We start from the raw sequence: 140,833 nt of genomic DNA on the forward strand, positions 1-140,833 counted from the left end.
TAGGAGGCATGCTTTCATCATAATAAATTTGCTCATCAAAACTTGGGGGACAAAAAATATCATCTTCATCAAACATAGCTTCCCCAAGCTTGTGGCTTTGCATATCATTAGCATCATGGATATTCAAGGAATTCATACTAACAACATTGCAATCATGCTCATCATTCAAATATTTAGTGCCCAACATTTTATAGATTTCTTCTTCTAGCACTTGAGCACAATTATCCTTTCCATCATACTTACGAAACATATTAAAAAGGTGAAGCATATGAGACAAACTCAATTCCATTTTTTTTGTAATTTTCTTTTATAAACTAAACTAGTGATAAAACAAGAAACTAAAAGACTCGATTGCAAGATCTAAAGATATACCTTCAAGCACTCACCTCCCCGGCAACGACGCCAGAAAAGAGCTTGATGTCTACTACACAACCTTCTTCTTGTAGACGTTGTTGGGCCTCCAAGTGCAGAGGTTTGTAGGACAGTAGCAAATTTCCCTCAAGTGGATGACCTAAGGTTTATCAATCTGTAGGAGGCGTAGGATGAAGATGGTCTCTCTCAAGCAACCCTGCAACCAAATAACAAAGAGTCTCTTGTGTCCCCAACACACCCAATACAATGGTAAATTGTATAGGTGCACTAGTTCGGCGAAGAGATGGTGATACAAGTGGTATATGGATGGTAGATAAATGTTTTTGTAATCTAAAAATATAAAAACATCAAGGTAACTAATGATAAAAGTGAGCGTAAACGGTATTGCAATGATGGTAAACAAGGCCTAGGGTTCATACTTTCGCTAGTGTAAGTTCCCTCAATAATACTAACATAATTGGATCACATAACTATCCCTCAACATGCAACAAAGAGTCACTCCAAAGTCACTAATAGCGGAGAACAAACGAAGAGATTATGGTAGGGTACGAAACCACCTCAAAGTTATTCTTTCCAATCAATCTGTTGGGCTCTTCCTATAAGTGTCACAAACAGCCCTAGAGTTCGTACTAGAATAACACCTTAAGACACAAATCAATCAAAACCCTAATGTCACCTAGATACTCCAATGTCACCTCAAGTATTCGTGGGCATGATTATACGATATGCATCACACAATCTCAGATTCATCTATTCAACCAACACAAAGGACCTCAAAGAGTGCCCCAAAGTTCTACCGGAGAATCACGACGAAAACGTGTGCCAACCCCTATGCTTAGGTTCCCAATGTCACGAAACCCGCAATTTGATCACCTTAACATACATCAAGTGGCACGTGGTACCCCATTGTCACCACAGATATCCACGACAAGACATACATCAAGTGTTCTCAAGTCTTTAAAGACTCAATCCGATAAGATTACTTCAAAGGGGAAACTCAATTCATTACAAGAGAGAAGAGGGGGAGGAGAAACATAAGATTCAACTATAATAGCAAAGCTCGCGATACATCAAGATCGTGCCAAATCAAGAACACGAGAGAGAGAGAGAGAGATCAAACCCATAGCTACTGGTACATACCCTCAGCCCCGAGGGAGAACTACTCCCTCCTCGTCATGGAGAGCACCGGGATGATGAAAATGGCCATCGGAGAAGGATTGCCCCCTCCGGCAGGGTGCCAGAACGGGTCTAGATTGTTTTTCGGTGGCTACGGAGGCTTCTGGCGGTGGAACTCCCGATCTATGTTGTGTTCTGGAAGTTTTAGGTCACGTGGATATATATGGGTGCAGGGAGGACGTCGGAGGAGCCACGGGGGTCCCATGAGACAGGGGGGCATGCCCTAGGGGGGAGGCGCCCCCCACCCTCGTGAGCACCTCGTGTCTCCCCTGACGTGGGGTCCAAGTTCATCAGGTGTGTTTCCTTCCAAAAATAACTTCTCAAGTTGATTTCGTTCCGTTTCGACTCCGTCTGATATTCCTTTTCTTCGAAACACTGAAATAGGCATAAAATAGCAAATCTGGGCTGGGCCTCCGGTTAATAGGTTAGTCCCAAAAGTAATAGAAAAGTGGATAATAAAGCCCAGTATTGCCCAAAACAGTAGATAATATAGCATGGAGCAATCAAAAATTATAGATACGTTGGAGACGTATCAATACACATATTCATAATGTTGAAGCCAAAAGATGCAGAGTTGATAATGATAGTGCAACTTATTTGTGGCACTGCCGTTTGGGTCATATTGGTATAAAGCGCATGAAGAAACTCCATACTGATGGACTTTTGGAATCACTTGATTATGAATCACTTGGTACTTGCGAACGATGCCTTATGGGCAAGATGACTAAAACGCCGTTCTCCGGAACTATGGAGCGAGCAACAGATTTGTTGGAAATCATACATATTAATGTATGTGGTCCGATGAATATTGAGGCTCGCGGCGGGTATCATTATTTTCTCACCTTCACAGATGATTTGAGCAGATATGGGTATATCTACTTAATGAAACATAAGTATGAAACATTTGAAAAGTTCAAAGAATTTCAGAGTGAAGTGGAAAATCATCGTAACAAGAAAATAAAGTTTCTGCGATCTGATCGTGGAGGAGAATATTTGAGTTACGAGTTTGGCCTACATTTGAAACAATGCAGAATAGTTTCGCAACTCATGCCACCCAGAACACCACGGCGTAATGGTGTGTTCGAATGTCGTAATCGTACTTTACTAGATATGGTGCGATCTATGATGTCTCTTACTAATTTACCGCTATCATTTTGGGGTTATGCTTTAGAAACGACTGCATTCACGTTAAATAGGGCACCATCAAAATCCATTGAGAGGACGCCTTATGAACTGTGGTTTGGCAAGAAACCAAAGTTGTCGTTTCTTAAAGTTTGGGGCTGCGATGCTTTTGTGAAAAAGCTTCAACCTGATAAGCTCGAACCCAAATCGGAGAAATGTGTCTTCATAGGATACCCAAAGGAAACTATTGGGTACACCTTCTATCATAGATCCGAAGGCAAAATATTCATTGCTAAGAATGGATCCTTTCTAGAGAAGGAGTTTCTCTCGAAAGAAGTGAGTGGGAGGAAAGTAGAACTTGATGAGGTAACTGTACCCGCTCCCTTATTGGAAAATAGTTTATCACAGAAACTGGTTCCTGTGACATCTACACCAATTAGTGAGGAAGCTAATGATGATGATCATGAAACTTCATATCAAGTTACTACCGAACCTCGTAGGTCAACCAGAGCAAGATCCGCGCCAGAGTGGTACGGTAATCCAGTTCTGGAGGTCATGTTACTTGACCATGACGAACCTACGAACTATGAAGAAGCAATGATGAGCCCAGATTCCGCAAAATGGCTTGAGGCCATGAAGTCCGAGATGGGATCCATGTATGAGAACAAAGTGTGGACTTTGGTTGACTTGCCCGATGATCGACAAGGCATCGAGAACAAATGGATCTTCAAGAAGAAGACAGACGCTGACGGTAATGTTACTGTCTACAAAGCTCGACTTGTTGCAAAAGGTTTTCGACAAGTTCAAGGAGTTGACTACGATGAGACCTTCTCACCCGTAGCGATGCTTAAGTCCGTCCAAATCATGTTAGCAATTGCCGCATTTTATGATTATGAAATTTGGCAAATGGATGTAAAGACTGCATTCCTGAATGGATTTCTGGAAGAAGAGTTGTATATGATGCAAACTGGAGGTTTTATTGATCCAAAGGGAGCTAACAAAGTGTGCAAACTCCAGCGATCCATTTATGGACTGGTGCAAGCATCTCGGAGTTGGAATAAACATTTTGATAGTGTGATCAAAGCATATGGTTTTATACAGACTTTTGGAGAAGCCTGTATTTACAAGAAACTGAGTGGGAGCTCTGTAGCATTTCTAATATTATATGTGGATGACATATTGTTGATAGGAAATAATATAGAATTTCTGGACAGCATAAAAGGATACTTGAATAAAAGTTTTTCAATGAAAGACCTCGGTGAAGCTGCTTATATATTGGGCATCAAGATCTATAGAGATAGATCAAGACGCTTAATTGTACTTTCACAAAGCACATACCTTGATAAAGATTTGAAGAAGTTCAAAATGGATCAAGCTAAGATAGGGTTCTTGCCTGTGTTACAAGGTGTGAAGTTGAGTAAGACTCAATGCCTTGGATGTTTTATATGCATTTATATGCTATTTTATATGATTTTTTGGGACTAACCTATTAACCCAGAGCCGAGTGCCAGTTTCTGTTTTTCCCTTGTTTCAGTGTTTCGCAGAAAAGGAATATCAAACGGAGTCCAAACGGAATGAAACCTTCGGAAAAGTTATTGTTGGAAAGAAAGCAATACAGGAGACTTGGAGTGCACGTCAGGGGATCAACGAGGAAGCCACGAGGCAGGGGGCGTGCGCCCACCCCCATGGGCGCGCCCACCACCCTCGTAGGCCCCTCGTGGCTCCCCTGATGTATTTCTTCCGCCTATATATATCCATATACCCTAAAACTATCGGGGACGACAATAGATCAGGAGTTCCGCCGCCAGAAGCCTCCGTAGCCACCGAAAGCCAATCTAGACCCGTTCCGACACCCTGCCGGAGGGGGAATCCTTCTCCAGTGGCCATCTTCATCATCCCGGTACTCTACATGACGAGGAGGGAGCATTTCTCCCTCGGGGCTGAGGGTATGTACCAGTAGCTATGTGTTTGATCTCTCTCTCTCTCTCGTGTTCTTGAGGTGGTACGATCTTGATGTATCGCGAGCTTTGCTATTATAGTAAGATCTTATGATGTTTCCCCCCTCTACTCTCTTGTAATGTATTGAGTTTTCCCTTTGAAGTTATCTTATCTGATTGAGTCTTTAAGGATTTGAGAACACTTGATGTATGTTTTGCACGTGCTTATTTGTGGTGACAATGGGATATCACCTGATCCACTTGATGTATGTTTTGGTGATCAACTTGCGGGTTCTGCCCATGAATCTATGCATAGGGGTTGGCACACGTTTTCGTCTTGACTCTCCGGTAGAATCTTTGGGGCACTCTTTGAAGTTCTTTGTGTTGGTTGAATAGATGAATATGAGATTTTGTGATGCATATCGTATAATCATACCCACGGATACTTGAGGTGACATTGGAGTATCTAGGTGACATTAGGGTTTTGGTTGATTTGTGTCTTAAGGTGTTATTCTAGTACGAACTCTAGGGCTGTTTGTGACACTTATAGGAATAGCCCAATGGATTGATTGGAAAGAATAACTTTGAGGTGGTTTCGTACCCTACCATAATCTCTTCGTTTGTTCTCCGCTATTAGTGACTTTGGAGTGACTCTTTGTTGCATTTTGAGGGATAGTTATGTGATCCAATTATGTTATTATTGTTGAGAGAACTTGCACTAGTGAAAGTATGAACCCTAGGCCTTGTTTCCTAGCATTGCAATACCGTTTGTGCTCACTTTTATCATTAGTTACCTTGCTGTTTTTATATTTTTAGATTACAAAAACATTTATCTACCATCCATATACCACTTGTATCACCATCTCTTCGCCGAACTAGAGCACCTATACAATTTACCATTGTATTGGGTGTGTTGGGGACACAAGAGACTCTTTGTTATTTGGTTGCAGGGTTGCTTGAGAGAGACCATCTTCATCCTATGCCTCCTACAGATTGATAAACCTTAGGTCATCCACTTGATGAAAATTTGCTATTGTCCTACAAACCTCTGCACTTGGAGGCCCAACAACATCTACAAGAAGAAGGTTGTGTAGTAGACATCAAGCTCTTTTCTGGCGCCGTTGCTGGGGAGGCTAGGTAAGCGGCACTAACACCCCGTCAACTAAGCTCTTTTCTAGCGCCGTTGCCGGGGAGGTTAGCGCTTGAAGGTATATCTTTAGATCTTGCAATCGAATCTTTTTGTTTCTTGTTTTATCACTAGTTTAGTTTATAAAAGAAAACTATAAAAAATGGAACTGAGTTTACCTCATACGCTTCATCTTTTTAATATCTTTCGTGAGTATGATAGAAAGGAAAATTGTGCCAGAGTGTTAGAAGAAGAATGCATTAAAATGTTTGGCACTAAATCTTTGAATGATGAGCATGATTGCAATGTTGTTAGTATGAATTCTTTGAATATCTATGATGCTAATGATATGCAAAGCCACAAGCTTGGGGATGCTACGTTTGGTGAAGATGATATTTTTTGTCCCCCAAGTTTTGATGAGCAAATTTATTATGATGAAAGCATGCCTCCTATTTATGATGATTATATTGATGAAAGTGGATTTGGAGAGGTCATGACTTTATTTTGTGATGAATCCACTATTTCGGAAGAGGTTCCAATTGATTGTGAGAACCAAGTTGCTATCTATGATGATTATTGTGATGACTTGTATGCTATAAAGAATAATGATATCCATGAAACTTGTCATCATGATTTTAGTTTTCAATTGGATTTTTCCTCACATGATAGTTATTTTGTTGAGTTTGCTCCCACTACTATTCATGAGAAGAAATTTGCTTATGTGGAGAGTAATAAAAATTCTATGCTTATGCATCATGAAAATAATGCTTTATGTGATAGCTATATTGTTGAATTCATTCATGATGCTACTTAAATTTATCATGAGGGAGGAATGTATGCTTGTAGGAATTGCAATAATATCAAGTTTCCTATCTATGTGTTGAAAATCTTGAAGTTGTGCTTGTTTTGCCTTCCTATGCTAGTTGATTATTGTTCCCATAAATTTTTTTATCAAAAGATTCCTATGCATAGGAAGTGTATTAGACTTAAATGTGCTAGTCATATTCTTCATGATGCTATCTTTATGTTTCAATTCTTATCTTATATATGAGCATCATTGAACATCATGCCTAGCTAGGGGCGTTAAACGATAGCGCTTGTTGGGAGGCAACCCAACTTTATTTTTGTTCCTTGATTTTTGTTCCTGTTTAGTAATAAATAATTCATCTAGCCTCTGTTTAGATGTGGTTTTATGTTTTAATTAGTGTTTGTGCCTAGTGGAACCGTTGGGAAGACTTGGGGAAAGTCTTGTTGATCTTGCTGTAAAAAACAGAAACTTTAGCGCTCACGCGAATTGCTGCCATTTTTTATTGGAGAGTGATATTTAGTTAATTCTTTTTGCAGATGATTAATAGATAAATTCCTCACGTCCAGAAATTTATTTTAGAATTTTTGGGGTTCCAGAAGTTTGCGTTAGATACAGATTACTACAGACTGTTCTGTTTTTGACAGATTCTGTTTTTCATGTGTTGTTTGCTTATTTTGATGAATCTATGGCTAGTAAAATAGTTTATAAACCATAGATAAGTTGGAATACGGTAGTTTTAACACCAATATAAATAAATAATGAGTTCAGTACAGTACTTTGAAGTGGTGTTTTGTTTTCTTTCGCTAACGGAGCTTACGAGTTTCTGTTAAGTTTTGTGTTGTGAAGTTTTCAAGTTTTGGGTAAAGATTCGATGGACTATGGAATAAGGAGTGGCAAGATCCTAAGCTTGGGGATGCCCAAGGCACCCCAAGGTAATATTCAAGGACAACCAAGATCCTACGATTGGGGATGCCCCGAAAGGCATCCCCTCTTTCGTCTTCGTTCATCGATAAGTTTACTTGGAGCTATATTTTTATTCGCCACATGATATGTGTTTTGCTTGGAGCGTCATTTTATTTCATTTTGTTTTGCTTGCTGTTTGAATAAAATACCAAGATCTGAAATTCTTAAATGTTAGAGAGTCTTCATATAGTTGCATAATTATTCGACTATTCATTGATCTTCACTTATATCTTTGGGAGTAGTTCGTTGTTGCTCTAGTGCTTCACTTATATCCTTTTAGAGAACGACGGTGGTTTTATTTTGAAGAAATAGATGAACTCTCATGCTTCACTTATATTATTTTGAGAGTCTTAAAAAGCATGGTAGTTTGCTTTGGTTATGAAACTAGTCCTAATATGATGGGCATCCAAGAGGGATATAATAAAAACTTTCATATAGAGTGCATTGAATACTATGAGAAGTTTGATACTTGATGATTGTTTTGAGATATGAAGATGGTGATATTAGAGTCATGCTAGTTGAGTAGTTGAGAGATACTTGTGTTAAAGTTTGTGATTCCCGTAGCATGCACGTATGGTGAACCGTTATGTGATGAAGTTGGAGCATGATTTATTTATTGATTGTCTTCCTTATGAGTGGTGGTCGGGGACGAGCGATGGTCTTTTCCTACCAATCTATCCTCCTAGGAGCATGCGCGTAGTACTTTGTTTCGATAACTAATAGATTTTTGCAATAAGTATGTGAGTTCTTTATGACTAATGTTGAGTCCATGGATTATACGCACTCACACCCTTCCACCATTGCTAGCCTCTCTAGTACCGTGCAACTTTCGCCGGTACCATAAAACCACCATATACCTTCCTCAAAACAGCCACCATACCTACCTATTATGGCATTTCCATAGCCATTCCAAGATATATTGCCATGCAACTTTCGACCGTTCCGTTTATTATGACACGCTTCATCATCGTCATATTGCTTTGCATGATCATGTAGTTGACATCGTATTTGTGGCAAAGCCACCGTTCATAATTTTTTCATACATGTCACTCATGAATCATTGCACATCACGGTACACCGCCGGAGGCATTCATATAGAGTCATATCTTGTTCTAAGTATCGAGTTGTAATTCTTGAGTTGTAAGTAAATAAAAGTGTGATGATCATCATTATTAAGCATTGTCCCAGTGAGGAAAGGATGATGGAGACTATGATTCCCCCATAAGTCAGGATGAGACTCCGGACGAAAAATAAAAAAAAAAGAGAAAAAAGAGGCCATAAAAAAAGAGAAAAGGCCCAAATAAAAAAATAAAAAAATGAGAGAAAAAGAGAGAAGGGACAATGCTACTATCCTTTTACCACACTTGTTCTTCAAAGTAGCACCATGGTATTCATAATAGAGAGTCTCCTATGTTATCACTTTCATATACTAGTGGGAATTTTTCATTATAGAACTTGGCTTGCATATTCCAATGATGGGCTTCCTCAAAATGCCCTCGGTCTTTGTGAGCAAGCAAGTTGGATGCACACCCACTTAGTTTCTTTTGTTGAGTTTTCATATACTTATAGCTCTAGTGCATCCGTTGCATGGCAATCCCTACTCACTCACATTGATATCTATTAATGGGCATCTCCATAGCCCATTGATACGCCTAGTTGATGTGAGACTATCTTCTCCTTTTTGCCTTCTCCACAACCACCATTCTATTCCACCTATAGTGCTATGTCCATGGCTCACGCTCATGTATTGCGTGAAGATTGAAAAAGTTTGAGAACATCAAAAGTATGAAACAATTGCTTGCCTTGTCATCGGGGTTGTGCATGATTTAAATTTTGTGTGGTGAAGATAGAGCATAGCCAGACTATATGATTTTGTAGGGATAACTTTCTTTGGCCATGATATTTTGATAAGACATGATTGCTTAGTTAGTATGCTTGAAGTATTATTATTTTTATGTCAATATTAAACTTTTTTCTTGAATCCTATGGATCTGAATATTCTTGCTACAATAAAGAGAAATACATGATGAATATGTTAGGTAGCATTCCACATCAAAAATTCTGTTTTTATCATTTACCTACTCGAGGACGAGCAGGAATTAAGCTGAGGGATGCTGATACGTCTCCAACGTATCTATAATTTTTGATTGTTCCATGATATTATATTATCAACCTTGGATGTTTTGTATGCATTTATATGCTATTATATATGATTTTTTGGGACTAACTTATTAACCCAGAGCCCAGTGCCAGTTTTTGGTTTTCCCTTGTTTCAGTGTTTCGTAGAAAAGGAATATCAAACGGAGTCCAAACGGAATGAAACCTTCGGAAAAGTTATTTTTGGAAAGAAAGCAATACAGGAGACTTGGAGTGCACGTTAGGGGATCAACGAGGAAGCCACGAGGCAGGGGGCGCGCCCACCCCCTGGGCACGCCCTGCACCCTCGTGGGCCCCTCGTGGCTCCCCTGATGTATTTCTTCCGCCTATATATATATATATATATATATCCATATACCCTAAAACTATCGGGGACGACAATAGATCAGGAGTTCCGCCGCTAGAAGCCTCCGTAGCCACCAAAAGCCAATCTAGACCCGTTCCGGCACCCTGCCGAAGGGGGAATCCTTCTCCGGTGTCCATATTCATCATCCCGGTGCTCTCCATGACGAGGAGGGAGTAGTTCTCCCTCGGGGCTGAGGGTATGTACCAGTAGCTATGTGTTTGATCTCTCTCTCTTTCTCTCTCGTGTTCTTGAGGTGGTACGATCTTGATGTATCGCGAGCTTTGCTATTATAGTTGGATCTTATGATGTTTCTCCCCCTCTACTCTCTTGTAATGGATTGAGTTTTCCCTTTGAAGTTATCTTATCGGATTGAGTCTTTAAGGATTTGAGAACACTTGATGTATGTCTTGCACGTGCTTATCTGTGGTGACAATGGGATATCACGTGATCCACTTGATGTATGTTTTGGTGATCAACTCGCGGGTTCCGCCCATGAACCTATGCATAGGGGTTGGCACACGTTTTCATCTTGACTCTCCGGTAGAATCTTTGGGGCACTCTTTGAAGTTCTTTGTGTTGGTTGAATAGATGAATCTAAGATTGTGTGATGCATATCGTATAATCATACCCACGGATACTTGAGGTGACATTGGAGTATCTAGGTGACATTAGGATTTTGTTTGATTTGTGTCTTAAGGTGTTATTCTAGTACGAACTCTAGGGTTGTTTGTGACACTTATAGGAATAGCCCAATGGATTGATTGGAAAGAATAACTTTGAGGTGGTTTCGTACCCTACCATAATCTCTTCGTTTGTTCTCCGCTATTAGTGACTTTGGAGTGACTCTTTGTTCCATTTTGAGGGATAGTTATGTGATCCAATTATGTTATTATTGTTGAGAGAACTTGCACTAGTGAAAGTATGAACCCTAGGCCTTGTTTCCTAGCATTGCAATACCGTTTGTGCTCACTTTTATCATTAGTTACCTTGCTGTTTTTATATTTTTAGATTACAAAAATATTTATCTACCATCCATATACTACTTGTATCACCATCTCTTCGCCGAACTAGTGCACCTATACAATTTACCATTGTATTGGGTGTGTTGGGGACACAAGAGACTCTTTGTTATTTGGTTGCAGGGTTGCTTGAGAGAGACCATCTTCATCCTACGCCTCCTACGGATTGATAAACGTTAGGTCATCCACTTGAGGGAAATTTGCTATTGTCCTACAAACCTCTGCACTTGGAGGCCCAACAACATCTACAAGAAGAAGGTTGTGTAGTAGACATCAAGCTCTTTTCTGGCGCCGTTGCTGGGGAGGCTAGGTAAGCGGCACTAACACCCCGTCAACTAAGCTCTTTTCTAGCGCCGTTGCCGGGGAGGTTAGCGCTTGAAGGTATATCTTTAGATCTTGCAATCGAATCTTTTTGTTTCTTGTTTTATCACTAGTTTAGTTTATAAAAGAAAAATATAAAAAAATGGAACTGAGTTTACCTCATACGCTTCATCTTTTTAATATCTTTCGTGAGTATGATAGAAAGGAAAATTGTGCCAGAGTATTAGAAGAAGAATGCATTAAAATGTTTGGCACTAAATCTTTGAATGATGAGCATGATTGCAATGTTGTTAGTATGAATTCTTTGAATATCTATGATGCTAATGATATGCAAAGCCACAAGCTTGGGGATGCTACGTTTGGTGAAGTTGATATTTTTTGTCCCCCAAGTTTTGATGAGAAAATTTATTATGATGAAAGCATGCCTCCTATTTATGATGATTATATTGATGAAAGTGGATTTGGAGAGGTCATGACTTTATTTTGTGATGAATCCACTATTTCGGAAGAGGTTCCAATTGATTGTGAGAACCAAGTTGCTATCTATGATGATTATTGTGATGACTTGTATGCTATAAAGAATAATGATATCCATGAAACTTGTCATCATGATTTTAGTTTTCAATTGGATTTTTCCTCACATGATAGTTATTTTGTTGAGTTTGCTCCCACTACTATTCATGAGAAGAAATTTGCTTATGTGGAGAGTAATAAAAATTCTATGCTTATGCATCATGAAAATAATGCTTTATGTGATAGCTATATTGTTGAATTCATTCATGATGCTACTTAAATTTATCATGAGGGAGGAATGTATGCTTGTAGGAATTGCAATAATATCAAGTTTCCTATCTATGTGTTGAAAATCTTGAAGTTGTGCTTGTTTTGCCTTCCTATGCTAGTTGATTATTGTTCCCATAAATTTTTTTATCAAAAGATTCCTATGCATAGGAAGTGTATTAGACTTAAATGTGCTAGTCATATTCTTCATGATGCTATCTTTATGTTTCAATTCTTATCTTATATATGAGCATCATTGAAATCATCATGCCTAGCTAGGGGCGTTAAACGATAGCGCTTGTTGGGAGGCAACCCAACTTTATTTTTGTTACTTGATTTTTGTTCCTGTTTAGTAATAAATAATTCATCTAGCCTCTGTTTAGATGTGGTTTTATGTTTTAATTAGTGTTTGTGCCTAGTGGAACCGTTGGGAAGACTTGGGGAAAGTCTTGTTGATCTTGCTGTAAAAAACAAAAACTTTAGCGCTCACGCGAATTGCTGCCATTTTTTATTGGAGAGTGCTATTTAGTTAATTCTCTTTGCAGATGATTAATAGATAAATTCCTCACGTCCAGAAATTTATTTTAGAATTTTTGGGGTTCCAGAAGTTTGCGTTAGATACAGATTACTACAGACTGTTCTGTTTTTGACAGATTCTGTTTTTCATGTGTTGTTTGCTTATTTTGATGAATCTATGGCTAGTAAAATAGTTTATAAACCATAGATAAGTTGGAATACGGTAGTTTTAACACCAATATAAATAAATAATGAGTTCAGTACAGTACTTTGAAGTGGTGTTTTGTTTTCTTTCGCTAACGGAGCTTACGAGTTTTCTGTTAAGTTTTGTGTTGTGAAGTTTTCAAGTTTTGGGTAAAGATTCGATGGACTATGGAATAAGGAGTGGCAAGATCCTAAGCTTGGGGATGCCCAAGGCACCCCAAGGTAATATTCAAGGACAACCAAGATCCTACGCTTGGGGATGCCCCGAAAGGCATCCCCTCTTTCGTCTTCGTTCATCGATAAGTTTACTTGGAGCTATATTTTTATTCGCCACATGATATGTGTTTTGCTTGGAGCGTCATTTTATTTCATTTTGTTTTGCTTGCTGTTTGAATAAAATACCAAGATCTGAAATTCTTAAATGTTAGAGAGTCTTCATATAGTTGCATAATTATTCGACTATTCATTGATCTTCACTTATATCTTTGGGAGTAGTTCGTTGTTGCTCTAGTGCTTCACTTATATCCTTTTAGAGAACGACGGTGGTTTTATTTTGAAGAAATAGATGAACTCTCATGCTTCACTTATATTATTTTGAGAGTCTTAAAAAGCATGGTAGTTTGCTTTGGTTATGAAACTAGTCCTAATATGATGGGCATCCAAGAGGGATATAATAAAAACTTTCATATAGAGTGCATTGAATACTATGAGAAGTTTGATACTTGATGATTGTTTTGAGATATGAAGATGGTGATATTAGAGTCATGCTAGTTGAGTAGTTGAGAGATACTTGTGTTAAAGTTTTTGATTCCCGTAGCATGCACGTATGGTGAACCGTTATGTGATGAAGTTGGAGCATGATTTATTTATTGATTGTCTTCCTTATGAGTGGTGGTCGGGGACGAGCGATGGTCTTTTCCTACCAATCTATCCTCCTAGGAGCATGCGCGTAGTACTTTGTTTCGATAACTAATAGATTTTTGCAATAAGTATGTGAGTTCTTTATGACTAATGTTGAGTCCATGGATTATACGCACTCACACCCTTCCACCATTGCTAGCCTCTCTAGTACCGTGCAACTTTCGCCGGTACCATAAAACCACCATATACCTTCCTCAAAACAGCCACCATACCTACCTATTATGGCATTTCCATAGCCATTCCAAGATATATTGCCATGCAACTTTCGACCGTTCCGTTTATTATGACACGCTTCATCATCGTCATATTGCTTTGCATGATCATGTAGTTGACATCGTATTTGTGGCAAAGCCACCGTTCATAATTTTTTCATACATGTCACTCATGAATCATTGCACATCACGGTACACCGCCGGAGGCATTCATATAGAGTCATATCTTGTTCTAAGTATCGAGTTGTAATTCTTGAGTTGTAAGTAAATAAAAGTGCGATGATCATCATTATTAAGCATTGTCCCAGTGAGGAAAGGATGATGGAGACTATGATTCCCCCATAAGTCAGGATGAGACTCCGGACGAAAAATAAAAAAAAAAGAGAAAAAAGAGGCCATAAAAAAAGAGAAAAGGCCCAAATAAAAAAATAAAAAAATGAGAGAAAAAGAGAGAAGGGACAATGCTACTATCCTTTTACCACACTTGTTCTTCAAAGTAGCACCATGGTATTCATAATAGAGAGTCTCCTATGTTATCACTTTCATATACTAGTGGGAATTTTTCATTATAGAACTTGGCTTGCATATTCCAATGATGGGCTTCCTCAAAATGCCCTCGGTCTTTGTGAGCAAGCAAGTTGGATGCACACCCACTTAGTTTCTTTTGTTGAGTTTTCATATACTTATAGCTCTAGTGCATCCGTTGCATGGCAATCCCTACTCACTCACATTGATATCTATTAATGGGCATCTCCATAGCCCATTGATACGCCTAGTTGATGTGAGACTATCTTCTCCTTTTTGCCTTCTCCACAACCACCATTCTATTCCACCTATAGTGCTATGTCCATGGCTCACGCTCATGTATTGCGTGAAGATTGAAAAAGTTTGAGAACATCAAAAGTATGAAACAATTGCTTGCCTTGTCATCGGGGTTGTGCATGATTTAAATTTTGTGTGGTGAAGATAGAGCATAGCCAGACTATATGATTTTGTAGGGATAACTTTCTTTGGCCATGATATTTTGATAAGACATGATTGCTTAGTTAGTATGCTTGAAGTATTATTATTTTTATGTCAATATTAAACTTTTTTCTTGAATCCTATGGATCTGAATATTCTTGCTACAATAAAGAGAAATACATGATGAATATGTTAGGTAGCATTCCACATCAAAAATTCTGTTTTTATCATTTACCTACTCGAGGACGAGCAGGAATTAAGCTGAGGGATGCTGATACGTCTCCAACGTATCTATAATTTTTGATTGTTCCATGATATTATATTATCAACCTTGGATGTTTTGTATGCATTTATATGCTATTATATATGATTTTTTGGGACTAACTTATTAACCCAGAGCCCAGTGCCAGTTTTTGGTTTTCCCTTGTTTCAGTGTTTCGTAGAAAAGGAATATCAAACGGAGTCCAAACGGAATGAAACCTTCGGAAAAGTTATTTTTGGAAAGAAAGCAATACAGGAGACTTGGAGTGCACGTTAGGGGATCAACGAGGAAGCCACGAGGCAGGGGGCGCGCCCACCCCCTGGGCACGCCCTGCACCCTCGTGGGCCCCTCGTGGCTCCCCTGATGTATTTCTTCCGCCTATATATATATATATATATCCATATACCCTAAAACTATCGGGGACGACAATAGATCAGGAGTTCCGCCGCTAGAAGCCTCCGTAGCCACCAAAAGCCAATCTAGACCCGTTCCGGCACCCTGCCGAAGGGGGAATCCTTCTCCGGTGTCCATATTCATCATCCCGGTGCTCTCCATGACGAGGAGGGAGTAGTTCTCCCTCGGGGCTGAGGGTATGTACCAGTAGCTATGTGTTTGATCTCTCTCTCTTTCTCTCTCGTGTTCTTGAGGTGGTACGATCTTGATGTATCGCGAGCTTTGCTATTATAGTTGGATCTTATGATGTTTCTCCCCCTCTACTCTCTTGTAATGGATTGAGTTTTCCCTTTGAAGTTATCTTATCGGATTGAGTCTTTAAGGATTTGAGAACACTTGATGTATGTCTTGCACGTGCTTATCTGTGGTGACAATGGGATATCACGTGATCCACTTGATGTATGTTTTGGTGATCAACTCGCGGGTTCCGCCCATGAACCTATGCATAGGGGTTGGCACACGTTTTCATCTTGACTCTCCGGTAGAATCTTTGGGGCACTCTTTGAAGTTCTTTGTGTTGGTTGAATAGATGAATCTAAGATTGTGTGATGCATATCGTATAATCATACCCACGGATACTTGAGGTGACATTGGAGTATCTAGGTGACATTAGGATTTTGGTTGATTTGTGTCTTAAGGTGTTATTCTAGTACGAACTCTAGGGTTGTTTGTGACACTTATAGGAATAGCCCAATGGATTGATTGGAAAGAATAACTTTGAGGTGGTTTCGTACCCTACCATAATATCTTCGTTTGTTCTCTGCTATTAGTGACTTTGGAGTGACTCTTTGTTTCATTTTGAGGGATAGTTATGTGATCCAATTATGTTATTATTGTTGAGAGAACTTGCACTAGTGAAAGTATGAACCCTAGGCCTTGTTTCCTAGCATTGCAATACCGTTTGTGCTCACTTTTATCATTAGTTACCTTGCTATTTTTATATTTTCAGATTACAAAAACCTTTATCTACCATTCATATACCACTTATATCACCATCTCTTCGCCGAACTAGTGCACCTATACAATTTACCATTGTATTGGGTGTGTTGGGGACACAAGAGACTCTTTGTTATTTGGTTGCAGGGTTGCTTGAGAGAGACCATCTTCATCCTACGCCTCCTACGGATTGATAAACCTTAGGTCATCCACTTGAGGGAAATTTGCTATTGTCCTACAAACCTCTGCACTTGGAGTCCCAACAACGTCTACAAGAAGAAGGTTGTGTAGTAGACATCAGCGTCGTGGCGGGATCTACATGTGAAGCGGAGTACATTGCTACTTCAGAAGCAGCAAATGAAGGAGTCTGGATGAAGGAGTTCATATCCGATCTAGATGTCATACCTAGTGCATCGGGTCCAATGAAAATCTTTTGTGACAATACTAGTGCAATTGCTTTGGCAAAGGAATCTAGATTTCACAAGAGAACCAAGCACTTCAAGAGACGCTTCAAATCCATTCGGGATCAAGTCCAAGTGGGAGACATACAGATTTGCAAGATACATACGGATCTGAATGTTGCAGACCCATTGACTAAGCCTCTTCCACGAGCAAAACATGATCAGCACCAAGGCTCCATGTGTGTTAAAATCATTACTGTGTAATCTAGATTATTGACTCTAGTGCAAGTGGGAGACTGAAGGAAATATGCCCTGGAGGCAATAATAAAGTTATTATTTATTTCATGATAAATGTTTATTATTCATGCTAGAATTGTATTAACCGGAAACATAATACATGTGTGAATACATAGACAAACATAGTGTCACTCGTATGCCTCTACTTGACTAGCTCAGTGATCAAAGATGGTTAAGTTTCCTAACCATAGACATGAGTTGTTATTTGATCAATGGGATCACATCATTAGGAGAATGATGTGATTGACTTGACTCATTTCGTTAGCTTAGCACTTGATCGTTTGTTTACTGCTATTGCTTTCTTCATGACTTATACATGTTCTTATGACTATGAGATTATACAACTCCCGAATACCAGAGGAACACTTTGTGTGCTATCAAACGACACAACGTAACTGGGTGATTATAAAGGTGCTCTATAGGTGTCTCCGATGGTACTTGTTGAGTTGGCATAGATCAAGATTAGGATTTGTCACTCCGATTGTCGGAGAGGTATCTCTGGGCCCTCTCGGTACTACACATCACTATAAGCCTTGCAAGCATGATAACTAATGAGTTAGTTACAGGGTGATGTATTACGGAATGAGTAAAGAGACTTGCCGGTAACGAGATTGAACTAGGTATTGGATACCGACGATCGAATCTCGGGCAAGTAACATACCGATGACAAAGAGAACAGCGTATAGTGTTGTGCGGTTTGACCGATAAAGATCTTCGTAGAATATATAGGAACCAATATGAGCATCCAGGTTCCGCTATTGGTTATTGACCGGAGACATGTCTTGGTCATGTCTACATAGTTCTCGAACCCGTAGGGTCCGCACGCTTAAAGTTCAATGACGGTTATATTATCAGTTTATGTGTTTTGATGAACTGAAGGAAGTTCGGAGTCCCGGATGTGATCACAGACATGACGAGGAGTCTCGAAATGGTCGAGACATAAAGATTGATATATTGGAAGCCTATATTTGGATATCGGGAGTGTTTCGGGTGAAATCGGGATTTTACCGGAGTACCGCCCCCCCCCCCCCCCCCCGAGGGTTTAATGGACCAAGATGGGCCTTAGTGGAGAAGAGGAGGGGCGGCCAGGGAAGGCCGCACGCCCCTTCACCCTCTAGTACGAATTGGATAAGGAGGGGGGCGGCGCCCCCCTTTCCTTCCTCTCTCCCTCCTCCTTCCCCCTTCTCCTACTCCAACTAGGAAAGGAGGAAGTCCTACTCCCGGTGGGAGTAGGACTCCTCCCTGGGCGCCTCCTCCTGGCCGGCCGCCTCTCACCCCTTGCTCCTTTGTATACGGGGGCAGGGGGAACCTCTAGACACACAAGTTGATCGTAAAGATCTCTCCCAGCCATGTGCGGTGCCCCCTCCACCATAATCCACCTCGGTCATACTATAGCAGTGTTTAGGCAAAGCCCTACTGCGGTAGCTTCATCAACATCATCACCACGCCGTCGTGCTGACGAAACTCTTCCCCGAGCTCTACTGGATTGTGAGTTCGCGGGACGTCACCGAGTTGAACATGTGCTGAACGCGGAGGTGACGTACGTTCTGTACTAAGGATCGGTCGATCATGAAGACGTACGACTACATCAACCGCGTTGTCATAACGCCTCCGCTTAACGGTCTACGAGGGTACGTGGACGACACTCTCCCCTCTCGTTGCTATGCATCACCATGATCCTGTGTATGCGTAGGAAAATTTTGAAATTACTACGTTCCCCAACACCATCATACTTGTTGATTTAGTCTACGAATCGCGTGGACTTCAACATGAAATTCGTAGATATCTTCATTGGGAATCCATTTTAGTTGAGCACGCAACATATTGTTCAAAGATGAAGAAGATCGATGGAAGTGTCCTATCTTGAAGTCGGCGCTCGCCGGAGCCTATGGCTGTGGCTAGAAGCTCGGCCAGCAGAACAGCAGGCAGCAGAGGCTACTATGGCCGAGACGTGTGGAGGACCTGGTCGTCGATGGGCTGCAGGGGAGGCAGGAATTCCATGGAGATGGTGATGGAGCTCCTGCACCGGCGAGTGTTGGCCGTGGAAGGAGCTGCTCGTCGGAGCAGCAGGCTATGGCGGCGACTTGAGGAGGCGCTGGTGCTCGAGGAGTGCAAGGGAACAGGTGGTTCGATCGAAGCTGCTGATGGCTGGTCAATGCGTGCTCGCGTCGCCATGCCTGGGCGCTTGGGCATAGGAGTCGCGAACGGAGGAGATGCAGATCGAGCGGTTGCCAGATCTGATGGCGCTGGATGTGGTAGATCGTTTTGCAATCTGCCACACGGTTGCCAGATACATATTTCGATATATATACACACACACACACACACACACACATATATACATATATATATACATACACATATATGTTCGCGACTCATTTGAGATGCGTTTGATATTTCATATATGTGCAATATGTATGAATTGTAATGAAAATATACATATGGTTTGTAGTTGATATATACATACACACACACACACACATATATATATATATATATAGTGTTACTATTCATCACCCAGGTTGCAGCATACGTTATTCTTCACCCGAGGTAATCTTATGGTCATTTCATAATTAAATTACGTTTGAAATTCGAATAGTTACATTCCTATTAATTCACTAGGTAAAATTTGACATAATAAAATAAAAATATAGGTCATAAAACAAGAAAATTTATAGTTTATGTGTATTTTAGACTATGTTTTTACGTTTGTAATTTTACATAACATAAAATATTTTTTACGGCGATTATATATTTTTTTTACGGTCCTTTTTTGTGTCGGAAATAAGACAAAACTTACGGAACATAAAATTACGGAGTATTGATGGTAAAATAGAGGGGGGTGAAGAATAACTATTATTACACCCAGGGTGACGAATAGCGTGACCTTATATATATATATACATCTGGGCTATTCTGTTACGCGTAACAGAATATTATTCTGTTACCCTACTTGAACTGATGAATTCAAGCGGTTCAACTGATGAAATTCGAGCGGTTGAACTGATGCTTTCTGTTGCCGTTAAAAATCGTCTTCTTTAGTTCGAATTTTTTTGCAATTTTTTTATCGAAACGGGGCGTGTAATATATCGTTGGAAAGCTCTTGACATCCACATTACAATCTTATAATTTGTTTTTGCAAAAAAATTATGATTTAAGAGCAGTTTTGAAAAAACCGTTTTTTTCAAAATCGAAAACGCGAATCGTATTTTCGACTTAATTTTTAAACGGTTTGTCGGAATTGAGCAAATGAGATGGCGTTGGAAAGCTTGTGAAAATCCGCATCTTCCATATATCTACTATTTTTTCAAATTTTATATTATTTAAAAGTAATTTGAAAAACGGTGAAATTCTGGACGAAATGTTTTTTCACTGTTTTTTGCAAACGATTTGTCGGATTGACGCAAATGATACGGCGTTGGAAAGCTAAGGAAAATGTGCAACTTTTGCGTATAGAAAGTTTTTTCTAATTCTTTACGGTTTAAATATGAATTCAAATACGGTTAAAATTGGTTTTGAACGCGGTTTTTTTAAAAGTTTGTCGAAATGGGGCAAATAATATACCGTTGGATAGCTATCGAAAATGCAAAGCTTAGTCATGTTGAACGTTTTCTCTACTTCAAAACCGTTTTAAAGTAATTTTGAATAAGGTGAAACCCATTGTGTTTTTTTTTCATGTCTAAAAAACAGAGTACTCGTACTAATCTATGTCTATGTTTGTACTGAAATATTTTTCACAGAGCAGTTTTGAATGGTTCCGAAAAAAGAATACTTTGAACAGATGTCTTTATGATTTTGTACTTGCTCCCATCTTTTAAGAGTAATTTTGAAATACGGTGAGACTCATCGTGCTGTTTTTAAGAGTAATTGTGAACTTGCGGTGTTTTTGTAATGCCAATATTGAGGAGAGCAAGGCGAGGACAACGATAGAACAAAGCTGAGTGTGGTGATCGTGGAAGCACTACAGGGCTGAGCCAGAACGGTGGTTGATGGCAAGGCGACACGACACGACACGACATGCGGTGGAGAGGCATGGTGACTGGTGGGCGGCGCACTGACATGACACTTGAGATGCGCCTGCTGGACTGACCTCCTTGTCCTATCTGGACGGATCAGTTGCAGAACTTGGATGTTTTCTTGGACGTCAATGTCACATAATACCAAAACCTAACCATCTTTTATTTTCCAAACTGATCGTTGTTTTTAATTCGTACTGATCAATATTTTTGATTCAAACCATTTTCTTATTCTTGCATGCACATCAAGCTGTCATGTACTATACCTTCTTTGAAGTAGCAATCGTCTCATCATATATAGAAATTTTTTTCACATAAATAATACATGTACATGAATAACATATACACAACACCGACCGCAAATTTTCATACATGAATGACATATACACCACACCGACTGCACATTTTCTTGCTATTAGAAGCCTCTTCAGATTTAATGGTTTGTACTGGGCATAACAAATTAACCAAAAACCGAATTACGAAGGTCAAAGTTCTTGAATTACAGACCAAAAAACAAGCAAAGAAAGGATAGATAGAGGATTGACAGGGTCTAAGAGAGATCAATTGCAATACTCTTTCACTCCATTTTTCACTCGGTAATAGCATGACTGAATAAGTAGTTCAAAACTGGAGCAGTTTTTTCTTTTAGTATCGTTGGGCATGAGCTCCTTGAGGAAGCTTGCGTGGTGGTCCTGCAATTGTGTCGGAGCCGCCTCCAGGTCAGCCCGCAACAGGGTAACTTCTCTGCACTACAATAAATCAAAAGTAGTAAATGCACACATTTTGGACATACAAGCATAATGGAAATTTGCAGAAATAACATGGTGTATCCAGATACAAAGTACTGATGCTTTGGGAATTTTCGAACAGAGAAAAGAATTGCAGGCTCAAGCGTCAAGAGCAGAAGAGCATGGGCTCACCGGGGAAGGAGGTAGACAAACGACAGTGGTTGGCCCAGCCCCCGGCTCACCGACATGCTTAAGTTTGGGCTGGATTCATCAAAGATGTCAAGCTTATAAGCACTGCAAGAACAACCAAGATTGAGAGAATACACTGAGCACCATGTCTAATTCTCAAGTTAGTGGTTGGTCCAATAATATTACGAGGTCAGTGCTTCCATAGAAGTAACGAGATGCAAGCTTAGTTCTTAGGTTACAAATTTGTAAATACTAGTACTGCTACCAGCATTTACAAATACTGGTGAACTTGAACTACGCACACCTACTCAACTGCTCCATGCCACCGTCCCGCTGCTCATCAATACACTTGCCGCCTGCTCGTTGTCGTTGGACGTACCCTGCACACACAATAGCCACCAATTAGCATGTACAAGTTCATGTACAGTAACATTACAAATTCGCAACGAAACATAAAAGGTTATGTACTTTGAAATAATTCATTTTACTTTCCAAATACTTCATTTGTTTCGAAATATGAACTTCTATATTTATTTCCTTAGAACTTATTATGATTTCCCTCCGAACTACAAAAACATGATTGGTTTACTTACCCACAAAATACTTGAAGTATGTCAAATGAAAAAACATCCCCAGGCCTGGAAGTGAGAAAACACATTACACTCATCGAGGTAGATATCATTCTGTGCGTACCTTGCCAGAGACCACATAGGATTCCAAGATTCTGGATGGACTTTAGCAAAGTGAAATGAGACCTTTTTCTAACCTGAGAACTACAGAACATTAGCTTGATTTTTTAACCACAGCAAATAAACTCTTAACTACTTCTGGCAAGTATAATTGAACTGATGTGTCCTTTTTCTAGTTACTGAATTGCTAACCACTCCAAATAAACTCTTAACTAAGGCAAGTTTTTTTTGAACTGACCTTTTCCCATGTTTTTTTTGGTGTGTGTCTTTTCCCAAATCTTTTCCGACCCTCTTCTCTGAACTTCTATATTTATTTTTCATGAACTTTTTAAGTTACCCTAGTTGAACTTCTAGCGTTTTCTTTCTTTTACTAATTTTGATTTGTCCAATATCATCTCCGTCTGGTAGTTTCCCATCCATCTCACTATCTTCGAACTTTTGGCAATCTGGAACCTAAACTCTCTGTGAAAACACATGCTCCAGTGTAATCTGAGACGCCAACTCAATCAAAACAATCAGTACTACTCACATCTATTAACAACGGCTTGAGATGCTCATGTATAGGCTAGTGCAAGCTACTAGTACTAGGCATCCAGCGTGGTTGGAACAAACAAGATGAAACAAGTGATTTAACGGAGCAGCACTACATGCATGAATAGGAACATCACTATGTACCTGGAGACCGGCCACAACAGCAAGCGACACATGGACTGAAAGCTCAAGTTGGACTGAAACTTACTCGATAACTAAAACTCCCAGGGTGGGGTGGGATCCAGGGTGCTGCTGGCAATGAACGGCCTGGGGTGGTGGCATTGAACGGCCTGGAGTGGTGGCTGTGAACGGCCAGAGTGCTCCGGCGGCAGAGCCCCACCAGGAGATGGCGATGCAAGAAGGAGGTCGGGAAGCAGTGGTGCCAGTGGTCGGGGTCGTCCAATGCTCATGGCACAACAGTACAGGAAGTTGATTCATCACCCATCCACAGTTTTTTCCTTTTTGGAATCCATTGAACTGGAAAAAGCTACAATGTGAGCTGAAAGTATGAAAACAACATAACGTTGACGTCCAGTGCAGGGCGGCTACTTGCTCATGTACTATTTTTTTGTTTCTGTTTTTCAATGAACTTATAGGGTTATACATTTTGAACTTATAGATATTTTTTGTTGAAAGTATGAAAACAACATAACACTGACGTCCTCAGCCAAAGAACACATCCATTAAAGAAACGCTCCAGTCACCGAACATAGAATAGCACATCCAGTTCAAGATTGACTATTGATGCATGCCTTAATAAGCAAGAGCACCAGTACAACATTAGCATAATAGTAGGTAAAATAATAGTACGAAGTTAGCCATCGATGCAAGCTTTTGACAAAGAAACTCGATAGGCACTGTGATTTTGGATGGGCAATGGCGGCGGCACATCTCTAGCGGCCAGCGGCATGCGTTTGTGAACAGGAGAAGCCTATGAACTTTTCCGCTTTCTCAACTCTGAACTTTTTGTATTCTTGCACTTGATCCTCCCCAATATTATTCTAAACTTTTTTAGTGGCTTTTGTTGGTGAGCCCTTCTGTTTCCCTAAACCTTCACAAGGTTTCTTCTCAGTATAAAGAAAACAAGAAATAAAAGTGTTATGTTCACATATGCATTAGAACAAACACCTAGCAAGCATCATTTTTGCAGACCAGGTAAACATGACTTTTGCTTCTTTTTGCAAAAGGAGAAATTTTATGCAAGAGTAGTGTCACTAGTACATATATGTAGGAATAAACTCACTTTTTAAGAGCGCTACCTACTAGCATATGTGTGTGTGTGATTTAATCATTCAATGACGATGGACAACATCCTGAATGCCTGATATTGTTGTTTATGCGACAGAAGTCCATCTTTAACAAATGTGAGTTGCTTGGGGGTTGATACACGGTGCATAATTCTTTTTTCTTATGTAGTGTGATTTCCATTTTGTCGCTAACACTAGCCGGGTTTGTATAAGTAATTCCATGTGTTGTTATGCAAGGGGAAAGACATAATCTTCATAGATCATTTTTTGTTTGGAGGAAATGGAAGCATGATTAACTAATATTTTGACTTTTCTTAGCACAGTAAATATATTGGAACTAAGACAATTTAACTAGATGAACTGAGACAATTTTAACTAGTTGAAATGATACAGTCAAACTGATAATTAGCACATCTAGGTATATATACAGGCAAACGGAGATGGTGCAAAAATAAAATGCAAAAATGGAGAAATGTCTAGATGTAAACTGTTGCAGGCCCCAAAATCCGACCAGGGGCAGCAAAATTAACCTTTCATGATACAGACTAGATTATGCTTCACCCACGTGAATGGTGATATAAGACAAAGAACTAAAGACCTCCTACATACGCACTCCTCCTTAAACTGCACTGGGCTAAATAAAACACCAATTCTCCCCCTGCCGAGATCACTAATCGCCCTCGAAAGTCAGCAAGCAGCAGCATCGAGACAAGCCTTGAAAGCAAGCAGCCTCTCGCCAGCCAGACCGATAGCGGAATTTCGACAACAGACAAGAAAGAAATCCTAAGCGGCATAGCAGACGACCGAATTGGGCGGACTGGGTGCGGTGCACGTACTTGAGGAATGGAAGGGAAGTCGGGAGCAGGGGTGAATGGCCGAGGGTGACATTGGTGAACTGCCCGGGGTAGTGGCGGTGAACCGTTTGTGCTGGATGTTGTCCTCCTCGGGGCAGAAGGGGCTAAGGAGGAGGCCAACCTGTAAGCACGGGAAGGAGGCGATGCAGTAGCGCCACTGCGTCCGCGGCGCCGTCGAGGTGAGCACCGAGCCATAGAGCGATGAAATGAGGCGCACCGCCGTCGACAGTGCGCGGCGGCAGGGGAAGGGAGGCGCGCGGCGGCCGGGGAAGGGAGGCCCACGACGGCCGGGAGGTGGGAGGCGCGCGGCGGCCGGGGAAGGGAGGCGCGCGGCGGCCGGGAGGTGGGAGGCGGGGTGGAAGATGGGGTCCTGACTTGCGGTGCCCACCGGCGAACTGACGGACTGACGAACTCGGCATAGTCGGAGGGGCGGCCGCGCTCGGGGTCCAGCGGGGGCGGCTCGTCGCCGGAGATGGGACGCGAAGGGCCCCCGGCGCGCTGGGCAGGGGGCTAGCGACGGCGGCGCGTGGAAGATGGCGGTGGGGGAGGGCCTGGTGGCGCGCTGGGGAAGAGGGCCAGCGGGGGTGGAGGGGCCAGCGCTGGACGCATGGGGCGGCGGCGGATGGAAGCAGGGGGGCGGCGGTGGATCGGGGCTCGGGATGTGGTGCATGGTGTGTGGGCTGAATTCTTCGCGCGTGCGTATACAGGGACCGATGGTAACAGAATAATATTCTGTTATTACTAACAGAATAGTCCAGCCCTGTATATATTCTAAATTGGACGAAAAGTGACACATAAAGTTTTGAATTTATACAAATTTTGTGACACGGTCTTGATGTCACAATGAGGTTAGATGCCACATGCCACATGAGTCTGACAACTGGACTCACTATGGGGAAAATGGTCAACTGTGGTAACAATAGAACAATAATACATAACCAGGAGTAAACTGTGGAATATAGATGTGCAATGAGGCTACAATGCGGAATTTACCCTCAAATTCAGATTGTTGAGCTCGTATTTTGAGTTGACAAGTCAATTGATGGCCTAGGAGGTGTCAGTTTGTAGAAATTTAGAGCCAAGTCACCGGCTTCTCCTTGCTGACAAACAACTTTTAAAATGGAAGATCGCTAAACTATGAAGGGTGCATACGCGGGGTGGGGGGGGGGGGGGGGTAAGAGCATTTCCAATGGCTGCCTTATCTTAGGGTTTCATTTTAAGCTTGGAGTAAAATTTAAGGCATCAAAAAGTGTTTTTTTGACATGGCAAAGTGTCGTCTCCAACAGCTGCCCTGTAATAGGGTAGCCGCACGGTTAATAGAGGGAGTACTAAAGAAACAGGGTGCGAAACCAGTCTCGGCTAGTGTATGTCCGCGGATGGTTAGGAGGGGAGGCGACTCGGGGGGCGATTCGGGGGAGGGATTCCGCGGGCGACGTTGCTAGCGGCCCCGCGGCGGAGGCAGATGGCTGGACGGTGGTGCGCCTTGCCCAGGGGTGCGCGCGGCGGAACGCGCCGGCGGGGGCGTGGCTCCTCGCCCCGCCCCTCTCCGGCAGCAGGTTCTGGGCTCTGGAGGGGGTCGACTCCGACGACGAGACGACGAGGTAAGTAGCAAGGTAAGTGATGGTGGTGGTGGTTCGCCGAGGCCCCGGGCGGGGTGCTCGGTGGGTGACTTTGTCGCCCGTGCGGAGGAGCTTGGGGGCTCCTTCGTGGCCGGACGCCGGCGTGCCTTCGCTCCTGGTGGGCATGGAGGTCGCTGCCTGGCGCCGCGGATCTGGCGTCCGCCGCGGGGGGTGGATGCGGGCCCTGAGGGTCGTTCGTGCACTCTGGCGGCGGTGGGCCGCTGCGAGGTGGCGCCGGTGGGGCCTCCTCTGGCCTTGGCGAGTTCGTCGGAGCTGACAGGGGTCGGCGGCGGCGATGGCGTGGCCGCCCGGGTCGGGGAACCACGGATCGTGGCTAGGGTTTCCGGGGAGAGGACGGACGGGCCCGTTTCCCCGCTGGGCCAGGAGGTGTGGCCCAGCCTTCCAGGAATTGGGCCGGGGGGGGCATTGGCGGCTTAGCCCGCTTCTTCGAGTGGGGGGTGCAGGGGCTCCCCCCCCCCCCCCCCCCCCGTGCTTGGGCATGTCCAACCTGGCCCGACGACCTGTCGCGAGCCTGCGCAGCGGCCCGGGCCCAACGTGGAGGTGGCCGCGCGGGCGCCCGCTCCTATTAATAGGTGGCTGTGGGTGCCAAAAGGAACCCTAGATCTGACGCTAGGGTTTCCTGCCTCCCACTCTCAGGTGCGGCGTTTCGGGCACCTTGCTCGTCGCCTTATCCGCTCTGCCCCTCCCCCACCTCTCTCTTGCTCGTTCGTCGCTGTGGTGAAGATGGGCTCCCGTCGCAGCGACAAGCCTCCCATGTCACCCCCGATTCCGGCGGCGGATCGACAGCGCGAGCAAGAGCTTCGGGCGAAGGCACTCTCCAAGGCGTCGGCGAAGGCCGTGGAAGACGGGGGCTGGGGGCCGCCGCCTCCATGGTGGATTGCGGAGCAGGAGCGGAAGCATCAAGAGGAGCGCGAGCGCAAAAAGAAGAAGAAGGAGGAATACCGGCGCCGGGGGCTGGAGCAGAAGAAAGAGCTCAAGAGGAAGGAGTCTCAGCCCCTTCCGGGCAACGAGCGGAGCGGAGACCCGTTGGCCAAGAAGCAGAAGCACAAGGGGGGCACGGCGCCGCTGCAGCTGGTGGCTGGGCCGGTGGCTTCGAAGGGCTCGGCTGACGCCCCGATCCCAGTGGAGGAGGCCGACGGGCCGGAGTGCTTCAAGTGCGGCAGGATGGGGCACTACCAAAACACGTGCCAATACAAGCCCCTATGCGTCGTCTGCCACGAGGAAGGGCACGCGTCGGCATACTGCCCCACGCGGGGTCGGCCCCTGATGCTGCAGATCATGGGCAATGCCATTCCGGGCGAGGGCTTCTTTTGCCTCCCTTTCGTGGAGACGGAGGGCGAGGAGGTCCGAGCCCCGTTGGTGGCGGACGCGGCGATCATCTCGGCGGCGCCGGGCACGCTGTCGATCCCCATCTTGGAGGCGGAGCTCCCTCACCTCTTCGAAGGGGAGTGGGATTGGCAGGTGTCGGCCATCGACGTCGACCAGTTCTCGGTTGTCTTCCCCAACAAGGCCATGCTACGGATGGCGACCCGCAGCGGAAAGCTCTACCTCTCCCTCAACGACATCATGGCGGACATCAAGGAACAGTGCCAGGAGGAACCCAAGGCCGAGATTATGCCGGATGTGTGGGTCAAGTTGTGGGGTTTGCCACCCAAGCACCGCCGTGTGGACCGCCTTATGGCCGGGACGGTGATGATTGGGCGGCCCATGGAGGTGGATCCAGCGTCGCTGCCGGGGCTCGGCCCGGTACGGATGCGCTTCGCGTGTCGCGCGCCGGCCAAGCTCAAGGGCTACGTTCAAGTTTGGTTCAACAGCGAGGGGTTCACCATTCGCCTGGAGGCCGAGGAGGGCGAGTTGCAGGGCACGGCTCCCCCTCCCCCGCCACCAGCCAACGTGGACAAGGGTCCGAACGACAAGGACAGGGACCTCGACACGAGCATGGGGGATGACTCCATCGACACCGCCACTTGGGACAAGCTTGGGCTCAAGGACAAGGACTCCCAGGACGCGCCGCCGGCGGCGGGCGCGGCGATGGACCAGGAGGAACGGCAGGTGGTGGTGGGCAGCAACGAGTTGGGCTTCAACCAGTACGGCTCCAACTTGTCCTGCGCTTCGGAGGGCCGCTCGATGCTCATCTCCCCGGTGGCTACGATGGTGGATGAGCCTCGGGCTACCGCGGAGCGCTCTCCCAAGGCGCCGTCAGGCCTCGGGGTCGGTGGGACGCGGCTCCACAAGAAGCCGGCGGGCCGCAAGACTCCCTTCGTGGCGCCGGCGAGCCCACCATCGGGCTGTGGGAGCACGCTTGCCCCGCAGCGGCCGGTGGTGGTGGCGCTGGCCTCTCCAGGGGGTCCGGTGGGTGGTTCTCCGTCGGTCATCTCCCCTCCCGCTTCTGATGCGCTTCGAGTGGAGGTGGCAAAGGTGGCGCCCATTTCTACGGCCAAGTGCTCCAAGGCAGTGGTGACGTCCACGGCGACGCAGGAGCGGGCGAGCTCCCGCCCGAAGGGTGCCAAGGGCAACCTGCCTGCCCTCCAACGCGCCCAACTCCTGCAGGCCCAGAAGAACCTGGAAACTGAAGGTAATCCCGTGCCCCGCTTTACGATCTTCGACGATTATTCTGATGAGTGCTTGGGGGGTATCTTAGCGGATAGTGGTGTTCGGATGTCTGACGAGGGGGAAGCGTGCGAAGTTCTTTCTCTTATCCGTGCTAAGGAGATCGTGCAGGCCGCGCTCGCCCAGGCAGCGTTGGCCCATGTTGCGCCAGTCGCAGAAGAAGCAGGGGCTTCTCTGGTGACTGTTGCGCGGCCCGATCAGGAGGACAGAGCAGCAGGGGCTGCGTCGTCCCCCTCCAATCGTCGTCTTGCCAAGACACGGCGCGTGGCCAAAGCGGTGACCGCTCGCGGTATCCGCCTCCGCAATCGCATTATCTAATGCGTTACATATTTTGGAATATCCGGGGCTTCGGCCATGCTGGGAGGCGGACCCAGCTAAAAGAGTTCATTCGAAACGAGGAGATCGACGTAGTTGGCCTGCAGGAAACCATCAAGACCGATTTCAATCATCGGGACCTGCTAACTGTTGACCCGCTGGAGCGTTTTGTTTGGCATTGGGTGCCGGCGGTCGGGCACTCGGGAGGCATGTTGCTAGGCATCAACCTAGTTTGCCTGGAGGTGGTGGCATGGGATGCTGGCCGCTTCTTTCTGTCGGCCCACGTGCGCCACCGTGCAACTCTCCGCGAGTGGGAGGTGATTGTGGTTTACGGCCTGGCCGATCACTCGCGCTCGCTCGAGTTCTTGGGAGAACTCCAGGCAAAGGTTGCGTCTTTGGGCACGCGAAACCTTCCTCTGCTTGTGGGAGGGGATTTCAACTTAATCCGTTCGGGAGCGGATAAAAACAATGGTATTATTAATTGGACAAGGGTGTCCATGTTTAATAGTGCAATTGCAGCTATGGCCCTTAGGGAAGTGGCTCGCGTGGGGGCACGCTATACCTGGACCAACAAACAACTTACACCGGTGCGGTCGGTTTTGGACAGGGTTTTTATGTCCCCGGAGTGGGAGGCGCTGTTTCCTCTTTGCTCCTTGCACGCTGAAACGAGGATAGGGTCGGACCACGTCCCCCTCATTCTCTCCTTGGGGGAGGAAAGGCTAAAACGCAGTCCTCGTTTCTTCTTTGAAACCGCGTGGTTAGAGTCTCCGGACTTCGAGCAAATCTTCCTATCGAATTGGGAGAATTGCGTCGCCCGGATCAGGCGCGTACGCGGGCCGATGGAGTTCTGGATTGCTGCAGGCGCGGGCCTGCGTGCGGCCCTTAAAGGGTGGGGGGCTAACCAGGGGCGTGACGATAAGTTGCTTTGCTCGCGTTTGACTGCTGACCTTGCTCAGATGGATGCTGTGGCGGACGTGCAGACCTTCTTGGAGCAAGAATGGGCTCAGCGCTACGCGCTTGAGGCCCAGGTTGAGTCCCTCCTCCGGGCTGAGGAGGAGTACTGGCGTAGACGTGGAGGAATCAAGTGGACGCTCAAGGGTGACGCGAATACCAAGTATTTTCACGCCTATGCAAATTGCCGTCGTCGCAAATGTGCAATCCTGCGCTTGCAATCTGAGCAGGGGCTCATTTTGCGGCAACAGGATATCGTACGGCACATTTACGATTTTTACATCCATCTCATGGGTTCCAGGGAGGAATCCCGTGCCCAGCTTAGGGCGGACGTGTGGGACCCTGCGTTGCGGGTCACGGATGCGGAAAATGAGGGCCTGGGCCTGGCCTTCACCCCGGAAGAGATTGACAAGGCGATGCTGGGCATGAAGTCGGACACCGCTCCCGGGCCGGATGGGTGGCCGGTGGCGATGTTCAAACGGTTCTGGCAAGTGCTCAAAGGGCCTATTTTTGACGTTTGCAATGGTTTTATGTGGGGAACGGTAGATATCTCTCGCCTAAACTTTGGGGTTCTCTCTCTGATCCCCAAAGTTCCGGGCGCGGATCAAATTAGGCTCTTTCGTCCTATTGCGTTGATTAATGTTCCGTTTAAAATTTGTGCGAAAGCTTGCTCGACCCGCCTGACTCCGGCAGCTCGCCGTATTATTAGTAGGAACCAACCGGCCTTTATTCGGGGGCGCAACATCTTGGAAGGGCCGCTGGCCTTAAATGAGATTGTGCACTCCCTTAAACGTGCTCGTCAGCCCGCAATCCTACTGAAACTGGACTTCGAAAAGGCTTACGACCGCGTGAACTGGGAGTTTCTCCGACAGGTTCTCCTGGACCGGGGATTCTCGTCGGTTTGGGTTCACCGTATGATGCAATTGGTCTCTGGAGGCCAAACGGCGATTGCGGTGAACGGAGAAGTAGGGAACTTCTTTCGCAACAAGCGTGGGCTGCGGCAAGGGGAACCAGCCTCGCCGTTGCTGTTTAATTTTGTGGCCGATGCCTTGGGCCCCATGCTAGACAAAGCCCGTATGGCTGACCACATCAGGGGAGTGGTGGGCAACCTGATCCCGGGGGGGGGGGGGTGTCTCACCTGCAATACGCGGACGACACACTCCTGCTTTTCGAGCCCGACACTCACAGTATTGCAACGGTCAAAGCCATTCTGCTGTGTTTCGAACTCATGTCGGGGCTAAAAATCAACTTTCACAAATGTGAAGTAATGTCCATAGGGATGGACATGGCTGAGAGCCAGCGGGTTGCCAACTTGCTCAATTGCAAACTTGGCCAATTTCCGTTCACATACCTCGGCCTCCCGATCGCGGCGAAGAAGTGTTCGATCGCTGATTGGGAACCTCTCACCTCCAAGGTAGCGGATAGGGTGTGTCCGTGGAGAGGGAGATTTATGTCTTCAGGGGCTAGACTTATCTTAACCAACTCCAGCCTCTCATCCTTACCTATGTTTGCCATGGGTTTGTTCATGCTGGCGGACGGGGTACACATTAAGTTGGATACCCCGCGGTCCCGCTTCTTTTGGGAAGGAGCGGGTCCTAAACGGAAATACCATATGGTTAAATGGCAGGCCGTTTGCAGACCAAAAGCCCAGGGGGGGCTTGGGGTCATCAACTCCAAGCTGATGAACATTGCACTCATGTGCAAATGGATCTGGAAGATGTCTCAGGGTGAGACTGGCCTCTGGATCGACCTTCTCCGTGCGAAATACTTCCCGAATGGGAGTTTCTTTGAGGCGGCCCCTCGTGGGTCCCCCTTCTGGAACTCCATTCAAGCCCTTAAACCCTTCTTCGCCAGGGGTGCGAAGTTCGGGGTTAACAACGGACGCTCCACGCGGTTTTGGCTTGACCTTTGGATTGGCCAACAACCCCTTTGGTCCGAATTTCGCCAACTCTACTCCATTGCTGTTGAGCCCAACCAATTGGTTGCTTCGGCCCTTAGCTCATCTCCACCCTACATCAATTTTCGGAGAGAACTAACGGGGCCGGAGATGGCGGAGTGGGATCGCCTTCGGGCGCTGATTGCGGATGTTCCCCTGTCTGACTCCGGGGACACGGTCTCTTGGAGGCTTTCTTGCTCTGGCAAATTTTCTATCAAGTCCTTATACAGAGAGCTTACCCGCGGCCAGGTTCCTTCGGCTGCCATGGGGCTATGGAAGGCTAAAATCCCTCTAAAGATCAAAGTCTTTTTATGGCAACTTTGCCAAGACCGCCTTCCTACCTCGATCAACCTTGCCAAGCGCAATGGCCCCGCCTCTGGCCCTTGCGCTTTGTGTGGGGTGCCGGAAGATGCGGATCACGCCTTCTTCCGGTGCCCTCTGTCGCGTTTCGCTTGGAGTGCGGTTCGCGACGCCGCGGGGGTGGATTGGGACCCCCGCTCCCGTGCCGCGCTGGTGTCTTCCTTGTCTTCGCTTCATGGCTCGTCGCGACGGGTCATGTGGACGTGTGCGGCGGCCATATTATGGGCTATCTGGCATATTCGCAACAAGCTTACCATTGAGGGTGTTTTTCCCTCGCACCCTGCTGACGTTATCTTCAAATGCATCGTGTTCTTGCAGCAATGGACATCGCTGGGAAGGCAACAGGACTCTGATCTTCATCGTCATGCGATTAACCGCCTCCGCTCTGTCTACGCCGAGTCCCGCGCCCCGTCGTCCGCGTCGTCTGCTGGCTCATAGGGATGGGCAGCCCCTTTTGGTTCTACTTTCAGCCGAGCCTGCGTGCTCGTTTCGCTAGGCCGGTCGCGTCCTGTATCGTACTTATTTCCGTCTCCGGTTTAGTTGTGCTCTCCTGGACTTTCTTTTGGTCTGTTGCATAGTGTGGGTTATGTGGTTGTGCTACGCTGCCTATGTTGAGGGCTTTATTAATTTAAAGCCGGATGCCCCTGGCATCTTTGTTCTAAAAAAAATAGGGTAGCCGCACGACAGCCGCATGTATATTTTCATTACAATTCATACATATTGCACATATATGAAATATCAAACGCATCTCAAATGAGTCCAAAACAAACTACAAACCACATCATAAGTTGTTCATCAAGCTCAACAACAAAGTTTACCATACAATACAAAAAAGTTCAGCACACAAATGCAACAAACATAGTGATAAAACTAGTCCCGTTGTCGCCCATGCCATGCCTGCCACTCCTCCACGAAATCCCTTTGAAGATCTTTGTGCGGATCGGCACCTGTCATCGTAGACCTCAAGAAAGCGACGCAGTCGGTCTTGCCTCTGACTCGGCTGTACCGATCATCCCATGAAATCATAGACATTGTACTCAAAATCTTGTCCACGCTCGTTCTCAATGATCATATTGTGCAGGTTGTGGTGATGTACCAAAGAATATCCTTGATCCCAAAACCTAACCGGTCCTCGCATAATAGCAAATTGGATTATGAAATCCCAAAAGCCCTTTCCACATCTTTCCTAGCAGCCGGTTGAGCATTATAAAAGTAAATTATTTCTTACCTTGAGAGTTTTGAAATGGCTTGATGAAAGTAGCACTTCGGATAGATCTCATCCATAAGGTAATACCCAACGTTGTATGTACGACCATTTTTTGGAGGTTCACCGGCGGTAGTTCCCGACTAGCTAACTTTGTGTAAGAGGTGATCAGTGCAACACGTTGAATCACTGCAAGATCTAGGCATCCCAAAACAGACATGCCAAATTTATGTCTCCTGGTCGGCCACGGCCTCAAGAATGATGGTGTCATCCTTGTTGCTTCCTTTGAACTATCCATGCCATGTTACAGGGCAATTCTTCCACTTTCAGTACGTGCAATCTTATTGATTGTTGGTGCATGCAATCTTGTTGACTGTTGTAGTACCTGACCAGTTGATGAGGGTGTCGTAAAAAATCAGCTCATTTAAAACCTTCTGTTGTGTCATGCGAAAAAGCCGCCTCCGATGCGTGCCACCTTGACTACTCTAGAATCGGATCATTGCTGGCCTCACTGTGATAGAAACAAGCTTGTGTATATTGTGGTCCTAAACCTCAGAAGGAGGAAGATTCAGGTTTTTGATTCACTTTTCCACTATATAGTACATAAAGAAGTAAATACGTCATGAGAATTTTAACAACTTTCATTAAAACACAAGATTTAACATCATACCTAAGTATTAATCGTAAGCAACTTCTCATCCCATAAACTTACAGATACGTGGGGTGGAAGCACATTTAAGAGCATCTATGCGAATCAATAGACCACAAAGCAATGCATGGAAAGACATTAACTTGACCCAATGGCCAGTAAAGCTTGTTCCCGTTTCAAAACAAGATGACATGCCAGTCAACAAGATTAGCTTTTCTTTTTGTTTTTATTGTTAATACGTGAAATCTTGCTAACAGAATAAAATATTGCAGTTCTTCTTGTGCACTCTACATGGTGAAGAACATCGAATTATTTATGAGAGAATAATTGGCAATACCATATGACCAAGTACGTAAAGTAGCACCTATGTTTCTGTCAATTTTTTAAAACTACAGAACGATACTAACATATCCTCCCACGAAGGCCTACATCGACAAATTCAGAAGAAAGCTACCTGTTGTGCTTGTAGATTCACCGTAAACAAATTGAAATACAAGAAAAGGTTCAAGATATACCATGCTAGCCTATCGAATGCAGTTGCGGATGAATATGATGAATATGCAAACGGTTAGTCCAGCGGTGGTTGATTCTTACATATGGAGTGTACACTTGGCTATAAAGCGATAGAGTAGGGTGTGGTTGGGTTTTAGTCCCAAAGAAGGTTTCCTAGCAATGTTCTTAGTCCATTGCAGATTACTCAAGTTGTAAAACGTCAATAATATTGGTTCCAATACATTGCTTCAAATAAATTCGGTATGTATGGGATGGGAGCACTAAAAATCTATATTTTCTTTTTACAACCATGTCACAGTTGTTTCAAGATTAGGAAAGTGAAACTCAAATCTAAATTGTACTAATAGTTTAGTTTCGTCGGTATCTGGACAAGATTCAGACCAATCACACAATGCACGAGCAAACGTAGAAGAAGTCCTTAATGGATTATGATTGGTTTGTTTCTACAATTTTCTGTCGCTAATTGCAAATATCGTGCCAGATTGAGTAGGACCAGACATGTTTCAACAAAATTTACTCTCACATATACAAGAGAAAATAAGTATAAGCACGAGCATACCTTCGCAACAAAAATTAAAATACTTTATGAGTGAACACTCAATCCCAGCTATTCCAGAGTTATGAAGATCAGATCAATTTTGTCTCAAGAAAGAAGGGTTCAAATAATCAAGATCAAGCGTGATGTAAATGTAGCTAGTCATACTGGCTCAAATGGCACGCACACAACATGAGATTGCGAGCGTCGTTGCCGCTGATTGTAATCACGTCACCTAATTAATGGAATCCTGCGAACCAACCCCTGATTGAAATGGTTAGGTGGACAGTGGTATCCCCAATCCACCAGAGTTCAAATCCTGGTGCTCGCATTTATCCTGGATTTATTTCAGAAATTCCGGCGATACGCTTTCAGTGGAAGGAGACGTCTCCTCGACTATGAGGCGCTTATGGTGACTTTGTAAAATCTCAAGATGATATGCCGACTCAGTCTCTTAGAGGTGCTCATAAAGATAGGGTGTGTGTGTGTGTGCGCTCCCGCGCGCGCGGCACATAGTATAGGATCCAGCCTAACTAATCCAGCTGAGAATTCAACAACTTACTCGTGGCAGTACCGTGTCAACTGTAGCCTTCTTCAATTCCATTCCACGTCTAGCAACTCAATCTCCACAAGGTCAACAATTCACCTATATATATCAGACACAAATCGAGGTAGTTATTCACAGCAGCAGGCAATACAAGCAAGAGAACTCATATCCATCCGCCAATGGCGCTCACACGCCGTCGGCCAGCCTCCCTCCTACTCCTCCTTATCGCCGCAACCCTCCTCGCGGGGCGCCCGGCCGCGGCCACGGGAAAGACCGGCAACATCGTGGTGTTCTGGGGCCGGAACAAGGACGAGGGGTCCCTCCGGGAGGCCTGCGACACCGGCACCTACACCATCGCCGTCATCTCCTTCCTGGACGTCTTCGGCCGCGGCAAGTACCACCTCGACCTCTCCGGCCACGACGTCTCCGCCGTCGGCGCCGACATCAAGTACTGCCACTCCAAGAAGTTCCTCGTCTTCCTCTCCATCGGGGGCTTCGGCGGCCACTACTCCCTGCCGACCGCCCAGTCGGCGGCCGACGTGGCCGACTACCTCTGGAACGCCTACATGCTCGGCACCCGCGAGGGCGTCCACCGCCCGTTCGGCGACGCCTACGTGGACGGCATCGACTTCTTCCTCGACGGCGGCGGGCGGCCTGGCCCGGACCCCTACGACGAGCTGGCCAGGCGGCTATGGGACTACAACAAGCCGTACCGCGGCAGGGTGCCGGTGCAGCTGACGGCGACGTCGTCGTGCGGGGACAGGCGCGTGGGGCGGGCGCTCGCCACGGGGCTCTTCACCCGCATCTTCGTCAGGTTCTTCGACTACCCCCAGTGCGCCGCTAACTGGCAGCAGGAGTGGGACAGGTGGACGGCGGAGCAGCCGGGCGCGCAAATCTACTTCGGCCTGCCGGCTTCGGAGAAGACGGTCGGCTACGTCCACCCCCTGGACCTTTACTACGATATCATCCCGGTGGTGCAGAAGGCGGCCAACTACGGCGGCATCATGGTCTGGGATCGCTACGAGGACAAGCGCACCGGCTTCAGCAGCTTCGTCATCAATTGGGCTTGAGCCTCTCTCACTCGCGTCAGCGTTACCGTGTGAATTGCATGTGTTTGCTACTTTGCTTGTCTTTTTTTTTTCTAGTAGTCAGTTCGTGATGGTGTGTTTGCTATTATCAGTGTGCAGTTGTGCTCGAAATGGTGTGCCATGTGCTTGTAAGAATAACGTGAGACCTGTGTAGTAGGTCTCGATTAATAAGTACGGTTGACACGGCACATGGCACACCATTTAAACCACAAATTTAAACTGCAAAAGCGTCTTATACTAATGTAAAGAGATGAGTAGCATATACAGTATACTACTACTAGCTACAGTAGTAATTAATCGAGTAGTACTTATCTATCCAATCACTTTATTTATAACTGTTCCAAATGAATTCGCCGCGGGGCTTTTCAACTGCATCTTCGTCAGGTTCTACGACGCCCCCACTGCGCCTCACACTTGAAGCAGGAGTGGGACAGGTGGACCGCGGCGCAACCGAGCACGCAGATCTACCTCGACCTGCCGGCTTCGGAGCGGAAGGTTGGCTACGTGCACCCCAAGCAAGAACCTCCATGTTGTTATCCCGGTGGTGCAGAAGGCGGCTAACTACGGCGGGGTCGTGATCTGGGAGCGCTATGAGGACAAGCGGACCGGCGACAGCACCTACACCATCCAATGGGCTTGAGGGTTGAGACTCCTACGTACTGGTGCAGTATGCAATCACCGTATGAATTTGCTTATCTTGCAGTAATTAGCTAGTAGTAACAGGCAGAGAATACTATCTGTATGCAGTTGTCTGAGTTGTGAATTAAGGACAGTATAACCGCATCTAAAGCGAGTCCTCTCAGCACTGCACGTTTCTGGCCGTCCGTTTACGTGATCTGCACATTTTTGGCCGTCGGATCTCCTGCTAAAACGATCTGTCTCGCATCTGGCAAACCTGGGCTAGCTGTTCTGTGGGCTGCTGCTCCGCAGGCCGAAATGAAGCCCTCTGGTTAACTGGGCCGATTAGGCGATTTGGGAGTTTCCAGCCCACTTAACTAACCGAGCATGTACGGTCCAGAGCGACGGATCGGCCTGCACCTGATACAAAAAGGACCTGATAGGAGTGACAGGTTCAAAAAAAAAGGATCTGATCGGTGACAGAGGGGGATCGAGACGCTCGCGATGCGGCCGGTGCGGGCGCTGCGAGGGGATCCAATCGATGCGCGCGCGATCGATCTTCCTTGGGGATCCGCCCGACGCGCGCGAGGGGATCCCATGGCGCACGATGTGGGTGACGCCTCATCTGATGGAAACTGCTCCGCTGACACTCTAAAGATGCAATCACACTTCAGTTTTGGAGCGCGCATTCATGGCGGCTGCCGATCCTTCCCGATGCCGAGGAGTACAGGTACGTGTATATATTCCTCCTTTCCTGTCACTCTTCGCCCACCCTTTCCACTCCAGCTGCACAACATCTTTCAGCAAGCCGAGGCAGGCCACGGCGACTGATCCCCGCTGAGTGCACGGCCTTCTCAGTCGCGGGGCATGCGGGTGAGGCAGGCCGTGACACTTGGATTTCGTGGGAGAACCGAAGCAGCCCTATGGCTGTTCGGTGAAGCCGACGACTGAATCTCATCTGCCAGGTTGAAAGAGGCGATGAATCATCAGTTCTTGGAAGTGTTAACGACAACTGATGTGCGCTGCCGTTCACCTGCATCGTTTAGTGGAGATATACATTGTTATTTTCCTGGCCTGCAGCTGCTTGACTTCATGCGCCTGAATATGTAACTTTCCGTCCTTCTCTGACTATAGCAGCTATGGTTCACGGTTGTATTGCCCACTATCTTTATTTTTCTCTTTCCCCTACAATTCCCTTTCCACTCAGCAATTCTTTTCTGCTAATGTCTTTCTAAACTCAGTTTGTACAGGGGTTTGTCAATCCTGGATCTGCTCAACTATTTGATTCAGACAGATCATGGAGGCTGGTTCTCATATTTTGCTTGGTGAATTCTTCAATGCACAATTTGCCATGGCTGCTGATCAGGTAATTAGTTCACTCGCAGGACTGACACACCTCATCTCTTCATGCAAATATAATCCAACATAGTCTATTTCGTCATGCGCTTCGTCCAAATGCTAACTGAACTTCAACATAAACCAGTTGCTTGTTTTGTTGTCTAAAGTTATTTTAGACTTAGAACATTTTGCTGTTTAGAGGCAGCTTTTCTGTAAAAAGTTGACGTGCTGCTATAATACTAAACATGTCACAAATTGTCAAGAGATAGATCTGATTGAGTTAACAAGTTTATCATGATGTGATATATGTATTGTGATACATGATGCTTGATTCGTCAATGTCATTTCATATTCTGAGGAAGTCTCATTCTTTGAGGGAGAACCTGATTGATGGTGAACCTAGGGACTTGGAAGTTTGCTTTGCCCATTGGTTGAGATTTAATGTATGAATAAGACTTACTTATTTTACAACAGCACATGACCACTTCTCAAGAGAAGGCAAACTACCTACATGCAACAATTATAATCTCACTGGTATGGCTGTCTCTTTTATTTAATTTAAATAATTGGCATTACTAGCATATTTACCAATTTGTAAAACAGAATAATCATTTCTTTAATTGTTCATCTTTTTATTAACTGTTAGTATATATGTAATGCTCACTCTGCTTTTGCAGGCCCCTTGAGTCATTCCAGTCCTACAATGTTCAAAAAATATGTGTAAACAAATTGATGGCTAAAGTAGACCTGAAGGTCAAGGAAGCTATCCTTATATATTTAGAATCCCATCTATGCATACATATGTACCGGACCATCTACGATATTCATAATCTGTGTCCTAAGACAACAAGCTATACCATGATTATCTAAGCTTGCATTGTGTTGCATGTCCTTTTTTCAAATGGATGTTCTTACGTATTTGCCCCTTGTTATACAAGCTGCACACAGAAAGTATGTATTTATTATTTGATATGTTCACTTAGTATGTGAAATTCATATTTCATATACTTATCTACTGCTAAAAGACAACTACTGCTACAATAGCACAATAATTTTCCGCTCTTCCATGTGGATGATGGCTATCTATGTAACTAAATCTTTACTACTAGTTGTGCATGATTATACTATGTCTGTTCTTCTAATAGCCTAATGTCATTCCCTTTGATACACCACTGCCACCATGGATGGACAACGTCCATTATTTGATGACTATAAAACTAGCAATGGTGTATTAACCTAAAAATCACTTTAATAAACAAAATAGATGGATTAACAACAAATGTATATTCCACTTAAAGTCAATTTAACTTCAAAATAAATGTATCCACACACTAAGTTCAATCTCTAATATTTGCCATCAAAATAGACGGGCGCGGCAACGCGCGCCATCAATAATCTAGTGAAAGAATAAAAGGAGAGAGAGTGATCGCTTGGGAGGGAGGCCGTGCCCCCGAGGAGACCCAACGGTCGGAATCCTCACACGGTCGACCGGCGTGGCTATAAAAAACTTTTCCTAAAGAACCTACAACCCGAGAGCAGGAAGGAAAACAACTTCATCTCGGATCGGATCGTAGCCGGCCCGGTGGCCTCGCGCGGATATAAAATTGGTCCGAGGTTGGGTTCAACGTACAACGGAGACGCATGACGCACAAACTAAATCGACCGAGCGGGATCGTAAAGTCGAACTAGCAAGCATCACCTCGGCACCTCCATCGATCGACCGAGTCAATGGCGCTCCCTGCGCTGCGGGCTGGTCTCAGCCTGGGGAGGAGCTACGCCACGAGGGTCGCCAGCCAAGGCGGCGGCGCCCGGCGGTGCATCTCCTCCGGCGCCGACCGCGAGATCAACACGAGTCACAGCGCTTCGTCTTGGCGCGATTTGTGCCAAAATAGCCGGGCGATTTGATTATTTGCCACCGTTTACTTTGGTCTTTGATATTTTGCCACATATTACATTGAAATTGATCAGGTGCCACTCCTTAAGTTTGCATTTTGTTCTTTTGCCACTTGTGTACACAAAAATAATCTTTGCAAAGGAGAAACAACTTAAGTGCACAAAACAGAGGACACTTTTGCCCTTTTACCTGTTTGACTAAATCACACAGTCTGAACTCTAGCTGTTGCTCACTCCTGACACACAACGCCACCGCTGCCGTCGGCCTGCTGCTCCCCGGAGGCCCCTGCTGCCCCGCCACCACCTCTCCCTCTTGCTCCCCTTGCATCTCCTCGTCTCTCCCAGCTGCTCACGGCGAGCTGCTCTTGTCAGCCGTCGCTGCTCCCATTCTGAACGTGCTGCTGCTACTGCTCGAAGGACTAGTTCGTGCTGCTCCTCTTCATTGTCTCTTCTGATGCAAGCATTGGCAGATGGTCAAACAAGCTGATCTCAAACTTGAAATGCATGGAAACGTTGAGCCTTTGATCCAAATAAGTTCAAATTTTCCCAGAATAGTCACACATATGTGGTTGTTTTTTTTGAAATTATTTCAATTTTTTCTGGGTTGTTAAAAAAAGTTCAAAATTTGGGCATCATTTTGGCCTAATTTGGACAGCATTTTGGTTGTTTTTTCTAACTTCTCACACAATTTATGCACATATGATCCAAAATATAACATCTTTTCAGATAAACATATGCATGTACCAGCACACAATTTGAACACAATACATTTCACATGTCCATACATCATCCATTTTCATACATCATCTAACATAAGGCTGTGATATTGCACAAATTAGTAGGGGCTGCCAAGTCTGGCATATTACAACCAAAAACATAAGGCAATAATTGGTGCCATGTTGCACACAAAGTAATGCGTGCCAAGTCTAACATATTACAACCAAAAGCATAGAGAACATAGAAGATGATGCACAACACTAGATCTTCCTTCTCTTCAGGGTCAACTTCCTAGCTTTCGAGGTTGAGGCCATGTCATATGCCATCGTGGTGTCCTTCACAGTTGGGGTAGGTTGCTGCCATGCCTCATCAGCCAATGCCATAGCCAACATCCTGCATGTGTTGAGAAATATAAGATTAGGAAGGAAAAATTAACATTACAAAGAACAGTTGATGTGTTTACCTTCTAGTCACGGGATTGGGAATGCCTTGAAGATTCGGTGGCATAGTGATCATGTGCCTATTGGGAGTCACAACAACTTCAAGTTGTGGTGCTGCATGTGTTGCCTCATCAGCCAACGCCGTAGCCAACATCCTGCTTGTGTTGAGAAATGTAAGAATTGCAAGGAAAATTAAACATTACTATAGAATGTGGGTATGTTACCTTCTTGTCACTGGATTGGGACTGCCTTGAAGACTAAGTGGCATAGTGATCATGTCCCTATTGGGAGTCACAACAACTTCAAGTTGTGGGGCTGCCACTTCAGGTTCCGGTGCCGAGGCATCATCATCAGCTGGATACCTTGTTGCTCTCTTCTTTCTTTTCCTACACGTAAACAAGTTAGTACACAGTAAAATAAGTGATGAAGTAAACATTGATCATTACAAGTGATGATTACATTGATCATTTACATGTACCTTGGCTTTGGTCCATTCAACGGACACGTGGACTGCCTATGGCCTAAAATGTGGCATCTTTTGCATCTATTCTTGCTGCCTAGCTGTTTTGGCTCTTTCTTCTTTTTAGGACCACCATCTCCACCTTCGAGGAAGCTCTTGTACCTGTTCTTTCTAGGCCTTCCAACCCCTCTTTTCTTGTCTAATGGAGCCTCCATGTCAAATGGAAATTGTACATGTGGCCACTGAGACCTATCTGTCAATGGCTCAATCTCTCCAGCATATGTTGCCCGAAACTTCTCCAGAGAGAAATAGTCATGCACATAATCCTCCCATCTGGGGTTCCTTCTATCTAGCAAGAAAGCAAGTGCATACTCACAAGGCTTCCCTGTGTGCTGCCACTCCAAGCACGTGCACTCGCTTTGGTCAGTTTTCACAACATGTCGCAAGTTGTATTTACTTGTGTCCCTCACCTCACAACTTGCAACTCCAGATTTCCCAACTTTCAAATGTTTAAGTCCCCTTGTCCTATTATGAATTTGTTGGATGATGGCTGGAATAATTTTTCCTTTCAGTTTCATTCCAATCTTTCTCCTTTTCTCATGAAGTTTCATGACTAGCTCTCTAAGAGTGTCAGCTAGCTCATCAGGTGGCAAATCTTTGTAATCTTTAATCCAACCATTAAAAGACTCGGCAAGGTTATTGTTGATGTAATCACATTTAATGGAGGGGTCAAACATGCATCTCATCCATTTTAAGTTGTGGTATCTTGAGAGATATTCATGCACATCAGGTGCTTCTGCTAGGATTTTATTCATGTGGTAGTTAAAAACTTGTGGCCTATATGCCCTAGCAGCTGGCCACATTCTGCCAAACACATCTCCTTGGAACTTTTTAGAGAAGTTAGCCATGAGATGCCTAAAACACTCCCTTTGATCTGCATGAGGGAATATTTTTTGGACTGCATTCTCTAAACCTTTACATGCATCTGTGCATATAGCTAGAGGGGAAACAGGACTTAATGCCTTGTTGAGTTGTGACATGAACCATGTCCAATTTTCATCGGTTTCACCATCAATGAATGCAAATGCTACAAGATACATCCAATTATGCCCATCTAATGTTGTACAAGCGGCTAAGTGACCTCTCCATTTACCGGTGAGTGCAGTTGAGTCTATACTAAGATATGGTCTACAACCAGCTTTAAAGCCATCAATGCAAGGTTTAAGAGCCATAAAGAATCGGTTAAAGCGAACTATACCGTTAACCATCTTCATATCCACCTCTACAATGCTTCCTGGGGATCTCTTCTCAACTTCCGCTTTGAAGTTAAACAAATATTGAAAACTTTGCCTCATGCTACCATAAATCTCTTTTTGTGCTATATCTTTGCCTTTCCACACCGTATGATACTCAATTGTAGTGCCATATGTATCTCCTGGCCTATCCCCATTTTGATATGTTCTATCCCCATTTTGATATGTTCTGCCACAGCTTCATTGAAGCTAACCCATGACATACCAGAAATGTTGAAATCAAACACAACATCATGCTTGTCAACAACTTGCTCGCTTCCATCATCAAGCTTGTAGACATAATGAGCTACTCTAATAGTTAATGTGAACACCAACAGCGGCGGAGGCGGCCTACTCGACAATGACCAATAACGAACAATATACGATGGAGTTAGCGTCTATTTGCTAACGTGCATTCAGATGAGCACCAAAAAGAAGCTACTTTGCTGTCTCACCTCAGCTCCGGAACAAACAAAAGAGGAAAGTCGAAGCCATCTGCAACAACGTGCTCACCCGTCTTCGGTTCAGCCATCTCCAACACCTAACTCATCTCAATGATGTGGTCTGCAACAACAAGCAAGCAAACAATCATGAGGCTCCAGCAGCAAGCAAGAAATCATGAGATCAACAACAAGCAAGAAACGTCCATTAATCTGGGGTTCCTTCTATCCCATTTGGGTTCCAGCAACTGACCACTATTTTCTATACAACCAGGAAATAATTTTTGAGACAAATCTACAGATATGATTTTGAGACAAATCCAGCAACTGACCACGCACGGCCAAGTGCAGCAGTGGTGGTGGCGCGCACGGGCACACGGGCGATAGGGACGCATGGGCAAGCGGTGGCCGGAGCGGCGGCGCACAGGCAGGTGGTTGCCGGCAGCGGACCAAAACGCAAAGGGCGGCGGAGCAAAACGCGAGGGGCGGTGGCGGCGACTAGTCACCCTAACCCTATGTGCCCGGGGAGAGGGAGGGAGCGAGAGAGAGAGACTCACCTCCTGGCCGGGAGTCCAGTAGCCGCCACCGTCGAGTCCAGTAGCCGCCGCCGTCCAGGGAGCGGGAGAGAGAGACTCACCTCCTGTGCGAGAGAAGGGGATGAGAACGACGAGCGACTGGATCGATTCTGGTCAATCGATTGGCAAGGGTATTTTGGTCTTTGTTTGCGGGACCCACTTGCCAGAGGGCAAATTAGCAAAGTGCCAGGTAAAAGGTGTCATGGGATCAATTACAAAGTAACGGAGGGCAAATCATCAAACTACAAAATAAGTGATGGCAAATAATCAAATTCCCCAAAATAGCCTGTGTTGTTGTCATAACACATCACTTTGTGACAACTAGTGGTTGGGGCGCACCTTGGTGCGCCACCTGAGCGGAAGCTCTGCGGCGCCAGATAGGTGGCGCCCCTTTCACTTTCTTGTCTATACCAAGTGATGTTATTCTATCAGACTAAAGGTACAGTAATGCGAAGTATTGGTACATGCAAATTCATAACTGGAAATAATGCAGGAGCAAAGAGGGATCATCAAGACATCAGTTGCATGCGAAGAAAATATAGATATCTTATATGAATTGCAAATACGATGAATAGTTCATAATAGGATCCATTACAGATACGGTAAGATGGTTCAAAACTCAGGCAACGGCGTCCAAAAGTAGAGCCACAGTTGCTCGATGAAGCATATGTAACAGGTCTAAGAGAGACCAGTAGGAACCTACATGGAATGCCTTGCCTGCTGTCTGAAGTAGAAGGCAAATGTCACCTTCTTTGATGTTGGTGTCACGACGAAGCTCTGGCCAATTTGTTGTGATGGTGGCCTTCTTGGCAGTTCTTTCAATGAGGCAGGAAATGACGGAGACATCACCATCCGCAAGTTTCCTTGGGATATGTCTTCGCAACCCGAAAGCACTGCATCATACAGAAAGTGAATGAGAAGTAAAGGGCAGTGTAATGCTAGATAAAAGGATGTGTTTGTGCAGGTACCATAAATTCAGGAAAAAGACATCCAGAGGATGTAAAGCATCAGGATGCAACTACCCTTAGAGGTTTGGGTAACATTTTCAAATCTCAATTATAATCATTTCAAAGTTTCAATTCAATCAACATCAAGACTCGTGAGTATAACTTAATATAAGTTGCACTCACTTTTTGGTACATTTCGTAATCAACCACACTACATATATCAAGAGCTTTGTACATCACCATACTCTAGGTAGAAAGATGAGAAAGGCGGGTCAATGATTCAAAAATATTAAACAAATAACTAAAACTACAATATGTACCAAGCAATAACACAAGCATACTACTAGGAATGAATATCAAACATGAGCAATGGAGATACACATTATTTGCTTATATGGTCATCGCAGCAAAAATATTTTCTAGTGCTTATGTTCAGAACTGTTTGTAGACCTGCATCATCACATTTGTTTATGATACTCAAGAAGTTAATCAAATGTGCTACAATACATTTAGAAGCAATCTGCTAACTTTTAAGAACTGGGGACAACAAAAGGAGTACATGATAACCACTTGGTGCTGCTATTTTCATCGTATTGTCTAAGCTAGTATGAAAAGTATTTGTTCAAAAAAAATCAATGCACAAGGATGATAACTTTACCACATCAGCACGTGAGAAAAGAGCAAGCATAGCTTGTGCAATGCACTGCTTAGCTCCATTGGACGCTAGCACCTGATCTGGGCTATAGGTTAGACCATTCTCCTCTGCATATTGATAAACAAACAACAAGGAAGTCAGTTAGACTACTTATTCAATATGGCTATTCCGAAAACGAGAAATTCATCTGCGTGCACGCACCCTGAAGCTTGTTGTTGATAGCCTTCGTCAGCTCCATACTCTCGGCATTAGGGGGGTACCTTGTCTAACTTGCTACAACTACAACACACATGCATGTAGAATGTATTACCCTACAATCTACTCTCAAGTCTCAATGATACAAAGGGAAACCTGAGGCATAAGAATCCCATCCTCGCTGACAACATTACATTCCCTTTTTGGTTCAGTTTTTCGTACTCACTCTAACGAAGGATATACACTCCAGCAGTTATTAATAAACGACATTTCAGATGGTATAGTCTGCAAATGCAACTTTCAAGATTACACTTCACATGAATAAGTTAATAAAAATGATGAATTATGAAATAATCAACACCATGTGGGCGAAATAAATCAATGGCACGATCAGTTTCCCATTTTTTGCAAAGTGAAGAAATGACAACATTGTAAAACACTACACCAGACCTTGTTGCGGCATCTCGGATACTGTCAAGTGTCAAACATCTGAATAAATCATGGTGCTTATACTTTAATGTATACTCAAGTCCTTTGTTAACCTGGTAAATAAAATAAAATAAAATAAACCTTGTGCTAAAAACTATTGACTTTTTATGTACCCAAAATGGCAAACAAAAAAACAAAAAAAGGGCTAGCAGTCATGAATTCACAACACATCACGCCTAGTTTTCTAAATGTTTATATCACAAAACACTGTAGAAGTGTGTTGTTAAGAAGAAGTAAATGGAATCACAAAAGCAAAAGCACAAGTGCTTGACAGCTTCATCTATCCATGAGTGATTGCAAAGTTTCCCCACTCCAATATACGAGACAAGAGAGATCTACAGAAAAAATGACAGTACAGAACTTGCTTCTGAACTTAACGTTGTAGACCATAGATCTAATTTGGAAGTCCAAAGTCTAAACAAAATAGTCAAAAGGAAGAAATGGCTATACAAAAACGGTACCTACATAATTTGCTTATCCAGTACAGAGATCCCCTTAAAATAGCAAATGGCCTCGTATTGCAAACTAACCTTTCTTATGTAGTACAGAAAATTCATGGGAAAATAATATTTACCAAATACATAAACCTAGACTACACTACGAGATCAACATGAGCATCATATGGATGATCCCAGTTATGAGAGCACAACAACATACATTCAAAAAATTACCATTTATAGTAATTGGGAACCATTGAAGATAGTAAATCACCTCATGACATACTTGAGCAACGGGTATAAATCTCATATAGTCAAGGAGAAGGAGTAATGTAGGTGCCCATACAGTGATCGCAACCTTCCACGTGATTTAGGACAGAAGAATCTATCCATGTAGATGACAAGAGTACTAATCAAAAGGGAGACGAAAGGCAATCTGTAAGATATAATTCCCAGATCACATAGCAAACAAATGTTGCATGATTAATTTAGTTAACCCCTTACCATCACACATCTCTACTTGTCTTCCTCGCCATCTCCATTAGCACATCCCATGCGATCGAACAAACCATTTAGCAGAGACATCTGTAGTGTCGAAGTATTAGATCTCTGGACACACCTGGGAAGAGTAATAAATATGCAATTGTTTTTTCCAACTGTATAATTGACAACTAAGCAGACCAAAAGACTACTATGGATTATGGAATCTCAAGTACTGAAATTATTGCCATGAACTGCAGACAAGAATGCCAAACATTGCACAACACATTATCTAATTAAATATTATGGCTGGTCAGTGTGTCATGTGTTAAATTGAATTAGCATGGCATATTAAGAAGTCCTGTGACTGTACTAATGGAGTTCCAGCAGCAACTCTTGTGCATTCAGGTAACGCTATATAAATTTCTTGAATCACTTTCCCACCTACATAGGAAGGCTTCAGGTGTCAAATGTTTGTCAGGTTAAGAGACGTGCAAACACAAGTAACAAAAGGAAAATGGATTAAACAAAACTTTACACATTCAAGTGAAGATAATCAGAAATTACCAGCTCAGACTCCAATACCAGAACCTTGTTTGCTCTTTTAAAGTTCACGGCTGAGTTGTCCTGATATATGTTGAAATTAAAATTTAGTACTACATCACTTTTTTATGAACTAAAGTGAAATCCATGCATGAAAACATACGGATACTGACGAGCAGGATCCGATCGGGTCAGGTCAACAGAAGTAACGACGGCTTACATATCAAGAAGGAGGTCCTCGTCCTCTTCGCCGGTGGTGATGGCAACCTCCTCGAGCATCGCGATGTCCTCTTTCTCGCCGCCGGTCGGCGACGCGTGAGGAAGAACATGGCGACACCCGATGGAAGTGGCCGGTTGACTTTGACTGGGGGCGGGGGGGGGGGGGGGGGGGGGGTGAAGTCGTCATCCTCACTGGCCACTTAGCCAGATCCAGCCGCCGCCATCTCTATCCGCGCTGAGAGGAAGATGAGGATGAGGCGCGCCACCCCTGCTTGGGCCGGTGTGAGGTCGGCGGTGCAAGGTTGGAGCAGCAGCTGCTCCTTGCTCGAGTCGGAGGCGAGGGGGGGGGGGGGGGGGGGGGGATCTAGGATCGTCGCCCTGTAATTATTCCTGAACTTCTTGTTGATGTACCTGCACACGATCCACCCAATCTATAAATTTTGAGACTGGGATAGCTAATCTGAAATTATGAAAACGCTATACCCTAAGACCTGATCATGTGTCTTTCAGAAAAATGACAATATAAGCTAATATGTCAGGATGGTCTTAAGTTGCACCACGAACAAAAACAGACCAAGGTATAAAAGGGAGTTCATAGAAAAAAGGTCCATATCCATAGTGGAACAAATTGGAAGAAGTTTATCTAAAAATTTAATCGACAATCATGTACACTGGACACCCTATCGCCATATCAACAAGTTTAAATCAGTATAAATTGGTAAAAAGCTTGATCTTACCAATCATTATATACATGCTCTCATGTACCACACTGCAAGTTTACTCCCTACAGTGGCATTGCAATAAAATGCTACAATATCACTCCAATTAGGCAATGAAAAAGGAACAGCAACACACTCGAAATTAGATATTGCAGAGAAGGAAAGAGAGAATCTATGTCTTGGAGATCCAAATTAACATGCTACAATATCACGCACAAAATGGAAAGCAACAGAGTAGCTCTGCGCATTCTAACAGTGTCAGTTATGAAAACGAAGTAATATCACCAGTGAAGTGTATCAGTAATTTTTATCATTTCTTCTAATCAATAGGACATTAGGACCGACAGATTTGAATTTGTAATATGTAAAGGAAAGTGAAAAATCTAGAGAGCTAGTCATCTTGTCAATTCATCAACACGCTGGTGAGGGTGAGTGATTCCTAAACTTAATAAAGCAATAATCACCTGATCAGCTGGCCTAGTGGGGGATACAGTTGTACCAGCAACCAAACCAGAACCTGAAAGGATATCTTAAGTGTGCCACTAATTCCATGGAGGAGGAGAGTTTTAGCTGCCATTGAAGATCCACTTGCACATATTGACAGAACAATTACTCCCTTCAAGGATATATGAGCCAGAGTTAGCAAATTTCCGTAAATAATACAGTAGCAGTAAAAAGTGAAATAGAAGCATGTTGTATAATGTACCCAGTGATGCTTGTCCCGCTCAGTTGCTAACAACTACTCCCTCGGTCCCAAATAAGTGTCATAAGCTTAGTACAACTTTGTACTAATTGTACTAAAGTTAGTACAAAGTTGAGACACTTATTTTGGGCGGAGGGAGTATTAAGCTAGGAGGTTGTGCAGCCTATCCATGGTTGCACAATTGATCCAGTTTCTCTGGAGATGAAGCAAACGATTCTGCTATACGAGTTAGGAAAACGGAAGCATGTTCCAGCACCTGAAATTAATCGATGCAGAGCATCAACATCTAAGAATAGATGGTATCATGGTATAATCAGGGTATCCAAATACAAACAACAAGCATATTTTTGCATCATGGTAGTTCAGAAGATTTGTTAGCAGAGGAACCACTTCCATTACAAAATATGAGGCGTCTGAGGGAAGCTTCCTACACATATTAGCAGTTGTAGATAACGCCACTCTGTATACATTCTACCCAAAAAACACATAGAAATGTAGTACACTATGTGTACAAACAAATAATACAAAGTTGCCATCATATGCAGCACTGACTCATCAACCCTTAGTTCTTCAGAGTGGTGACGTACCTCAGAAGCATCTGAATCACCTCTAGAGAGATGTTTGCTACCTGCTGCTTCAGCTGTTCGATCTTTATGTTCGTCTCTTGCTCAAGGCGTTTGACGTTTGCGCCAGAGTCACTGCTGGTCTGGAAGTGGAAATGCCAAGAATATAAATGATCAAAAGCCCTGTTATTATCTTATAAACAAACAGATTGAATATGCAGATGCACGATACATACCTTAGTGAGCTTCCTTGGAAATCGGCCTCCGTTTGGCATGATGCTCGGCTATCTCTCTCTGTCTCTTCTTTTGCTTGCCCAAGCCTTGCTGTTTCAGCTGATCCTGCAAGAAGTTAGCATGCTATTGGTCACCATATTGGGATTATTAGACTGACTTGTTCACACAAACTATATGTAAATAAAAGCAACTCATGCAGCAAATCCTTCCGGAAAAGCCACAAAAGTTCTGCTTCCTAAGGCAATATATCTTGCCACTCGCCCCTCCCCGATGCAATTCAGAAACAGGTAGCGCTGGCTTTGTTTGGCGAAAATGGAATACTGCCTTCAGTCTCACCACCAAAGCAGCCCAAAATAATTGCAGAAATTGTCAGTTTTGGGGAAGACTAACCTGCGAATATAAATTGGAAATGATAGACAAACCTTCCATAAATTTCTTCTGAGATTTCAACAGCAAATAGGAACCTTGATATAAAAGCCAAGAGATGGGAGGAGATAAGATCATGTCAATGAACAGATCAAACAAACGATGTGCCGCCTGAATCAAGATCCACCACCGGAAAGTGCAGCGGACGGGAATGACACGGCTACCGAGATTTTTTTTATCCCACAAATGCGTCGCTCACTGGATTTGACAAAACACGTTTACATATTAAATTCAGAAAACCATGATACTTTAGTACAACAAGTAGATGAAAAAAAAAATTCTATCCTTAAATAAAGTGGCTGGTGCTATAATTCTTTGCTATGGTCCTACAAAAACTTTTAAGTTGCTCCAGAAATTAGTATGACTAACATACAGGAAATTCAAAGTCCAAGCTGTCAATCTTTTCAAGAAAACAATATGTGTTTGCTTCCTTAAGAAAAGAAAAGAATCAGGAACTCTCACAAAATAGTCTGCAAACAATTATAACTCAAGGAACAGAGAAACATGGCCTGAAGCGGATCAACAACATAAAACTTGACAACCTGTATCACTCCTAGGACTAAATTAGGAGACCAAAAAACCCTTGCAGAATTTGCATGCCAACAGAGAACAAATTGATGACCAAACAAGACTTAGTTTTGGAGTACTAATAAGAAAGATAGATACATGGATGATGGTTAAGCGTCATAGATAACTTAGTAGATACATAGATGATGTACAACTCGTCAGGCATATGGAGCTATCATAGCATGGATAACTTGTCAGGCATAACATAGATGCAACCAACACAAGAGAGGTGTTCTAGATAGATAGATACATAGGTAGACACAGATATGAATCAAATGGGGGATCCCATGCACTTACCTGGAATTTGTCTTCGGAAGGTTTGTGTGTGGCTGGTGAAGGTTGCGGTTGATGGGGCTATCCACGGCTGCGACTCCGGGGCAGGCGGACGGGGTAGGGGGCAGCGGACGGATGGAGCTCAGGGTCGGAGTTATCGGCGGCTGCAGATGAGTGAATCTACACTCTAAAATATGTCTATATATATATCTGTATGTGTAGTCCATTTGAAATCTCTAAAAAGACAAATATTTAGGAACGGAGGGAGTACAATTTTATATTGTGAATTAGAGTTCTGTAAATTTGTATAAAGAGGGATGTTCTAGATTACATGAGAACTTGAAGGATTTTGTGATGCTAGTTAGAACAGGTGCGGTGTCAAGCAACAGATGGCATATTAGACCTAGGAACCTATATATTCATCAAGTATTACCGTTTGGTGTGGTTCCAGAGTGGATAGAGTGGCATAGTTAAGAGTCATGGAAGAAAGAAATTCAAGTGCATCTATCTAGCAAACGAAATGGCAGAGTGTGAATACTTGATCTCTTGTCACAGTGAACCTCGTAGTTAGTATGAAAATTTGCTTTAGTATACTACTATCCGCATCTAATGCATGTATGAATGCTCCAAAATTTGTACTAATAAAGGAGCATTATCATATTTGTTTAGCAAGCAAACAATGATAATTATTATAGCTGAACACTTCTGAATAAATTCAATGCCAGAGAGAGGTATTACCTGTTATTCTTAGCATTTGGGTAGCTGTCATTGCATAGTGCATGGTAAAGGTACTTTTCCAAGCTGGAGTTCTTGACCCGGTGGTCCACGGTGCAGCATATGTTGCTGATACAATTAGAAGACTGCCCTGACTGTAATTGTTGAAAGCCTATAAATACATTCAAGATTACCGATTATGAATGAATTAATAATTAACCATGCATGAACTTGTTAACCGAAGGAATAATACATGCCATCCTCAGGAGTACTTGCCTTTTTCTTTCTTTCCGCAGAAGATGCTTGGGCGATGAAACCGATATGTAGGGCATACCAACACAAATCTGCAGTACAAAACTAATTCTCAGTTTGCACAAATATGAGTATTGATGACTCAAAACAATCAGCAATGACAGGGACTGGCCAATATACAGATAACTAAGCAGATTTGTTAACTCCAAAATTGCATAACCTATCATCATGTAAACAAAAATGATAGGAGAAAACCATTTATGGAACAGTGAGAATGAAATCAAACATGCACACACTATGAAACGGTGCGATCTTTGCACATACGGACAGAGAGAGAGAGAGAGAGAGAGAGAGAGAGAGAGAGAGAGAGAAGGATTGACAGAAACTCACATTGACACCAGCCATCCCTCGAAGATGCCTCCCTGCAGATCCATATGACACCGTTGCTCCTTGTCCGTATTGTCAACCTCCCCTCTACCCATGAGGCATCCGTCGCCTGGGTCTCCGGCCTCGTTGCTCCATCCCCACCATGGACCTATTGGACCTCCCCTCATCAGCCAATCTGGTGGAAGGGGATCAGCGAAAAGGAGCACGGCGGCAGGGCATCTCTGCAATCCGTGCTATCCTTCTGCGTCGAGGATGAAGAAGATACTTTCGGGAGGAAGAGTAGGCGGGCAGCGGGGCGTAAGAGACGCCGGAGGGAATGGGGATTTTTTTTCTTCCTTTCTGGTGAAACCTAGCCTTGATAGCTTTCTCACCTTGGGGACGGCTGCAGCGGCGAGACGGTGACAGGTAGGAGGAGGCGGAGGCGGAGGGGCGGTGGCGCACGTACAGGGGAGGAGAGGCGACATCACTGGATAGAGAGAGGGGGCCGAGGGTAGCGGCGGCGCTGGAGTGGGAGGAGGAGGCGCTCGAGGCAGAGGGCATGGGGGGAGAAGGAGGCGCTCGAGGCGGAAGGTTTCGCTTGACAAGTTTTCCGTTCTTTCCCTTTTTCTTTTGACTCCTCTTTTTTTTCCTGCCCAACCAATGCTTTCGACGTGGCATGCACGAGAGGTCGCCCTTGTAGCGACTGTTAAAGGGTTTAATGGCACCAAACGAAGCCTCCCGTCCCATCATATACACGCGCATACACTCATTTTTATGAACGCACACACGCACACCCTACCCCTATGAGCATCTCCGAGAGACTGAGCCGGCATATCATTTTGAGATTTACGAAGTCACCTTAGGCGTCTCGTCATCGACGGGAACGTCTCCTTCCACTGAAAGCGCATCGCCGGAAATGCTGAAATAAATTCAAAAATAATGCGAGCATCAGGATTTGAACCCTGGCGGATTGGGGATATCACTGTCCACCCAACCATCTCAACCACAGATTGGTTCGCTCTTGGTAAGTAGTAACGCAGCTGGAGTCCGTGCTGCTGGGATCGCCAAGCCCACGTCTTAATTAGTACTCCCTCCGTTCGGGTTTAATGGGCCCACAAGCAACCGAGGCCTGTCCGTTTTTATTAGGCCGTCGATTTTATTCAGTGTTCGGTTGCTGTTCTTTTGATAGAAAATCAAGGGAGTCAACCTAGCCGTTGCATGCAGCGATAGTATTGGATGGGATCGTGGGTGAGTTAATAGACTGCATGCGCTCCAGCTCTTCCGATTGGCCAGGAAAGCGGCTGTGCGTGCGCGATAATTGTGAAATTACTGCTGGGGCATTAAGATATACATGACTTCCGAAACGTCCGGTGCAGCTAATGTCGAGATTTTTGCTCTAACCGAAGCTAATTACTCGTTTTCTTGGTCCTGCCGATTGTGTCGACGAGCCCAATAAACCCAGACGGAGGGAGTAGCTAGCACGTCTTCGTCAATCGCATTGAGAACATCTTCAGCCGTTGGTCTCCCAGAAGGCATAAAAATCGTCCTTTAGGGGCGAGCCGTCGATACAATCGATGTTGGGAGTGGTTGGACATCCAGTCGTCGCCTTTAGGTCGCCTTCAGGCGTCGATATCGATATAGTTTTCGGTCCACTTTCGGCGAATAAAGAGATCATATGGACGAGAATAAGTCATATTCAGCGTGGTTCGTCGTGGCTCGACGTTCAATTACCAACATAAACATATTTGTATCACATAGTTCATCAAATAGTTCAACAAAATAGTGCAACAACAAATAATTCAATACAAATTATATAGTTCAACAAATAAAAACTCATATTTCATCACACGTCGCGCCCGGTGTTGCCCTTGAGCCTTTATAGGTGCTCCACCAGATCATGCTGCAGTTGATGATGCACCCGTGGGTCTCGGATCTCCTGACGCATACTGAGATAGGCAGTCCAGGTTGCCGGTAGCTGGTGATCAACTTCGGCTAGAGGACCCTGCCTGTAGTATGGTTCAGTGTCAAACACTGGCTCTTCTTACTCGCTCTCGATGATCATGTTGTGCAAGATGATACAACAAGTCATGATCTCCCATATTTGATCTTTCGACCAGGTCTGAGCAGGGTGCCGGACAACAGCAAATCGATATTGGAGCACACCAAATGCCCGCTCGACATCCTTCCGACAAGCCTCCTGCACCTTGGCAAACTGGGAATTCTTGCCTCCTGGCACAACGTTTGAAATAATCTTCACAAATGCAGACCATCTCGGATAGATGCCATTAGCTAGGTAGTACCCCTTGTTGTAGTGTCGCCCATTTGACCTCGAAGTTCACCGGAGAAGAATGACCTCCAACAAGCTTCGCAAAGACATGGGAGCATTGCAGCACGTTGATGTCATTGTGAGTTCCTGGCATACCAAAGAAGGAGTGCCAAATCCAGAGGTTATGTGTGGCCACCGCCTCAAGTACCACACTGCAACCGCCTTTTGCGCCTTTGTACATCCCCTGCCAAGCAAATGGGCAGTTCTTCCATTTTCCAATGCATACAGTCGATGCTTCCAAGCATCCCAGGAAATCCTCTTGCTGCATTCTGTGCTAGGATCTGAGCAGTGTCTTCCGCATTGGGTGTTCTCAAGTATTGCAGTCCAAACACTGCCACCACTGCCCGACAGAACTTGTAGAAACACTCAATGGTGGTGGACTCGACCATGCGCCCATAGTCGTCGAGTGAATCACCGGGAGCTCCGTATGCAAGCATCCTCATCGCTGTCGTGCACTTCTGGATCGAGGTGAATCCAAATTTGCCGGTGCAATCCATCTTGCACTTGAAGTAGTTGTCGAACTCCCGGATGGAATTCACAATCCTGAGAAAGAGCTTTCGGCTCATCAGATAACGGCGTTGAAATGTTTTGTCGCCGTGAAGTGGAGCATCGACGAAGTAATCGGAGTAGAGCATGCAATAGCCTTCGAGATCCCTCGGTCGTGGTCAGCCTCACCATGCGCTCCTCGCCGCCCGCCGCTCCACCAAAGAGATCCACCACGCCGCCCGCTTGACGCCTCTCCCCCGCGCGTGGGAGGCCCGTCGGGGCGCACCGACTTCGCCCGACGCCTTCGACGGTCGGGCGCCGGCACCGACAGCGGAGACGGCCAGGGGAGCTCGTGGAGTGGAGCGTGCGAGGCTAGAGTTGGCGCCTTCGGAACCACCCGCGCGAGCGGCTCGGGAGGAAGAGGAAAAATTCGGTGCATGAAATTTTCAATCGTGCGGGAGCGATGGGTGAGACGAAGATGAGGAAGCTCCTGTCTGGCTTCCTGACAGCGCCCGATGAATCAGAATACCTTCACCGCGATTGAAGAATCAGAGTACCTTTATTCTCATCGCATCCGTTGTGAAAACGTTGCCGACGAATGTCGTAAAAATCACGCTGATTAGCCTGACAGCATGGTGGCTGGAGGCAAAGGGAACCAGAAAAAGTCTCCGACGGCTGCCCTCCGAATCCTATCTCCTCGTCGCCAAAGGTTCTACACTCACTCCACCACCTGACCAGACACGTTCCTATTTTCTACGGGCCCCACTTGTCCGTCTCGTGCGCTCCGTTGGGCCTCGGCCTTTTCCGCCCCCGCAATCTGATCCGCAGGGAGAGCGGCCCGCAATTCCTCCTCACTCACCCACCCACCCACCAGCAATCCATCCATCCCTCGCAGCTCCGGCCGGCGGCGATGCCGGCGGGCCAGCAGCCGCAGGCGCGCGAGCCCGACAGCGGCCGCCAGCACCCGCCGCCCGCCACGCCCGCGCTCCCGTCCGAGGTGGTGCCGGCCTACCCGCCGCCGGAGTCGGAGGACGACGAGTCCTGGGTGTGGACGCAGATCAAGGCGGAGGCCCGGCGCGACGCGGACGCCGAGCCGGCGCTCGCCTCCTTCCTCTACGCCACGGTGCTCTCCCACCCCTCCCTGCCCCGCTCCCTCTCCTTCCACCTCGCCAACAAGCTCTGCTCCTCCACCCTCCTCTCCACGCTCCTCTACGACCTCTTCCTCGCCTCCCTCACCGCGCACCCCTCCCTCCGCGCCGCCGTCGTCGCCGACCTCCTCGCCGCGCGCGCCCGCGACCCCGCCTGCGTCGGCTTCTCCCACTGCCTCCTCAACTACAAGGGCTTCCTCGCCATCCAGGCGCACCGCGTCGCGCACGTGCTCTGGGCGCAGAACCGCCGCCCCCTCGCGCTCGCCCTCCAGTCCCGCGTCGCCGACGTCTTCGCCGTCGACATCCACCCCGCCGCCGTCGTCGGCAAGGCCATCCTCCTCGACCACGCCACCGGCGTCGTCATCGGGGAGACCGCCGTCGTCGGCGACAACGTCTCCATCCTCCACCACGTCACCCTCGGCGGGACCGGCAAGGCCGTCGGCGACCGCCACCCCAAGATCGGGGACGGGGTGCTCATAGGCGCCGGCGCCACCATCCTCGGCAACGTCATGATTGGAGCCGGGGCCAAGATTGGGGCTGGCTCCGTGGTGCTGATAGATGTGCCGGCGAGGAGCACCGCGGTGGGCAACCCTGCCAGGCTGATTGGAGGGAGGAAGGGCGAGTCCGACAAGGACGAGGACATGCCCGGAGAGTCCATGGATCACACCTCCTTCATACGGCAGTGGTCCGACTACACCATCTGAGGGGAGCCATTGTGCAAGGTCTATTACTCATCCTCTGTATCAGTAACCGTGTTGTGCTACCAAATACATAGTGATTTTGTTTTGGTATTGTTCGCTTGTGGATGAACATCAACTGTAGTCTAGTGTGTATGACCAATTGTTTCTTCAGCTGAGCAACCATGCTCGGATACTGATAGCAGATGATTGATGAACGAATAATTTTGTAATCCATGGTGGATTTGGTTGTACTTTAATCATTTTCCGGATTAATCATGCTTTTCCGAGAACATAGGTCATGGATTGATCAAGCTTCAAGGGCATATTAGATCACATGATTATAGCGTGTGAACCAATGATGATGCCGCATACTAAATTCTAGACATATTTTCAGATCCCACTTTCGTCATTTTTCTCTACATCAAATCAAATGAACTGTATTAGAGCCCTTAGCTAATAATTTATTCTTAAGTTCTGGAACGGGGTGATAAATGCCGGTCTAGTATCTGTTTTTCTGAACCTTTATAATTTGCCAGTGTCACTCTTGACAAAGTTTATGAAAGCATTTCCCCAAAAATTTAAGTAAAAAGTATCTTGTTCTAGCATTATGAATCTGGTTGAAGTTCATGCTCATTTATTCTGTATGTTTATTTATTTATTCATCTCTTTGTAGTTTTAGGACGTATGGTTCATTGAGCTCCCACATGCTATACCTATATATCCACCATTTTGATATATGATGAATATAAAAAAAAATACTTTTCTTCTGTCAAGACAATGTCGCCTTCGTTGGATGGGTCAATGAAGACTAGGAAAACACTATTTTCTGAATTTTATACCACACTTGCCCTTCTGAAGCTTCCGGCTGACTGTCAAAGTCATCGAGTCAACAAAGTCTTAAGTCTTTCACAAGTGCCTTCTGAAGCTTTGAGCGAACCATTCAAAGTCATTGAGTCAGCAAATTCCCAAGTCTTTCTAGCTTAGAGCACCATCTACCTGGTAAGAGGCTGGGAGGGCTTTCTGTTTGTTTGCGTTTCACAATGGAAGCAATCATTTCTGAATTTTATACCACACTTGCCCTTCTGAAGCTTCCGGCTGACTGTCAAAGTCATCGAGTCAACAAAGTCTTAAGTCTTTCGAGCTCAGAGCACCATCTATATAGTGACATGCTGGGAGGAGTTCCTGTTCATTCGCGCTTCACAATGGAGACAATCATCTCTGTGGTTCTTGGTGATCTTGTTGGCAGAGCTATATCCTTCGTGGTCGAGAAGCGCCGCGAGAAGACAACCGCTGAGGAGGATCTGCAGAGGCTGCGCCAGCTGCTTCTGAGGATAAGTGCTGTTGTCGAGGAGGCTGAGGGGCGATGTGTCACAAACCGGGGGATGATACATCAAGCTAGCACGATGCGAGAGCAAATGTTCAGAGGGTACTACCTTCTCGATGCCTTCAGGTGCAGAGAGAAGAAGACCGATGATGAGGAGGTGAGTCACTTCTTGTTTGCTCAATCCAATTTCAATCCGGCCAAGCGTTTTCGCCGCCTTTCTAGCAACACTCAGATTGAGAGCACGGTAACTGTTAGAGTAAGCAGTCAGGAGCTTAAACAGGTTGTTCTTGGCCTAGAAAGCATGCTTGTTGATATGAAGGAGTTTGCTATATTTCTGATGAGCTACCCTCGCATGTACCGCCAACCCTATGGTGCATATTTATTTGTGGACAAGTATATGTTTGGCCGCCAAACGGAGAGGGAACAAGCCATCCGCTTCTTGCTACAAGCAGAGCTTCCGTATGGAAATGTGGGTGTCCTTCCAGTTGTTGGTTCTGCATATGTTGGGAAGAGCACTCTTGTGGAACATGTTTGCAACGATGAGCGTGTACAAAACCACTTCTCCTTGATCTTGCTCTACATTGGAAACAACCTTCAAGATGAAACGATGACAACTTTTAGAGATCATTGCGTGATCAAGCATCAAAATATTTCCTTGGATGAAGAGAAGTCGTTGGTAGTCATTGAGCTCTTAGGGGACGTGGACAAAGGAGTATGGAAGAGACTGCTGCACTCTTCTGAACGATGCATGCCACATGGGAGTAAGATCATAATCACAAGCCGATCAGAGAAAGTGGCCAGTCTTGGAACAACGGAAGCCGTCAGGCTAAACTATTTGTCTAAAGAAGCTTACTGGTATTTCTTCAGGATGCTCGTGTTTGGTAGCACGGATCCGGAGGAGCACCCGAAGTTAACATCCATAGCCATGGAGATAGCCGTAGAGATGTGTGGATCTTTCTTATACGCATATGTTGCTGCTGCCTTACTGAGAGAAAATCTTAGTGCTCGGTTCTGGTACAGGGTTCTCAGATACCTTAGGGAGTACAAGCAGAAGAATATCTTGTTGTTAGGTGAATATCCTGCTGAGGAAGATCAGCCTCGGTATATTTTGAGCTTGGCTAAAAGGCGGCATGGTTCTGAGGATACTAAGTTCCTTTTGCAAAGTAGTCACTGCCACAATGGTCCTGCTTCTCATGGTGGGCTTCCGAAGATAACAATGGTGGATCTGCTATCCGGCACCTGGAGCGCTATGCCAAGGGGAAAATTTGAGGTCTTGTCCTGGAGGTCTGTCATACCACCGTACTACAGCTACACAACTGCTTGCGAGTTTGTCCGGCACGGCAGTAGTACCACAGCATAGATGAAGAAGAGAAGCGCTCTTTGGCACCGTGGTGACATTGCTTTGATTTACTGGTGGTTCTCTTCTTGTCTATGGACCATGGCTCACCTGATTGGTTGATGAGACTTCCTTGCTTTGCTGGTGTAAAAGTTGATGATATTTATTTAAGTTGATCTGGTTCTTGACTCGATCTTGTATGGAGTATACTGTGACTGGTATCCGGTACATATGGCTCCCTAATTACCGGTTGTGTTTGTAATCACTTTTGCCATCTTCATCTGAATAAATAAGCCCTCGGCTAAGTAGCTAATGTTTCTCCTCAGACTCTCTTTTTTACTTTTTGTATAGAGCTGACACATCTTGCTAGCTAGTACTCCCTCCGTCCGAAAAAGCTTGTCCCTCAAATGGATGTATCTAGCACCAAGTTAGTGCTAGATACATCTAGCTTTGTTTCTCAGAAGGGAGTACTAACATCTAGCGTTGTTTCTAACTACTTGAGAAGCCTGTTTTGTTTACACGAACGACGGCGCTGCTCAGAGAGGGTGACGAAGGACAAGCATCCTGGGCATCCTCGGCATCGGCGCAGATTCTCAGAAGCAGCTACTGCAACCTCTGCAGATCCTGCCGCGAAGTTTGGTACTTTTCAGCCAAAAGATGCTGGTTAACGGTGTCTTGTACAGTAGAAGACAACATCACTCACACGAGTCTGGGCGAGTTCAGTTCAGGCAACCTGCATGCCTTGCTACAAAGATCAGTGCCGCAAGTGAAAATCAACACAGATAGCTGGAGCTAACAAGATGAAAAAACAGCTGAAAGAACAGAGTGAACAAACACAACCACTGCCTGATTGTGCAGGTGCTGGGAAGGGCCAAACAAAAAAGTGATCTCACTGTTGATCCTAACAGGGGAGACTTGCAGCTTCAAGTTTCCACCACACCGATCTTTATTAAATCAGATATAAATCAGAAACAGATACTTTTCATCTGTCATAACAGTGTTGCTTTCGTTGGCTGGGTCAAATGCCAATTCCCTGCTCAGTGCTTGTGCTGGATAACAATTGAAAGGACACGGTGAGCAGGCACGACCACTTCTTGATTGTGCAGGTGTTAGAAACGACGCAGGAAAAAACGTCATCTGGCTATTTATCAAATGGTGCAAACATGCTATTTTCTGGAAGCTACATCATAATTGCTTTCTGAAGCTTTAGCTGACCATTCAGAGTCATGGAGTCAGCAACTTGCTAACTCCCTTCAAGTTCTGGTGAGAGTCAGGGAGGGGTTCCTGTTTGCTTGCAGTTTACGATGGAGACACTAATTTCTGCAGTTCTTGATGATACTGTCAGCAGAACCATATTCTACTGGTTGAGAAGTGCTGTGAGCAGAGAACCACGGAAGAGGATCTGCAGAGGCTGCCCCAGCTGCTTCTGAGGTTACGTGCCGTTGTTGAGGAGGCTGAGGGGTGGCATGTCACTGCAAAGATGATCTGTCAGACTAGCATGATGACAAAGCAAATGTTCAGAGGGTACTAACTTCTCGACACCTTCAAGTGTGGAGAGAAGAAGACTGACACTGAGGAGGTGAGTCCCTCCTTGTTCGTTCAATCCAAATTTAATCCAGCTAATGTTTTTACCGCATATCTAGTGACATTCAAACTGAGAGCAGGGTAATTGGTAGAGAAAGCAGCAAGTAGTTGAAATAGGTACTTTTTGTTAGAGTTATATTATAAGTCATGTACCCCTTTGTATTTATCCCGTTATATAAAGGGTTTCCTGCATATGTTTCACATCTGTACATGTATATATATCGGCCTATGGCCTCATGGAAATACAAGTTGCATATTTCCTAACATGGTATTAGAGCTAGGTCAATTTTTTCGCACGCCGGTTCTCACGTCTGTCGTAGCGCCGGTTCTCACGTCCGGTCCTCTCTGATCGGTCCACCCAAGGTCAATTCCTTCCCCGTCCGTCCCGCATCTCTGTAACGCTCACGCCGCATCCTTTGGACCGAGCAAGTTGGTTGCCTCTCTGGATCGGGTCTCCGTCGGGCTGCTGCTCTTCCAACAACTAGACACCGGCCGTCGCCCCTCGTTGGATCTCCCTGCCAGCTGCCAGTTTCCGCTCTCTGCAGCTCCTTGCCGATCTCGCCGCCAGCTGCTCTTCTCGTCGGATCTCTCCGCCAGACTGCTCCTCGTCCGGCGGTTGCCGTCTGCTGCCCGTCGGAAGCCTCTGTTACTCCCGCGTGACTGCTGCTGCCTGGGAAAAAAAATAGGCACGATGTCCGCATCTTCCGGCTATGTTGCTGTTCCTCGCTGTCCGGTGATCTTTGATGGTACTAACTATACCGAGTTCACTGGCTTCATGCGCATTCACATGCGTGGCATCCGTCTCTGGGGTGTTCTTTCTGGCGAGGTCTGCTGTCCGCCACGTCCAGTTCCTCCGGTGGCCCCTACTCCTCCAACTCCACTGGTTCTTACTCCGGATGCTAATCAGGCCGCCAAGGATGCGGCTAAGCTTGCTGATGAGGCTGCTGATCGTGCTTATGATGAGAAGGTTTTGGCTTATGAGGAGGCTCTTCAGATTTATCATGGTGCTCTGTCTGCTTACACCCAGTGGCTTGATGATGATGCTCGTGCTGCTGCTGTTCTCACTGCTAGTGTTCTGCCTCAGTTTGCTTCTGAGTTTCTGGGTCTTCCTACTGTCTTTGAGATGTGGACCCGTCTTCGTCAGCGCTATCAGCCCTCTGGTGATGCCTTATACCTTTCTGTGGTCCGTCAGGAGCATGCTCTTCAGCAGGGTGACTCTACTGTTGATGACTTCTATGCACAGAGTTCTGCTATCTGGCGTTAGCTTGATTCTCTCCGCAGTGCTGGTTGTCGTACCTGCCCCTGTTGCCAGGCTGTCCAGGCCAATTTGGAGTTTCATCGCGTCTATGAGTTCCTGTCTCGGTTCCGTAAGGAGTTTGAGCCCCGGCGTGCTCAGTTGTTTGCTCGTGGCCGTATTTCTCTCATGGAGGCGCTTTCTGAGATTCGTGCTGGAGGTTCCCTCTGTGCTCGCTACTCGTGCTCCTACGCCACCTGCTGCACCGACCCCTTCTCGCTCGAGTGCTCCGCCGCTCTTGCCCACTCCTTCTGGAGGCTCAGGTCGCCCCCGTCCACATTGCGACTACTGCAACAATGATGGTCATCTTGAGTCTCAGTGCTACACGAAGAAGAAACACCTGCGCAAGGCGCGATCATCATCTTCAGGGACTTCGTCATCTACCTCGACAGCTTCAGCCATTACTTTGACTGAGCAGGATATTCTGAGACTTAAGCGTCTGCTCGCGGCTTCAGGTTCTTCCTCGACGGGTACTGCTGGTTCTGTGACTGATGCTTCCTGCACTGAGCAATCACCCTCTACACAGTCAGGTACATCCCCATGGGTTCTGGACTTTGGAGCTTCTTTTCATATGTCTTCTCATTCTTCCATTTTGTCCTCTTTTCGCTCGCTGGATTCTCCTGTTCATGTCCTCACTGCTGATGGTACTCCACTTTCTGTCGTTAGTAGAGGCACTCTTATCACTCCTTCTTACTCTGTTCATAATGTTGCTCATATTCCTCGACTCACCATGAATCTGTTTTCTGCTGGTCAACTTACTGATTCTGGTTGTCGCGTCATCCTTGACGTTGACTCTTGTTTTGTCCAGGACCGTCGCACGCACACTCTGGTTGGGGCTGGCCCTCGCCGCCGTGATTCTCAGGGTCTTTGGGAGTTGGACTGGCTTCATGTTCCTTCTGCTGCCACCACTATCGCCAGTTCCTCCGCTTCAGTCGCCTCTGTTACTGGTTCCTTCAAGCAGTGGCATCATCGACTTGGTCATCTGTGTGGTTCTCGGTTGTCGTCTTTAGTTCGTCGAGGCCTTCTGGGGTCTGTCTCAGGAGATGTCTCTTTAGAGTGTCAGGGTTGTCGTCTTGGCAAGCAGATTCAGTTACCATATTCACATAGTGAGTCAGTGTCTAAGCGTCCTTTTGATTTAGTCCATTCTGATGTATGGGGTCCGGCTCCTTTCGCTTCCAAAGGTGGTCATAAATACTATATTATTTTCATAGATGACTTCTCTCGTTACACATGGCTTTATTTCATGACTTCTCGTAGTGAGGTGTTGTCTATTTATAAGCGTTTTGCTGCCATGGTTCATACTCAGTTCTCTTCACCCATTCGTGTTCTTTGTGCTGACTCTACTGGCGAGTATATCTCTAAGATGTTGCGTGGTGTTCTTGCTGAGGAAGGCACTCTCTCTCAATTCTCTTGTCCTGGTGCTCATGCTCAGAATGGTGTGGCTGAGCGAAAGCATCGTCATCTTCTTGAGACGGCTCGTGCATTGCTGATTACTGCCTTTCTCCCGCCTCATTTTTGGGCTGAGGCCGTCTCCACCTCCACCTATCTTATCAATCTCCAGCCTTCCGCTGCTCTACAGGGTGGTATTCCTTTCGAGCGTCTTTTTGATTGTTCTCCTGATTATTCGATGCTTCGCTTGTTTGGTTGTGTTTGCTATGTTCTTGCCCCTCGCGAACGCACCAAACTGACCGCTCAGTCTGTTGAGTGTGTCTTTTTAGGCTACAGTGATGAGCATAAGGGCTATCGTTGTTGGGATCCTATCGGTCGTCGGATGCATATCTCTCGAGACGTGACTTTTGATGAGTCTCGTCCCTTCTACCCACGCCCATCTTCCTCGACCTTTTCAGTGGAGGATATCTCTTTCCTCACTTTTCCTGACTCACCTATCACCCTCGTCGAGCCTGTGCCTATTCGTTCCGCTCCCTCTGCTTCTCCACCTCTAGTCGATTTGATGCCACCATCTTCCACGGTCTCCTCGTCTAGCATGTCACCAGATTCTACACCTTCATCTCCGGTGACTTCTTCATCGCCACCCCTCGATTCTACCTTGGCGATTCCTCCTTCTATTGTTCCATCTCTTCCTCAGTATTACACTCGTCGTTCACGTCTTGTGGATGCCTCCGTGGATGTGTCGTCATCTTCCTCTCAGCCTACTTATGGCTTGCGTTCTCGTCCTCGTCCGCCTGTTGATCGCTTTGGATTTCCCACCGCTGGTGCTGCTGTTCTTGAGCCGACTTCTTATCGTCAGGCTGTTGTTCATCCTGAATGGCAGTTTGCGATGGCAGAGGAGATTGCTTCTCTTGAACGCACTGGTACCTGGGATCTTGTTTCCCTTCCTCCCGGAGTCCATCCCATCACTTGTAAGTGGGTCTACAAGGTTAAGACTCGCTCCGATGGTTCTCTCGAGCGTCACAAAGCTCGTCTTGTGGCTCGTGGTTTTCAGCAGGAGCATGGTCGTGATTATGACGAGACTTTTGCTCCTGTGGCACATATGACCACTGTTCGTACACTTCTTGCCGTTTCCTCTGCACGCCACTGGTCTATATCTCAGCTTGATGTTAAGAATGCTTTTCTTAATGGTGAGCTGCGTGAGGAGGTGTATATGCAGTCACCACCTGGGTATTCTGTTCCTGATGGCATGGTCTGTCGTCTTCGTCGCTCTCTCTATGGCCTTAAGCAAGCCCCCCGTGCCTGGTTTGAGCGTTTTGCCTCTGTGGTCACTGCTGCTGGTTTTTCAGCAAGTGCTCATGATCCAGCATTGTTTATTCACCTTTCTCCTCGTGGTCGGACTCTTCTTCTTCTCTATGTTGATGACATGGTCATCACTGGGGATGACCCCGAGTATATTGCCTTTGTAAAGGCCCGTCTTAGTGAGCAGTTTCTTATGTCTGATCTTGGGCCCTCTTTGCTACTTTCTTGGGATTGAAGTCTCTTCTACCTCTGATGGCTTTTTTATATCCCAGGAAAAGTATATCCAGGATCTTCTTGCTCGTGCTGCTCTTACTGACGAACGCATTATTGAGACTCCTATGGAGCTCAATGTTCACCTCCGTGCTACTGATGGTGATCCCCTCCCTGACCCGACGCGTTATCGTCATCTTGTTGGCAGTCTTGTCTATCTAGCTGTCACTCGTCCGGATATCTCTTATCCGGTTCATATTCTGAGTCAGTTCGTCTCCGCTCCCACATCGGTCCATTATAGTCATCTCCTTCGTGTTCTCCGATATCTTCGGGGCACAATCTCTCACCGTCTATTCTTTCTTCGCTCCAGTTCTTTACAGCTTCAGGCTTATTCGGATGCTACGTGGGCTAGTGATCCTTCAGATCGCCGTTCACTTTCTGCTTACTGTGTTTTTCTTGGTGGTTCTCTCATTGCCTGGAAGACGAAGAAACAGATTGCAGTTTCCCGTTCGAGTGCCGAGGCTGAGTTGCGAGCAATGGCTCTTTTGACGGCAGAGGTGACTTGGTTACGGTGGTTACTTCAGGATTTTGGTGTTTCTGTCACTACACCGACTCCGCTCTTATCTGACAGTACAGGTGCTATTAGCATTGCGCGTGATCCTGTGAAGCATGAGCTCACCAAACATATTGGTGTTGATGCTTTCTATGTACGCGCTGGTGTGCAGGATCAGGTTATTGCTCTTCAGTATGTGCCTTCCGAGTTACAGTTGGCGGATTTCCTGACGAAGGCCCAGACTAGAGCACAACATGGCTTTTATCTCTCCAAACTCAGTGTTGTTCATCCATCATGAGTTTGAGGGGGGGTGTTAGAGTTATATTATAAGTCATGTACCCCTTTGTATTTATCCCGTTATATAAGGGGTTTCCTGCATATGTTTCACATCTGTACATGTATATATATCGGCCTATGGCCTCATGGGAATACAAGTTGCATATTTCCTAACACTTTTCTTCCGTCATTGCAGTTCTGCTTTCATATTAGGAGAACCCAAGTTAAAAAAAGAAAGATTAGGAGAACCCCCATTTTCTGAAACTTATAGCACAATCTTCTGTCATAACATTGTTGCCTTTGTTGGTGGGTCAATAAAGACGAGGATAACACCTACTTTTTTGAAAAGTATAGCACAATTACCTTCTGAAACTTTCAGTTTGACCATTCGAAGGCATGCCTCAGTCCTTCGAGCTTGGAGCACCATCTATCTAGTACCGGCGTGGGAGGGGTATCTGTTCGTAAACACTTCACAATGGAGGAATCATTTCTGGGGTTCTAAGTGATCTTGTCGGCAGAGCTATATCCTTCGAGCTTGGATCACCATCTATCTAGTACCAGCCTGGGAGGGGCATCTGTTTGTAAACATTTCACAATAGAGGCAATCATTTTGGGGGTTCTTAGTGATCTTGTCAGCAGAGCTATATCCTTCGCTGTCGAGATGTTCCACGAGCAAACAACCACGGAGGAGGATCTGCAGAAGCTGCACCGGCTTCTTCTGAGGATATCTTCTGTTTGAAGTTCATGCTCATTTATTCCATATATTTCCTTATTTATTCATCTCTTTGTAGTTATAGGACATATGGCCGTGTAGTTTCAGAGTCATTGAGCTCCCACATGCTATGTCTTTATGCAACAGGTAGTTGCTACTTACAAGTCTTTCGCTGAATTGGTCGGATCAAAATTTTGTCGACTTTAGCAATTTTCTGTGCTTTGAAAGATGTCTACTGTTAGAAGTGTCTAAGGTGCGACTACTGGAATCACCAGTGAGCTCCACAACTTGATGGATCATCCCTCAGTTTGCGACGCTCCCCTCTTGGCCTCCTCAACAACGGCATAGATCCTCAGAAGCAGCCTCTCTAGATCCTGTACCGCAGTTGCCTGTTCCCAGCACTTCTCAGCCATGATGCTTGTTAACAGTGTCTTGTAGAAGTTAGAAGAACACAAAACCCGCACAGTGTGGGGAGTTCAGATTTCAGACAACCTGCATGTGTTGCTACAAAGATCAGTATCTCCATGCAAGGGGTTCTGACTGACAAGAAGAAACAACAGTAAAAAAAAGCAGCGAGTGAAAGCAACCAATGCCAGATTCTGCTGGTGTTGGAAAGAACGGAAGAGGAGTGTGGTTTGACTTTTGTTCCCAGCAGAAGAGACGTGCAGCATCAAGTTTCCACCATTTCGATATCCTTTTCAAAAACAAATACTTTCCTTCTTTCCAAAGTCAAAACAATGTCGCCATCATTGGATGGGTCAATGAAGACTAGAAAGTAGGAAAACACCTAATTTAAAGCACAAGTGCCTTCTGAAGCTTTGAGCGAACCATTCAAAGTCATTGAGTCAGCAAATTCCCAAGTCTTTCTAGCTTAGAGCACCATCTATCTGGTAAGAGGCTGGGAGGGCTTTCTGTTTGTTTGCGTTTCACAATGGAAGCAATCATTTCTGCGGTTCTTGGTGATCTTGTCGGCAGAGCTATATCCTTCGTGGTCAAGAAGCTCCGCGAGCAGACAACCTCTGAGGAGGATCTGCAGAGGCTGCGCCAGCTGCTCCTGAGGGTAAGTGCCATTGTTGAGGAGGCCGAGGGGCGGCGTGTCACAAACCGAGGGATGATACATCAGGCTAGCACGATGAGAGAGCAAATGTTCAGAGGGTACTACCTTCTTGACACCTTCAGGTCCAGAGAGAAGGAGGCCGATGATGAGGAGGTGAGTCGCTTCTTGTTTGCTCAATCCAATTTCAATCCGGCTAAGCGTATTCGCTGTCTTTCTAGCAACAGTCAGATTGAGAGCACGGTAATTGGTAGAGAAAGCAGTCAGGAGTTGAAACAGGTTGTTCTTGGCCTAGAAAGCGTGGTTGCTGATATGAAGGAGTTTGCTATATTTCTGATGAGCTACCCTCGCATGTACCAGCAACCCTATGGGGCATATTTATTTGTGGACAAGTATATGTTTGGCCGCCAAATGGAGAGGGAACAAGCCATCAGCTTCTTGCTACAAGCTGAGCCTCCAGGGAATGGAAATGTGGGCGTCCTTCCAATTGTTGGTCCTGCACGAGTTGGGAAGAGCACTCTTGCGGACCATGTTTGCAATGATGAGCGTGTGCAGAATCACTTCTCCTTGATCTTGCTCTACACTGGAAACGACCTTAAAGATGAAACAGTGACAAGTTTTAGAGATCATTGTACGATCAAGCATCAAAATATTGGCTTGGATGAAAAAAGGTTGTTGGTTGTCATTGAGCTCTTAGGGGATGTGGACAAAGGGGCATGGAAGAGGCTGCTACACTTGTATGAACTATACATGCCACATGGGAGCAAAATCATAATCACCAGCCGATCAGAGAAGACGGCCAGTCTTGGAACAACGGAAGCTGTCAGGCTAAATTATTTGTCAAAAGAAGCTTACTGGTATTTCTTCAGGACGCTCGTGTTTGGTAGCACGGATCCGGAGGAGCACCCAAAGCTAACATCCATTGCCATGGAGATAGCCCTAGAGATGCGTGAATCTTTCTTATACGCATATATCATTGCTGCCTTACTGAGAGAAAATATTAGTGCTCGGTTCTGGTGCAGGGTTCTCAGACACCTTAGGGAGCACAGGCAGAAGAATATCTTGTTGTTAGGTGAATGTCCTGTTGATGAAGAACAGCCACGGTATGTTTGGAGCATGGCCAAAAGGCGGCAAGGTTCTGAGGATATTAAGTTCTATCTGCAAGGGTGTGACCCTCAAAAAGGGCCTGCTTCTCATGGCGAGATTCCAAAGATAACAGTGATGGATCTTATATCTGGCACCTGGAGTGCTATGCCACGGGGAAAATTTGAGGTCTTGTCCTGGAGGTCTGTCATACCACCGTACTACAGCTACACAACTGTTTGTGAGTTTGTCCGGCACGAGAGTAGTACCACAGCATAGATGAAGAAGAGGAGCGCTCTTTGGCACCGTCGTGACACTGCTTTGAATTACTGGTGGTTCTCTTCTTGTCTTATGGACCATGGTTCACCAGATTGGTAGATGCGACTTCCTTGCTTTGCTGGTGTTAAAGTTGGTGTATTTAAGTTGATCTGGTTCTTGACTCGAGCTTATATGGAGTATATTGTAACTGGTACCTAATTACTGGTTGTGCTTACTTGTATGGAGCTAGGTGTTAGTACATATATGGCTCCTTAATTACCGGTTGAGCTTATATGGAGCTAGATGTTTACATAGGGCTCCTTAATTGCCGGTTGTGCTTGTAACCACTTGTGTACTCTTCATCTGAATAAACAAGCCCTTGACTAAGTAGCTGATATTTCTGCAGACTCTCCTTTCACTTACTGTATAAAGTTGACATATCTTGCTAGTACTAACATCTAGTGTTGTTTCCAACCACTCGAGAAGCCCGTTTCGTTTACACGAATGACGGCGCCGCTCAGAGAGGGCGATGAAGGGCAAGTACCCTGTGCGTCCTCAACATCGGCACAGATCCTCAGAATCAGCTGGTGCAACCTCTGCAAATCGTGCTGTGAAGTTTGGCAGCTTTCAGCCATGATGCTGGTTAATGGTGTCTTGTAGAAGACAACATCACTCACACGAGTCTGGGGAGTTCAGTTCAGGCAACCTGCATGCCTTGCTACAAAGATCAGTAGCGCAAGTGAAAATAAACACAGATAGCTGGAGCTAACAAGATAAAAAAACAGCTGAAAGAGCAGAGTGAACAAACACAACCACTGCCTGATTGCACAGGTGTTGGAAAGGACCGAACAAAAAAGGGATCTCACTGTTGATCCCAACAGGGGAAACTTGCAGCTTCAAGTTTCCACCACACTGACTTTTATTAAATCAGAAATAAATACTTTTTTTCTGACATAACAGTGTCACCTTCGTTGGCTGGGTCAAACGCCTATTCTTTGAATTTTTCGCACAATTGCTTTCTGAAGCTTCCTACTGACCGTTAAAAGTCACCAAGTCAGCAACAAGCCATCAAGTGTTTGTTTGGTCACCAAATGGAGAGGGAACAAGCTGAGCAGAGAAGATGGTTAGTTTTGGAACAATGGAAGCCATCAAGCTAATTTTTTTGTCGAATAAGCTTACTGGTATTTTCTTCAAGATGCCCGTGTTTGGAAGCACTGATCCGGAGGAGCACCCAAAGCTAACATCCAGAGCCATGGAGCTAAGCCCTTGAGACACAGATCTTTCATCACCGCATATGTTGCTGCCGCATTACTGAGATCAGATCTCAGTGCTTGGTTGTGGCGCAGGGTTCTCACACACACACGAAGGCGGATATTCAGAAGAATATCTCATGGTTAGGTCAATATCCTGTCAATGAATACCAGCAGCCCTGGTCTCTATATTTGGAGCATGGCCGAAACAAGGCAAGGGTCCAAGGATCTTAAGTGTTTGATGCGACGTGGTTGCTACCAAAAAGGTCCTGCTGCTCATGACGAGGTTCCAAGGATATCAGCGGTGGATCCTCTATCCGGTACCTGGAGCGCTCTTCCACGGGGCAAATTTGACGTCTGGTGCTTCAAGTCTCGTATATACTGTACCAAAGCTACACATATGACTGTGAGTTTGTATGGGAGTGAGCAAACACAACCACTGCCTGATGTTGATCCCAGCAGGGGAAACATGCAGCTTCAAGTTTCCACCACGCCGACCTTTGAATCAGGAGCAGATACTTTTCTTCTGTCCTAGCCGCCTTTCTCTGATTTTTTTGCATGATTGCTTTCTGTTGCTTTCCACTGACCGTTTAAAAGCCATAGAGTCAGTAGCTGCCTAACTCCATCCAGCTTAGAGTACCATCTAGCTAATCTGAGGCTTTGGAGGAGGTCCTGTTTGCTCGCACTTCATAATGGAGACATTCATTTCTGCAGTTCTTGGTGATCTTGCTGGCAGAGCCATATCATTCGTGGTCGACAAGTGCCGTGAGCAGGGAACCGAGGAAGACGATCTGCAGAGGCTGCATCAGCTGCTTCTGAGGTTACGTGTCATCATCGAGGAGGCCGAGGGGCGGTGTGTCACCAACCGAGGGATGATCTGTCAAGTTAGCATGATGAGAAAGCAAATGTTCAGAGGGCACTACCTACTCGACACCTTCAAGTGCAGAGAGAAGAAGACCGACGATGAGGAGGTGAGTCGCTCCCTGTTCATTCAATCCAAATTTAACCCCGCAAAGCGCTTTCGCCGCCTTTCTAGCGGCACTCAAATTGAGAGCATAGAAATTGGTAGAGACATCAGTAAGGAGTTGAAACAGCTTGTTCTTGCCCTGGAAACCGTGGTTGTTGATATGAAGGAGTTTGCTATATTTCTGATGAGCTATCCTCGCATGTGCCGCGAACCTTATGGTGCATATTTATTTTTTGACAAGTGTATGTTCGGTCGCCAAATGGAGAGGGAACAAGCCATCAGCTTCTTGCTACAACCTGAGCCTCTAGGGGGTTTGAATCTGGGTGTTCTTCCGATCGTTGGTCCTGGACTTATTGGGAAAAGCACTCTTGTGGAACATGTTTGCGACGATGAGCGTGTGCACAATCACTTCTCCTTGATCTTGCTCTACAATGGAAATGACCTTAAAGATGAAACTGCAATGACTTTTAGAGATCATTGCGTGGTCAAGCATCAAAATATGGCCTCGGGTAAAGAAAGGTTGTTGGTTGTCATTGAACTCTTAGGGGATGTGGACGAAGAGGCATGGAAGAGGCTGCTGCATTCTGCTGAAAGTTGCATGACATGTGGGAGCAAAATCATAGTGACTAGCCGATCAGAGAAGATGATCAGGTTTGGAACAGCGGAAGCTATCAAGCTAAGTTGTTTGTCTGAAGAAGCTTACTGGTATTTCTTCAAGATGCTTGTGTTTGGAAGCACGGATCCGGAGGAGCACCCAAGGTTAACATCCATAGCCATGGAGCTAGCCCTCAGGATGTGCGGATCTTTCATCTCTGCATGTGTTATTGCCGCTTTACTGAGAGAAAATCTCAGTGCCTGGTTCTGGTTCAGGGTTCTCAGAAGCTTTAGGAAGTACATGCAGAAGAATTTATTGTTGTTCGGTGAATATCGTGACGTGGATAAGTCTCGGTATATTATGACCATTGCTGAAACACAGCGAGTTTCTAAGGATCTTAAGCTCTTTCTGCTCTATCCTAGTTATCAAAAAGGGCCGGCTGCTCAGGGCGAAGTTCCGAGGATAACAGTGGTAGATGTTCTATTCAGTAGATGGAGCACTGTGCCACAGGGCAAATTTGAGGTCTTGTGCTGGAGGTCTGTCATACCACCATACTACAACTATATATATGTTTGTGAGTTTGTGCAGCACAAGAACACCACACCGTAATACTCTTCTTGTATATTCGATCAATTATGTTTGGCTTACCAGATTAACATGTATTAGACTTCCTTGCATGTTGTTCTAAATGTCGGTGCTTGATTTTAGTTGATCTGGTTCTAGACTGATTGATCTTATACGGAGTATACTGCAACTAGAACTCAGTAGATCATCATGTAGGGCTGTGATTGTAATCACTTGAATACTCTTCATCTCATTGAATAAAGCCTTGGAATAAAATCTAGTTGATATTTATGCGGACTCTGTTTTCACTTTTTTTTCAAAGCTGATATATCTTGCAAGTACCTTGTTTCCAAAGAACGGCTGCATCACTCAGAGATTGTGCGGGATGAGAACAGGGTGAGCAGACACAACCACTGCTTAATATCGCAGGTGTTGGAAAGTATGGAGGAAAAATGTGATCTGGCTATTGATTCCACTGGTGCAAGCATTCAGCGTCAAGTGTCCACCATGTTGACCTCTAAAGCAAAAACAGGTACTTTTCTTCTTCTGTCACAACAATGTCACTTTCATGTAGCAGCAATAAAAACTAGGAAGACACCTATTTTCTGAAATTCGTAACACAATTGCCTTTTGTAGCTTTCAGCTGACCGTTCAAAGTCACTGAGTCAGCAGCTTCCTAATTTCCTCAAGCTCAGAGCACCACTAGCTGGTGAATGGCTGGGAGGGTTCCTGTGTGTTTGCACTTCACAATGGAGGCAATAATTTCTACGGTTCTTGGTGATATTGTCAGCAGATCCATATCTGTCTTGGTTGGCCAAGGAGCAGAGGATAATATACAGAGGCGCCGCTAGCTGCTTCTGAGGATATCTGCTGCTGTCGAGGAGGCCGAGGGGTGTTGTGTCGCACACTGAGGGATGATCCGTCAGGCTAGCGTGATGAGAGGGCAGATAGAGAGTCCATGAAGACTGGAACACCCGATGGGTCAATGAAGACTAGCTGGCCATTCAAAGTCATCAAGTCTGCAACTGCCTAATTCCTTCAAGCTCAGTGCACCTGACTTGGCAACTGCTTAAGTCCTTCAAGCTCAGACCACCATCTATCCGGTGACGGTGAGAGGCTGGGAGGGGTAGTTTGCACTTCGCGATGGAGGTGCTCATCTCCGCAGTTCTTGGAGATATTGTCAGCAGAGCTATATCCGTTGTGGTCGACAAGTGCCGCGAGCAGACAACCACCAAGGAGGATCTTCAGAGGCTGCGCTAGGGAATGGAGATCCTGGTGTCCTTCCGGTCGTTGGTTCTGCACTTATTGGGAAAAGCACTCTCGTGGAGCATGTTTGCGACGACGAGCGGGTGCGCAACCACTTCTCGTCGATCTTGTTCTACACCGGAGACATCCTCAATACAGATGAAACGGCAACAACTTTTAGAGATAACTGTACAATCAAGCACCAAAACATCAACATCGCCTCGGTTGAGGAAAGATCCTTGCTTGTCGTCGATCTCTGTGAAGACTTCGACGAAGACACATGGAGGGGGCTGCTGTGCTCTTCCACGAGATCCCTGAAACCTGGGAGCAAGATCATAATCACTAGCCGATCGGAGAAGGTGGCCAGTCTCGGAACAACTGAGGCGGTCAGGCTAGAACGTCTGCCCGAAGAGGCCTATTGGTACTTCTTCAGGACGCTGGCATTCGGTAGCACGGACCCCGAGGATCACCCGGAGCTGACGTCCATTGCCAATTGCCATGGAGCTCACTGTTGAGATGCGTGGCTCATTCATGAACGCGTTCATCAGCGCCGGCCTGTTGCTGGGACTGGGCGCAGACCGTCTCTGCGCCCGGTCCTGGCGCAGGGTCCTCGCACATTTCAGGGACTACTTGCAGAAGAACACCATGCTGCTGGGCGGCGAGTACCCTCTCGACCTCCAGTCCTGGTACGTCTGGAGCATGGCCCAAGCGCCGTGTCTGGGTCGTCTCAAGCTGTTCCTGCTGTGCGATAGCTACCAGAGAGGGCTGGATGATCGCACTGAGGCACCGAGGGTGACGGTGGTCGACCTCCTGTCCGGGACCGCCGCCGCGCCATGGGGCAGGTCCGAGGTGTTGTTCTGGAGGTCCCTCATACCACCGTACTACAGGTACGTGTATGTGTGCGAGTGCGAGTTTGTGCAGCACAAGAACAAGAAGACCACGATCGAAAGTGAGCCGTAGAGGTGGTTCATGCATGTTCCGAGTTCTTGATTGACCGATCTTATATTGGAGTATGTCGTGGTTGGTACCCGGCCAGCAGCTCAGCGTGTAGTTACAGTCATTTCTTGGACATATGTCCTGCTAGTACGTCTCAATCATCTGAGATTTCTTTAAGTCTCATTTGATTTAGAAAAAATGTAATTTTATTTACAGAAAATGGCTTACCAGATATGCATGTGTGCTAAGACTTCTGGTGTAGTAATCTATTGTAGTGCTTATAATCTATTGTATTACCAGAAATGTAATTACTTAATGTGCTTATAATCAATTGTATACTCTTCCATATAAAAAAAGCCTTGGAATAAGATCTACTCCCTCCATTCCTAAATATTTGTCTTTTTAGAGTTTCAAATGAACTACCACATACGGATGTATATAGACATATTTTAGAGTGTAGATTCACTCATTTTGCTTCGTATGTAGTCACTTGTTGAAATCTCTAAAAAGACAAATATTTAGGAACGGAGGGAGTAGTTGATAGTAATGCTGACTCTGTTTTACCTTGTTTACAGTGACTTGAGAAGACCATTTCTTTTAAGCAAACGGCCGCACTGCTCAGAGACTGCAGAAACAACCACTGCTTGATTCTGTAGGTGTTTGGAAGCATGGAACAAAGTTGTGACCTCTAAATCACCATGTAGCGTCAAGCTTCCACCATGTTGACCTCTAAATAAAAAACTGGTACTTTTCTTCTGTCAAAACAATATGTCGCCTTTATTGAATGGGTCAATGAAGACTATGAGAACACCTATTTTCTGGAACTTACAGCACAATTGCTTTCTGAAGCTTTCAACTGACCATTCAAAGTCACCGAGTCAGCAACTGCTTAAGTCCTTCAAGTTCAGAGACACCATTTATCTGATGAGAGGTTGGCAGGGATTCCTGTTTGCTTGCAGTTTACAATGGAGGCACTCATTTCTGCAGTTCTTGGTGATCTTGCTGGTAGAGCCATATCCTCTGTGGTCGAGAAGTGCCGTGAGCAGAGAACCGCGGAAGAGGATCTGCAGAGGGTGCACCAGCTGCTTCTGCGGTTACGTGCCATCGTCGAGGAGGCCGAGGGGCGGTGTGTCACAAACCGAGGGATGATCTGTCAGGTTAGCATGATGACAAAGCAAATGTTCAGAGGGTACTACCTTCTCGACACCTTCAAGTGCAGAGAGAAGAAGACCGGCGATGAGGAGGTGTGTCGCTTCTCGTTTGTTCAATCCAAATTTAATCCGGCTAAACGCTTTCGCCGTCTTTCTAGCGACACTCAAATTGAGAGCATAGAATTTGGCAGAGACATCAGTAAGGAGTTGAAACATGTTGTTATTGCCCTGGAAAGCATGGTTGCTGATATGAAGGAGTTTGCTATGTTTCTGATGAGCTATCCTCGCATGCACCGCCAACCTTATGGTGCATATTTATTTTTGGACAAGTGTATGTTCGGCCGCCAAATGGAGAGGGAACAAGTCATCAGCTTCCTGCTACAAGGTGAGCCTCTAAGGGGTGAGAATTTGGGTGTCCTTCCAATTGTTGGCCCTGGACTTATTGGGAAGAGCACTCTTGTGGAACATGTTTGCGACGATGAGCGTGTGCGCAATCACTTCTCCTTGATCTTGCTCTACAGCGGAAATGACCTTAAAGATGAAACTGCAATGACTTTTAGAGATCATTGCGTGACCAAGCATCAAAATATTGCCTCGGGTAAAGAAAGGTCGTTGGTTGTCATTGATCTCCTAGGGAACGTGGACGAAGAGGCTGCTGCATTCGGCTGAAAGTTGCATGACATGTGGGAGCAAAATCATTGTGACTAGCCGATCAGAGAAGATTGTCAGGTTTGGAACAACGGAAGCCATCAAGCTAAGTTGTTTGTCTAAAGAAGCTTACTGGTATTTCTTCAAGATGCTTGTGTTTGGAAGCACGGACCCGGAGGAGCACCCAAGGTTAACATCCATAGCCATGGAGCTAGCCCTCAGGATGGGCGGATCTTTCATCTCTGCATATGTTATTGCCGCCTTACTGAGAGAAAATTTCTGTGCCTGGTTCTGGTGCAGGGTTCTCAGAAGCTTTAGGAAGTACATGCAGAAGAATTTATTGTTGTTCGGTGAATATTGTGATGTGGATAAGTCTCAGTATATTATGACCATTGCTGAAACACGGCGAGTTTCTGAGGATCTTAAGCCCTTTCTGCTCCATCATAGTTATCAAAAAGGGCCTGCTGCTCAGGGCGAAGTTCCGAGGATAACAGTGGTAGATGTTCTATTTAGTAGATGGAGCACTGTGCCACAGGGAAAATTTGAGGTCTTGTGCTGGAGGTCTCTCATACCACCATACTACAACTACATAAATGCTTGTGAGTTTGTGCGGCAGAACACCACATCGTAGTTCTCTTCTTGTATACTCGATCAATTATGTTTGTTTACCACCAGATTGGCATGTATTAGACTTCCTTGCATGTTGTTCTAAATGTTGGTGCTTGATTTTAGTTAATCTGGTTCTAGACTGATCGATCTTATACGGAGTATACTGCAATTAGAATGCAGTAGATCATCATGTAGTGTTATGTTTGTAATCACCTGTATACTCTTGATCTCAATAAACAAATCCTTGGAATAAAATCTAGTTGATATTTCTGCAGACTTTTTTCACTTTTTGGGCAAAGCTGACATATATTGCTATTACCTTATTTCCAACGAACGGCTGCACCACCCAGAGATTGTGCAGGATGAAAGAACAGTTGAAAGAACACGGTGAGCAGAGACAACCATTGCTTGATTGTACAGGTGTTGGAAAAAACATAGGAAAGAAAATGTGATTTGGCTATTGATTTCAATGGTGCAAACATGCAGTTCAAGTTTCTACCATGTTGACCTCTAAATCAAAAACAGGTACTCCCTCCGTCTGGAAATACGACGTATTTTAGTTATAAATACATTCATTTTTAGCTATTTCCGCGACAAGTAATTCCGGACGGAGGGAGTACTTTTCTTCTGTCACAATAACGCCGACTTTGTTGAATGGGTCAATGAAGACTAGTGAGGAGAGAACCTATTTTCTGGAAGTTACAGCATCATTGCTTTCTGTAGCTTCAGCTGGCCATTCAAAGTCATTGATTCAGCAACTTCCTAACTCCTTCAAGTTCTGGTGAGTCTGGGAGGGGTTCCTGTTTGCTTCAAGTTTATGATGGTGGCACAATTTTTTGCAGTTGGTGATATTGTCAGCAGAGCCATATGCTTCGTGGTCGAGAATTGCCGTGAGGTTATGTGCCATCATTGAGGAGGCTGAGGGGCAGCGTGTCACTAACCGAGGGGCGAGGGATGATCTGTCAGGTTAGCATGATGATGAAGCAAATGTTCAGAGGGTACTACCTTCTCGACATCTTCAAGTGCAGAGAGAAGAGGACTGACAATGAGGAGGTGAGTCGCTCCTTGTTCGCTCAACGCAAATTTAACCCAGCTAAGAGTTTTAGCCGCCTTTCTAGTGGCACTCAGACTGAGAGCATGGTAATTGTTACAGAAAGCCAGCAAGGAGTTGAAACAACACTCATGACAATCTGGGGGTTCAGTCGACCTGCATGCTGCTACAAAGGTCAGTACCACAAGTGAAAATTCACACGAGAGTTCGGGCCATCAAGATGAAAGAACAGCTGAAAAAACAACACCACTGCCTGATGGACTGGGGTCAGGTGTTGGAAAGAACAGAAGAAAATGTGATCTCACTGTTGACCCCAACAGGTGGAAAACGGGGCTTCAAGTTTCCACCACGTTGGCCTTTCAATCAGAAACAGTAACTTTTCTTCTGTCGTAACAGTATTGTTCGCTGGTTCAAACGCCTATTCTCTGAATATTTTGCACAGTTGCTTTCTGAAGCTTTCAACTGACCTTTAAAGTCATGAGTCAGCAACTCCTAACTCCGCAAGCTGAACCGCAGTTGCGTGTTCACAGCACTTCTCAACCATGATGCTTGTTGACAGTGTCTTGTAGTAGAACTTAGAAGAAAACAACACCCGCGCAGTGTGGGGATTTCAGATTTCAGACAACCTGCATGTGTTGCTACAAATATCAGTATCTCCATGCAAGGAGTTTTGAGTTTTGACTGACAGGGCGAAACAACAGTAAAAAAACACAGTGAGTGAAAACAACCAATGCCAGATTCTGCTGGTGTTGGAAAGAGCAGAAGCGTGTGATTTGACTTTTGTTCCCAGCAGAAGAGACGTGCAGCATCAAGTTTCCACCATTTCGACATCCTTTTCCACCATTTCGACATCCGTTTCATTCAAAAACAAATACTTTTCTTCTGTCAAAACAGTGTCGCCTTCAGTGGATGGATCAATGAAGACTAGGAACATCTATTTTCTGAAATTTAAAGCACAAGTGCCTTCTGAAGCTTTCAGCTAACCATTCAAAGTCATGGAGTAAGCAAATTCCTAAGTCTTTCTAGCTCAGAGCACCATCTATCTGGTAAGAGGCTGGGAGGGCTTCCTGTTCATTTGCGCTTCACAATGGAGGCAATCATTTCTGCACTTCTTGGTGATCTTGTCGGCAGAGCTATATCCTTCGTGGCCGAGAAGCGCAACGAGCAGACAGCCGTGGAGGATCTGCAGAGGCTGCGCCAGCTGCTTCTGAGGGTAAGTGCTGTTGTCGAGGAGGCCGACGGGCGGTGTGTCACAAACCGGGGGATGATACATCAGGCTAGCACGATGAGAGAGCAAATGTTCAGAGGGTACTACCTTCTAGATGCCTTCAGGTGCAGAGAGAAGAAGACCGGCGATGAGGAGATGAGTCTCTGCTCGTTCGTTCAATCCAAATTTAATCCGGCTAAGCGCTTTCGCCGCCTTTCTAGCGACACTCAAATTGGGAGCATAGAATTTGGTAGAGACGTCAGTAAGGAGTTGAAACATGTTGTTCTTGTCCTGGAAAGCATGGTTGCTGATATGAAGGTGTTTGTTATAATTTTGATGAGCTACCCTCGCATGTACCGCCAACCTTATGGTGCGTATTTATTTTTTGACAAGTGTATGTTCGGCCGCCAAATGGAGAGGGAACAAGCCATCAGCTTCTTGCTACAAGCTGATCCTCTAGGGGCTGGGAGTTTGGGTGTCCTTCCAATCGTTGGTCCTAGATTTATTGGGAAGAGCACTCTTGTGGAATATGTTTGTAATGATGAGCGTTTGCGCAGTCACTTCTCCTCGATCTTGCTCTACAGCGGAAATGGCCTTAAAGATGAAACGGTGATGACTTTTAGAGATCATTGTGTGATCAAGCATCAAAATATTGCATCAGGTAATGAAAGGTCATTGGTTGTTATTGAGCTCATAGGGGATGTGGACGAAGGGGTGTGGAAGAGGCTGCTGCACTCTGCTGAAAGATGCATGACAAGTGGGAGTAAAATCATAGTGACTAGCCGATCAGAGAAGATGCTCAGGTTTGGAACAACGGAAGCCATCAAGCTAAGTTGTTTGTCTAAAGAAGCTTACTGGTATTTCTTCAAGATGCTCGTGTTTGGAAGCACGGACCCGGAGGAGCACCCAAAGTTAACTTCCATAGCTATGGAGGCAGCCCTCGGGATGCGAGGATCTTTCATCTTCGTATATATTGTCGCTGCCTTACTGAGAGAAAATCTCAGCATCCAGTTCTGGTGCAGGGTTCTCAGAAACAATAGGAAGTATCTGGAGAAGAATGCATTGTTGGCTGGTGAATATCTTCACGAGGATAAGCCTCGGTATGTTTGGAGCCTTGCTCAAACACGGCGAGTATCTGAGGATCTTAACCTCTTTGTGCTACATGATATTTACCAAAAAGGGCATGCTGCTCAGGGCGAGGTTCCGACGATAACACTGGTGGATGTTCTATCGAGGACATGGAGCACCGTGCCGCTGGGAAAATTTGAGATCTTGGGCTGGAGGTCTCCCATACCGCCATACTACAACTACGTATATGCTTGTGAGTTTGTGCGGCACAAGAACCCCACACCATAGTTCTCCTCTTGTATACTCGATTAATTATGTATGGCTTACCAGATTGGTATGTATTAGGCTTCCTTGCATGTTGTTCTGAATGTTGGTGCTTGGTTTAAGTTGATGTGGTCCTAGACCGATCGATCTTAGATGGAGTATACTGGAACCCAGTAGCTCATTCTGTAGGGGTGCCCTAATTACTGGCTTTGTTTGTAATCACTCTTGTATACTCTTCATCTCAGGAAGCAAACCCTTTGAATAAAGTCCATGTGGGGTTACCTACTTATTGCAGACTATATTTTCAATTTTTGGACAAAGCTGATATATCTTGCTAGTACTAATATCTTTCCAGTTACGAATCATTTGCACGAAATTGCCGTGCAGCTCAGAGGCAGGACAAGTACCCTCGACATCGGCGAGGGAGGATCACCGGATGCAGATGCTACCCCGCAGTTGCCTGCATGACCAACTACGGTCTGGGGAGTTCAGGCTAACAAGTTGGAACAACAGCTGAAAGAAGAACACAGTGGGCGGACATAATCACTGTCAGATTGGGCAGGTGTGTGGAAAGAACAGAAGAAAAATGGAAACCTGTAGCGTCAAGTTTCCACCGTGTTGATCTCTGAATAAAAGCCAGGTACAGTACTTTTCTTCTGTCATAACTCATAACAATATCACTTTTGTTGGATGGGTCAATAAAGAATTAAAGATTAGGACAGCCATCATTTTCTGAAACTTATAGCACAATCTTCGGTCATAACATTGTTGCCTTTTGTTGGACGATTGGATAGGTATATTTTCTTAAATTTGGTATACAATTGCCTTCTGAAGCTTTCAGCTGTCCGTTCAAAGTCACCGAGTGAGCAACTGCCTACCTGAAGACTCTTTCAAGCTCATAGCACCATCTATCTGGTGAAAGGCTGGGATAGATTCCTGTTTTCTTGTGCTTCACAATGGAGGCGCTCCTATCCGCTGTTTTGGTTGAGAAGTGCTGCGAGTAGACAATCGCCAAGGAGGATCTTCAGAGGCTGCGCCAGCTGCTTCTGAGGATATCTCATCGAGCATGTTTGTGATGATGAGCGGGCGCGCAATCACTTCCTGTTCTACACCGGAGACAGTCTTGTTACAGATGAAACGATAGCCACTTTCAGAGACCGGTGTGCAATCAAGCACCGAAGCATCAGCATCGCTGTCTCAGTTGAAGAAAGATCCTTGCTTGTCATGGAGCTCCCCGAAGACATCGACGAAGGCTCATGGACAACCGAGGCCGTCAGGCTAACACGCCTGCCTGAAGAGGCCTACTGGTACTTCTTCAGGACGCTGAGTCGCTGACGTCCATCGCCATGGAGCGAGATTGAGACCGCCGTACTGCAGGTACCTGTATGTGTGTGAGTGCGAGTTTGCGCGGCACTAGAACAAGAACACCACGATCTTCAAGTGGAGTATGTTGTGGTTGGTACCCGGCCAGTAGCTAGCCCATCGTTTAGTTGCAATCACTTGGTGTATATACATACTCTTGTCTGAACAAACAAGCCTTGGAATAAAATCATTTCTTGGACAAGGATATATGTCTTGTTAGTTTTTTTTTTTTGAGGGGCATATGTCTTGTTAGTAGGTCTCAATAGTCTGAGATTTCTGTAAGTATCATTTGATTTAGAAAACTGTAATTTTATTTACACAAAAATGTAACTGCCTGCACTATCATGCTTAAAGAAAATCTCTGTTGAGGTGTTGATAGAGATATAGATGGACCCTAATCGCCAAACCTATATCGGCTTATTGCGAGAGGGAGCCTGGCCTCGCCTCTGTCACTGGGGTCGCTCACATCTTAGTGGGTCGACCGATTAAACCGGTTTTGGGAAGGTTCTACTGACCGGTATCGACCGGTTTTAGAACCTTCCATGTAGTATACTTATCAGAGCAAAAACACTCAAGGGCCGACAAGTCTGGGGGTGATTTATCCGTGATTTGATCCATAAGACGACATTTGAGTGGGAAAACTATACTTTCCTCCTCTCTTTTTTTCTGCCTATGTTGCTTCTGTTTTCTCTTTTTCTTTTTCGTATTCCTTTTCTTTTTTAATACATGTCTAATTTTTTCAATACGTGTTATACACTATTTGTATATACATGGAATATATTTTGATGGAACTTGAACATTTTTCAAATATATCATGAGTTTTTTTTTGAATAGTAGTTTTTGAAAAAAAATATCCATGTTAAACATTATTCAAATACACGTTGAATTTTTTTGAATGGTACTAAATATTTTTTTAATTACTTGAATATTTTTTACATTGTACTCCCTCTGTAAAGAAATATAAGAGCACTTAGATCACTAAAGTAGTGATCTAAACGCTCTTATATTTCTTTACGAAGAGAGTATAATTGTTTTTTAATACTTGTTTGAATATTTTTGTGAGTAAATGTTAAACAATTTCAATACACACTGAACATTTTGTAAATGGTACCAAACATTTTTTAAACATGATTTTTAAAAATGTCAAAAACATATATTTGAAACAGTTGAATTTTGAAAATGCTACAGGTATTTTTATTTGTAAATTACATGAACATCGTTTTTCACATTCTATTGACATTTTTACAAAATATTCGTGAACATATTTTTAGAACACGCGAACACTTTTTGTAAAATGTTATTAATATTTTTTGAGTGGTCTTTTAAAATTTTCTTGAAAGGTCACGGACATATTTTTTGAAACACGATAGATTTTCTAATGTCATGAATTTGGTTGGTACTAACATTCTTTAAAAGTTGCATGAATATTTGTTTACACTGCATGAGCATTTTTCAATGCACGACGAATGCTTTTCAAAATTGAAGTAAATTTCTCTGAAATATATGTATTTAGAATATTTTGAAAATATAAACAAAATTAAATAGTGAAAGAAAAAGAAACAAAAAAAACTGAGTGAATAAATGAACAAACATGCTACACCATACAAGTTCGTGATAACTTCCCCTTACTAGGTAGTTGGATAAGAATCATTAGATAATTTAGATTTTATGTGTTTACCAGTATCATTATGTTAAGCTAGTAGTTAAATGGTAGGTTCCATTACTTACATTTCATTTGTCATCTATTCACACTGCTTTTAGTGGGAATGCATGCCAGGAATATCTTGCAATAAATTTAGATTTGATGATATCACACAGTTCACGTGGACATCATGCATCATGTTTCCTTTTTGCTGGCTTCTACTATTTAAACTAATAGGTGAGAACGCCAATGGTTATGGTTATCCCATGTCATTTCCGGTGCTTGTTCTCATATGCATATCACTACAACAAATAGTGGTATAAATGACTCCATGGTCGAGAAAAATCATCATAGATGTGAGCACATCTATGATGATTATATTTGTTTCGTTATAGCCATGGTTGACGCTCAACCGAGTTGACAATAATCCACTCTCTCCATTCCTAAATATTTGTCTTTTTAAAGATTTCAAATGAACTACCACATATACGGATGTATATAGACATATTTTAGAGTGTAGATTCACTCATTTTGCTCCGTATGTAGTCATTTGTTGAAATCCTTAGAAAGACAAGTATTTAGGAACGGAGAGAGTAAGACGAAGTCTGAAAATCATCATAGGACTGTGGCCCGTTGTGTCATAGATATGAAGTGGGCCCTGCCCAGGAACTTCTAGGATGGTTGGTGCACTACACTTGACAGATGTGTGGACATCATGAAAATTAGGTCACGTCTATGACAAGAAGTTTACCGAAAAAGGCTTTCGCCCTGCTTTATATATAAAGCAAACCGCCCGAGCCAAACATCCAAAAATGTTCACACACACACTCAAAGTCACACACATACAGATAAGGTAGCAGTAAGGTTAATGCTGAGGGCATAGCTCAACAAGCCCTAAGAACAAAAGGACACACACAAAGACCGCCACAAACGAAGCATGCCTAATCAGGCTCCGGCGGCGGTGGCGGAAGCGGGGGCGCCATGCGGAAGGCCATCGATCGAAGGTCGGTGAGGAGGGTGTTGATGACGCTCCGGTCCTGGGGGCGGCTAAGCGGCCGCCAGAGCTGCAAATAGCCACATATTTTGAAGATCGCGTCAGTCGCACGTCGCAAAGGAACAAGCTTGTTGCGAATATTCCAAAGCGTCCACGCGAGGATCCCAATGCACAACCATCTAATATGGCGGTAACGCGGGGAGGAGGCATGGATCTTCGCGAGTAAGTCGGGGAAGTTGGTATTGCACCATTGTCCGCCGACCGTTTCACGGAAGCACGGCCACAGGAACGGGGCCATGGAGCAGTTGAAGAAAATGTGGTTCGAATCCTCAACCGTGGCGCACAGGGGACACATCCCGTCCCCAGGGCCATTGCGCTTGCGGACTTCAACCCCAGAGGGGAGACGTCCCCGGATCCACTACCAGAGGAATATCCGGATCTTAAGGGGGAGGCGAATGTCCCAAATCAGGCTAAAGGGCTCAGGGGCCAGCGAGGGGGCGATGGCAGCGTACAGAGACTTCGTGGAGAAGCATCCCGAGGGCTCCAGGCACCACGTCATGGAGTCAGCGGCGCCCTCTACATCCATCGGCAAGATAGCGATGTCTTGTAGAAGGGCGTCCCACGCGTCAACCTCCCGGGGGCCAAAGGGGCGCCGAAAGGCGAGACGCCCTAAGTCAATAAGGGCCCTCTCGACAGAAATCCGGGGGTCAGCCGCAATGGCAAATAAGCCCGGGAAGCGGGCGGCCAGAGGGGAATCCCCAAGCCAGCGGTCGAACCAAAATAGGATCGAGGACCCGGAACCCACAGAGATGGACGTGCCAATTCGGAGCACGGGAAGAAGCTGAATCACAACTTGCCAGAACTGGGATCCCCCAGAGCGCTGGCAGAAAGCTAGAGGTTGGCCCCAGAGATACTTATTCTGGATGATGGTAAGCCAGAGGCCGCCCTCCCCGTTGGCGATACGCCATAGCCATCTGGTCAGGAGAGCAATGTTCATGCGACGGGAAGACAAGATCCCCAGACCTCCATGGTCCTTGGGTTTGCAAATGTCAGGCCAGCTCATCATATGGTATTTTTGCTTGTCCCCCTCGCCAGCCCAGAAGAACCTGGACTGATATTTGGCCACCTCCTGGTGAAGCGTCTCATGGAGGCTATAGAAGCTCATGAGGAACCAGAGGAGGCTAGCCAGTGAGGAGTTGATGAGGATTACCCTCGCCGCCTTCGAGAGCCATCGGCCCTTCCAGGGCTCAACCCGGTGTTGCATTCGGGTCACGGAAGGGCGGAGGTCCGCTACGGTGAGGCGCTAGTCACTAATGGGGATCCCCAGATAAGTCGTGGGGAAAGAATTATCTTGTCAATTTCACTTTGATGACTATGCCATGAGTAGCTTTGACCTGGTGGGTCCTTGATGTCAGCCTCTCAATACATGAAGCCAAATGTTGCATACGCGATGTCATCGATGGGGACCCGTGTGTATACAAGTATAGGGCTAACCTGTCAAACCCGATGGGACACAGATGTCAGCCTAGGGCTCTCAATTTAACCTCTGACTACATGGAACCAAATGTTGTGTACGTGGTGCGATCGGTGTAGATCCAAATGTTTGCGTGTGTCACAAACATAAATGATTGTAGTATTGATCACTTATATATAGAACTTACAAATAAGATGTCCTAAAAGTGTTTGTCCTAAATGCAACACATTAGTAGTTAACATACAAATTAAACGTATATATATATATATATATATATATATATATATATATATATATATATATATATATATATATATATATATATAACATTAAGGATCAGTCCTTCATTTGCTACTTTCAATAACAAAAAATATCAATCTATTTGTTTTGACCTAGTGGATCTAGTCTATTTAATGTAAAGTTAAAATATATAATACACATATTGGTTTGGAATGTTCAAATTTGTATGCTTGAGTTTTTTTTGATTTATTCATGTCTGTTTCCAGTTTTAAAGCTTATTAATTTGAATTCATTTAGCTTTACTACAATTCACTCATGTTTTTTTGTTTACACTTCATGCCCCGCCATTCACCCCTTGTCTACCTCCCTTCCATCTCGGCTTCTATATTTTGGACCACCATATTTTACATGACCTATAAAACTTTAGCATCTTATAGTGTTTCAAATTTTGTTTACCCCCTATATTTAATCATAATATCCATGTAAAAGTTTGCCGAATATCATGAAGACTAGTAGACAATCATAAGTTGCATTTTGGGCAACAATAATAAAATATTATTTCCGGATGCACTTTTTGTGTGGGTGAATACTTGTATTACTCAAATACAATCACGCCTACATAGCTCCTCAACATTTTTCGGTGCAAACCTAAGCTAGATGATATTGCGGCCCTCTAAATGTCTAATGTTTCCATGAAGTGAATAATGAAGTTCATGCTATGCCAAAAATGAGTAACAAGACATGTGATCACCTTCTAACAAGTCTTTAATTTCATGCACTAAGTATGCATATCTAGGTTGATCCATGGACTTGCCATTAATGAGATTCACAGCCTCCAGATTATCGTATTCAATCAATTGCAAGAATACTCCATTGCTTAGCTAGTGCAGTGCCTTCCATACATGTCGAGAGTGCATGTCATGTCAAGAGTTGACGGCGAGATGTGAATATGACTCTGCCCATGTCAACACGTACAACCATGCTAGTGCAAGCCATTCCATCAGTCGCCAAGAATGAACCATCAACATTCAATCTTACCCACCCGACTCTGGTGGGGTCCACACTTCCGTCGTACAATCAGCTGAACTTCTACGAGGCTGCCCCTTAGTGCAACATTAGGACCATATTATATAACTCCATTGCTCTTGACAACAGCACTCAAGCATCCGATGTTGATCTGGGCCTAGTAGAGAATTGAGATTAGTACTACACAAGAAGCGGCAGGAAGCTTTAGTAGGAGGGGAAGCTTTGTAATGGACAATCTTATTTCAGGTATGATGTGTGCGCCAAAGTGTAGCCGCATCATTTGCTCGATCTCCCGGAGATCACATACGATGCGAAGAAGCCACCCCGAGCCAGTGTTCACTGGTGAACCAACATCCGGAAGGTGCCAAACATCTGTCATTGATTGCCATAACTTCCTTTTTGTCGTCAACCTATAGAAGGCGCAAGCTTTTTTTTCTCAGAGAACTGTACAAGATTTTGTACCCTGTGGAATGTCCCGTGATTTATCTCTCATGACAAATGGCTAATGAAAAAAAAACCGCTATCATAATTTTTTTTGAGGAATAAACCGGTTATCATAAAGCAAGCAGCCACAAGACTTTCTCATCGCATGGGCTGGATTAGCACAAAGGGGGCCCGGCAGCCCATCACCCCTCACTCGAGGAGAATCTCAAACCCTACTCGCACTCTCAGAGTTGCCGCTACTTTCCATTTGTGTTCATACCGAGACCGCCGATGTTCTCCGTGTATAAAAGCGCGTCCATCTGGCAAGCCCAGATTCATTGCACCCTCCATCTAGGTAGCCGCCGGCAAAACTCTTCCTCCTCCCCAATACCCTAGCGCCGAGAGCTTCGAATCTCCTATCCCGATCGATGGAGAACAAGGAGGACGGCTCCGCCAGCCGCCGCTTGCAGCTCCGGCCGTTCCACTTCCAACCTGGCCGCACCTCCCTCTCCCAAAGCTCCTCCATCCGTCGCACGTCCCAGTACAACCCGGCCGCCACCCATTTCGCCTCCCACTCCTCTGCCTACGGATCCGGATGGGGAGCCGCCACCTCGTCACCACCACCTCCGCCGCTGCTCTCCCAAACCCTCGGGTCCGGCGGTGCCGCCGGGGGCGTTGGAGGGACCTCGGCCTCTCACGCGCACGCCTCGTTGTCCGCCGGATCCGGGTGGGAGGCCGGTTCTTCGTCGTTCCACCAGCCACAACCTCCGCCGCTCTCTGAAACCCACGGGTCGGGCGGTGGCGCCGGCAGCGTCTCGGGAAGCTCCGCCTCTTGGCAGAGCATCTACGGATCCTCGTCGTCCTACTCCTACTACTTCCAGGATCAGGCTCCACCGTCGCTCGTCGGCGGCAGCGCCTTCCCGCAGTGGCAGGAGAACATCTCCGGGTCGTCCGACTATGAGTATGAGATGCCACCATTGTCGCATCCGGAGGAGTTGTATCCCACGTCGGGCGGTGGCGTTAATGGCGGCGGAAGCGGAAGCGTGTTCCTGTTATGGCTTGACGTGGCGTGGCCGCCCTTCACTCACGCAACCAGGCGTCATCTGCATCCCGTGGTGTGGCCGCCCGCGTACACGACGTCGCCGTTGTCCAGTTCGTCCGTCAACCCGGCGTCGTCTGCGTCTGGCCTGCTTCTGTCTGCACCGCAGAGCACGGCCAGCGTCTTCGGGCAGACGCACGAGGACGCGCTTCCAGTTCCACCCCTGACGCCACCTATGCAGACGACGGCCATCTACCTCCCGCCCATGGAGACGATGATGGAATTCGATGAGATGGCGTACGTCTCGCTTTTGGACGGCGCCGACTTGGTCAGCACGCACGGTGTGATCAACTCCTCCAGCGACGAGGACACAGACAACAACAACAACAGCACCACCAGCACCAGCACCAGCATTGCAGCGAGCTCGCCTCCGCCCATCCCTGCTGAAGCTATGGTGAAGCTGCAGGAACCCGTGTCCTGGTCTCCGTTGAGCAGGGATGGGCAGTGAGCTGGATGTCACCTGAAGCTAACTAGTAATGTGCATGGTTCTGTGAAATCTATTTGCAGTATCCTTCAAAACCGGAAAAAGTGCACCAATTAGTAATGATGTGGGTTTTTGATTACGAGAAATCTAGCTCAGCGGGGGTTCGCAGGTTTGCTGGCTTAGAAGAATCAAGTGAGAGATGATGCTTTATTTTGCTGTGATGAGGAAGAAAAACTTCACGCATCTGGAGAGAAACTTTACATGTTGGCTCTATTTTCTGGGCATGTAATAACACATGTTTTTAGTTTTTGTTCCACTCTTATCAAGATGTTGCGGAATAAGTGTTTGCTTTCTTTGTAATGGTTGTCGTGATGTGCCTAGGGGGAGGAGAACCCTCTTGAACAACTATTTCGTGTTATCAGTTTTCAAAAATAATTTTTTGGACCGATGTTGCTTCTTCAGTTGAGACAAATGATTTATTGATACTTTAATTTCTTAGGCGTTTGGGGTTAGAGAAACAACTATTTATAAGTCATATCTGAGAACAATCTGATTAGGCTTCAGGATTCATGGAAGAAAAAAGGGACAAAAAACACTTCATCTCACAAAGCTAGCAAAAGTGAATGAGAAAATACTATGTCGATTGAGCCAATCATTTGAATGTTTTATAAACCGAATCTAGGGTGTAACCACTAGTGTGTAAGCTTTAAGGCATCCCTTATTCTCCCCCGACCGGTTGTCTTCGTCCTCCCGACGCCTACCGGTTGCCTCCTGCTCTTCTCTGCCCATCACTCCCGCTTCGTCGTCCTATTTGCTGTATCCTCCTCTCCGTCTTAGCTCGTCATCTTGTCTCTAGCTAACTGCCTCAACCCCCTTTGCTAGTTCGGCCACCACCACCACTCTATCAACCTGCAGTGTCAAGTCGGATCATCAACACTCTTAAGCCTTGTTTGGATTATCGTTTCCTTTAAAATATCCTTGTAAAAAATACCCGTCTCGGCCCATCGTTTCGTTTCTGGAAGGAAATTGCATAGTGATATGTAAGATAAACATCTGAGTTAAACACCTCTGTTTAAATTACATCTATCCCAAGTGTGGCCTTATTAGGTATCCGCTTAAGCTACCGGTGACGACCATCATTGTCATCGATGTTAGAGGTGGTTGTGACCACTTTGACACATCCCTTTAGCTCATTAAACTGGGTGCAGAAGCAGTCATTTCTATGTCGACTAAGCAATAACCATTTGAATGTTTTATAGGATGCATGAGGCTAAGGTATGATCGCTCGTCTGTAAGCTTTAGGGTGCAACACAGCGTTCTCCCCGACCATTTCCTTCTTCCTCCTGCCCCTTCCTCCTTGTCGCCCGCCCCTCTATCCTGCACCACTCCCGCCTTGTCGTACTCTTTATTGCCCCCTCCTATCAATCCTGGTCATGTTTTTTATAACTGGCCCGGTCCCCTTCGCTATGCTACAACAGTGCCACCACCACCATTAATTTTCTTAGCTTGTACTGTCAAATTGCAGCGTCGTCGCTCTTACTATAGGCATACGGCCAAGCTGTCAGTGAGGCAGTGACCACCATCAGTGTTATCGTTATCCGTGGTGGTTCACTACTTTGCCACAACCCTTCGATGCCCCTCTTCCATCTCACTTCTTCCTCTTCTCGTGTCTCACTCTTTCCTCCACCCACCTTCTTCCTCCTCCTCCTCCATGCCAAGATTGTTGCCTCCCAAGCCTATAGACGCACATCAGTTTAGCATTTATATCACTAAGACTAGAGATCAAATGTTTGGAATGTACATAATTCATTTTTTTACATTTTTATTTTCTAACGGATGTATCTGTTTGCATAGTACAGTTGATTGTCTTATAGCTGAAAATGACGAGGAGGATTAGGTGCTAGAAGCAGCAACCATCACCCTTGGAGTAGTCACACACTCACACCAGTAGCCACAGGTTCAAGAATGACGCCAGTGATCCCCTTGTGGTGGACTTTGTCGAATTCTCAAAAAGTGAGGTTAATTAAGAAGATTACGGGAGAAGCACCTCACAGCGATTGTGCTAACAAATCCTAAGAGCGTTAGAAGGTACATATAATGTCAACCATTCCTTTGTCCTTCTTTATATCCGGAGCTAGTCATTTCGGATTTTAACACGTTCTTTGGTACAAAACTTAGGGAGTAAATTTTTTATGAATATGTTTCCATGGAACTATAATAGGTACAATTATTTGAAAATTCCATGGTTTGAAAATTATTATAGATTTACGTGTGCACTACCATGTGGAACACGTGGTAAGCAATCCAAACTTGATGAAAGAAGATCTACTTAAGCACTCAGTGTTTTTTTACATATTAATACCAAAGGATAGATAAGATTGATTTCATACGATTGTTCTGAACTAGTGATTTTCCCTTGTTGCAACTTTTATTCCATTTAATTTTTAGCTATAGCAACCTTGATTTAACTTGTACGTTTTACACATACTAATTTTCGAGTCTGGCCATAAATTTATAATCAATACTTTAGATATTATAGCCTATGTTGAATCACATGATGACTTCTTCGTCTTTTTTTCAATAACATAATAGATACATTGATTTTTGATTCTTGGTAATTACCTAAATATTGTGCTAACTAATGTCTATGCTCCTGTGAATTCTATTTGCAGTATCCTTCAAAACTGGAGAGGTGCGCTGATGAGTAATTAAGTAATCGGTATAGGTTGTAATTCCGAGGAATGCCGGTCAACAAGTCAAGGCAACTATGCATGGCGCTAAAGAATCTTGTCTACAAGAGGCAAGTTAGAGATATTGTTTCAGTTTTCCTATCATGACAAAGGAAGCAAAACTTGTCGCACTGGATGAGTGAAACTTTCTCTGTAACATGTTTGTTTTGCCGGGTATGTGATGAAGCTTTTTTAGTTTATGTTCTAATCTTGTCTGAAATTGCAAAAAAAGTGTTTTCTTTCATTGTAATGGTTGTGAAAATGTGCTTCTGAGAAGGGGGGGGGGGGGGGGGGGGACTACTCCAGGGAGGAGAACCCTTTTGAACGGCTATTTTGTTTTATCAGTTTTTTAAACAATTTTTATTTCTTAGTTGATCAACGCTAAGAAGAAGCATACGATTAGACTTTGCTATTCATGTTAGAAAAATGGGACTGAAAGAATATCATCTGACATCTATCGTAATCAACTGGCAAAATGTATTTCTATGTTGACTGAGCCATGATCATTTGAATGATTTATAGGACGAAGCTAAGGTGTGACCACTCATGTGTACACTTTAGGGAACGGGCCGTCGTTCTTCACCGACCATTTGCTTCTTCCTCCGGCCCCTTCCTATTGTCGGCGGCTACTCTCTCCCCCACCACTCCCTCCTTGTCATCCTCTTTACTGCCCTCCTCTCAATCATCGCCATCTTGTTTATAATCACCTCAGTCCCCTTCGCTATGTCTGCCATAGTGCCACCACCACCATTGTCTCAGCTTGTAGTGTCAGATTGTAGAGTTACCCCTCTTATTATAGGCATACAACTAAGTTGCTAGTGAGATATTTACCACCATCATTGGAATCTCTATCTGTGGTGGTTCACTACTTTTCCATAGCCCTTCGCGACCCTTTTTCTTCCTCACTTCTTCTCACGTCCACGTTTCCTCCACCCACCTTATCACTCCTCCCCATCAACTAGATTGTTGCATCCCAAGCCTAGAAGCACACTAGTTTAACATTTTTATCTGTAGGACTAGGAACCAAATGTTCCAAATGTACATAATTCAATGTTTTATCTTTTTTTTTAATTTATGTTCCTACTTGTTGAACGGTCGGAGGGGGGGGGGGGGGGGGGGGGGGCTTCCCCACCTAAATATATTACCTCATGTGACACCCAGCTCGCTGCCCATCCCTGCTGAAGCTATGGTGAAGCAGGAACCGTGTCTTCGTCGCCATTGGGGAAGAATACCATCCCACCAGAACCAGTATCGGCGACACCCAGTTCACTGCCTATCCCTGCTGAAGCTATGGTGAAGCGGGAAGTTGTGTACTGGTCACCGTTGGGGACAAATACCGGCCCACCTGTACCAGACTACCTGTATCATCCAGCTCGCTGCCAATTCCTGCTGAAGCTATGGTGAAGCAGGAACTCATGTACTGGTTGCCATTGGCGATGAATACCATCCCAGGAGTAACAGTACCAGTGACATCCAGCTCGCTACCCATCCCTGCTAGAGATAGGGTGAAGGAGGAACCTGTGGACTGGTCGCCATTCGTGACCAATACCAGCCCACCAGCACCGGTACCTACATGCACATCTAGCATGCTCCCCGGCCCTCCTTACCCTATGGTGAAGACAGAAGCCGTCGACTGGACCTCGGAGACGTTGTAGCTGGGGAAGAATGCCTTCAACAGCGGTAGCTCTTCGAAATGGATGCAAAACCAGCCATTACTTTATCAAAGCAACCCGCTGATGCCTTCTGTCATGCCGGGATGGGGAGGACCGGGTGCTGGAAGCAGCAACCATTGCCCTTGGAACAGTAACACCAAAAGCCGCAAGTTCGAGAATGACGCCAGTGATCCCCTTGTGGTGGATCGCGGATGGCTTATTCGCAGAAAGTGAGATCAAGAAGATCACCAGGGAGAAGCTTCTGGCCGATATTGCGCACACATACCCTATGAGGGTCAGAAGGTACATATATATGTGTAGTAATTTGTTCTTTCTTCTTTATATCTAGTGGTAGTCTTTTTATATTTTAACACGCTCTCCGGTACAAAACTGGGGAAGTTAATTTTTTATGAATATATGTAGGTTTCCACAGTACTATTAGAAAATTCCATGATGAAAAAAGTAATGTTGATTTACTTGTGTTTTTACATATTCCTAGTAAAAAGTGTTTTTTTACATATTTATAGCAAAAGTTGAAAAGTTTGATTTCAAACATTGTCAGGCGTCATCTGTTTCCGAATCTGTACGTGGAGCCATATGTATTATTTTTCTCGGCTTTCAACAGCAATAACTCATCGAACTGGTTGCAGAACCAGCCATTACTTTGTCAAAGCAACTCGCTGATGCTTTCTGTCATGGCGGGATGGGGAGGACAGGGCGCTGGAAGCAGCAGCCATCGCCCTTGGAACGGTAACACCAAAAGCCGCAGGTTCAAGAATGACGCCAGTGATCCCCTTGTGGTGTATTGCGGATGGGTCATTCATAGAAAGTGAGATCAAGAAGTCACCAAGGAGAAGCGTCTCGCTGAGATTGTGCAGACAAACCCTATGAGGGTCAGAAGGTACATATATATGTGTAGTAATTTGTTCTTTCTTCTTTATATCTAGTGGTAGTCTTTTTATATTTTAACACGCTCTCCGGTACAAAACTGGGGAAGTTAATTTTTTATGAATATATGTAGGTTTCCACAGTACTATTAGAAAATTCCATGATGAAAAAAGTAATGTTGATTTACTTGTGTTTTTACATATTCCTAGTAAAAAGTGTTTTTTACATATTTATAGCAAAAGTTGAAAAGTTTGATTTCAAACATTGTCAGGCGTCATCTGTTTCCGAATCTGTACGTGGAGCCATATGTATTATTTTTCTCGGCTTTCAACAGCAATAACTCATCGAACTGGTTGCAGAACCAGCCATTACTTTGTCAAAGCAACTCGCTGATGCTTTCTGTCATGGCGGGATGGGGAGGACAGGGCGCTGGAAGCAGCAGCCATCGCCCTTGGAACGGTAACACCAAAAGCCGCAGGTTCAAGAATGACGCCAGTGATCCCCTTGTGGTGTATTGCGGATGGGTCATTCATAGAAAGTGAGATCAAGAAGTCACCAAGGAGAAGCGTCTCGCTGAGATTGTGCAGACAAACCCTATGAGGGTCAGAAGGTACATATATATGTGTAGTAATTTGTTCTTTCTTCTTTATATCTAGTGGTAGTCTTTTTATATTTTAACACGCTCTCTGGTACAAAACTGGGGAAGTTACTTTTTTATTAATATATGTAGGTTTCCACAGTACTATTAGAAAATTCCATGATGAAAAAATTAATGTTGATTTACTTGTGTTTTTACTTATTCCTAGTAAAAAAGTGTTTTTTTACATATTAATAGCAAAAGTTGAAAAGTTTGATTTCACACACTGTTAGGTGTCATCTGTTTCCGAATCAGTTCGTGGAGCCATATGTATTATTTTTCTCGGCCTTCAACAGCGCTAGCTCATCGAACTGGATGCAGATCCATCTATAAGCAACCCACTGATGCCTTCTGTCGTGGCGGGATGGGCAGGATAGGGCGCTGGAAGCAGCAGCCATCGCCCTTAGAACAGTAGCACCAAAAGTCACAGGTTCGAGAATGACGCCAGTGATCCCCTTGTGGTGGATGTCGGATGGGTCATTCAAAGAAAGTGAGATCAAGAAGATCACCAGGGAGAAGCGTCTGGCTGAGATGGTGCACAGAAACCCTACGAGGGTCAGAAGGTACATAGATATGCAGTAATTTGTTCTTTCTTCTTTCTATCTAGTGCTAGTCCTTTTTTAACACGTTCTCCAGCAAAAAGCTTAGGGAGTTACTTTTTTTATTAATATATGTAGGTTTCCATGGTACTATTGGAAAATTCCATGATGAAGAAGTAATATTTATTTACTTCAGTTTTTTACATATTCCTAATAAAAATTGTTTTTTACATATTAATAGCAAAAGTTGAAAAGTTTGATTTCATACATTGTTAGGTGTCATCTGTTTCTGAATCAGTACGTGGAGCCATATGTATTATTTTTCTGGGCCTTCAACGACGGTAGCTCATTGAACTGGATGCAAAACCAGCCATTACTTTATCAAAGCAACCCGCTGATGCGTTCTGCCATGCCGGGATGAGGAGGACATGGTGCTGGAAGCAGCAGCCATCGCCCTTGAAACGGTAACACCAAAAGCAACAGGTTCGAGCATGACGCCAGTGATCCCTTTGTGGTGGATTGTGGATGGGTCATTCACAGAAAGTGAGATCAAGAAGGTCACCAGGGAGAAGCGTTTGGCTGAGATTATGCACACAAACCGTAGGAGGGTCAGAAGGTACATATATATGTAGTATTTTTTTTTTCTTCCTTCTTTGTATCCCGTGCTAGTCCTTTTAGGATTTAACACATTCTCCAGTACAAAACTTAGGATGTTACTTTTTCATTAATACATGTAGGTTTCAGTGGTACTATTAGAAAATTCCATGATAAAAAAGTACTATTGATTTACTTGTGTTTTTTACATATTCCTAATAAAAGTGTTTTTTACATATTAATAGCAAAAGTTGAAAAGTTTGATTTCAGACATTGTTAGGTGTCATCTGTTTTCGAATCAGTACGTGGAGCCATATGTATTATTTTTCTCGGCCTTCAACGATGGTAGCTCATTGAACTGGATGTAGAACCAGCCATTACTTTATCAAAGCAACCCGTTGAAGCCTTCTGTCATGCTGGGATGGGGAGGACAGTGTGCTGGAAGCAGCAACTATCGCCCTTGGAGCGGTAACACTAAAAGCCGCAGTTTCGGGAATGACGCCAGTGATTCCCTTGTGGTGGATTGCGGATGGGTCATTCATAGAAATTGAGCTCAAGAAGTCACCAAGGAGAAGCATCTGGATGAGATTGTGCAGACAAACCCTATGAGGGTCAGAAGGTACATATATATATGCAGTAATTTGTTCTTTCTTCTTTGTATCTAGTGCTAGTCCTTTTAGATTTTAACACGTTACCCGGTACAAAACTTAGGTTGTTACTTTTTTTTATTAATATATGTAGGTTTCCATGGTACTATTAGAAAATTCCATGATAAAAAAAGTAATATTGATTTACTTGTGTTTTTTACATATTCCTAACAGAAAGTGTTTTTTTTACATATTAAGAGCAAAAGTTGAGAAGTTTGATTTCAGACATAGTTAGGTGTCATCTGTTTCTGAATCAGTACGTGGAGCCATACGTATTACTGTATTTTTCTCGGCCTTCAACAGTGGTAGCTCATCGAACTAGATGCAGAACCAGCCATTACTTTATGAAAGCAACCCGTTGCTGCCTTCTGTCGTGGCGGGGTGGGGAGGACAGGGTGCTGGACGCAGCAGCCATCGCCCTTGGAATGGTAACAGCAAAAGCCGCAGGTTTTAGAATAACGCCAGTGATCCCCTTGTGGTGGGCTCTACGGATGGGTAATTCACAGGAAGTGAGATCATGAAAATCACTAGGGAGAAGCGTTTGGCTGAGATTATGCACACAAACCCTAAGAGGGTCAGAATGTACATATATGTGCAGTTATTTGTTCTTTCTTCTTTCTATCTACTGCCAGTCCTTTCAGATTTTAACACGTTCTTCGGTACAAAACCTAGGAAGTTACATTTTATAATGAATATATGTAGGTTCCGTGGTACTAGTAGAAAAATCCATGAGGAAAAAGTAATATTGTCTTAATTGTGTTTTTTTACATATTCGGAATAAAAACTGTTTTTACATATTAATAGCAAAAGTTGAAATTTTTAATTTTTGACATTGTTAGGTGTCAACCGTTTCTGAATCAGTACGTGCAGTCATATGTGTTATTTTTCTCGGTTAGTTATTTTCCGTTGTTGCAAACTTCTGTTCCATCTAATTTGTAGCTATATATGAACATGGCTGGATTTGAAGTTAGTAGATTTTTCAATCATTAGTACATTATGATTATTTTTGCTGTGGATATTGGTATGTGTGATAATATGAAGGTCAAACAAAGTGACACGTGACATACCATGGACTAGAAGATATATACGTAATTATTGTAATGTTTAGTTTCCCATATATATTACCTTGTTTGGCGTCATTGGGTGTCTCCCTTAAAATAATTATTTTGTCTTTTTTGTTCTATAAGAATTTAGCCAAAAAATATATCTCGTCATTGTGTCGTATTAAATTTTTTAACATCTTATGGTGTTTCAAATTTTGATTTGCCCCGAAATTTAATCCAAAATATCCGTGAAGAAGTTTCTTTTCGCATGTAGACTAGTAGACAATCATAAGTTGCATTTTGGGCAACAATAATAAAATATTATTTTTGGAGGATGCACCTTTTTTTGCGGATGATATTGCGCCCTCTAAATGTCTAATGTTTCCATGAAGTGAATAATCAAGCTCACGCTACACCAAAAATGAGTAATAGTCAAGACATGCGATCACCTTCTAGATAGTGAGTCTTTAATTTCATGCACCAAGTATGCATATCTAGATTGATCCATGGACTTGTTGTTAATGAGATTCACCGCCTTCAGACTATCATATTCAATCAATTGGCAAAATACTCCATTGTTTATCCAGTGCAGTGCCTTCCATACATGTCGAGAGGTCCGCTTTAAGCGCATCATGCATGTCACGTCAAGAGTCGACGGCGAGATTTGAATTGAATATGACTCTACCCGCAAAGCTGGCATTCCTTACTAAGCTCCAACAGCTCCGATCTACCATGGCCGGGCCCTGGCTCCTCGGCCGTGATTTTAACATGATAGCCTCGGCTAGTGACAAAAACAATGATCGAATCAATAAGCACACAATGAACAGATTCCAACGCTTTATCTCGGATCATGGTCTTCACGACATCTACCTTCATGGGCGGCGATACACTTGGTCCAATGAGCAGGACAATCCGACCCTGGTTCGTAATGACCGTGTGCTGTGTACCCCGTCTTGGGAGCTCGACCACGCCCACTGCCTCTTGTGCTGGATGGCGACTCCCTGGGCATCTCCCCGGGCGACGTCCCAGGCGACGGTGGAGGCCATCACCGCGGCGCGTCGCCCCGCACCCCGGGCAGGCGTCGGCGGCCGTTTCTGGGCTCTTCTAGACTCGGACGACGAGGAGGCCGACGGCGACGGAGCGGATCCGGGGGATTCACCGGCGTCGCCTACTCCATCGGATTTGATTCTGGATTTATTTCACGCAGGTTACGACGAGGATGATGTAGCCACAACCGTAGACTCGGTAGTGCCGGTGGAGGATCCGGCGCGGATCGGGCTACATCTGGACGAGAGGAAGGAGATGGTGCGCCGTGTCGTTCACCGGAGAACGGCAGCGACGGCAGTCAGGCCCTGGAAGGGCCCTATACCTAAGGTAAGTCTTCCGAATTTGACGGTTACTAGAAGAAAGATTCCTCGCCGGACTCGGGCTCGATCGGCGCCGGAGGTGACCGCGGCGGCGCAGCCGGCGGTCACGGCGTCCCAGATCGGTGCGTTCCGCCAGGAGCGTTTGAATTCGCTCCTGGGCCGCGAGGGGGTTTTTTCGGTTGTTGGGCCGCGGGGTGTTGCTGGGCTGGGATCGGCTGGGTATGAGGCCCAGTCAGATCGGGCCTTGGAGTACGTACAGGGCATCGAGGCATGCAGCCAGAAACGTACGTCGCTCCAGCAACATCCGCCGTGACCTAGGGTTCCTGGCTCCAAGCCGTCGCGCCGATCTTTGCTGCCGGGGGACGGCCGGGCTCGTCGTATTCCGCCGCTCGGGACCATGGCCGGGCGCGGTGGGCAGCCGGTGCTCCCTAAGACCTCTTCTGGCGGGGGGGCTGGCCGTGGCGGGAGTGCGCCGCCGCCTGCTGCTGCCGGTGGCCGGGCCGCACTGCCCCGGCCTGTGCATGGCTCTGGTCGTGGGGGGGTGCTGCCCGTGCCGGTGGGTCGGGGCACCGGAGCTCCTGCAGGTGCGGCTGCAGCCATGATGGGTCGTGGACTTGGCGCTCAGCCCGGGGTGAGGCCGCCAATTCCGACCTCGATGGCCGCCGCGGGACGTGGTGCGCCTCCGCCGAGGCCTCCGTCTACTTCGGCCGTGGGGCGTGGAGCTGCACCGCCAAGGCCGCCGGTGCATGATGGTCCTAGACCGGTTGGCCATGATGGGGTTCGGCCGGGGGTTCAGGCAACCCATGCCGGTGTGCAGCCTCGTGCAGTGCCACCGCCTCATCACATCACGAGGCCAAAGCATAATCGATCGGGTCCGACGCAGATGAGACATGACAACGTGACTGCCGAGTCATCGGATCCGCCCCGAGGATAGTGGGGAGATGATGGTTATGATGTGTATGGAAAAGGCCAAAACCGAGGGTCGTCATCTACGGGAGGTGGACGCGGATACGCCTGGAAAAGTGATGGTTCGGATGAGAGACCTTTCCTTGGTCCGGCGGGTAGCTTCGTTGAAGGGACTTCGGGCCCGAACAACCGGCAGAGAGGTGGTTTCCGTGGCCATCGTGGTGGCCGTGGTGGTGGACGGGGTGGTGGTCGTGGTCGGTTTCGCAAGCCGTCCCCAACACCGGTCGTGGTTGACCAGGCCTCTTCGGATATGGCTATTGATCATGTGCAGTCGACTGTGTTGCCTAGCTAGCCGATGGAGGTGGTGACGGCTTGCGAGGGTGTGGAGGTCCCTATTTCTGGTGGAGATGCCGAGGTAGGGGACATGGCTGAGTCTGAGAGGGTATCTAAATGGGCTCGTAAGAAAGAAAAGATGTTATGCTATCGGTGTGGTGAGAAATGCCACTTTATTGCAGAATGTGTAGCGGAACTATGTAGCTTGTGTGGCAAGAATGCTCATGTTATGGGGGACTGCCCGGTTATGCGTGATCAGGCTCCTGTGCTCACGATGTATGGAGTATATTGTGCCGAACTCACTTTCTTTGAGTCCCCGGCGGCGAGGGATATTACTGTTGTGGCTCAGAGTATGACTACTGGCATTGTGAAAGCCACCTGAGAGGTGGTGTCTGAGGATCAAATTGTGCGGAGACTTCAGGAACTGGTTCCCGGTGACTTTCAGTGGGAGCTTGTTCGGATCGAGGACAATGTCTTTAGGGTTGATTTCCCAACGGTGGACGACTTACAGAAGCTGCTGAGTTTCGGGTTATGCAGGCTGCCTGGTACTAAGTGTATCCTGGAGTTCCATGAGTGGAAAAACGAGGAGCCTAAGGGCAAACCGCTCACACAGGTGTGGATGCGGTTTTCAGGGGCCCCATCTGAGGCTTTAACCGATGCTCGAGTTGTGGCGAGTTTGGGTATGCTGGTGGGTAAGACTGAGGATGTGGACATGGCTTTTACCCGCGCACATGGGGTGGCCCGGATCTTAGTGGGCGTCCTGGACATTGATTTTATCCCGAACATGGTTAACTGGTTTTATCGGGGAGAGGTGTTTCCTCTCGAGATAGAGTTTGAGGATGTTGAGTTGTTTGCCGATGTGGGTTCTGGGGCTGATATGGACATGCACGAGGGGGATGGTGATGCCGGTGCTCGTGAGGACCCGACTGAGGAGGCAGGACGAGAGAGGGCCAATGGAACTAGTACGGCTGCTCAGTTACCCGGTGATGGTTCTGGAGTCGAACCTGCATCAGCCCCGACGGTACCGATGAGTACATTGCGTTTTGGGTCCTTCGAGCCATCTTCGGCGCCTCCTAGGCTTTGGAGTGACAGGGTTGAGTCTGTTGATTGCTTTGAGTGTATGCTTCCTCCTTTGGAGTTTGATGTGGTGGCTAGTCCTGGGATGGTTACGGAGGTGGAGCCTCAGGTGGGTTCGCTTCCTACTACTGTGGCTTCGACTAGGGATATTACGACAGGCTCGGAGGTGCTCTCTGGGGAGGGGAGTCTAGGGCAGGTGGCCCCGGCTTCTCCTTCTCGTGGTCTGCTGCAGGTCACACCGGTGAGGCCGGCGTTGGTCGGCCGTGGGGGAGGTAGCCTAGCCTCCTCTCCCACTGCGACGCTGGGACCGGTCGACTTGGCCAGTGCCGGGGTAGCGAGCCCGAGGCAGGAGGCCTCGGCTCCTGCTTCTCCGGTTGGAGCGGTGGTTCTCGCGCCGGCGGCTGCGCTGGGGGTAGAGCTGGGGCAGGTGGCCGTGGCTCTCCCCTCCTCCCCAGTAGTCGGGCGGACTGCTTCTCCTATGAGTTCCTCGTCTGCGGTCAGGAGGACCGCACTGTCGACGACTTCCACGCTTCGCTCTGAGCCGGTGGGCGGGGCAGGAGGAGGTACTGGGCAGGTGGCCCCAGTCGTCCCGTCTCTTGTCCTACCCGCCGGGCACTTGTCCGAGGGCATTGGGAGCCCGCGGCCTCCTCATTCACGAGAGGAGGTTATTGCCTTTGGCGGGGTCCCCAGACCCGGTCTTGACGGGGAGACGGATGAGTGCTCGCGTTATGGACCTTCCGGAGGTGGACGATATGCAGCAGTGGTGCGCTATGAGGGCGGCCAAGCTTCAAGATGCTGCGATATCTTCTGGTATGTCCGTTAACATATCTAATTCTTTATTGCATTATGCTCCTGAGGAGATTATTAATAATGCAAACCAGTTAGGAGTTTCACTAGGCGCTACTGATAATGAAATTTCCAATTCGGTGAATGATATGTTAGATTTAGAGGCGGAGCGGGCCTTAGAGACTATTCGTTATCTTGCTGCGGTCAAACCCATGAACGATGAGGAAATTGATGCGTTAGGGGTTAGAGTGCTAAATAACCTATGTGCGGATCTAGCACCTTCTAATCAGGAGTCTGAGGGCGATGATGAGCCCTTAGATGATGTAGCTGTCGGTTCCGTTCAGCCCGGTTATGAGGACCGGGTGACGGAGCCCACTAAACCTAAGCGTAAGTGGAAACGAAAGATTTATCCTGACTCTGCAGTGCGTAGGAGTGCTAGGATTCGGACTGCTAAAAAATTTCATGATGAACTATGAAAGGAATCTTTTGGAATAGCAGAGGTCTGAAGGACTTGGCTAAAAGAAGATTTCTTGCTGAAGCTTCTCTGGAACATCGGTTAGATTTTATTGCTTTGTCGGAAACTGGTAGGGAGAATTTTGCGCCGCAATTTCTTTCATCTCTTGTGGGTGGTATTGATTTCGACTGGCATTGTCTCCCGCCACGAGGTAGATCGGGAGGTATCTTACTGGGTGTGAGGTGCGATTCCCTTGAAGTCCGGAGTGTAGTAATGGGTGACTTCGTGGTAAAGTTTCGAGTTAGGTCTAAAGTTGATGGGTTCAACTGGGCTTTGGTAGCGGTCTATGGTGCCGCCCAACCCGAGCTTAAACCGGAGTTTTTGGCGGATCTTGTTCGGATCTGTGGGTCCGAACAGCTGCCGATTTTGGTCGGGGGTGATTTCAATATCATTAGGAGGAGAGAGGAGAAAAATAATGATAACTTTGACGGCAGGTGGTCGTTTATGTTCAATACCATTATTGAAAGCTTAGATATAAGGGAGATAGAGCTTTCTGGTAGAAAGTTTACCTGGGCTAATGCTCTGCCAAACCCGACGTATGAAAAGCTTGATCGGGTTCTCGCCAGCGTGGAGTGGGAACATAACTTCCCTCTTGTTACGGTGCAAGCTCTCACGCGGGGAATCTCCGATCACAGACCATTGTTCGTTGACTCAGGGGAGCCGAACCATATGGGAAACAAAGACACCTTCTCATTTGAGATGGCCTGGTTCGAACGCGAGGGGTTCTTAGACATCATAGCCAGGGAGTGGGCCAAGGGTGTTGGAGGAAGGACGGTGGTCGAGCGCTGGCAGAATAAAATTAGGCATTTGAGAAGTTTCTTATGGGGTTGGGCTAAGCACCTCAGTGGGGTGTATAAGATTGAGAAGGATAGGCTCCTCTCTCTTGTATAGGCCTTGGACGTAAAAGCCGAATCCGCGATATTGCTGCCCGCCGAGCTCCAGGTTAAAAATGAGGCGGAGAAGAGGCTGAAAGAACTTCTCCGAGAAGAAGAATTGAAGTGGGCTTTGCGTGCCAAGGTCCGCAAAGTAGTCCAAGGGGACGCGAACACTCAATTCTTTCACCTCATTGCTAATGGTAAGCACAGAAAGAAGCGGATCTTTCAGCTAGAGCAGGATGAGGGTACTATTTTAGGTCAGGATAATCTCAAAACCTATATTACCGAATACTATAGACAGTTATTTGGACCGCCGGAGGACAATTGTGTGTCCCTCGATGAGTCCAGGATCGAGGACGTGCCTCAATTGTCTGCTGCTGATAATGATATCCTGGTTGACCCGTTCTTAGAAAAGGAGGTGTTAGATGCTATTGCACAAATGAAAAATAATAAGGCTCCCGGTCCGGATGGGTTCTCGGCTGAGTTCTATAAAAAGTGCTGGCATATTATTAAGGGGGATTTACTACCGATGTTTCATGATTTATTCTCTGGACAGCTCCATTTATTTCACTTGAATTTTGGAACTATCACATTGCTCTCGAAGAAAACGTATGCTGTGAGGATTGAGCAGTTCAGACCGATCTGCCTCCTCAATGTTAGTTTCAAAATCTTCACCAAGGTCGGGACTAATAGGCTCACACAGATTGCGCAGTCTATGGTGCAGCAATCCCAAACTACTTTCATGCCGCACAGGAACATCCTTGATGGGGTGGTTGTTCTTCATGAAACGCTCCATGAAATCCATTCCAAAAAATTAGATGGAGTAATTTTTAAGGTGGATTTCGAAAAAGCGTACGATAAGGTTAAGTGGCCATTCCTCCAACAGGCACTGCGTATGAAAGGTTTTTTTGAAGCCTAGCGCCGACAGGTCGAGTCCTTTACGCAAAAAGGGAGTGTGGGAATTAAAGTGAATGACGACATAGGTCATTACTTCCAGACACATAAAGGCCTAAGACAAGGAGATCCGATGTCCCCTATCCTGTTTAACATTGTGGTGGATATGTTAGCAATTTTGATAGGAAGGGCTAAGGAGAATGGTCAAGTGGGTGGGTTGGTACCTCATCTTGTTGAGGGAGGTGTTTCCATCCTTCAGTACGCCGATGATATAATCATCTTTATGGAGCATGATTTGGCCAAGGCGAGAAATATGAAGCTAGTGTTATGCCTATTTGAACAATTGACCGGGTTAAAGATTAACTTTCATAAGAGCGAGTTGTTCTGCTTTGGTAGAGCCAAAGACGACCAGGAGTCTTATAGGCAATTGTTTGGGTGCGAGTTGGGGAGTTTACCCTTCTCTTACCTTGGTATTCCGATTCACCATCGTAGGCTTACAAACAGAGAATGGAAGTGCATCGAGGATCGATTTGAGAAAAAACTGAGCTGTTGGAAGGGTAAGCTCATGTCATACGGAGGCCGCTTGATATTGATTAATTCGGTGCTCACGAGTATGCCTATGTTTCTCTTATCTTTCTTTGAGGTCCCAGTTGGTGTTAGGAAACGACTGGACTTCTATCGGTCGCGTTTCTTTTGGCAGGGTGATGAACTTAAAAGAAAATACCAGCTTGCTAAATGGGACATCATCTGTAGACCGAAAGACCAAGGGGGTCTTGGTATTGAAAATCTTGAAGTTAAGAACAGATGCCTTCTTAGTAAGTGGTTGTGGAAGCTGTCTTCCGGGACTGAGGCCATGTGGGCGCAGATCCTCCGCAACAAGTACCTCCAGACTAAAACATTGTTCCAGGTCGCAGTCAGGCTGACTGATTCGCCTTTCTGGAAAGGACTAATGAAAGTCAAACAATCTATGTTCAATAGGACGAGATTTGTTATTGGAAACGGTACAAGTACACGTTTCTAGGAGGATACTTGGCTTGGTGAATCACCTTTAGCCATTCAATATCCGTCTTTATATCGGATTGCTCAACGACACGAGGTGTTCGTGGCAACGGTATTCCAATCTGTCCCCCTTAATATTCAGTTTCGACGGTCGCTAGCGGGCAATCGTTGGGAAGAATGGCTCCATCTAGTTAGGAGACTGATGGAGGTTCAACTTTCTCACCAACCCGATATATTGCGCTGGAAGTTGACTAGCTATGGAGTATTTACAGTTAAATCAATGTATATTGATGTTATTAATTCGAATGCTATTCCAACTTCTAAGTATGTTTGGGCTGTCAAAGTTCCTTTAAAAATTAAAGTGTTTATGTGGTTTGTCCATAAACAAGTTATTTTAACAAAGGACAACTTGATTAAACGCAATTGGACAAGACCTACTAGGTGTAGTTTCTGTGATCGGGATGAGACGATTAAGCATTTATTCTTTGATTGCCCATTGGCCAAAGTTCTTTGGCGGACGGTCCATATTGCTTTTAATATTACTCCACCGACTTCGGTCAATGCTTTATTTGGGACATGGCTTAATGGGGTTGAGCCTGCATTAGCAAGACATATTCGGGTTGGAGTTTGCGCTTTGTTATGGACTATCTGGAATTGCAGAAATGATTTGGTTTTTAACAGAACATCACGGATTCATTTTTTGCAGGTTATTTTCCGAGCTACGGCACTGATCCATTCGTGGTCGCTACTCACTCTGATGGAGGCCAGGGAGCATTTGGTTACTGGTTCTATCCGTTGGGAGATGGTATCTCGGGATATCTTCAACCAGTTTGGATGGCTGTCATGTAATAGGATAGGCAATTAGTTTCCCTATCTATTTTTAGCCAGCCTCTGTGTGAGCTGCATTTATCCTTTGCTTTTGTCTGGCTGGAGACTGTGGAACCTTGTTGGCACTTTTTGTTATTTGGTTAATAAGATGGCCGTATGCATCGTTCTGATGCAGAGGCCGGGGAGATCCCCTTTTCGAAAAAAAGAAAAAAAACTGCCTCTTGCGCTGTCTTGCGTCTTCGGTCTTGGATCACTCACCTCTCTTCCTGGACTATGCCACCCGGGCTTCCGGCAGCAGGCGCTTTCACTTCCAGCAGTACTGGCCCAGCCTCGATGGCTTTCAGCAGACCGCCCAGTCGGCTTGGCACTCCACGGCCCCGGAGCATGACCCGTTCAGGCGCATTTTTGCTAGGCTCAGCCGCCCAAGGCCACCGCGCGCAGCCTCCAAAGATGGAGCTCTCGCTTCGCCTCCAATCTTGCCGCTCAACTTGGGGTTGCCCGCGAGCTCATTGCCCGACTGGACGAGGCTCAAGACACCCGCCGCCTATCCCCTCCTGAGACCTGGCTCCGTCGGCAGCTCAAGCGCAAATACCTCGGGTTGGCTTCCCTTGAGCGCTCGATCGCCCGCCAGCCCGCTCGTTTGCGTTGGCTTAGGGCTGGCAAACTTGCAGCCGCTATCTCCAAGATCCGGGCGTCTCACCGCAGCAACAAGAACCGCATCCTTAGCCTCCTCGTGGATGGGGTGCACGTGTCGGGTGAGGCTGACTTAGCCCAGGCCGCTTTCACACACTTCTCCTCCGTCCTCGGCGCCCCCGCAGAGCGCGGGTTCACCCTTGACCTGGCTGCCATTGGCCAGCGCTCCTTCGACCTCTCTGCTCTGGATCGCCCGTTCTCGTCGGCGGAGATCTGGGAGGCTATCAAGTGACTTCCTTCTGGAAAAGTCCCTGGTCCCGACGGTTTCACTGCCGAGTTTCTGCGCTCATGTTGGCTCATCATCAAGGATGATCTTTGCGACGTCTTTGACAAGCTCTATGCACTAAATGGTCAAGCCTTCCAGCGGCTTAATGAGGCATACATCACTCTACTGCCCAAGCGGCCCGACGCCGCCTCCCTCTTTGATTACCGGCCGATCAGCCTCATCCACCTGATCGCGAAGCTATTTGCTAAGGTTCTTTCGCTTCGGTTGGTGCCGCGCCTTGGCGAACTCATCTCCCTCAACCAAAGTGCTTTCATCTCTGGAAGGAGCGTCTGATACGTCTCTAACGTATCTACTTTTCTAAACACTTTTGCCCTTGTTTTGGACTCTAACTTGCATGATTTGAATGGAACTAACCCGGACTGACGCTGTTTTCAGCAGAATTACCATGGTGTTATTTATGTGCAGGAGCAAACGTTCTTGGAATGACCTGAAACTTCACGGAGCCACTTTTCAGAAAATAAGAAAACTACCTGCCAAAGATGAAGGCCAGGGGGCCCACCACCTTGCCACAAGGGTGGGGGGCGCGCCAGCCCCCCTAGGGCACGCCCCCTACCTCGTGGCCCCCTGGTGCCTCTCCGACTCCAACTCCACCTCCATATATTGAGTTTCGATGAGAAAAAAATCAGAGAGAAGAAATCATCGCGTTTTACGATATGGAGCCGCCGCCAAGCCCTAAAACCTCTCGGGAGGGCTGATCTGGAGTCCGTTCGGGGCTCCGGAGAGGGGAATCCATCGCCATCGTCACCATCAACCATCCTCCATCACCAATTTCATGATGATCACCGCCGTGCGTGAGTAATTCCATTGTAGGCTTGCTGGACGGTGATGGGTTGGATGGGATCTATCATGTAATCGAGTTATTTTTGTTAGGGTTTGATCCCTAGTGTCCACTATGTTCTGAGATTGATGTTGCTATGACTTTGCTATGCTTAATGCTTGTCACTAGGGCCCGAGTGACATGATTTCAGATCTGAACCTATTACGTTTTCATCAATATATGAGTGTTCTTGATCCTATCTTGCAAGTCTATAGTCACCTATTATGTGTTATGATCCGTTAACCCCGAAGTGACAATAATCGGGATACTTACCGGTGATGACCGTAGTTTGAGGAGTTCATGTATTCACTATGTGTTAATGCTTTGTTCCGGTTCTCTATTAAAAGGAGGCCTTAATATCCCTTAGTTTTCGTAAGGACCCCGCTGCCACGGGAGGGTAGGACAAAAGATGTCATGCAAGTTCTTTTCCATAAGCACGTATGACTATGTTTGGAATACATGCCTACATTATATCAATGAACTGGAGTTAGTTCTGTGTCACCCTAGGTTATGATTGTTACATGATGAACCGCATCCGGCATAATTCTCTATCACTGATCCATTGCCTACGAGTTTTCGATATATTGTTCTTCGCTTATTTACTTTTCCGTTGCTATTGCTATCATCACTACAAAACACCAAAAACATTACTTTTACTACTGTTACCTTTTGCTACCGTTACTACTACTATCATATTACTTTGCTACTAAATACTTTGCTGTAGATATTAAGTTTCCAGGTGTGATTTAATTGACAACTCAACTGCTAATACTTGAGAATATTCTTTGGCTCCCCTTGTGTCGAATCAATAAATTTGGGTTGAATACTTTATCCTCGAAAACTGTTGCGATCCCCTATACTTGTGGGTTATCAAGACTATTTTCTGGCGCCGTTGCCGGGGAGCATAGCTCTATTCCTTGAGTCACTTGGGATATATATCTGCTTATCATCATGAAGAACTTAAGAGATCCAAAAACCAAGATCTATCCCTCAACTACGGGGGGAGGTAAGGAACTGCCATCTAGCTCTGCACTTGATTCACCTTCTGTTATGAGTAAGCTTGCGACACCTACACTTGCTTCTGCTATTCGTTCTGATATGTCGCATGTTATTGATGATGCCACTTCTTCTATGCATGATACTTATGATGAAACTACCTCTATGCCTGAGACCACTGTGCCACTTAGTGATTTTCTTGATGAACAAATTGCTAGGGCTAGAGAAATTGAAAATATTGAATCTGATGATACTGACGAAAGTGATGATGAAGAATCACTTGTTATTCCTAAGGGTTATGTTTTTGATCAAGAAGCTTCTTTCGCTATTTTAGCTTGCGAAAATAGAAATGAACTTAAAAGGTTATTAGCTAAATGGAGTAAGCAATATCTAAGTGCTAGAATGAAACCTGACCATGCTTTTGCTACTTCACCTATCTGTGTTACTGATAAGGATTATGAATTCTCTGTTGATCCTGATATAATTACTTTGGTTGAATCTGATCCTTTTCATGGTTATGAATCTGAAACTGTTGTGGCACATCTTACTAAATTAAATGATATAGCCACCCTGTTCACTAAAGATGAGAGAACCCGTTACTTTTACATTCTTAAAATATTTCCATTCTCATTGAAGGGTGATGCTAAGATATGGTTTAATTCTCTTGATCCTGGTTGTGTGCGTATGATGTCTACTACACAACCTTCTTCTTGTAGATGTTGTTGGGCCTCCAGGTGCAGAGCTTTGTAGGACAGTAGCAAATTTCCCTCAAGTGGATGACCTAAGGTTTATCAATCCGTAGGAGGCGTAGGATGAAGATGGTCTCTCTCAAGCAACCCTGCAACCAAATAAAAAAGAGTCTCTTGTGTCCCCAACACACCCAATAAAATGGTAAATTGTATAGGTGCACTAGTTCGGCAAAGAGATAGTGAAACAAGTGGTATATGGATAGTAGATAAATGTATTTGTAATTTGAAATAATAAAAACAGCAAGGTAGCAAGTGATAAAAGTGAGCGTAAACGGTATTGCAATGTGTGGAAACAAGGCCTAGGGTTCATACTTCCGCTAGTGTAAGTTCCCTCAACAATACTAACATAATTGGATCACATAACTATCCCTCAACATGCAACAAAGAGTCACTCCAAAGTTACTAATAGCGGAGAACAAACGAAGAGATTATGGTAGGGTACGAAACCACCTCAAAGTTATTCTTTCCAATCAATCCGTTGGGCTATTCCTATAAGTGTCACAAACAACCCTAGAGTTCGTACTAGAATAACACCTTAAGACACAAAACAACCAAAACCCTAATGTCACCTAGATACTCCAATGTCACCTCAAGTATCCGTGGGTATGATTATACGATATGCATCACACAATCTTAGATTCATCTATTCAACCAACATAAAGGACCTCAAAGAGTGCCCCAAAGTTCTACCGGAGAATCACGACGAAAACGTGTGCCAACCCCTATGCATAGGTTCCCAATGTCACGAAACCCGCAAGTTGGTCACCTTAACATACATTAAGTGGCACGCGGTATCCCATTGTCACCACAGATATCCACGGCAAGACATACATCAAGTGTTCTCAAATCTTTAAAGACTCAATCCGATAAGATAACTCCAAAGGGGAAACTCAATTCATTACAAGAGAGTAGAGGGGGGAAGAAACATCATAGGATACAAGTATAATAGCAAAGCTCGCGATACATCAAGATCGTATCATCTCAAGAACACGAGAGAGAGAGATCAAAAACATAGCTACTTGTACATACCCTCAGCCCCGAGGGAGAACTACTCCCTCCTCGTCATGGAGAGCACCGAGATGATGAAGATGGCCACCGGTGAGGGTTCCCCCCTCCGCCAGGGTGCCAGAACAGGGTCCCGATTGGTTTTTGGTGGCTACGGAGGCTTCTGGCGGCGGAACTCCCGATCTATGTTGCGTTCTGGAAGTTTTTGGGTATATGGAGTTATATAGGCAGAAGAAACACGTCAGGGGAGCCACGGGGGCCCCACGAGGCAGGGGGCGTGCCCTAAGGGGGTGGGCACGCCCCCACCCTCATGGGCAGCTCCCGTATCTTCTGACATGGGGTCCAAGTCCATCAGGTGTGTTCCCTTCCCAAAATAACTTCTCTAGTTGATTTCGTTCCGTTTCGACTCCGTCTGATATTCCTTTTCTTCGAAACACTGAAATAGGCATAAAACAGCAAATCTGGGCTGGGCCTCCAGTTAATAGGTTAGTCCTAAAAATAATATAAAAAGTGGAAAATAAAGCCCAATATAGTCCAAAACAGTAGATAATATAGCATGGAGCAATCAAAAATTATAGATACGTTGGAGACGTATCAAGCATCCCCAAGCTTAATTCCTGCTCGTCCTCGAGTAGGTAAATGATAAAAAAGATAATTTTTGATGTGGAATGCTAGTTGGCATAATTTCAATGTAATTCTTCTTACTTGTGATATGAATATTCAGATTCGAAAGATTCAAGACAAAAGTTTAATATTGACATAAAAACAATAATACTTCAAGCATACTAACTAAGCAATCATGTCTTCTGAAAATAACATGGCCAAAGAAAGTTATCCCTACAAAATCATGTAGTCTGGCTATGCTCCATCTTCACCACACAACATATTTAAATCATGCACAACCCCGATGACAAGCGAAGCAATTGTTTCATACTTTTGATGTTCTCAAACTTTTTCAATCTTCACGCAATACATGAGCGTGAGCCATGGATATAGCACTATAGGTGGAATAGAGTGGTGGTTGTGGAGAAGACAAAAAAGGAGAAGATAGTCTCACATCGACTAGGCGTATCAACGGGCTATGGAGATGCCCATCAATAGATATCAATGTGAGTGAGTAGGGATTGCCATGCAACAGATGCACTAGAGCTATAAGTATATGAAAGCTCAACAAGAGAAACTAGTGGGTGTGCATCCAACTTGCTTTCTCACGAAGACCTAAGGCATTTTGAGCAAGCCCATCATTGGAATATACAAGCCAAGTTCTATAATGAAAAATTCCCACTAGTATATGAAAGTGACAGAACAAGAGACTCTCTATCATAAAGACCATGGTGCTACTTTGAAGCACAAGTGTGGTAAAAGGATAATAGCATTGTCCCTTTTTTTATTTGGACTTTCTCTTTTTTATGGCCTTTCTCTTTTTTTATTTGGCCTTTTTTGGGACAATGCTATATTAATGATAATCATCACACTTCTATTTATTTACAACTCAATGATTACAACTCGATACTAGAACAAAGTATGTGTGACGCCCCCGATTCAATCGTACACTAATCATACACGCAAACGTGTACGATCAAGATCAGGGACTCACGGGAAGATATCACAACACAACTCTACAATTAAAATAAGTCATACAAGCATCATATTACAAGCCAGGGGCCTCGAGGGCTCGAATACAAGAGCTCGATCATAGACGAGTCAGCGGAAGCAACAATATCTGAGTACAGACATAAGTTAAACAAGTTTGCCTTAAGAAGGCCAGCACAAACTGGGATACAGATCGAAAGAGGCGCAGGCCTCCTGCCTGGGATCCTCCTAACTACTCCTGGTCGTCGTCAGCGGGCATCACGTAGTAGTAGGCGCCTCCGGTGTAGTAGGAGTCGTCGTCGACGGTGGCGTCTGGCTCCTGGACTCCAGCATCTGGTTGCGACAACCAGAATGAAAGGAAAGGGGGAAAAGGGGGAGAAAGCAACCGTGAGTACTCATCCAAAGTACTCGCAAGCAAGGAGCTACACTACATATGCATGGGTATCAAATGGAGTAAGGGTATCATATGTGGACTGAACTGCAGAAAGCCAGAATAAGAGGGGGGATAGCTAATCCTTTCGAAGACTACGCTTCTGGCAGCCTCCGTCTTGCAGCATGTAGAAGAGAGTAGACTGAAGTCCTCCAAGTAGCATCGCATAGCATAACCCTAACCGATGATCCTCCCCTCGTCGCCCTGTGAGAGAGCGACCACCGATTGTATCTGGCACTTGGAAGGGTGTGTTTTATTAAGTATCCAGTTCTAGTTGTCATAAGGTCAAGATACAACTCCAAGTCGTCCTGTTACCGAAGATCACGGCTATTCGAATAGATTAACTTCCCTGCAGGGGTGCACCACATACCCCAACACGCTCGATCCCATTTGGCCGGACACACTTTCCTGGGTCATGCCCGGCCTCGGAAGATCAACACGTCGCAGCCCCACCTAGACCAACAGAGAGGTCAGCACGCCGGTCTAAACCTAAGCGCCCAGGGGTCTGGGCCCATCGCCCTTAGCACACCTGCACGTTGCGTGGGCGGCCGGAAGCAGACCTAGCCTAGTGGCGTTCCAGTCCAATCCAGCGCGCGCCGCTCCGTCGCTGACGTCAAGAAGGCTTCGGCTGATACCACGACGCCGAGATACCCATAACTACTCCCGCGTAGATGGTTAGTGCGTATAGACCAAATGGTCAAACTCAGATCAAATACCCAGATCTCGTTAATGCATGTTAAGTATCCGCGAACGCCGACCAGGGCCAGGCCCACCTCTCTCCTAGGTGGTCGGAACCTGCCCTGCCGCTCCGCCTCAAAACTCCACTCGCGGGTGCTCCTCAAGCCGACCCGTCTTTAGTCACCACATGTATCATGTATAAAGTATAGTATATACCCGTGATCAACTCCCGTGTGATCACGGCCCTATAGTATAGCATGGCAGACGGACAAGGATGTAGGGCCACTGATGATAAACTAGCATCCTATACTAAGTATTAGGATTGCAGGTAAGGTAACAACAGTAGTAGCAAGGACAGGCTATGCATCAGTATAGGATTAACGGGAAGCAGTAACATGCTACACTACTCTAATGCAAGCAGTATAGAGAAGAGTATGCGATATCTGGTGATCAAAGGGGGGGCTTGCCTGGTTGCTCTGGCAAGAGAGAGGGGTCGTCAACACCGTAGTCGTACGGGGTAGCAGCGGCGTCGGTCTCGGTGTCTAGAGAGAGAAGAGGGGGAAGAAACAATAAATATAATGCAAGCATATGCATAGTGAAGCATGACATGACAAGTAACGATGCTAGGCGTGCCCTAACGTGGTATGAGGTGGTACCGGTTAAGGGGGAAAACATCCGGGAAAGTATTCCCGGTGTTTCGTGATTTCGGGCAGAGGAGCCGGAGGGGGAAAGTTGCGGGTTCGATAGGTTAGGGGTGTGTGGCGGACGAACGGACTGGGTATCCGGATTCGTCTCGTCGTTCTGAGCAACTTTCATGTTGAAAATATTTTAATCCGAGTTACGGATTAAAAGATATGATTTTCTAAAGATTTTATTAATTTCTGGAATTTAATTAATTAATTATTTAATTCGAAAAATGAATTTATGACGTCAGCATGATGTCATGCTGACGTCACCAGTCAACAGGGTTGACTTGGTCAACCTGACAGGTGGGTCCCGTTCGTCATACTCTGTTAGTTAATTAACAATAGTTAATTAGGTTAACTAGCCATTAGGTTAATTAATCAGGATTAATTAAATTAAGTATTTACTTAATTAATTAATTAATATTTTAATTATCATTTATTTTTATTTTTAACGTTCTGGGGGGGTGGCCTGCGGTCAGTGGCATGGCCGGTCCAGTCAGCAAGGCTGACCGGGTCAACAGGCCGGCCGGGCCCCTAGGGCCACGGGTCAGTGACCCAGGGGTGGCCCCAGGTCGGCCACGTCGGCGGCCGGCGTTGGGGAGCTCCGGGGAGCGTTCCCGCGGCGGAGGGGCGCCGGACCTCGCCGGGATTCGCCGTTCGGCGGCAAAAATGGCCGCGGGCGGGTGCGTTCGAACGTGGAGAGGATGCCGCGTCCAATGGTGGCAGAGGCACGGCCGGACTTGGCCGGAAACGACGCCGGCGAGCGGCGGAGGCGGCGGTGGGATTCGGGACCGCGTCGGGATCGCGCTACGGGGCTAACGGGAAGGCTAGGGGGGGCTGCGCGACGCGCTGAGCACAAGGGGCTCGGCCCCGTGACCATTTGGTCACTGGAAGGGCGCCGGCGACGAGATCTGCGACGGGGGCGCTCGGGTACGGAGGGGAATGAGGGGGAAGAGGAGGGGGGCCTCGACCGAGCGGAGGAGGCGCGAGGGGAGGGGGGTACGTGGGGCGCGGTGAGCCGGCGCGAGCCGGAGCGCGACGAGCGCGGCGCCGGAGCAAGCTCCGGCCATGGCGACCGAGCGCGGGGGTCGACCCCTACGGCTACAGAGCGAAGCAGGGGAGGGAAGAGCTCACGGGGGGGGGGGGGGGGCGTGGGGTCTCGGAAGCGGGCTCGGGGACGGTCGGGGGCGTCCGGCGGGGAGGAGGTCGAGGCGGCGGCCGTCCGGCGATGCGGATCCGGCGAGGTGGGAGTCGGGGACGGTCCCGAGGCGACGAGGGGGGGGGGGGTTCGGGCGTCCTGCGCGGCCGGTCGGGGAGGAGGGGAGGAGGACGAGCGCCGGTGGGGTGGGGCGCCGGCGTAGGGGGCGACGGGATCGGGCGGATCCCGATCCAGATCGGCGGGGGAGGGAGGAGAAGGGGATCGGGGGGAATGGGGTGTCGGCTAGGGTTTCCGCCGACCGGGGGGGGGGTTATGGGAGTGAGGGGGGTGGGCCGGGCCAGGGGCTGGCCGGCTGGGCCAGGTGGGCTTGGCCCAGTTTGGCCAGGGGGGGTTTCCCTCTCCTTTGTTTTATTTTTCTTTTCTTAATTTATTTTCTCTTCTATTTTATTTCATTTTAAAATATTCAGACACTTTATAAAAATGTGTGCACCCCACCATAATTAACCTTGTAATATTTGACAACCCCCGAACATTTTAGTTTGATTTTTTTTGAAAACTTTTATTACCATCATAATTTTGAATTGAATTTCGAAACCGTTTTGATTTAACCCGAGATTAACTACAGTGACAGAGGTGACGTGGCATCATTAGTGAGGATTACTGTAGCTTAATTACCCGGGCGTCACAATTCTCCTCCACTACAAGAAATCTCGTCCCGAGATTTAGGAGGTAGAAGGAAAGAGTGCGGGGTATTCATCACGCAGACGATCCTCGCGTTCCCAGGTGGCTTCGTCTTCAGAGTGATTCGACCACTGGACTTTGAGGAACTTGATCGCCTTCTGACGTGTGCGGCGTTCAGCTTGGTCGAGAATGCGGACCGGATGCTCTTTATAGGAGAGGTCCTGCTGCAATTCGAGCACTTCATGATCCATTGCTCGGATTGGATCCTTGAAGCAACGGCAGAGTTGTGACACATGGAACACATCGTGAACCTGAGAAAGGTTCGGCGGAAGCTCCAGTTGATATGCCACCTTTCCACGCCTTTCGAGAATAGTGAAGGGACCGATATAGCGAGGAGCTAGCTTGCCCTTGATCCCGAAGCGGTGAGCACCCTTCATTGGGGTAACTCGAAGATAAGCCTTTTCGCCAGGTTGATAGACCATGTCTTGGTGATGACGGTCATACTGACTTTTCTGACGTGACTGAGCAGTCTTGAGATTCTCGCGAATAATGCGAACTTGTTCTTCGGCCTATTGGATAATATCCGGACCGAAGAGTGGGCGTTCCCCAGTTTCTGACCAGTTCAGAGGGGTTCGACACTTTCGTCCATAAAGCACTTCGAAGGGGGACATCTTCAGACTAGCTTGATAGCTATTATTATAAGAGAACTCGGCATATGGAAGAGATTCCTCCCATTTCTTGCCGAATGAGATTACACAAGCTCGAAGCATGTCTTCGAGAACTTGGTTGACACGTTCAACTTGCCCTTGCGACTGAGGATGGAACGCAGTACTGAACGACAGATGAGTCCCCATAGCTTCTTGGAAACTCGCCCAAAACCTTGAAGTGAATAAACTGCCACGGTCTGAACTGATAACCAGTGGGATACCGTGAAGTGAAACAATTCTGGCCATGTAGAGAGTAGCAAGCTGACTAGCAGTGATTGTCTCTTTGACCGCCAGAAAATGGGCAACTTTGGAAAGCCGGTCAATGACGACAAGAATAGCATCATTACCTTTCTGCGATTTGGGAAATCCAGTGACGAAGTCCATTTCAACATGGTCCCATTTCCATTCAGGAATAGAGATAGGTTGCAGAGTCCCAGCAGGCCTTTGATGCTCTGCTTTGATTCGGCGACAAATGTCACACTCAGCAACATAACGAGCAATGTCCTGCTTCATATTAGACCACCAGAATCTTTGACGAATATCCTGATACATCTTTGTACTACCAGGATGGATGGACAGAGGCGTATCATGAGCTTCTTGCATAACCCTTTTAGTCTTATCCAGGTTTTTCTTCGAACATGGTACCACTAAGCGGCCTTTGAAATACAAGGCGCCATCGTCGGCGATCGTGAAGAATGAGGGCTTTCCCCTTTTGAGGTCGCACTTAATCTTGAGGACTTCATCGTCACATTTCTGTATCCATTTGATGGTGTCCACAAGATCTGGTTTCGCAACCAGGGTATTGAGAGAACCCTTGGAAACAACATGGAGGTTCTGTTTGGGGAAATCTTCGGGAGGGGGAGCGAGTGATCCCGGAGGAACAATATGGAGGTTCAGCCTTCTAAATTCTTCGGTAAGCGAGGGCTGAACTTTATGAACCTGGAGGTGGTTGCAGTAAGACTTGCGGCTCAAGGCATCAGCCATCACATTAGCCTTGCCGGGGGTATATGATATATCCACGTCAAAGTCTGCAACAGTCTCCATCCATCTTTGCTGGCGTAGGTTCAAATCTGGCTGAGTAAACAGATACTTCAGACTTTGATGGTCGATGAAGATCTCGCAACGATTACCGAGAAGGTAATGTCGCCACTGCTTCAGTGCATGAATGACAGCAGCAAGCTCGAGGTCGTGAACCGGGTAGTTTTCTTCGTGAGGGCGCAATTGACGAGAGGCATAAGCAATCACTCTGCGCTCCTACATTAGGACACAGCCTAATCCTTGGCGGGAAGCGTCGCAGTAAATGACGAAGTCCTTCTTAGTATCAGGTGGTGCAAGCACGGGGGCAGAAGTCAACTTGTCTTTGAGCGCCTGGAAACTTTCCTGACACTTGTCTGTCAAGTCAAACTTGACACCCTTATGCAACAGATTAGTCAGGGGCCTGGCAATCTTGGAGAAGTTCTCGACGAATCGACGGCAGTAGCTGGCGAGACCGAGGAAACTTCGGACTTGCTTAACGTTCTTCGGAGGAGTCCAATCGAGAATAGCTTGAACTCGTTCAGGGTTGACGGCAATACCATCCTTGGAGATGACATGCCCAAGATAGGTTACTTCGGGGAGCCAGAATTCACACTTGGAATACTTAGCATACAGTTGATGTTCTCGAAGCTTCTCTAGCACAAGACGCAGATGTCCAGCATGTTCTTCCTCGTTCTTGGAAAATACAAGGATATCGTCCAGATAAACCACGACGAACTTGTCGAGGTAATCCATGAATATATAATTCATCAGACGAGAGAAGGTGGCGGGAGCATTCGTTAAGCCGAATGACATGACTGTGTACTCATATGATCCATACCGAGTCACGAAGGCGGTTTTTGGGATGTCCTCTTCACGAACACGGATCTGGTGGTAACCCAACCTCAAGTCGAGTTTGGAGAACACTGATGAACCAGCCAGTTGATCATAAAGATCATTGATCCGAGGAAGAGGGTATTTATTCTGAATGGTAGCTTGGTTTATAGGACGGTAGTCTTGGACCAATCGGTTTGTTCCATCCTTCTTCCTAACAAAGAGAGAAGGTGCTCCCCAAGGAGAGCAACTTGGGCGAATGAAACCTTTGACAAGAGATTTGTCGATTTCCTCCTTAAGCTCAAGGAGTTCATGCGGCGGCATCTTGTAGGGTCGTTTAGCTATAGGGGTAGTGCCGGGTTTCAAGTCGATGATGAATTCGACAGCTCTAGCAGGGGGAATCCCTGGAAGTTCTTCTGGGAATACATCTTGGAATTCACGAACGACGGGAACGTTTTCAATGCCCTCGAGTGGTGCAGCGTTCAACGCGTTCAAGGCATAAAGTCGTGCCTCGGCGTTCTGAACTAGATGAGCTTGATAAGCTATTATTTCATCAGAAGGGTGTAGCAAATGGACGACCTTAGTGGCGCAAACTATAGAAGCAGTATGCGCTTTTAACCAATTCATTCCCAGAATGAGATCAATGCTACAGGACTTCAGTACGATGGGAGAGACAAGGAATTCCAGTCCTTCGATTTCTACAGGGACGTCGTTGCAAATCATGGAGGTTCGACATTGGCCCGCAGGGGTGTGTACTAATAGTGAAGCGTCCATGTTCTCAAATTTAATGTCGTGCAAGCATGCAAAACCTTCTGACATGAATGAATGCGATGCACCTGTATCAAATAAAACGGATGCTGGTACTGAATTTACGAGGAGGGTACCCATCACAGTAGCAGGCTGGTCTTGAGCTTCGCTCAGATCAACGTGGTTGGCATGAACACGACCATAAGACTTGGCATTGTTGCTGCGGGGCTGGTTGCTTCCACGGCCAGTTGCTGGAAGGGCCAGTTGATTCGGGTTCTGGTTGCATTCCCTAGCACGATGCCCTGGTTGTCCACACCTGAAGCACAATCCATTATTGGGAGTGGGAACAGGAGCTTGTGGTGGTGGAGCTGGGAGTCTTGGCCGCCTAGTCGGAGGAGTAGGCAGACGAGGTGCAGCATAGGTCTGCCTTGGGGTAGGTGCATCCGGCTGGTACAAGCTATTGGGAATCCATATCTTGCGCTTCTGCGAGGACGGGCCCGAAGATGAGCCCGTGTCACGGTTGCGCCTGTGAGAGCTCTGGTATTCCTGCAGACCAGTTTCGACATTGATGGCTTTGTTCACCAGAGTGGCGAAATCAGCAAAATCATGCACTAGAAGTGCGAGTTTGATGTCAGCTTGAAGGCCATCCCGGAACTTCTCCTGTCTGCGTGCATCAGTTGCAATGTCCTCTTCAGCATAGCGGGACAAGTCCAGAAACTCCCACTGATAAGCTTCCACAGTTTTGTTGCCTTGGGTGAGGTTGCGGAACTCACGCTTCTTCCGGTCCATAACTCCCTGAGGAATGAAGCGAGCACGGAAGGCAGCTTGGAAGTCTGGCCAGGTGATGATTGTTCCAGCTGGCAGTGTACGCCTGTGGCTGTCCCACCATTGAGCTGCGGGTCCCTTCAGGAAGAAGGAAGCAAAGGTGACATAGCTGGCAGGGGCTACATCAGCAGACTCCATCTCATAGGTGATGTCACGGAGCCAGTCATCAGCATCCAGAGGCTGAGTTGAGCTGCGGTACACTGTTGGGTTCAGGCGCATGAAATCCTGCAGAGTTACTGGGGTTGGCTGCTGGTTCATATTGGGGCGAGGAAACTGAGCCATCATATTCTCCATGAACTGGCGATTCATCTCAAGCTGTTGGATCATACCAGCCATGTACTCAGGCGGTGGTGGGGCGTTGCCACCACGACCACGACCACCTGGTCTAACCATCCTGCTAATATTTAACAGGGGTAGTTCAGCATTGAGGAATTGTAAAAACAAGAATCATTCATGATGAAACATGCACAACGAAAGCAGCACGATAGATACCACATAGTAGTCGGCATATCTTACAAAAGAGATCATGCATAGAGTTCGTTACACAGTGTTCAGTACATAGACTAAGACATCATAGGCGGCACACAGGCTCGCGGCGAATGCATCTAACACTAATAAGCAAGTCTACGTCAGTCCCATGCGGTACTGCGGAGGTAGGTGTAGCCCGACAGCTGGTAGTGACGCGAAGGGAAGACCTCCACGCGAGTAGCCTGGGGTCCGCGGATACTCTGGTGCGGAACCCGATGCGCAGGTGGCAGGAGAGGGCCCAATGCAGGAGAGTAGCCTCCCACATCTGGCCAGCCGACGCCCTGGGGCATCACGGTCCTGGCTGGGTAGATAGCAGAACGCGACAGCTCCCCAGATCCGACGAAGGGGTGCAACATCGTCAGAGCACGGTAGAGGTGCTGACGAGTGGTGTACAACTCGTCGCGAAGAGCTCGGTTAGCTCGATCCAGCCCATCAGCATGCAGAACCAGGTTCTGATGGTAGAAGGGCTCTCGGGTGACAGTGGAGTAGGCAGCAGTGTAGTAACCCTCCGCACCAACATCGGATGCGATAGCAATGTGCCTGAAGGGGGAGGTGTCCAACTCCTGATACTCGCCACGGAGACGTGTCAGAGCAGCATAAGCAGCATCGTGGACCGCCATATCGATAGTCACTCCAACACCATGAGCAGTGTGCAGCACGGTAGTGGAGTCATACTCTCGAGAGTAGAGGTGGACGATGGCACGGTACTGCTCCTGGTTGAAGTCCAGATACTCCTCATAGACGGTGTACTCAGGGTGCCAGCGATAACCCAGATAGGTCATCATCTCAGCCAACACAGCAGGTGATCCTGAGGCACCAATGGCCGTCTTGTGGCGCACGACCTGCCTCGTGGGTTCCATCTGAAAACATAGATGTTTTCACTGGAGTCAAATGACATTGTGGATAATGTTCAAATACATTTCTAAAGAATAACTAGGGCTTATCCAACTTTGGGGTGAATGTCGTAACGGGATCCTAGTGTCAGAGTTAGTAAATTCGTTTAACCCGAGTAGAAGAGAGTTCAGAGTCCCAGAGTAAAGGTCGAGGAGTAAAAGATCCTAGTACCACCCGATGGCGACGTGGGCCCGTAAGGTACACAGCCAAGTTAGTAAAAGTTTTTGCAATGTCTAGACTCGACTTCGGCCAAGGAGTGTGGAAGGGGGGTTCCTACAGGCAGTGGGCTCTGATACCAACTTGTGACGCCCCCGATTCAATCGTACACTAATCATACACGCAAACGTGTACGATCAAGATCAGGGACTCACGGGAAGATATCACAACACAACTCTACAATTAAAATAAGTCATACAAGCATCATATTACAAGCCAGGGGCCTCGAGGGCTCGAATACAAGAGCTCGATCATAGACGAGTCAGCGGAAGCAACAATATCTGAGTACAGACATAAGTTAAACAAGTTTGCCTTAAGAAGGCCAGCACAAACTGGGATACAGATCGAAAGAGGCGCAGGCCTCCTGCCTGGGATCCTCCTAACTACTCCTGGTCGTCGTCAGCGGGCATCACGTAGTAGTAGGCGCCTCCGGTGTAGTAGGAGTCGTCGTCGACGGTGGCGTCTGGCTCCTGGACTCCAGCATCTGGTTGCGACAACCAGAATGAAAGGAAAGGGGGAAAAGGGGGAGAAAGCAACCGTGAGTACTCATCCAAAGTACTCGCAAGCAAGGAGCTACACTACATATGCATGGGTATCAAATGGAGTAAGGGTATCATATGTGGACTGAACTGCAGAAAGCCAGAATAAGAGGGGGGATAGCTAATCCTTTCGAAGACTACGCTTCTGGCAGCCTCCGTCTTGCAGCATGTAGAAGAGAGTAGACTGAAGTCCTCCAAGTAGCATCACATAGCATAACCCTAACCGATGATCCTCCCCTCGTCGCCCTGTGAGAGAGCGACCACCGGTTGTATCTGGCACTTGGAAGGGTGTGTTTTATTAAGTATCCAGTTCTAGTTGTCATAAGGTCAAGATACAACTCCAAGTCGTCCTGTTACCGAAGATCACGGCTATTCGAATAGATTAACTTCCCTGCAGGGGTGCACCACATACCCCAACACGCTCGATCCCATTTGGCCGGACACACTTTCCTGGGTCATGCCCGGCCTCGGAAGATCGACACGTCGCAGCCCCACCTAGACCAACAGAGAGGTCAGCACGCCGGTCTAAACCTAAGCGCCCAGGGGTCTGGGCCCATCGCCCTTAGCACACCTGCACGTTGCGTGGGCGGCCGGAAGCAGACCTAGCCTAGTGGCGTTCCAGTCCAATCCAGCGCGCGCCGCTCCGTCGCTGACGTCAAGAAGGCTTCGGCTGATACCACGACGCCGGGATACCCATAACTACTCCCGCGTAGATGGTTAGTGCGTATAGACCAAATGGTCAAACTCAGATCAAATACCCAGATCTCGTTAATGCATGTTAAGTATCCGCGAACGCCGACCAGGGCCAGGCCCACCTCTCTCCTAGGTGGTCGGAACCTGCCCTGCCGCTCCGCCTCAAAACTCCACTCGCGGGTGCTCCTCAAGCCGACCCGTCTTTAGTCACCACATGTATCATGTATAAAGTATAGTATATACCCGTGATCAACTCCCGTGTGATCACGGCCCGATAGTATAGCATGGCAGACGGACAAGGATGTAGGGCCACTGATGATAAACTAGCATCCTATACTAAGTATTAGGATTGCAGGTAAGGTAACAACAGTAGTAGCAAGGACAGGCTATGCATCAGTATAGGATTAACGGGAAGCAGTAACATGCTACACTACTCTAATGCAAGCAGTATAGAGAAGAGTAGGCTATATCTGGTGATCAAAGGGGGGGCTTGCCTGGTTGCTCTGGCAAGAGAGAGGGGTCGTCAACACCGTAGTCGTACGGGGTAGCAGCGGCGTCGGTCTCGGTGTCTAGAGAGAGAAGAGGGGGAAGAAACAATAAATATAATGCAAGCATATGCATAGTGAAGCATGACATGACAAGTAACGATGCTAGGCGTGCCCTAACGTGGTATGAGGTGGTACCGGTTAAGGGGGAAAACATCCGGGAAAGTATTCCCGGTGTTTCGTGATTTCGGGCAGAGGAGCCGGAGGGGGAAAGTTGCGGGTTCGATAGGTTAGGGGTGTGTGGCGGACGAACGGACTGGGTATCCGGATTCGTCTCGTCGTTCTGAGCAACTTTCATGTTGAAAATATTTTAATCCGAGTTACGGATTAAAAGATATGATTTTCTAAAGATTTTATTAATTTCTGGAATTTAATTAATTAATTATTTAATTCGAAAAATGAATTTATGACGTCAGCATGATGTCATGCTAACGTCAGCAGTCAACAGGGTTGACTTGGTCAACCTGACAGGTGGGTCCCGTTCGTCATACTCTGTTAGTTAATTAACAATAGTTAATTAGGTTAACTAGCCATTAGGTTAATTAATCAGGATTAATTAAATTAAGTATTTACTTAATTAATTAATTAATATTTTAATTATCATTTATTTTTATTTTTAACGTTCTGGGGGGGGCCTGCGGTCAGTGGCATGGCCGGTCCAGTCAGCAAGGCTGACCGGGTCAACAGGCCGGCCGGGCCCCTAGGGCCCACGGGTCAGTGACCCAGGGGTGGCCCCAGGTCGGCCACGTCGGCGGCCGGCGTTGGGGAGCTCCGGGGAGCGTTCCCGCGGCGGAGGGGCGCCGGACCTCGCCGGGATTCGCCGTTCGGCGGCAAAAATGGCCGCGGGCGGGTGCGTTCGAACGTGGAGAGGATGCCGCGTCCAATGGTGGCAGAGGCACGGCCGGACTTGGCCGGAAACGACGCCGGCGAGCGGCGGAGGCGGCGGTGGGATTCGGGACCGCGTCGGGATCGCGCTACGGGGCTAACGGGAAGGCTAGGGGGGGCTGCGCGACGCGCTGAGCACAAGGGGCTCGGCCCCGTGACCATTTGGTCACTGGAAGGGCGCCGGCGACGAGATCTGCGACGGGGGCGCTCGGGTACGGAGGGGAACGAGGGGGAAGAGGAGGGGGGCCTCGACCGAGCGGAGGAGGCGCGAGGGGAGGGGGGTACGTGGGGCGCGGTGAGCCGGCGCGAGCCGGAGCGCGACGAGCGCGGCGCCGGAGCAAGCTCCGGCCATGGCGACCGAGCGCGGGGGTCGACCCCTACGGCTACAGAGCGAAGCAGGGGAGGGAAGAGCTCACGGGGGGGGGGGGCGTGGGGTCTCGGAAGCGGGCTCGGGGACGGTCGGGGGCGTCCGGCGGGGAGGAGGTCGAGGCGGCGGCCGTCCGGCGATGCGGATCCGGCGAGGTGGGAGTCGGGGACGGTCCCGAGGCGACGAGGGGGGGGGGGGGTTCGGGCGTCCTGCGCGGCCGGTCGGGGAGGAGGGAGGAGGACGAGCACCGGTGGGGTGGGGCGCCGGCGTCGGGGGCGACGGGATCGGGCGGATCCCGATCCAGATCGTCGGGGGAGGGAGGAGAAGGGGATCGGGGGGAATGGGGTGTCGGCTAGGGTTTCCGCCGACCGGGGGGGGGGGGGGGTTATGGGAGTGAGGGGGGTGGGCCGGGCCAGGGGCTGGCCGGCTGGGCCAGGTGGGCTTGGCCCAGTTTGGCCAGGGGGGGTTTTTTTTCCCTCTCCTTTGTTTTATTTTTCTTTTCTTAATTTATTTTCTCTTCTGTTTTATTTCATTTTAAAATATTCAGAAACTTTATAAAAATGTGTGCACCCCACCATAATTAACCTTGTAATATTTGACAACCCCCGAACATTTTAGTTTGATTTTTTTGAAAACTTTTTTTACCATCATAATTTTGAATTGAATTTCGAAACCGTTTTGATTTAACCCGAGATTAACTACAGTGACAGAGGTGACGTGGCATCATTAGTGAGGATTACTGTAGCTTAATTACCCGGGCGTCACAGTATGACTCTATATGAATGCCTCCGGCGGTGTATCGGGATGTGCAATGATGCATGAGTGACATGTATGAAAGAATTATGAATGGTGGCTTTGCCACAAATACAATGTCAACTACATGATCATGCATAGCAATATGAAAATGATGAAGCGTGTCATAATAAACGGAACGGTAGAAAGTTGCATGGCAATATATCTCGGAATGGCTATGGAAATGCCATAATAGGTATGAATGGTGGCTGTTTTGAGGAAGGTAAATGGTGGGTTTATGGTACCGGCGAAAGTTGCGCGGTACTAGAGAGGCTAGCAATGGTGGAAGGGTGAGAGTGCGTATAATCCATGGACTCAACATTAGTCATAAAGAACTCACATACTTATTGCAAAAATCTAGAAGTTATCAAAGCAAAGTATTACGCGCATGCTCCTAGGGGGATAGATTGGTAGGAAAAGACCATCTCTCATCCCCGACAGCCACTCATAAGGAAGACAATCAATAAATAAATCATGCTCCGACTTCATCACATAATGGTTCACCATACGTGCATGCTACGGGAATCACAAACTTCAACACAAGTATTTCTCAAATCCATAACCACTCAACTAGCATGACTCTAATATCACCATCTCCATATCTCAAAACAATTATCAAGTATCAAACTTCTCATAGTATTCAACACACTCATAAGAGAATTTTATTATTCTTGAATACCTAGCATATTAGGATTTTAAGCAAATTAACATGCTATTAAGACTCTCAAAATAATCTAAGTGAAGCATGAGAGTTCATCTATTTCTTCAAAACAAAACTACCACCATGCTCTAAAAGATATAAGTGAAGCACTAGAGCAAATGACAAACTACTCCGAAAGATATAAGTGAAGATCAATGAGTAGTCGAATAATTATGCAACTATGTGAAGACTCTCTAACATTTAATAACTTCAGATCTTGGTAATCTATTCAAACAGCAAGCAAAGCATAATAAAATGACATCTAAGAATAGCAAACATCATGTGAAGAAGCAAAAACTTAGGATCAACCGATACTAACCGATAATTGTTGAAGAAGAAAGGTGGGATGCCAACCGGGGCATCCCCAAGCTTAGACGCTTGAGACTTCTTGAAATATTATCTTGGGGTGCCTTGGGCATCCCCAAGCTTGAGCTTTTGTGTCTACTTAATTCCTCTCATATCACGGTCTCCCTAAATCTCAAAAGCTTCATCCACACAAAACTCAACAAAGACATGTGAGATAAGTTAGTATAAACCATTGCCAAAACCTTATCATACTCTACTGTAGCAAATCACTAAAATTATTATTCAACATTTCATACTAAATTCCTATGCATATTTAATAGCTCTATCCTCAAATAGGATCATTAAAAAAGCAAACATATGCAAACAATGCAAACATAACAGCAATCTGCCTAAACAGGATAGTCTGTAAAGAATGCTGCAACATCCATACTTCCCTAGCTCCAAAAATTATTAAACAAAATTTCCACTGTAGTAAATTTATCAGAGCTTAATATGCAAAAGGTTTCAACATTTTATTACATTCTTACTTTTCTAGGGAATTATTGCAACAGCGGTAAACTTTCTGTTTTCAAACAGCAACATGTATACTTGTAACATAGGCATAGTAAAGGCTATCAATGCCACTTTTATTGAAATAAAAGATGTAAAACATTATTATAAATAACAGAAAGCAACTCCTAACAAAATAAATTGACGCTCCAAGCAAAACACATATCATGTGGCGAATAAAAATATAGCTCCAAGTAAAGTTACCGATGAACGAAGACGAAAGAGGGGATGCCTTCCGGGGCATCCCCAAGCTTAGGATTTTGGTTGTCCTTGAATATTACCTTGGGGTGCCTTGTGCATACCCAAGCTTAGGCTCTTGCCACTCCTTATTCCATAGTCCATCGAATCCTTACTCAAAACCTGAAAACTTCACAACACAAAACTTAACAGAAAACTCATAAGCTCCGTTAGTATAAGAAAGTAAATCACCACTTCATGGTACTGTAATGAACTAATTCTTTATTTATATTGGTGTTAAACCTACTGTATTCCAACTTCTCTATGGTTTATAAACTATTTTACTAGCCACAGATTCATCAAAATAAGTAAACAACACATGAAAAACAGAATCTGTCAAAAACAGAACAGTCTGTAGTAATCTGAATCAAATGTATACTTCTGGAACTCATAAAATTCTAAAATAAATTGCTGGATATGAGGAATTTATCTATTAATCATCTGCAACAATAATTAACTAAATATCACTCTCCAAATAAAAATGGCAGCAATTCTCGTGAGCGCTAAAGTTTCTGTTTTTGACAGCATGATCAACAAGACTTTCCCCAAGTCTTTCCAAAGGTTCTACTTGGCACAAACACTAATTAAACACATAAAACCACATCTAAACAGAGGCTAGATGAATTACTTATTACTAAACAGGATCAAAGAGCAAGGAACAAAAGTAAAATTGGGTTGCCTCCCAACAAGCGCTATCGTTTAACGCCCCTAGCTAGGCATGATGATTTCAACGATGCTCACATAAAGGATAAGAATTGTAACATAAAGAGAGCATCATGAAGAATATGACTAGCACATTTAATTCTAAAATACTTCCTATGCATAGGGATTTTGTGAGCAAACAAATTGTGGGAACAATAATCAATTAGCATAGGAAGGTAAAGCAAGCAAAACTTCAAGACTTTAAGCACATAGAGAGGAAACTTGATATTATTGCAATTCATATTCCTCCCTCAAAATAATTTTCAGTAGCATCATGATTGAATTCAACAATATAACCAGAACATAAAGCATTCTTTTCATGACCTACAAGCATAGAAAATTTACTACTCTCCACACAAGCAAAATTCTTCTCATGAATAATAGTGGGAGCGAACTCAACAAAATAACTATCATGTGATTGAAAATTAAGATCAAGATGACAAGTTTCATGGTTATCATTATTCTTTAAAGCATACGTGTCATCACAATAATCATCATAGATAGGAGGGATGCTTTCATCATAATAAATTTGCTCATCAAAACTTGGGGGACAAAAAATATCATCTTCATCAAACATAGCTTCCCCAAGCTTGTGGCTTTGCATATCATTAGCATCATGGATATTCAAGGAATTCATAATAAAAACATTGCAATCATGCTCATCATTCAAATATTTAGTGCCAAACATTTTGTAGATTTCTTCTTCTAGCACTTGAGCACAATTATCCTTTCCATCATACTCACGAAAGATATTAAAAAGGTGAAGCGTATGAGACAAACTCAATTCCATTTTTATAGTTTTCTTTTATAAACTAAACTAGTGATAAAACAAGAAACTAAAAGACTCGATTGAAAGATCTAAAGATATACCTTCAAGCACTCACCTCCCCGGCAATGGCGCCAGAAAAGAGCTTGACGTCTACTACACAACCTTCTTCTTGTAGACGTTGTTGGGCCTCCAAGTGCGGAGGTTTGTAGGACAGTAGCAAATTTCCCTCAAGTGGATGACCTAAGGTTTATCAATCCGTAGGAGGCGTAGGATGAAGATGGTCTCTCTCAAGCAACCCTGCAACCAAATAAAAAAGAGTCTCTTGTGTCCCCAACACACCCAATAAAATGGTAAATTGTATAGGTGCACTAGTTCGGCAAAGAGATAGTGAAACAAGTGGTATATGGATAGTAGATAAAGGTATTTGTAATTTGAAATAATAAAAACAGCAAGGTAGCAAGTGATAAAAGTGAGCATAAACGGTATTGCAATGTGTGGAAACAAAGCCTAGGGTTCATACTTTCGGTAGCGTAAGTTCCCTCAACAATACTAACATAATTGGATCACATAACTATCCCTCAACATGCAACAAAGAGTCACTCCAAAGTCAATAATAGCGGAGAACAAACGAAGAGATTATGGTAGGGTACAAAACCACCTCAAATTTATTCTTTCCAATCAATCCGTTGGGCTATTCCTATAAGTGTCACAAACAACCCTAGAGTTCGTACTAGAATAACACCTTAAGACACAAAACAACCAAAACCCTAATGTCACCTAGATACTCCAATGTCACCTCAAGTATCCGTGGGTATGATTATACGATATGCATCACACAATCTTAGATTCATCTATTCAACCAACATAAAGGACCTCAAAGAGTGCCCCAAAGTTCTACCGGAGAATCACGACGAAAACGTGTGCCAACCCCTATGCATAGGTTCCCAATGTCATGAAACCCGCAAGTTGGTCACCTTAACATACATCAAGTGGCACGCGGTATCCCATTGTCACCACAGATATCCACGGCAAGACATACATCAAGTGTTCTCAAATCTTTAAAGACTCAATCCGATAAGATAACTCCAAAGGGGAAACTCAATTCATTACAAGAGAGTAGAGGGGGGAAGAAACATCATAGGATCCAATTATAATAGCAAAGCTCGCGATACATCAAGATCGTATCATCTCAAGAACACGAGAGAGAGAGAGATCAAAAACATAGCTACTGGTACATACCCTCAGCCCCGAGGGAGAACTACTCCCTCCTCGTCATGGAGAGCACCGAGATGATGAAGATGGCCACCGGTGAGGGTTCCCCCCTCCGACAGGGTGCCAGAACAGGGTCCCGATTGGTTTTTGGTGGCTACGGAGGCTTCTGGCGGCGGAACTCCCGATCTATGTTGCGTTCTGGAAGTTTTTGGGTATATGGAGTTATATAGGCAGAAGAAACACGTCAGGGGAGCCACGGGGGCCCCACGAGGCAGGGGGCGTGCCCTAAGGGGGTGGGCACGCCCCCACCCTCATGGGCAGCTCCCGTATCTTCTGACATGGGGTCCAAGTCCATTAGGTGTGTTTCCTTCCAAAAATAACTTCTCCAGTTGATTTCGTTCCGTTTCGACTCCGTCTGATATTCCTTTTCTTCGAAACACTGAAATAGGCATAAAACAACAATTCTGGGCTGGGCCTCCGGTTATTAGGTTAGTCCCAAAAATAATATAAAAGTGGAAAATAAAGCCCAATATAGTGCAAAATAGTAGATAATATAGCATGGAGCAATAAAAAATTATAGATACGTTGGAGACGTATCAGCGTAGTCCCCAGGATATGATTTATTACTTCTCTGCTAAATATTTCCCTGCTCATAAGAAACAAGCTGCTTTAAGGGATATATATAATTTTTTGCAAATTGAAGAAGAGAGTCTCCCAGAAGCTTGGGGGACGCTTCTCCGATTACTTAATGCTTTGCCTGATCATCCTCTTAAGAAAAATGAAATACTTGATATCTTTTATAATGGACTAATCGATGCCTCCAGAGATTACCTGGATAGTTGTGTTGGTTCTGTTTTCAGGGAAAGAACACCAGATGAAGCTGAAATTCTATTGAATAATAGGTTGAAAAATGAAAATAATTGGACACCTCCGGAGCCAATTCCTGAGCCTATTCCTAAATCAACTCCGAAGAAGAGGGGTATTCTATTTCTCAGTCCTGAAGATATGCAAGAGGCAAAGAAATCTATGAAAGAAAAATGTATTGAAGCTGAAGATGTTAAGAATTTACCTCCTATTGAAGAAATACATGGTCTTAATTTACTGCCTGTTGAAGAAACACATAATCCAAACCCTTCTCCTATTGAAGAAACTCATGGGTCTTGATAACCCGACACAGGTAGTAAAGGTAAATTCTCTCTATAGATATGATAAAGCTGAAATCCCATTTAATAAGTTTGCTAGCCCATACTTAGATGAGTTTGATAAATTTATGGCCAAGCAAGAAGACTTTAATGCTTATTTTGGTAGACAATTGAAAAATAATTCAAATATGCTTGAACACTTGGGTGATTATATGGCTAATGTTAAAGGTGAACTTAAACTTATTAGTAAACATGCTTCTATGGTTACCACTCAAGTAGAACAAGTACTTAAAGCTCAAAATGAGTTGCTCAATAAATTAAATAGTAAAAATAATGATTATGCTGTTAGAGTGGCTACTAGAACTGGTAGAATGACTCAGGAACCTTTGTATGCTGAAGGCCACCCTAAGAGAATTGAGCAAGATTCTCAGAGAAATAATATAGATGTACCTAGTTCTTCTAAAAAGAAGAAAAATAAAAATGATAGGGCTTTGCATGCTTCTAGTGATCCTATTGTTGAAACACCTGAGAATCCAAATGATATCTCTATTTCTGATACTGAAACTCAATCTGGTAATGAACCTGAAACTAGTGATAATACTAATAATAATGTTCATAATGATGCTCAACCTAGTAATGATAATGATATAGAAATTGAACCCGTTGTTGATCTTGATAACCCACAATCAAAGAATCAACGTTATGATAAGAAAGACTTTGTTGCTAGGAAACATGGTAAAGAAAGAGAGCCTTGGGTTCAGAAACCCATGCCTTTTCCTCCCAAACCACCCAAAAAAAGGATGATGAGGATTTTGAGCGCTTTGCTGAAATGATTAGACCTATCTTTTTGCGTATGCGATTAACTGATATGCTCAAAACCAATCCTTATGCTAAGTACATGAAAGATATTATTACAAATAAAAGAAAGATACTAGAAGCTGAAATTTCCACCATTCTTGCTAATTATACTTTTAAGGGTGGAATACCAAAGAAACTTGGAGATCCCGGTGTACCAACTATACCATGCTCCATTAAAAGAAATTATGTTAAAACAGCTTTATGTGATCTTGGAGCCGGTGTTAGTGTTATGCCTCTCTGTTTATATCGTAGACTTGATTTGAATAAGTTGACACCTACTGAAATATCTTTGCAAATGGCTGATAAATCAACTGCTATACCTGTCGGTATTTGTGAGGATGTGCCTGTTGTAGTTGCAAACGTTACTATTTTAATGGATTTTGTTATTCTTGATATTCCCGAGGACGATAGTATGTCTATTATTCTTGGAAGACCCTTTTTGAACACTGCAGGGGCTGTTATTGATAGCACTAAAGGCAATGTCACTTTTCATGTTAATGGTAATGAGCATACGGTACACTTTCCAAGGAAACAACCTCAAGTTCATAGTATCAACTCTATTGGAAAAATTCCATCGATTATATTTGGAGGTTTTGAATTTCCTCTTCCTACTGTCAAGAATAAATATGATATTCTTATTATTGGGGATGTGCATATCCTCGTTGAGGTACCATAGTGTTATTCGAAATTTCTCCAGTTCCATGTTATTCGGAATGAGTTCGTTAACAAGACTTGATCAACCTTGTTAGTGGATTCCTTTTGATGATCATGAGATGGATGAAACTAGAAGGCACAACCTTCTGTGCCCCACTTTTACTTTCTGTTATTCATATTAAATAAAATAAACATTTTTCTGTCTGTTATCTGATAATCCGTGCAATATAAAAATACCTCGAAAATAAAAGTTCTCCAAATGCCCTGAAATTTAAATATGATTTTTTCTAGAATATTTGAGGATTTATGGAACTGAGAACACACCAGGGGGGTCAACCACCCGCCCACGAGGGTGGAGGGCGCGCCCACCCCTCTAGGGCGCGCCCCCTGCCTCGTGGGCCCACGGTGGCCCTCCTCCACTTATTCCTGTACCCACACACTTCATCTTCTTCCCACAAACACGAATATCCAGCTCAAGCACGAGTTCTAGCTCATCTTGCTGTCATTTTCGATCTCCTTGCTCAAAGCACCTCTCACAAAACTGCTTGGGGAGATTGTTCCTTGGTATGTGACTCCTCCATTGGTCCAATTAGTTTTTGTTCTAGTGCTTTATTCATTGAAATTTTTTGCTGCTTAGGTGACCCTGTTCTTGAGCTTGCATGTCAAATTTATATGGTCAAAAGTAGTTTTGATGCATGATATAGGCCCTAGGCACTTGTAGGAGTAGTTGCTATCAATATTATTGAGTTTGGTTTACTTTTATTTTGAAGTTACTAAATTTTTTTAGAATTTTTCAGAGGAAGAAATATGCTTAGGAAAATGTTCCAAGGTGGTTCCTCAAGGAAGCAAGGGCCCAGGCTTGCAATGGGTGATGCTGACGAAGAGCCACCAAGAAACGCTCTAGTGCGTCCTTGTGAATGGCCTTCTGAGAGCTTTATGGATCGAGCGGGAATTAAAGAAGAATTTAACGCATATTTGCGTAACGCTGATCTTGTGAGCTTCGAGGAAGAGAAGTGCAGCCAGTATCACAACCTCACCAGTACCTTTGTGAGGAGGTTTGAATTTTCAACTTCACGTAATTCTCCAACTGTCCTGTTTGATCTTTATGATAAATCTTACACTATGGACTTAGAGGATTTTACCACTGCATGCAAACTTCCACAATGAGGTAGTATAAGGGATCCTCGCAAATCTGAATTTAGAGATTTTCTTGCTAGCATAACTGTGGGAGAATCTAGAGATATCACACAAACCACCATAGGGAGCATTCACTTTCCTGCTATACATTATTTTGCTCTCTTCATAGGTAGATGCATCAATGGTAAAGATGAGGCATGTCACATGTGTGTCCCTGACCTCAGTATTCTTAGGAGTGCTGTGTTAGGAGACCAATCATATAATTTGGGAGCCATTGTTGCACGTAGGTTGCACCTTAATAGATATAATGGAGATTTCTTTGGAGGAATTTATGCAACCCGCATAGCTAATTTTCTTGGTGTAGACATACGCGAAGATGATATTGAATTACCACCTGCTTATTTAGATTTTAATGCTATGGTTCACCACCAGTTTGTTGAGAGGAACGAATCACCTCTCCAGTATCGACTAATCTTTGATAGACACCATGCTGTCCGTATTACTCTCCCTGCTCCTGCCTTCTTTGATTATCAGTCAAGAGGAAGATATACTATTACCAGAGAGGAGGCATATGAGTACAAGAGGAGAGAGGAGGCCGCTCGTCGCCATGTCGCAGCTTAGCAGGCGATAGCCGCTGCATCACAGTACAACCCCAACTACTATTATGGATATCCGCCAGGCCAGCCGTGGCCATAGACCAACTTAGGCCAAAAGCCTAAGCTTGGGGGAGTACGTATTTCTCATCGACATTACATTTATGTTCACACACTCATTGCTAGATGTCGGTGCTCATACTTTTTCATTATATCATCCATGCTAGTTTAAATTCCTTTTTATGCTTTCTTCTTGTGTGTTTAATAAACCTTAAGAAAAACAAAAAAATTAGTTGTAGCTTTTAATCTGTTTAATTTCCATGCTTGTAGTAGTAATTAAAAAGAAAACTCAAAAAGATTTCCTGTTCTTCTTTTGCTTGTTGGGAGCTTTCTTGTGTAAATAGTTTTATTTCTTTTCTTTTCTTTGGGAGTCGATAGGAGAAGACCATAATTAAATTGTTGAGGTGGCTCTTATATGAATTATTGTTGATCTGACAAAATAGCCCATATTGCTTTGTCTTCTGCTGTTTATTGAATACTTGCAGATTCCAGCTTAGTCCAATGCACGTGCAGTATAATTATTATTCACACTATTCGGTCGTGCAAGTGAAAGGCAATTATGATGATATAAGATGGACTGGCTGAGATGAGAAAAGCTGGTATAAACTCGACCTCTTTTGTTTTTGTAAATATGATTAGTTCATCGTTCTTGATTCAGCCTATTATGAATAAACATGTTCGCAATGACAACTAGAGATCATAGTTTCTTATGCCATGCTTGATTAGCTATGAGTTATAATGGTTTACCTTGCGTGCCAACATGCTATTAAAATGGTTATGATGTGGTATGATAGGGTGGTATCCTCCTCTGAATGATTTAAGTGACTTGACTTGGCACATGTTCACGCATGTAGTTGAAACAAAATCAACATAGCCTTCACGATATTTATGTTCATGGTGGATTATATCCTACTCATGCTTGCATTCGGTGTTGATTAATTTTAATGCATGTTCATGACTCTTGTTGGTCTCTAACTGGTCGCTTTCCAGTCTTTTGCTAGCCTTCACCTGTACTAAGCGGGAATACTGCTTGTGCATCCAAACTCCTTAAACCCCAAAGTTATTCCACATGAGTCCACCATACCTACCTATATACGGTATCTACCTGCCGTTTCAAGTAAATTTGTATGTGCCAAACTCTAAACCTTCAAATAAATATCCTGTTTTGTATGCTCAAATAGATCATGTATCAACTAGGGCTGTCCGTATCTTCCATGTTAGGCGGGTTATTCTCAAGAGGAGTGGACTCCGCTCCTCACTCACGAGATAAATGGCTGGTCACCGGGATGCCCAGTCCCATGCTTTATGCAAACTAAATCAAAATAATTGCAAACAAAACTCCCCCTAGGACTCTTTTTGTTGGAGGCACTCGTTGTTTCGAGTAAGCCATGGATTGATGCTTGTTGGTGGAAGGGGGAGTATAAACTTTACCATTCTGTTTGGGAACCGCCTATAATGTGTGTAGTATGGAAGATATCGCCATCTCTTGGTTGTTATGTTGACAATGAAAGTATACCGCTCAAAATATTATTCACCTCTGTTTCAAAACCGAGTTCTGGCACCTCTACAAATCTCTGCTTCCCTCTGCGAAGGGCCTATCTATTTACTTTTATGCTGAGTCATCATCCTCTTATTAAAAGGCACCAGTTGCAGAGCACCACTGTCATTTTCATTCATTATTGTTAGTTTACATTGAGTATGACATGGCTGGATCTCTTTTACCATGAATTACAATGTCTAGTCAGTCCTTGGTCTTTAAAGGTGCTCTGCATTTATGTTTTGCGGTCTCAGAAAGGGCTAGCGAGATACCATCTTGCTATATCATATTATGATTGTTTTGAGAAAGTGTTGTCATCCGAGATTTATTATTATTGCTCACTAGTTGATTATGCTATTGATATGAGTAAACTTGAGACCAATGCGTTATTGCAATTGTGGTTAGTTATAATCTTTGCTGAAAACTTGAATGTTGGCTTTACATATTTACAACAACAAGAGCAAACAGAGTTTGTAAAAGTTTTTCTTTATCATTTTCAGTTTGTCAACTAAATTGCTTGAGAACAAGCAAAGGTTTAAGCTTGGGGGAGTTGATATGTCTCCAGCGTATCTACTTTTCCAAACACTTTTGCCCTTGTTTTGGACTCTAACTTGCATGATTTAAATGGAACTAACCTGAACTGACGCTGTTTTCACCAGAATTACCATGGTGTTATTTATGTGCAGGAGCAAACGTTCTCGGAATGACCTGAAACTTCACGGAGCCACTTTTCAGAAAATAAGAAAAATACCTGCCAAAGATGAAGGCCAGAGGCCCCACCACCTTGCCACGAGGGTGGGGGGCGCGCCTGCCACCCTAGGGCACGCCCCCTACCTCGTGGGCCCCCTATTGCCTCTCCGACTCCAACTCCACCTCCATATATTGACTTTCGATGAGAAAAAAATCAGAGAGAAGAAATCATCGCGTTTTACGATACGGAGCCGCCGCCAAGCCCTAAAACCTCTCGGGAGGGCTGATCTGGAGTCCGTTCGGGGCTCCGGAGAGGGGAATCCGTTGCCATCATCATCATCAACCATCCTCCATCACCAATTTCATTATGCTCACCGCCGTGCGTGAGTAATTCCATCGTAGGCTTGCTGGACGGTGATGGGTTGGATGGGATCTATCATGTAATCGAGTTAGTTTTGTTAGGGTTTGATCCCTAGTGTCCACTATGTTCTGAGATTGATGTTGCTATGACTTTGCTATGCTGAATGCTTGTCACTAGGGCCCGAGTGCCATGATTTCAGATCTGAACCTATTATGTTTTTGTCAATATATGAGTGTTCTCGATCCTATCTTGCAAGTCTATAGTCACCTATTATGTGTTATGATGCTTAACCCCGAAGTGACAATAATCGGGATACTTACCGGTCATGACCGTAGTTTGAGGAGTTCATGTATTTACTATGTGTTAATGCTTTGTTCCGGTTCTCTATTAAAAGGAGGCCTTAATATCCCTTAGTTTCCATAAGGACCCCGCTGCCACGGGAGGGTACGACAAAAGATGTCATGCAAGTTCTTTTCCATAAGCACGCATGACTATGTTTGGAATACATGCCTACATTATATCAATGAACTGGAGCTAGTTCTGTGTCACCCTAGGTTATGACTGTTACATGATGAACCGCATCAGGCATAATTCTCTATCACTGATCCATTGCCTACGAGTTTTCCATATATTGTTCTTCGCTTATTTACTTTCCCGTTGCTATTGCTATCATCACTACAAAACACCAAAAGACATTACTTTTACTACCGTTACCTTTTGCTACCGTTACCACTACTATCATATTACTTTGCTACTAAATACTTTGCTGCAGATATTTAAGTTTCCAGGTGTGGTTGAATTGACAACTCAACTGCTAATACTTGAGAATATTCTTTAGCTCCCCTTGTGTTGAATCAATAAATTTGGGTTGAATACTTTACCCTCGAAAACTGTTGCGACCCCTATACTTGTGGGTTATCAGCGTCCACGATAACTTCCTCCTCGTCCAGCAGACC

General features: G+C 45.6%; 12 protein-coding genes and 3 pseudogenes across 52 annotated transcripts; 12 read left to right on the forward strand and 3 right to left on the reverse strand.

The window, feature by feature from the left end:
• Positions 1-21,596: 21,596 nt before the first annotated feature.
• LOC125526030 (uncharacterized) lies at positions 21,597-26,239 on the reverse strand. Of its 26 annotated transcripts, none has more exons than XR_015609027.1 (6): positions 25,668-26,239; positions 23,654-23,922; positions 22,819-22,863; positions 22,534-22,605; positions 22,229-22,330; positions 21,597-22,052 (listed from the first exon to the last, which is right to left on the reverse strand). XR_015609027.1 is itself a non-coding variant. In XM_048691106.2 (4 exons), exons 1-4 carry the CDS (start codon positions 26,214-26,216, stop codon positions 21,869-21,871), a joined length of 1,017 nt encoding a protein of 338 aa, XP_048547063.2. In that variant the 5' UTR covers positions 26,217-26,239; the 3' UTR covers positions 21,597-21,868. The 26 variants fall into 26 exon arrangements, 4 of the variants coding, with proteins under 4 accessions (XP_048547063.2, XP_087385124.1, XP_048547062.2 ...); XR_015609025.1 differs by having other exon boundaries at positions 21,597-22,057; XR_015609029.1 differs by having other exon boundaries at positions 22,229-22,297; positions 22,530-22,605.
• Positions 26,240-27,909: 1,670 nt separating this feature from the next.
• On the forward strand, positions 27,910-30,114 carry LOC147992288 (uncharacterized). Its single transcript, XM_087538992.1, has one exon. It carries the CDS (start codon positions 27,910-27,912, stop codon positions 30,112-30,114), a length of 2,205 nt encoding a protein of 734 aa, XP_087395118.1.
• On the forward strand, positions 30,114-33,796 carry LOC147992289 (uncharacterized). Its single transcript, XM_087538993.1, has 3 exons — positions 30,114-31,225; positions 31,364-31,553; positions 33,677-33,796. Exons 1-3 carry the CDS (start codon positions 30,114-30,116, stop codon positions 33,794-33,796), a joined length of 1,422 nt encoding a protein of 473 aa, XP_087395119.1.
• Positions 33,797-36,921: 3,125 nt separating this feature from the next.
• LOC125537693 (xylanase inhibitor protein 1-like) lies at positions 36,922-38,082 on the forward strand. Its single transcript, XM_048701023.2, has one exon. It carries the CDS (start codon positions 36,986-36,988, stop codon positions 37,874-37,876), a length of 891 nt encoding a protein of 296 aa, XP_048556980.1. The 5' UTR covers positions 36,922-36,985; the 3' UTR covers positions 37,877-38,082.
• Positions 38,083-38,979: 897 nt separating this feature from the next.
• Positions 38,980-40,919, forward strand: LOC147992290 (uncharacterized). 2 transcript variants are annotated; one of them, XM_087540148.1, is made up of 4 exons: positions 38,980-39,121; positions 39,195-39,242; positions 39,754-39,878; positions 40,528-40,919. In XM_087540148.1, the coding sequence occupies exons 1-4, from the start codon at positions 39,017-39,019 to the stop codon at positions 40,718-40,720; spliced, it is 471 nt and encodes a 156-aa protein (XP_087396274.1). In that variant the 5' UTR covers positions 38,980-39,016; the 3' UTR covers positions 40,721-40,919. The 2 variants fall into 2 exon arrangements, 1 of the variants encoding a protein (XP_087396274.1); XR_015615243.1 differs by lacking the exons at positions 38,980-39,121; positions 39,195-39,242; positions 39,754-39,878 and adding an exon at positions 40,322-40,384 and having other exon boundaries at positions 40,528-40,662.
• A 1,565-nt stretch (positions 40,920-42,484) lies between these two features.
• LOC125526148 (uncharacterized) lies at positions 42,485-44,707 on the reverse strand. The gene is made up of 4 exons (XM_087529038.1): positions 43,379-44,707; positions 43,125-43,286; positions 42,924-43,055; positions 42,485-42,853 (listed from the first exon to the last, which is right to left on the reverse strand). Exons 1-4 carry the CDS (start codon positions 44,632-44,634, stop codon positions 42,721-42,723), a joined length of 1,683 nt encoding a protein of 560 aa, XP_087385164.1. The 5' UTR covers positions 44,635-44,707; the 3' UTR covers positions 42,485-42,720.
• Positions 44,708-45,164: 457 nt separating this feature from the next.
• LOC125526285 (uncharacterized) lies at positions 45,165-55,075 on the reverse strand. 13 transcript variants are annotated; one of them, XM_087529082.1, is made up of 20 exons: positions 54,842-55,075; positions 54,474-54,618; positions 54,256-54,303; positions 54,108-54,175; positions 53,856-54,003; positions 53,142-53,304; positions 52,242-52,475; positions 51,854-51,956; positions 51,642-51,760; positions 51,058-51,310; positions 50,816-50,967; positions 49,634-49,946; positions 49,438-49,497; positions 48,895-48,975; positions 48,665-48,799; positions 47,471-48,006; positions 47,273-47,376; positions 46,371-46,560; positions 45,650-45,732; positions 45,165-45,216 (listed from the first exon to the last, which is right to left on the reverse strand). In XM_087529082.1, the coding sequence occupies exons 1-7, from the start codon at positions 54,932-54,934 to the stop codon at positions 52,394-52,396; spliced, it is 747 nt and encodes a 248-aa protein (XP_087385208.1). In that variant the 5' UTR covers positions 54,935-55,075; the 3' UTR covers positions 45,165-45,216; positions 45,650-45,732; positions 46,371-46,560; positions 47,273-47,376; positions 47,471-48,006; positions 48,665-48,799; positions 48,895-48,975; positions 49,438-49,497; positions 49,634-49,946; positions 50,816-50,967; positions 51,058-51,310; positions 51,642-51,760; positions 51,854-51,956; positions 52,242-52,393. The 13 variants fall into 13 exon arrangements, with proteins under 13 accessions (XP_087385208.1, XP_087385217.1, XP_087385170.1 ...); XM_087529091.1 differs by having other exon boundaries at positions 53,142-53,281; positions 54,842-55,071; XM_087529044.1 differs by lacking the exon at positions 54,256-54,303 and having other exon boundaries at positions 52,274-52,475; positions 53,142-53,297; positions 54,842-55,071.
• A 2,983-nt stretch (positions 55,076-58,058) lies between these two features.
• Positions 58,059-59,381, forward strand: LOC125526326 (putative serine acetyltransferase 5). Its single transcript, XM_048691121.2, has one exon. It carries the CDS (start codon positions 58,172-58,174, stop codon positions 59,111-59,113), a length of 942 nt encoding a protein of 313 aa, XP_048547078.1. The 5' UTR covers positions 58,059-58,171; the 3' UTR covers positions 59,114-59,381.
• A 143-nt stretch (positions 59,382-59,524) lies between these two features.
• LOC125533057 (disease resistance protein RGA2-like) lies at positions 59,525-62,074 on the forward strand. Its single transcript, XM_087529107.1, has 2 exons — positions 59,525-60,088; positions 60,178-62,074. The coding sequence occupies exon 2, from the start codon at positions 60,256-60,258 to the stop codon at positions 61,771-61,773; it is 1,518 nt and encodes a 505-aa protein (XP_087385233.1). The 5' UTR covers positions 59,525-60,088; positions 60,178-60,255; the 3' UTR covers positions 61,774-62,074.
• Positions 62,075-63,897: 1,823 nt separating this feature from the next.
• LOC147992291 (uncharacterized) lies at positions 63,898-65,175 on the forward strand (annotated as a pseudogene).
• A 4,712-nt stretch (positions 65,176-69,887) lies between these two features.
• Positions 69,888-71,861, forward strand: LOC147992292 (disease resistance protein RGA2-like). Of its 2 annotated transcripts, XM_087529116.1 has the most exons (2): positions 69,888-70,279; positions 70,484-71,861. In XM_087529116.1, exons 1-2 carry the CDS (start codon positions 70,001-70,003, stop codon positions 71,483-71,485), a joined length of 1,281 nt encoding a protein of 426 aa, XP_087385242.1. In that variant the 5' UTR covers positions 69,888-70,000; the 3' UTR covers positions 71,486-71,861. The 2 variants fall into 2 exon arrangements, with proteins under 2 accessions (XP_087385242.1, XP_087385236.1); XM_087529110.1 differs by having other exon boundaries at positions 69,888-71,861.
• A 103-nt stretch (positions 71,862-71,964) lies between these two features.
• On the forward strand, positions 71,965-75,977 carry LOC147992293 (disease resistance protein RGA2-like). 2 transcript variants are annotated; one of them, XM_087529126.1, is made up of 3 exons: positions 71,965-73,685; positions 73,923-75,372; positions 75,477-75,977. In XM_087529126.1, the coding sequence occupies exons 1-2, from the start codon at positions 73,407-73,409 to the stop codon at positions 74,883-74,885; spliced, it is 1,242 nt and encodes a 413-aa protein (XP_087385252.1). In that variant the 5' UTR covers positions 71,965-73,406; the 3' UTR covers positions 74,886-75,372; positions 75,477-75,977. The 2 variants fall into 2 exon arrangements, with proteins under 2 accessions (XP_087385252.1, XP_087385248.1); XM_087529122.1 differs by having other exon boundaries at positions 71,965-75,372.
• LOC125533059 (uncharacterized) lies at positions 75,282-77,357 on the forward strand (annotated as a pseudogene).
• Positions 77,358-77,617: 260 nt separating this feature from the next.
• Positions 77,618-79,926, forward strand: LOC147992294 (disease resistance protein RGA2-like; annotated as a pseudogene).
• Positions 79,927-80,293: 367 nt separating this feature from the next.
• Positions 80,294-83,582, forward strand: LOC125526342 (disease resistance protein RGA2-like). Its single transcript, XM_048691122.2, has one exon. It carries the CDS (start codon positions 81,568-81,570, stop codon positions 83,041-83,043), a length of 1,476 nt encoding a protein of 491 aa, XP_048547079.1. The 5' UTR covers positions 80,294-81,567; the 3' UTR covers positions 83,044-83,582.
• Positions 83,583-140,833: the final 57,251 nt, after the last annotated feature.

This window comes from Triticum urartu, chromosome 1A (assembly GCF_056163025.1).
Source record: "Triticum urartu cultivar PI428250 chromosome 1A, HENAU_Tu73, whole genome shotgun sequence".
Taxonomy (NCBI): Eukaryota; Viridiplantae; Streptophyta; class Magnoliopsida; order Poales; family Poaceae; genus Triticum; species Triticum urartu.

Bases quoted from the DNA above. Each gene is read 5' to 3' on its own strand.
- LOC125526326 (XM_048691121.2), top strand. From the start codon at position 58,172: ATGCCGGCGGGCCAGCAGCCGCAGGCGCGCGAGCCCGACAGCGGCCGC.
- LOC147992288 (XM_087538992.1), top strand. From the start codon at position 27,910: ATGGGCTCCCGTCGCAGCGACAAGCCTCCCATGTCACCCCCGATTCCG.
- LOC125537693 (XM_048701023.2), top strand. From the start codon at position 36,986: ATGGCGCTCACACGCCGTCGGCCAGCCTCCCTCCTACTCCTCCTTATC.
- LOC125526148 (XM_087529038.1), bottom strand. From the start codon at position 44,634: ATGAAGATGGTTAACGGTATAGTTCGCTTTAACCGATTCTTTATGGCT. The intron at 43,287-43,378 runs GTACATGTAAAT...GTTTACGTGTAG, and splicing joins TTGAATGGACCAAAGCCAAG to GAAAAGAAAGAAGAGAGCAA. The intron at 43,056-43,124 runs GTAACATACCCA...CAACACAAGCAG, and splicing joins CCCAATCCAGTGACAAGAAG to GATGTTGGCTACGGCGTTGG.
- LOC147992289 (XM_087538993.1), top strand. From the start codon at position 30,114: ATGCGTTACATATTTTGGAATATCCGGGGCTTCGGCCATGCTGGGAGG. The intron at 31,226-31,363 runs GTATTTTCACGC...CATGGGTTCCAG, and splicing joins AAGGGTGACGCGAATACCAA to GGAGGAATCCCGTGCCCAGC. The intron at 31,554-33,676 runs GTGCTCAAAGGG...GTGTTCTTGCAG, and splicing joins TGTTCAAACGGTTCTGGCAA to CAATGGACATCGCTGGGAAG.
- LOC147992293 (XM_087529122.1), top strand. From the start codon at position 73,407: ATGGAGACATTCATTTCTGCAGTTCTTGGTGATCTTGCTGGCAGAGCC.
- LOC125533057 (XM_087529107.1), top strand. From the start codon at position 60,256: ATGCTGGGAGGAGTTCCTGTTCATTCGCGCTTCACAATGGAGACAATC.
- LOC125526342 (XM_048691122.2), top strand. From the start codon at position 81,568: ATGGAGGCAATCATTTCTGCACTTCTTGGTGATCTTGTCGGCAGAGCT.
- LOC147992290 (XM_087540148.1), top strand. From the start codon at position 39,017: ATGCGGCCGGTGCGGGCGCTGCGAGGGGATCCAATCGATGCGCGCGCG. The intron at 39,243-39,753 runs GTACGTGTATAT...TTCTAAACTCAG, and splicing joins CCCGATGCCGAGGAGTACAG to TTTGTACAGGGGTTTGTCAA. The intron at 39,879-40,527 runs GTAATTAGTTCA...CTGCTTTTGCAG, and splicing joins TTGCCATGGCTGCTGATCAG to GCCCCTTGAGTCATTCCAGT.
- LOC125526030 (XM_048691105.2), bottom strand. From the start codon at position 26,216: ATGCACCACATCCCGAGCCCCGATCCACCGCCGCCCCCCTGCTTCCAT. The intron at 22,606-25,528 runs GTACGTGCACCG...TTGTGTGTGCAG, and splicing joins ACTTCCCTTCCATTCCTCAA to GGTACGTCCAACGACAACGA. The intron at 22,331-22,529 runs GTGTGCGTAGTT...TTGTTCTTGCAG, and splicing joins GGCATGGAGCAGTTGAGTAG to TGCTTATAAGCTTGACATCT.
- LOC125526285 (XM_087529044.1), bottom strand. From the start codon at position 55,010: ATGCCCTCTGCCTCGAGCGCCTCCTCCTCCCACTCCAGCGCCGCCGCT. The intron at 54,004-54,107 runs GCAAGTACTCCT...ATGTATTTATAG, and splicing joins CTGCGGAAAGAAAGAAAAAG to GCTTTCAACAATTACAGTCA. The intron at 52,476-53,141 runs GTAAGTGCATGG...TGTCAAATCCAG, and splicing joins CTTCCGAAGACAAATTCCAG to TGAGCGACGCATTTGTGGGA.
- LOC147992292 (XM_087529110.1), top strand. From the start codon at position 70,001: ATGGAAGCAATCATTTCTGCGGTTCTTGGTGATCTTGTCGGCAGAGCT.